The sequence below is a fragment of the Schistosoma haematobium genome, chromosome 5, assembly GCF_000699445.3.
Source record: "Schistosoma haematobium chromosome 5, whole genome shotgun sequence".
Taxonomy (NCBI): Eukaryota; Metazoa; Platyhelminthes; class Trematoda; order Strigeidida; family Schistosomatidae; genus Schistosoma; species Schistosoma haematobium.
Window position 1 is genome coordinate 10,685,072 of NC_067200.1, and position 132,860 is coordinate 10,817,931.

The window sequence follows — 132,860 nt, forward strand, 5'->3', positions numbered from 1 at the left end:
GTATAAACACATAATTTGAATAATACTCATTACAATACAATATTTTTTGGAGTTCTAGTGAGAAGCCGTGACCAACGGAGTTCAACTAGGTCTGTGTGAGATAGTAATTCACTGAAGACAATGGTGGACGGTGGTGGGATTTCTTGAATTAGTTGAAGTTAGACATTAACACCATTGGGTACTGGCTTAGTGGTCTAGTGGTTAAGCGCTCGCGCACAAGACCGATATGTTCTGGGTTTGAATCTCGCAGGGTAAGGGGTCGTGGATGCGCAATGCTGAGCAGTCCTATACAACGACGAAATGACCATCCAGTACTTCCAGGTTTTTCGTGGTGGACTAGCTTTAATTAACCCATGAATGTGATATTTTTTTCCTTAAAAGAAAATTTTAATTGACCTCTCTTTGTTGCTTTCTGTTTATTTGTTTAATCAATCTTTGTTAATTGACATAAATCGTCACATTTATTAATGTCTTACAGTTGAAGTTTTAAGCTTATTTACTAAATGTATGATTTTATTCTACCTGAAGAACTGATTGTTCTCAAATATGTCTACCTTTAGAGCTCATAAACATAGACACAAGTTAAGCCATACATAAGAAATGTTAGAGTGTTATTTAAACTAATACGTAATTACACAAATATTAATGGTAACAATGGTAGTTTATTGCTGAGATAACTGTCTCATTATTACTTAAAGTGCAAATTTATGTCAAGCTTGAAAAGATGCAATCGGTGGAATCTAAGAAGTTTGTTCTATTCGAGACTCTTCAGCTGGATAAACCTAAATCTTAGTGTTTAGACTGAGACTTGATCCAAGTACTTTACACTTTAAACTCTTGAAGCTCATTACGGATATAAACACTGAGATGAAGGTATATTCGGTTAACGACTTCCAAATATAACAAAGTATGCATTGTAAATATCAGTACTAGCAACTATCCAACCTTAACAAAAAGTATTTTATATGCGAAACTTTGGATCAAATAATTTTTCCTCTAGCAAACTATATATGAAGCACATCTGCCAATGGATGCTGATCAAAGTTTAGTTATGACTATCAACCAGGAAATAATCCAAACCCTTGCTATTGTTAGCATAAAATGATTACGTCATTAATCTGTCTACCCAATACTATTTAGGAGAGAATTCATTTCGACTTACGTTAAGGTCTTGATAAGATAGACTGTCTGGTTCAATTTTGAAGCTGGAAATATGTGAATCCAAAATAAGACTAACTGCCTTGATTAGAGAGATGAAAACTATCCTATCACCTGATTGGTTGACAAGTGCACAAGAGAGAAGACGAGTCAACTGGAACACTTGTCAATTTATTCCTGATTTCCACTTCAGATTGGTGTATAGAGATACATGAATAGATAGATGACCAACAAGACCACGGCGCATAGACAATTAGGAAAATACAGATAGAGTACCAATGGTTACATTTAAATTAGAATAGTTTTAGAACAAAAAAGAGTATGGTAGTGAATCATGCATCAAATGAAAGCATATTGTTTACAGTATAACCTAGGCTTAAAACTAAATGTTAGTATTTTACAAACTTTGAATTAAGTAATATAATGCCCCCCAAATAGCTTCCGTTATTCGTCATGACTTATTTATTTCTCTATTCACATCAAAAATCATATGTATTAAACAAGTTAGTGACTCTTTGAATTCATTACTTCAGTTAATTATCAAATGTCGTGTTGAATGTTTGATGTGAATTTTACGAGGCTCGTAGTGAACGAGAACATAAGTGTGAACAATCGAATGCATTATAACGCAAAATTACAGAACCTTTTAATAAAAACTGAGAACTATACAGTAAATACTTCATTTACAAAATATCAGTCAATCATCTCAGACTTCATTGTTCCTTCGTTTCCACACTAATCATTCTCTGTTCTCGTTCTCTTTTCTTCGGTCTTTTTAACCACCTGCCACCAGGTATTTTACTTTCGATTGATGATACATACTACTTATATCTATCGACATCAGTAGCACACACCACAAGTTCAAGTCCCAAGACAAATGTAGGCACATCATCCGTTGACAAGTTCCAAATAGAATGAAATAACTCATGCGATCGATTTATTAATTTCAATTGACCTGATTCGATCACATGTATTAACTGAAATAATTCTTATTCAATATATTTTTACTACCTATTAATTAATTTATATCGCTTAGTGCATTATGTAATCTATGATTATGTAATTCGTTTGGTTAATAATTATGTTTTGTTACTATAATTTCACTTACCCAACTTTCTGTAAATTTATCCTGATTATCATATATAATTGTCTGTTTTTAACCGACGATCTCATTTCAAGTTTTGCATTGTATACTTGTGATTTACTTTAATTACAGTTTGGAATTATTATTCGATATTTTTTCCTTCAACTAGGTCTGTTGTGAGATATTAACTCACTGAAGACAGTAGTGGATGTGTCGCTCAATTTCATGGATTAGTTGAAGTTAAACATTAACACCGTTGGGTGCCGGCTCAAAGGTCTAGTGATTAAGCGCTCGCGCTCGAAACTGATAGGTCCTGGGTTCGAATCTTGCGGGGGCGGGGTCGTGGATGAGCACTGCTGAGGAGTCCCACACTAGGACGAAACGGCCGTCCAGTGCTTTCAGGTTTTCCATAGTGGTCTAGCTTCAACTGACTCATGGTCTCAACCATTGGAATTTTTTTTTGTATTTTAAAATGTATTTAGGTTAATACTTAGTTATACGTTTCGATTTATTTATTTATTTGTTGCCAAGAAATAATTTCTGTATATTTAAGAGTTTAAGTGTTTTTTGTTGTTCATGTTGTTGATGATTGTTTATTATAAGGATGGCATTAAATTAGTCCTTATTGACGTGTGTATAGATTCATTGGACATAGATATTTCGTAAAAAGCGTTTTGGAAGAGAATAATTGTGGTGAACAGTGGAACCTCCCTAACTGGAAGTGTTTCTTACCGATGTTTACATCGCTTAAAATACATATGCGTTTTCAATGAACCACTAAGTTTGAAGTGAAAAGTACTGATTTTGAGCCTCATTCAGGTCTGTTAGCTGGATGGTTCGTTTATGAAAATTTTATTATTGTTCGGGACAATACTATGAACACTTACTGAAAAGGGAAGTTAGATGTGAGAATTTACCCACAATTGATTAATAGCTTTTTCTGTTGACCTGGAATATGAATAATTGTTATCCATAACTGTGTGTTCATTGTAAGTATACTCTAATGGTTGTTATTTTTCCAAACTTCAACTCTGGTAGATTAGTCGATTTCTGTTTATTGATTGTTGCTTGGTCATGGTGCAAGGCTTATAAAAATTCTCCAACATTCTTTGAGCTTCCTAAATTCAACCATATTTCAAGATGTTCGCAGTCAAACTCATATCCACAGTTGTTCACATGCATTCAGATGAGTAAAGCTATGCTGTATAGTTCAACTGCCAACTTTTAACATTACTTTTGATGTATACCATGTTTGTTTTTCTTCTTGGTTATGAATGTGCTGTTAGAATTAGGGGTTTGGAATTAGGGTATGGTTTGAAATTAACACAGTATAGCGTTGAGATTTGTCTATGTGGTCGATTTGAGTGTTATGTACGATTTACTTGGTTAGAACTGAGCATTGACTACGTCTAACATAGTTTTTATTCTGCGAAGGAAAAACGTAATCATGCGCCATTATTTTTAAGCTACTGAGAACTACACTAAAGTTTTTCCACTGGGCATTTTATATAATATGAGATGAGTCCATTCAGTTTTAAATTTAGCCAAGAAACCCACAAGTCATCTTAATTCTAATTGGCTTGTCTCCATATCAAACTTTGGTGTTTTCTTTTTGATTGAGGTCGTGAATCGATTGATGCTAGACCGCAATTAAAAACCTGGAAGCACTGGACGGTCGTTTCGTCATAGTATGGGGCTCCTCAACAGTGCTCATCCACGACTCCGTATGTGTGGCCCGAACCCAGGAACTTCGAACTCGCGAGAATTTTCAATCTCAAGACCACAGAGCCGGCCAACAACCAACAGTTTTAATGTCTAACTTCAACTAATCCACGAAATTGCGCGACCATCTTCCATCATCTGAGGTAGATACCTGTTTCTACCTAACACTGATTAGCTCCACTGGTCATGGTTTCTCTCTCGATCTCCAAAAATTCCCTTACACAGCTAGTCACTAATGAGCACATGGTAATTATCAGTATGAAATTGTATTTTATTTAAACATTTTCAGCTGTGTACATTACAATAAAAAGAACAAATATAACTGCACAATACACTCAATGTAACCAATAATCTAATTAGATTTTGATTGGTTCATTTTGAATAGTTTTAACGCACATCATATCTGTGTTCCTATTGGTCAGTCGACTGTTTATTCGGTTATTTTTACTGGTAGGTGTTTACAATTTTAAAACTACCTCCAGTTTCCTTTTAGTTAAAGTATAAACGATGATAAATTTTCAATGTCACAAATAAATGACCAAAAACAAAAGTTTATTCGTATTTTGTCATTATGATTATTAGTTTTTCTTTTTTGAAAATAAAAGACTCCTTTTTGTCAAGGCCCAAATTGAATTAATTGACTGTGTCTTTCATCTGGTTTGTGAATAAATAACTAAATAATTGTTACAATTTTTCTTATTACATTTTGTAAATATGAAGTGTTACACTGTCCGAACTGGTTTAGTTAAACAATCAATTAGTAAGCTACTGTGTATGTAAGTTTATGTGTCGGTGTGTGTTTGTGTTCGTCTATGTCTCATGTTAAATGGTATTAAACATGTGTAACTTTTAAGATCCACAAGTTTCTAGATATAAAATGGGTTTCGATTTCCTCTTTTTTTTCCCTACAAATTCTTGGTACCTATTGATAACCAAGAGTTTTTTCTTTTTACATAGGAAGATAGAATGAAACATTTTAGATTTAAATTCAACACACCCAGTTCTTTTTATCACAAAAATAAATCATTAAGATTTTGTATTGTTACATGGAGATTGGTGATTTATCAGTTACAAAAGGTTTATTGTTAGAAAATTCACAAGTTATCTAATTCGATTATTATTGTTAATTAATAATAGTTATAACATGTAAAAGAAGTCGATGGTAACTATTATTTAAGTTATATTTCTTCAGAGAATTTCATTATTATCTGATTGATTGTTCTAGGCTATAGATGGCTGTTTCTAATGTGTCTCAAGATTATACATGACACTGTAAAAAAGTTTTTCTATTAAAGTTTTGAATGCATTGAATAGCAAGCTTGTTATCGGGTTCCTGAATTCTGCTTTGTAATAACTTGGGAGATTACTTTTGGACTGTTTTGTATTCATCATCTCCCATTTATAGTTTGCGTAGATCTCGTTACGTATTAAAGAAACCTTCTGATCGTTGGTTATTCAGAAGTACCGTAAATCATCTTATAACAAAGCAATTTATATATATTCAGCTCTGAGTTAAAATATATTTATGTGTGGGGACTGGTGGTACTTTCCAGTTGTCAAAAACGACATAATTGGAACAGTTCTCTAAATCAAAGAATATTTGAGCTACAAAACCATCAGTCTTTTCATACTGCAATGAAATGCTGTGTTCTGTTGTTTCATTCAGTTACTTTCACGTCCCCAATGGTTAATCAAGCAGCTGTTGGGAAAGATGAAGAACAAGTCCATCTAGGGGTTTAGATAGTCAAAAGACCGACAGACTGCAAATATTTAGCGTGTTTCCAGACTGACGGGAAACTTTGACTCCTAACCTTGGCTCAATACATAATTCGAGTTTATTTTTAATTGTATATGTTATATCCTAGCGAAGATTAAATTACGAGTAACTCCTGAGATCTATTGATGGACTAATATTATCTATATATTCTTATGGTATAACTATTCAGTAACTAGACTGCGTATATCCAAATCCCTCTTATTATGAGCTTTATTTTGGTGGATAGATTATTATTGTATGATTTACTGTTATAATGTTATACTCAGTTATTTGATTATCGTCTCCCACGTTCACAGCCACTTTTGGCTTTATTTTGTATAAACGATATTTCCTATTTTATGGTGCGATGAGGTCTGTTTGTCCGGTATATAAACCAAGTATGTGTGAAATAAATTATTCGCATAGTGGAAGCTGTATTGGTGTTCTGGACTCAAATGGACGGCTAGGCGAGGAAGGGACCAATAAGGGGGCTCGGCTGATCAGACCGGTCGAATGTTTTTAGTTTAGTACAGTACAAAAGTGAATAAGCCATATTTTGGTTGGCGAATAAATTACATGATAACTAGCCGGACTTAAAGTCACAACAGTATGGCTCTCAAACAGTACCTACTCTGTCTTGTACAACATGTTAACCCAAACAAAAACATTGGTTAACATCATTGAGTAGGTGAATAACCAGCTTCCTCCAATAATATGTCACATAAATTGTATCCTACCATCTGAACTTGAGATGACACAGGAATTGTCTCTACGCTTGTCATCGGAACCATAACAACTCCATAATATTATCTAATATTCTGATTGTATAGTACCATATTTGTAACAAATAGAACATACTTCTCATCAGTTATTCATTGGGTTGAAATTTCAATAAATGTTGACTTATTGTATTTTGTGAGTGACTTGATGATACAATGAGGAAGGGTTTAATTGATTTCTACTGTCCTTAAATTATCGTTATCCAATTATTTAACTATTGCTTAGTTTTCATTGCACTCATCACCTATCTGTGTTTAGATTATGGTTTTCATTTAAAAAATTGTAATGCTTTGTGACCATTTGATTAATGTATACAATCCTATGAGTTTTTAAGACAATACCAGAAACTAGACCAGCTTTGCTATCCTCGTCAACTGATTGGGTTATTTTTTGGAGACAGGATATTCAGTTATAATTGGAATTCAGTTGTATTATTAAATACAGAGGTTGTTTGATCTGATCAGCGTAAGTAAACTTGTAATTAATGGACACGTAAATTTCATTTTCCAATCAACGTTACATAATAATTACATTTCCAGAAATTCCTCGACATCATCAACCGTCTTTGAATAGATAATATTTTTCAATTAACTGTTGTATATCCTATGAAGTAAGACATTTTTTTGGCTGAATCAATGTTACCAAGACTTCAGGAGATACTCCTGGAGTTCTAGTGAGAAGTCGTTACTAGTGGAGTTCAACCAGGTCTGTTTTGAGATAGGAACTCACTGAAGACAATGGTGTACGCTGGCGCAACTTCGTGGATTGGTTGAAGTTAGACATTAACACCGTTGGATGCAGGCTCAGTGGTCTAGTTGTTCAAGCGCCTGGCCCGAGACTGACAGGTCCTAGGTTCGAATCCCGCGGGGGGCGGGATAGTGGATGCGCACTGTTGAGGAGTCCCACACTAGGACGAAACGGCCTTCCAGTGCTTCCAGGTTTCCCATGGTGATCTAGCTTCAATTGACTCATGGTTTCAACCAGTGAAATTTCTAAAAATCTCCAAAAAACCCATTCTGATAATAATTACCAACCATATGTCCGCCAACTATTTCATTCAGACAGTCTATAAAATTTCAGTGATTGTAAGCACTAATTATTTTTCCTAATATCGAATTGGGTTAGTTGAGATATGTGTAAGTCGGTCAGTCAGTCAATCATAAACAACGTAAAGCCTAGAATAAATTTATATTGACTCAATTTGTTATGGGATATTACCACGATGAGATGAAATTATCAACATGAATGACAAATCATTCGAAATAATAATAATAAAGACTAAAGATTGAGAAAATGTGGAGTGGGAAGGCAAAGACTGTGCATAATAATAATAAAATTAAATTGTAGATCACACGAGACTCGTTCAAAAGAAAACTACAATTGAACTACATATAAAACAATGAATTCATTAACATCAATCTTAACCAAAGGACACAAAACTTCACTAAAAAACTGGTTTATAACCTTTATTTTCATTAAAATCATGAACCGGCCTGGGGTATTCTAACGTTGGAAACTTGAGAGGAATGGACGTTCGTTTCTTTCTAGTATAGGACTCCTCAAAAGTGTGCATTCTCGACATCTCACGAGGGGCTCGAACCTAGGGCCTTTGATCCTGCCCTCAAATGCCGGGATGTAATAGTTTCAACACCTAACTTCAGTCAATCCACAACATTGAGCGACCATTTTCCATTGTCTTCGGTGAATAACTGCCTCACAACCGACACGGTGTAGCTCCATTGGTTACTGTTTCTTACTAGGACTTTGGACACCTCTCGAAACTAGTCACTAGTGAGTGAGAACATAGTAGTTGTCAGTATGAGATTGTGGGAATTGTTGAATGTCGTTAAAGCCGTGAATTGATGTAAGCTAGGTTATGAATGTGCACATAACAGAACAAAAATAGCCATTCAGTGCTTCCAGTTTTTCAACAGTGATCTAACTTAAATCGGATCATGATTTTAATGAAGTCCAACATTCTCCACAAATCCGTACTGACCAATCTTCAATTTGTTTACTGAATCTTAAGAAAAATTGTGATACTTCCGTTTGTCAACAATTTTCCATAATTCATTCCAAGAATATTTTGTTAGTTCTACCCAGTTAATTTTGTATACTGGGGAAAAGTTCGACTCACACCTCCCTGAGGCACTCCAGTGACAATGAAACCTAGTCCCATGAAATAAAATGGATGACTGTGTGCAGATCGCGTTAACAACCACTGTTGAAACTGACGGATATAGGCCTAGTCCCCCACTCTGTTATAATAACGAAAAGATAGAAATCAAGATTTACGAGTAATGCACTGAAGAAATATTCTTTTCGGTGCCTGACTGGATTATCTTCAGGAAGGTCCATTAAGTCTGGTACAAACCAGAGTGTTGTCCATGAATTGTGAGGGTGAAAGAGCTGATCGTAAACATACGACTTTGTCTTCACATTATTAAATTAATCACTTCATTCGTTCCCTTTTGCTACTGGGTTCAAGCCCACATGCTGTATATATTCGTGTATAGTGCACTTACGATCTTGAGTATCTATCCCAATATGTTTATTATGAGGTATATAAGTCCCTGACTTGTATATTCTGTACATGCATAGAACGCACACTTGCGACGTTGCATAACCACATCTTATACTGATGTACACACTATTGCTCCCAACGATTTTGGGTTACAAATTTTCCGGATAGACCAGTCTCTAGCGTATCCGTACAGAAGTAGATTAATAACGTATCTGCTTGCTTCTCCAAGTATGTGTTACCTCAAAGTCCGTAATGAATGCATGAATTGTCCGTAAGTAAATTAGTAACGCGTTCATTTGCTTTCTTGAGTGCAATCGGTTTATTATAAGATTTGACTACAAAATTATTGTGTTCAGTGTAGATTAGACAACTCAAGTGCCGTGATATTTGCTTCTGGAAGTCCAGTAGTCCGGCAGATCATTACTGGGTTTTTTCTTTTTCCTGATAAACCAACCAGCTTTTCACCTAGTTGGCAGGAAATAAATATCACTCAGCTAAATTTTTACAACATAACTGGTACCCTAATAACGCTTCTCTTAGTTTTATCCACAATTTGAATATCATATTAGAAGTTGAATACAAAGACCAGCGCAATCACAGTAATCCATACACAATTTAGGAACGAAATTATTCTAGAAATTTGCACGAAAGATACGGAATTCCTTCATCAATGAGAAGCACTAGATAAATATGGTAATTGTCACTATCCAATGATCAATCAATCGTAAATGTCTCAGTTCTACAGGAGGTCAAATGTAGACATAATAGCTCAATGGTGACGTCTAAGAATTTGGAACTGAGTGGAATGGGTTCGAACCCCTTCAAAATTGTAGATACACATAACTGGCAAATGTCAAATACCACAAAACCTAGGTGTATCATTAATTTCCAACTACATACATAAACTAGTATAAGGGTTGTGGGGATTGTTAAATTTTTGATTGATATAATGAACCGATTGATGTTAGACCATCACAATTGAAAACCTGGAAGCACTGGACGGCCGTTTCGTCCTACTGTGGGACTCCTCAGCAGTGCGCATCCACGACCCCGCTCGCGGGATTCGAACCCAGCCGGCTCAGTGGTCCAGTTGGCTAAGCGTTCGCGCGCGAGACCGAAGGCCCTGGGTTCGAATCCTGCGAGCGGGATCGTGGATGCGCACTGCTGAAGAGTCCCACAGTAGGACGAAACGGCCGTCCAGTGCTTCCAGGTTTTCAATTGTGGTGGTCTAACATCAATCGGTTCATAATCTCAATCAAATACATACATATACCTTACATCAGAGACAGAATACATATTCCACTGAGATGGTGGATAAGATTTGTAGCTCAGGTGGATGATTTTGATGGAGTTTTTCTCTGATCTGGATGGTTTGGTCGTGGAGAACGGTGAAAGAACGATGAAAGCTCCACGACCAAACCATCCAGCTCAGAGAAGAAAACTCCATGAAAAACATATTCCACTAGTTTTGATGATAACAATCTGTGAATAATATAATAAACAGATCGGTTGTTTTTTTTCTCGTAAGAAATTTCCAATTCTTTTAATTACACATTAGAATTGACTGTTTGAGAAGTTGATGTATTCCATTAATTTTCATTTACACACACACAAACGACGAATATATGCTAGAACTAGTAATAACAATAATAACAGTAGTAAAGTTGAAGCGATGATGGATAACTTACAGATTGAATAAACAAACGGACTAACATATGTGTGTACGCATATACCATAATCGTGTACAAAATACACTTAATGCTCATCCATGAGTAATATGTGTACATTTACAGACTCACATACACATACATACATTTACCTATACTGCTTATATGTATTATTAAAGGATAAAGTGTTAATCTTCTCAAACTTTCACTCTTTATCATCATTTATCTTGAAAATTGAAAACTTACCACACATTTAAACAACAACAAAATAGACGTGAAGAAAATCTCTGTATTCATTCATCCATCCATCCATCCATATGTTTATACAAACATTAAATATGTCTCATTCACCAGTTATATATATATATATATATATATATATATATATATATATATATATATATATATAAACAACCTCACCTCATCAAATCTCCCCCGCTATACATACAAAGATAAAGAAAAAAAAGTGAACATTTAATACAATGAAATTGAAACAACCATATCAAACTACTAATAAAATAAATAAATGAATGAATGAGTAGTAATGGAACTAGGAAACAGACTTTTCGAATGAAAAAAAAAGAACCTCCCTCCCCCACAACATAAGATAAATGACTTTGTGATTTGATTCAAATGAGTGCGCGCACGATTGAAAAGAAAAATAACAAATAAATAAACAGACGACGACGACAACAACAGCAACTTGTACATAGACAAACACCTTAATGGAACAAGATAAAAATCACTTTGACTTAATAATATAAGAAACTTTTTTTGGGGATCAAATTAGTGTAATTACAATCGATGAATGTCGAGATTAAATTCTTCATGTAATGAAGAAAATTTATCTATGCGAAGTGTGATCGTCCGCCTCTCACCTTCTATTTTTTTTCTGTTTTAATATAGGTATGTAGGTGTGTGAATAGGTAAACTATAAATTTGATAATTGGTGATTTTGAAAGTAACCAAGAGAATGATGAATGAAGATTATCTAAGTTTACTGATTAAAACCTGATATAAAGAAAAGAAATCAAACTGAATTGAAAATGTATTAAGTAGTGGACGATGGAAAATAAAGGGAATAGTTAGATGATATTGGGAAAGGAAACTAATGAATTTGTGAAAGGATAGACTATTTATATTTACTCTTATTTTGATAATTAATTATTCTTTGTGGGGTTATGGAGAGTGATTAATGTTAAATGCATTTAATTTTCAAATACATTTTTAATAATATGCTACTGAAATAACTATTAGTAATAATGTATGATATTCAACAAGATAAAAGAATCCATATGTTTTTTTCCTGGCATAATTACTACACTATTTCTTGACACCTGAATATTCATGACCGTTATTTGTAGAGGTGAGAACAATACATGTTTTAGAATAGTTAGGTTAGGGCTACTGCCGGTCCGAAGCCCGGATGAAGGGGGGTTGGGCATGGGGTTAGCGACCCCATCCCGTAGAAAACTAACTCCCTAAACAAACGCTAACCAGAAAAAAATTATTCAAAGTACCATTATAAACTGTAATCATAACTTTGTAATGTCTTCTAAAATTTATACACCGTTGAGAGTTATCTAGTAACGATTATTAGAACGAGTGATATACAAAGTATAAGAGTAAAATTGAAAATGTCCCAATACAAAATTAACAGTTTATTTACTATTCCATGTTATAGTGTTGTTAATAAATAAACCGGTTTCCATACTATCCCATCAGTTTTATTTCTACTCTAAAATTATATATTTATACATATATAACTAATGTTTATGATACTGTCATAAAATGAACAACTGAGAAACAAGTATAATCAATGGAGGGGTATATATATGAAAAATAAACTATTCAAAACGACAATAACAGTATTATACACATGCAAATAATAGTAATAATAATAATAATAACAATAACGTAATTCGGGTGGAGTTTTTATGCATATTTATCTGCTAACTTGTTGTATACAACATATTATATTCATAAAAATATACAAAAAAAATATGATGGACACACCATGAATACTTACAAAGCTATTTACAGTTTAAACATTTGTTGGCGCCTAAAATTTTAGGTACTATTATTAGTTATTATAAATTTTAGAGAAAAGTTTGCTTTGTTTTCTTTTAGAAAGAAATATTCTCTCTGGACGAATTGTTCTTTTTTTTTTCTTTCTTGAACACATGTCATTCATTTATTCTATCCAGTATCTTACTAATAATGGAAAAGGAAAAATTTCTAGTGTAGTTTTCAATCAATAAAATTGTAATGTTCTTTTTCCTTTCAAATAATTCGATCAAGATAATTCTTTAGGAAGCTACTCGAATAAACCAATTTGAAATTACTAAATAGTTATGATAAGTGTTAACTCTATCGAAGTGTTTAAATCATATAATTGAGACATACGTAAAATTGAAGTTTATAAAACAACGATTTGTTTGAAAGACGGTTCTTCATTGAGGAATAATATATAAATTACTTACAAAACTCAACTTATGAGGTATCTGTGGCATTTAGCGTGTCTGTAAGTTTGAAAGAAAAAGGGATTTTTACTTTAATAAAATCAAGAATAATTATAACATACGATAACAGTTTATCAATAAGCAAAAACAGAACCCGGAGCAAACAATTATGTGAACCATTGCGTTTAAACAAAAATAAAACAACCATAAAAAACTGTGAATAACTGCTATAGAGATTGAGAGAAAGGAATTATAATGATAAATACAATAAATGTTATAAGTATATGTAATTATTTAAGAATATTACACGACAAACTTGAGTTACAACATAAGCGTAGAAATTGCTAAGAACACAACTGTTTACTGAATATTAATAAGTAGTATAAAACAATACATAAAAAGGGTTGATGAGAAGAGAACAAGGACAGAGAATAAACTTAACACGAAATGTTAACGAATTAACCTAGTAACAGATAGTTGTACATGTCAACTCTACAAATATTTAACCATGTCAATATTACTACCTATATTACCATTAAAGTAGCATGAAATTAAAAAATAAAAAGTCCAGTCATATTCTTTAAATTGTCTGCCGCCACATGTACTTTATCCTATTTAGAACCAGTCTATATCTTTATATCAATGTTCACACTAAAACCTAATGCTTGTTGAATAAATATGGGTGTTAAAAGTAAACTGCTTATAGCTAACAAATTACTGAGATACTGAATAATGCAGAAGTTAAGAAAACGACAATAAAGACGCTGAGGAAAACAACAGAATAGTATCTATTGAAATTCATGCATCTCATATATAATAGATGGAAGGAACAGTTATACGGTGGTGTGATATCTTGCTATTTATTTCACATTATATTAAATTATTTTCTCTATTTTACTTGCATTTATTATTTTAGGTTCGCTTACTGTCTCAGCTGAAGACGTATCTCTATCAGGCCAAACAGCATCGTCACTTTGAATCATTGTAATATTTTGTAGTTATGAAAGTATCAGAGCGATTCTGTATTTATTATATTTATTTAAAATGAAGATATCATCACAACAGCAGTATTATTGGTAAAGGTATTCCCAACAAATATTACGCAATGCATATGGGGAAATGTCCATTAGTAAAGCTGTACAAATAATATATATATATATATATATATATATATATATATATATAATGTAAATAATTCACAAGGAACATTTTTGTCAGAAAATCAACTAAAAAATACAAATGAAGAAGATAAAAATGAATTTACTTGGTGATAAAAGAAAGATTGTGCACATTTTAGATACATAGAATTTTGGAAAAGTCTAACCATCAACTTAATTGTTAACACCAAGCAATCATGGAAAAATACAAGCCATCCATCATAAAAACAAACAAAATGAAGTTAGCATTTCAATAAGAGAAAATATAATTAGTATGGTTTCGATTTGAAACGTTTTCGTTTTCCCGTCTTGTTAGGTTGCTGAAAAAGTAGAAGAAACAATGGGGTGGTTTATTTTCTACAAATATATTACACTACTGACATCTTCATAAGTAGTAAAAAAAAAAGATAAATAATAAGGAAAAGTAGTTTGCATCATGATGAAGAAATGGGGAGAACTGTTCAGATATGTATCGGGATGACAAACTACTAATTTTGTTGTTCTCTGATTGATCTTGTTTGCGAAATGTTTAGCAACAAGAATCCCCAACCACTCCTTTCCTGCAACTCAATTTGCCAGCGGAGAGGCCTAAAAAATAGCTAGCCAATTGGTCAAAGAATTTTTAGTAGAAAGTTGTAAGTGACCGACTTCGAGCAACCTTCTTTTAGGCTCTGAGGTCATGTTCTCAGACCGCAAAAACTAGTAATAATCCAATTTCAAATTTAGATGCCGAAAGAAATATCTTTCCCCAATATTCTCAACTTGAAAGTGAAAATATGAGCACATCTTGGTTAACAAGATCACTATTTGTTGATAGTGATCATGGGCTCATTAGTGATAAGTTTTCATATGAATTGTGAAGAATTCTAATAAAAAACTATGTTGTATAGAGTGGTAGGCGAGGTACTGACTTAATGCATACTGATTGATTGGATTAAGGATCAGAGTTACATTTTAAAATAAATAAAGTTGAACATTCGAACTATAAGATTTGTTCTTAATGACTGAACTAAATGTTCGACGATAGAAATGTATGTAATATTATGATCTATGCGTATACCGATATCACATTAACAACTTTAACAATGTCTGGTAATAAATAAGCTCCATGAAACTGGTAACGTGATTGAATTTTAAGTATACAGAGCAATTATACATGGAATTCTCATTGTAGTTGGAATTCATCAACAATGCGTATCCGTACACTCACACACAAACACATCCATCCATACACATGAGACATATATGCGTAGAATTACAAGGACGTGAATATAAGAGGTATGTGTATTGCAGGTAAGGATTTCCTGAGAAAAGAATAAAGTTAACAGGAAGGTAAAAATGATTGATTAGTTAATAAATTCTATCCAAAAGCGAAAATAAACCACGCCGGAATATAATGACATAGAAGCTACTATAGGGCACATATATTTATATACACACACACTACTACTAATAATAATAATAATAATAACTTACTATTTGAGCATGACGACCTAATATCATTTCCAAATCACGTTGAGCTTTTTCTTCTTGTGCAGCAACAGTTGTTGGATCGACTAGGTCATCATCATCATCGACATCAGGTGAATGTATCGTTGAATCAGCACGACCGCTAGTAACAGCGGAAGGAGTCAGTGAACTGAGTCGGTTGACAGATGATATCAGGATATTTGATGTTGTTAACTCGTGTGGTTTAGAATCAGTACTACTACTAGCAGAAATATTACTATTATTATCATTATTGCTGTTACTGGTACCAGAGATACGTAGAAGTGGTAAACGTCGTCGAGGTGTAAGTTTTTTCTTTATCACCTACATACATAGTTTAAAAAAAACAATGTGATATTATTAAGAGTTAGTAATCCCTCTTTGTTACTTTTATTTAGAACTGCAGTTGAACAGTCTCTTTTGGAGGAATGGACTGAGAAATTGGATCGATTGTGGAGTAGGCGGGATGTTCATCTGCCAACGAATGGATAAGTTCATTGAGCAGTAGTTCTATTTTGGGTCTGAGATGTGGTCATTAAAAATAGAAAATATTTGTAAACGACTAGTGTTTGGTTTTTCAGGGGAAAGACTGAACACTTCACTTCTTACTGGTACCATGGAGTTAGTGAACACTGTTTATGAGCTAATGAGAGCAGATAAGTAGAGACAGGGCTGCTTTGAAGGTATTCATTAAGAATGCCGTAAAGACCAAGTGGAAAGTGTTGGGGTTAAATATAGGGCACTAGATAAAAATGGTTAATAGGTTGGTAAGGTAATAAATCTTCATCGACTGAAATGTCTGGAACCTCGACGTAAGATGTTTAATGATGTAGGCTGCAAGAAAGCTAGAAATGAGTAAACTAAAACTTGATATCAGTCTTAAAAATTAAAACCTTTCGAACTGATTCATATCAATAAGTGTAGACTATCTGCTTGAGGTTCCGGCAATCATCAAAATTAGTGGTTGGGAATGTTGGATGACAAGGCAAAAAATCAACCGCAATAGCGTAGATACAATCATTCTTTGTCCACCCTTAGATACAAAGTTTCGAAACTATCATATATTCTTTTTATTCTACAAAATCACACTTTCTTCTCGCATCATATCGTCAATACCTAACCTTTTCCACTACTAATGATACTATTGTAGTGAACGAGAACTTAGGTGGGAAAAATCTATGTGAAAAATCATACATTAAATACTTTATTAGCAAATCTTCCATCAATCGTCCCAAATTACATCGTTCCTTCATTGCAACTACAATTACATCCTATTTACATTCCATTTCTATTCAATCTGATCTTCTCAACCTTCTGCTGACAGTCATTCCACTTCTGATTGGTGTTATATACTACTTATGTCGACAGACATAAGTAGTGTGGTAACCTAAACAGATGCACAAAAGTTGCAGGTTCTAAGTCATGTATGATTATCTTGATACAGAGTTATATCAAAAGTTTTGATATTTTTGATGACAAAAGATATTATGTTAGAGTTTGTGTGTGAACAACAGCATTATGAGCAAAATACATCGCCAGATGACGTGTTCTAAGTAGGATGAAAGATAAGTCCCGGATTCTATAGCTGGCAACAACGGAAGCGTAATAAAAACATGTGATTAAATGAGAGGATAGAGGTAATCCACTTAGAAGGGATGCATATATGTCCATGGAGATTTAACTATTCAAATAATATTCAAAAATTAAATAAATGATTATGTATAAATGTAACATTACACTTAACCAACATATAGGTTTATAGATACGAATTTAAGCTTCATTACACGTGTATAAGAATGAAGAATGTTATAACTGGTTACTGACAAAAAAAGTAGGTTGAGAATAGAAGTACAATTTATAGCTTTGTGGTTTATCAAAGACAAGGTATTCATCTGTTGATTCACTGGTAAGTACACTTACAAATAGTGGTAATACGTTTTATATAGCTGTTTATATAGGTGAAACATGCTAAGTAAAGGTAGAAGATACGTACATGAATATACATAGGTTACTAGTGTATTATTATTATTGACTTTATTCAATATTATATTTTTGGCACAATAAAGAATTCTCAGCACAAAGTATTTCAACATGTCTTTTTTTCTTATTTCTTGATTGATAAATATTGATTGATCTCCAGTTTAGATGTAAGCAGTTTAGGAATCGACATCTGAATAATGTTTATTCTTTTCAATGAATATTACCAGCCACCACGATGTCGCTGATTGTACTTTTTTGTAACTTGTACAGTGAAAGGTCTTAAGCATATTGTAAACGCGCCTGAATAGGTTATGAAGTCAATATACATAATGTTATGGATGCTGAGGAATAATGTGCCAATCATTATCATGTTAAGTCTAATGATGTCCTTGGACGTTAAATGAACATTTCCTATTGGCCGTTATTTATTTCACTCGTTAAATATTGTACAGATGTTGTTTTCTATTTTTATGGTACGATGTGGTCTGTTTGGTTAGTATATAAATACAGTATGTCTGAAATATAATGATTCATAACTCAGAGGCTGTGTGACTTGCGTTCTGGACTCAACTGGCTGGGCTAGACAGGGAAGCGGGACCAATCGGGACTCTAGGTCGTCCTTACGTGTTTTACGTGTCACTGAGTCGATCGATAAAACGCTGCGCATCTAACCTGCAAGTCACACGTTACAACACATAATGATGTGTTAAAACAAACAAACAAACATATAACTTGTTGAAATATCCAAATGACAGGAACAGGTAGCCCAATATTCAAGCAGGCCTCCAAAAAGGCAATGATAATGCTCAATGTTGAATACAATGGCCTAAATATATGGAGTTCTAGATAGGAAATGAAAACTGGGCCCAAAAGACTATAGAATTTCATCACGTCTTTTGAATATATTGTGTTATATACTTCATTAAACATTGGCTATAAGTTAGTTTTCTAACCGGTAGAAGAGTAAATTCAGGAAAACAACCAGACGAAAAAACCTAGGAATAAGCAGATCGAAACAGTATAAATCTATTGGTTAACGGTTTAAGTTACGTTAAATTGTGTAGACCGTCTTGTAGGAGTTCACTATATAATAGTAATCTATATGATTAACAACAACTGGTCGCAATTATCCAGTAGCATTCACCATTTTAATTTTATTTCATATATTTCTTATTTTTTAGTTCTATTTATTCCTTCAACAATAAACATTCTCTTTTGTCTTAATTATGATGTCAATTCTTCTACCTGAAGTTTGTGCTGGTGATGTCGTTCAGAATAACAATGAAAGCTCCACGACCAAACTATCCAATTCAGAGAATAAAACTCCACCAATATCTCTAATCTTTTTCGGAGTTATTGAATTCTCTAAACTAGAGGATGATTGATTATTGAAGTATTCATTGTTGTTCGAAATAAGATCATTAACATTTACTTCATCTCAACATTATAGCACGCGTACTGATGAAGTTGTCTAGAATGATAATGAGAATTCCGTAATTAAATCAATTTAAACAATGACAGAATTCAACACTTTCATTAAAAGCAATCAATTAAGTTAGAAATCTATATTGGATTATTTCAATATTTAACTGTTTATTTTAAAGGTGATTAACTATTTCAAAAGATACACATTCATACTAAACTATTCACATTGCTTCTAATTGACAACTTTTAAAAGAAGATTTTCTTTGGACAAAAATCCATTATTAAAGTGAAAATGAATTGAGATATAACTTACTTCACGAACAAGTTGTTTACGTATACGCGTTTTTACTTCCATCACAAAATCTAACCACGTCCAAACACAATTATGATATTCCAGTGTTGGAATAAACAATTCAAAACGTGTTACATCAGTGATATTTTTTTGTTTTTCACCCTTAAAGATTTAAAAAAAAAAAATAAAATGGAGATTTTCTAAAAAGAAAAGCTGTAACAAATGGAGTCCGGCTATGTCGGATGCGAGAAAGGTACCCATTATAGAAAATGGAAGATGGTCGGACAAAATTGTACATTGACAGAAATTAGACTTGTACACCACTAGGTCCCGGGCTCAGTGGTCTAGAGATTAAAGATTCAAGTGCGAGATCGAAGGTCTTATGTTAGGTTCCTGGTTTCAGGGTCATGGATGTCTACTACTGAGTTATCCCGTACTAGGACGAAATAGCCGTTCAGTATTTCCAGACTTTCAGTGATTTCCTAATTCATATCAGTTCATGATTTTAAATACAAAAAGTATACTTTGAAAATACTTTTTATCCTATTTTCTAGACAGTCCTAATCAGGAGTAGATTTTACACCACATAGAGGGGAGAGCATCAGTAGTAAAAATCCTTTGATAAAACTAAAATCTTATGAGCAATAATAACATACTACAAGATAGATCCTCAAAAACTTTATTCCACTGATGTGTGGCAGTGAGAGTGAAATGTGACTGGTCACTAAATGTGAACGAACAGCCACGTCACTTACTGACCAACTCTTATTAATTTCTATGTCAAGCTAACTGAAAGTGACTGGTTGTAATTATGTGGAATAAAATATTGTCACAATTGAATTAGGTACAACAATAGAGGGTGGAGATAGGAAAAGGCTTTGAGACAGGCGAACTAACAAGAGTGTAGCTTAAGTCAGCTACAGTTCAACTACGCAAGACAGGATATATAATTGACCAAGTCTGGAATGCTAGGCTATAGACGCAATAGTAGATGAGGGATAGAAAACAAATTAGAATCGGGATTCCGATTGATGAATTCAATGCAGGATATTTTGATTAATGTCACAAGATATAACAATCTGGCTCATTCGGGGACTTATTAAGTCCACCGAGTAAGCAATAGCTATGTTAGGAACAGGGTACTAAATAAAGATGGCAAAATGATTGAAAAGGTAGCAAATCTTCATTAACTGAGGTGGTTGGGCTATGTATTACGAATGTCATACCACGGTCTACCTCAACAAGTGATGTTATCTGGTGTAAAAGTAGACTAGAAGAAATCTAAAGGCGGTCAAACGAAGATGTGGCACCGTCATTGACAAGTAGACTGAGCTATGTAGGTAGATGTAGATTACCTATTTGGAGTTCGCGTGATTATCGTAACTAGGGGTTGGAGACTTTGAACGACATAGCCCCAAATAGCTTGCAATGGCTCAGGTGCATCTATTCTTTGTCTTCCTCCAAATCCTGAGCTTCTGAATTTCTCATTAATTTATTTTTACTTCACTAGGTTATATTTTATTATCGAATCGTATCTTCAATGATTTATCTTTTCAATCATCCCTCATACTGTTACTACCTCCACTAATATGGGATTTTCCCCGATAATTCTCTCTTTGCTAATGGGGCGTGTCAATATGCACGTACCGGGTTTTACTTTGCGGCTGACTGCTCATTAACCAATTACAGTTTTTTCCTAATTCCCTCCTCAGCTGGAAGCTGGTTCATTTTCTGCCAAAGCAGGTTGTTGATGGTTTTCCAAGTATAAGTTCTGTACAATAGGACTGTTTTGATATGAATGTTAAAAATTCTTTGATGTTGGCTGTCAGTTGTTTTTAACGTCCAGATATTCTTCATTCGTAGGAATGCTATCCTTGCTTTGTTAATACGTGTTTTCATATAGGTATCAGATCCTCCTTGTTTATTAATGATGCTGCCCAAATAATGTAAAGGCTTCTATCTTTTCAAACTTTCCTCATCAAACGCAATTTGACTATTTTTAAAGATAATGATTTACATTTAGAACTAATGTTGGTTTAATGAATACACGAGAATGCATTAAAGTGTTTAGTCAATGTCAAACAGTGCAATTTAGTTTTTCTGTTAATGGAAAACAGCTTCTAATCATAGAAAGTCAAATTGTTGACTACACCTCTTTTTTTATATATGTACACATAAATTTAATTGAATAATAACACGAAGGTATAATCGAACAAAACTAACCTTATAACTTAATCGTATTGGAAAACCAGGAATTTTAATGTATAGAAATACTTTGTTTTGACGAGCTCTTTCCTAGTATTAGTGAACACGTACACATACACAAAGAAAGACAACATAGAAAAGAAAGTTATTTTAAAAAAAAAGCAACAAATAAACAGCATTATTTGTGTTTATAACTATTACAAACAATCTTGATTGAATAAATAGGTTATGATTAATTTAGAACTACCAATCAACCAATCAATTTATCACAAATTATTCTGATCGGTGCAGTCAGTCAGTCAGCTACAACGTAGGACCAGGCACATATATGCATCGGTCCAAGTTGTCACACCTCATTAACACAACAAGATGGACACCGGATTCATAAAAGTAGTTAATTCAGAGGTGGTAATATATAAAAGAAAGATTGCAATAAGGATATAGTACAGGAAGAAAGAATTAATTCATAGAAAGATATGAAGCGATTTTAATATCATAGTTTAGAGCGAAGATAAAGAGTGTATACACCTACGCCATTGTGATCGATTCTGAGACATATCACACACAGTCTCCAACCATTGATTACGATAGTCACGCGGACCCCAACCAAGTAGTCTACATGTACCAACATGGCTCAGACTAGAAGTTAGTGACTTCAAACGCTGATGCCACGTTTCTGTTTGGCCGTCCCTAACTTTCTTCCAACCATCCCGAACGCCGGTTAGCATTGCACGACGTGGTAATCGGTGTTCGAGCATACGTAACACGTGGCCCAACCATCTCAGTCGATGAAGATTCACAACCTCATCAACTGATTTACCATCATTCCCTAATACCCTGCGTCTAACCTCACTATTACTTACCCGGTGATCCCAGCAGACGCCAGCAATATTTCTAAGGCATCTGTGGTCAAATACTAATAGCTTACGAGTGTCTTCTACTCTTGATGGCCATGTTTCGCTGCCGTAAAGTAAAACAGAACGGACTGCCGCGCAGTATACCCGTCCTTTTATTGATAGACGGATATCTCGCCTTCGCCACAGGTGACGTAAGTTGGCAAAAGCCAAGCGAGCTTCTCGAATCCGTGCTGAGATTTCGTCAGACACCAACCCATTAGGGCTGATCAGACTTCCAAGATAAGTGAAGTTGTCAACACGCTCGACTACTTCACTCCCTATCCTTAGTTCAGGTGCTGACGCAGACCAGTCCTGAAGCAACAACCTGCATTTAGAGGGAGAGAAGCTCATTCCAAACATTCTGGCATTGTTGCTTAGTGCTACCAAAAGACTCTGCATTTTATCAGCGTCTTCACCAAACAGGACTATATCATCTGCGTATTCTAAGTCGATCGGTGCATTAAGAATTCGATAGATCAAATAATTTCAGAATATTATCCACAGATCATCGTCAAGGTTATATTGTGGTGAGAAATGCAAATACTAGAATAGGATACTATGAGTAATCAATTTATTCACGTAGTCAAGGATACTGTTCATCTATCTTTATTTAAATTATTATATGAAAGGATGGCTATTTAGTCATTTGCGTAAAACCATTAAAAAATGAATATAATCACTAATTAAATTGAGTTCGTAAATAATTGCTATGCTCGAAGGATTAAGATATCACCTAAGACTGGAGAACGAAATAAAAGCCAGTAACACAATAAAAGAACAAGCTAAGCCATTAAAATGAGTCCCAGACCTGCTAACTAGAAGACCAAATTCAGCCGAGGGTAATGTATATTACACAAGTAGTCGGAAGCAATGACAAACAAGCACACAACCCATGAGTATATAAATAATACAAAAATGTCCTTGAAAGAACGTTACAAAATCGCTTACTAAAATAAAAAACGAACCAATGATATTTAAGGTCTTTCCAGGTGGGAAACACAAGATGAAGGTAAAAGTGTAAGCTTTGGCGCCAAAATGAGAAATTCAAATTTCCATAATAAAATAACAAAACTAAAAAAAATTACCAAGTGATATCTGGGGATCTAGCATCTCCAACAATTATAAATACGAATGTAGTGAAATCTCAGTTCATGATGAAAATTGTTTTAAATAGACTGAAGAACACATCAATCTCAATAAACTATTTCAGGCTAAACTTAATAAAATGTATACTTGTTGTTAATAGTTTCTAATGGAGACACTAACAAGCTCCAAGCTAGTACAATGTTTAAATTAAACAAGAGACTGTTGTCAAAATAATTTCCTTGACTCATCACTATGTTTACTGAGATGTCGGGTCATTATTTCTCTTGTTATTTCCTCTTCCGAATTCTTTCATACACTGCTTTTCATACTCCCATCTCACACCATAACACACATTCAGGCTAGACAAAATCTTGCCAAAGTCTGGACATCAAGCCATCGACAAAATAAAAATTAATAGATTTTTCTATTAAACGAAGAAAAAAACTAACCTGCATCACATCGACTGGATTCAATGGTATATTTGTGTTGTTAATATTATGCTTTGAATGATGCATAGCGATTTGATTAACTGATGTTACTTGATCCGTTGGTAGAGATCCATAATTCATTGGATTATACCATGACATATTCAAAGAATGAAGATGATTACTAGAAGTTGAATGAATCGATTTACAATATGTGCATATATTGTTTACAGGTAATAATTGTTGTAAACATATCGATGGTTGTTGCATTAACATGATAAAATTATCAGTAGTAGTATCGTTGTAATTTGAATAATGTGTCAATGGTATTGAAAAACATTCATTAGATTTATGATTATGTGATAATGATGATTTAACGTCAGATTCATTCGTGTGGAAAAGATTGGGAAATTCCGATTCGCTACAATTCGGAAACAAAATATGGGAAAAAAGGAGTAGGAATTATGTGTGATACAATATGTCTATATGTTATGTATGCATGTATGTAGGTAGTATGTAGGTGTGTTGTATGCATGTATTGGTCAAGCCAGTGGGAGCAATGATTTAGTAAGATCACTATTTTTTGAACAAGTAAGTCATTGCTTAAAACTTAGCTAAGTCTACTCAGATTTGAGCATCCAGGTAGCGTATTATTAGTTCTCGTAAAATCAATATAGTTTATAAGACGAGTAAATAGACCTGTGCTTATCAGTATCGGGTTTTGAAGATTATCGAATGATTGCTGTCGAAATATACATCCTGGCTACCCTGATATAATTAACGACTAAATAAGCGTTGGTGAATAACGGAATTAAAATAAGTCGAATACGAAAATGAAGTTTTGACTACGTATATTTGGTAAAATCGACGATCCTAATAGACAATCAGAGAGACGAAGTGAGGAGGATAGAGAGAAACGAAACGGATTGGAGAAGACATGTTAGCCAACACCTTTCAACCAAGCGTGAATCGATGCTTATAGTCAGACAAAAATAAGTTAAAGACATGTGATGAGTAGGATAAGAAATGCACACATATGCACTTACATATGTGAATGAGTGACAGGACAAAAATGTGGCTTGATATAGTACCAGCCCTTACACAGGCTTCTAATGGCGGTCTAAAACACTGATCGACCCATGATTTCAACGAAGTTTCAACAATCGACTAATATCGAGAGATAATTCTCACAGTTAAACCATGTCGAATATCAGTCAGTTACTCATTCGCTAATAACATTGAGAAATGGTTGGGCGATATCACAAATTAAAGTCCAACATGTGAATCAGTGGATGGCAGTCTCATTGGTCTAAAAGATAAATGTTTACTGTAAGATTTGAAAGGCCCAGAGCTCGATTCGTGACGATTTTGTGCACACGTTACGGTGAGAAGTCCCATACCACGGCGGGACAGCTGTCCGACACTTCCTGGTTTTTAATGGTAATCCACTACAATATATATATATATATATATATATATATATATATATATATATATATATATATATATATATATATTCAATAACCCGTTGAACCTACTTTTGGCTCCGTAAATAATCGGTTATGGGTAACTTCGTGCGCATATTCATCATTTGTAATAATTTAGACGTTGTAGCAAAAGAAGACGTAAGCGATAGTGACGATGCTACTGTTGTTTCAGTCCCTGATCCCGTTGCATTATTATTACTCAATGCATTCCAATCATCATTGACACTACAATAATTTCGTCCAGATGTAGCAGCTTCGATTGTTAAATTATTTGATGGAATGTACACTGATGCTGGCGACAACAACGACGAAGTAAGTGTTACTGTTGTAGCCGCAGTTGAAACAACAATCGGCATAGATAAATCTGACGATATGTTTTCTAAAATATCTGATTGATGAGATTTATGGATAACATTTAATGGTTGTGGTAATGATGATGAAACTGATGGTACTGATTCGCTCTCATTCTTTAAACGATGAGGTAAATATCGGGATAGATAACGTCGTAGCCATGATTTACTTGGTAAACCGATATTCTCTGATGAGTAACCTGAAGTTAGTGATAGAAAAATGTACATCAATTATCTAAACAATAGTGCATCATTAGTAATAGTATAAGAAGATCCATAATGATGATAGAATTTCATGATATAAACCAATAAACACCTGGAAGCACTAGACGGTTAGTTCGTCTCAGTATGGGACTTCTCAGCAAACTCCATTACAAGGGATCGAACCTGGTACCCTTCAATATCGCGCACACACACAACCTTTAAATCACTGAGCTGGTATACAGTGATGTATGTGTCTAACTTCAATCAACTCACAATAATGCACAACCACCTTCTATTGTCGTGAATAGGGACCATTAAGGAGTCTGATATTAGGAAAAAAACGGCCATCCAATGCACCCAAGTTCTTAATGAGAGTTTAGCTAAGATCGATTGGTGATTTCAAGCATGAACACGGTGCATGAATTGGTAATGATTGTTTCAGACTTATCTCTGTATTCCACATAGTATATTCGTATAACCCCTCGTAGGCTGTGAAACCCCTGGTAACTATCACTCCATAAGATATACATTTTTGTAAACTAATTTACAGGGCTCCTAGGTTATATCCGTCAACGACTGGTTACACTTGGGACATCGTTGAAAACTAGGAAGCACTGGACAATTATTTGTCCTAGTGTGAGACTCTAAAGTACTATGAACCCACTAGAAATCGAAACATATATATCAGGAATAAAACAATTGTCATTAATAACATTGGATAATTGTCGTGTTATATCGTGAATTTTTTTGTTACTGCTATCATATTCTACACTGTTCAAATATTGAATTAACAGAGGAATTTATTAGAGCCCTAAAATGTCTATGTTAAAATCTGTTTCTTAAAAAGATGTGTTATTGAAAAAAGAATAAAGGAGAATAACAAACTATGTAGCCTACCTTTCACGATATTATTGCTTTTAATTTTCAACGGGCATTTACTAATAGATGGGTCACGTGTTTCTCTTATTTCCCTGATCATAAGCTTTTATTTGATCTACAAACTGTTGTCATATCTTCTCTTATGCTCAACGTATTGTAACTTAAGTAGGGACTATGTATTCCAATTGTTATTCTAAAGGCTTTATTTTGGCGTACACTGTATTTTCTAAGTTACTGTACTGTCTGTCGTCTAGCTGTCTATTCATTTAATCACGTAGACTATTCTTTTTCTTAATGTAATCTTCGGATAGTGAGATTTGTCCTATTATCTTTTTTTCCTACTGGTTCTTGAGAAAAGAAAATATTTGAGACAGCTCATCAGCATCAGTAAAGCTGAACTATTCAGTTCCGTTATTAATATAGTCTATCCAAAAGGTGAAGTGCATTATGGATATGAAAAAGTTATGAATCAAATTCCTTACATATCTAACACCAGAGCTAGCGGACATCTAAAGGTCATCAGAAATTATACCAACGAGACAAAATTTGACTTACGTAGATTATTTGGATTTGTAGAGAGATTCGAATCCAGATAATGAAATGCAACACTACCGATACCACTACTACTCCCAACATTGTCTTGTGGAATAAAAAACGGATGACTAGTAAATGCAGATGAATTAATGCCGTCTAAAAATAACAATGAATTCGGTTAATGAGCTACTGTGATATTGGTCCAATCATTACTGAAAATTATATCTTTGTAAGAAAAAATGAACATGTACAAACGCGTATCAATCAATAGATGATACACAGTCTATCCAATAAATACGTAAACTGAGCTACTAGAGTTGTATGCCTTCAAATGGTAAAGGGTAGGATGAGTCTGCTTTTCCAAAATGTTTTAATATGGCGATATGTTTATAACCTTTGAAAGAGAAGTACTACTTACTGCATTAATGTGACGAGAGCGCTTTTATGGAAGTGTGAAGATGAAAACCGGATGTCTGGTGCTTGAATCGAGTTGATGGATATGAAAGGAACAGAAGCTGCAACACCTCGATTAGAAAACTATGATCTTGAAGCAACGAAAAATATACAGGTCACATATGCGCTACACTTCATCATTCCATTTATGTAAGGGTCGGAATACTACCCGGGTGCCCACACTGAAGCAGGTGGTTTTCTTAGGGGGCCACACCTGGAGTCTTAGACATAGAGGTTAAATCCATAAGGCACTGGAGTAACGCTGAAAGATGTAGTCCACTAGTAGCCGATGAACAAAAATAGGTTCAAACGCCATTTCTTCCCTCAGGATCCTGGAGCCCATGTACACCATTGGTTTGGAATCAGAATTTTCCAACTCCCTTAGGTGGATCCTCCATATCTACCAACCCGATTAAAGCGCCGGATAATCTCTTACCATCCTCTCGTTTTCGTAAACAACACCCCCGCCGAGAGAAGGCAGTAGGTAGGACTTCCTTGACAGTGGCTGAATAAGCGTGGTCATGTGAGAGGACTTCGAGAGGGAGAGAGGAATTTCGTCATCCTCGGCCGCACCAGGGCATTCGGAGGTCAAGTAGATTGAACCACTCCCACATTTAGATATGTGACTTGAAGTCAAGTACTAGAATCTGTACCTGATAAATGAGTTATTAAATAAGCCAAAAGAATATGGTTTACAGCTGAACAATATAAATAAATAGTCATGAACAGATTGAGGATCTGACAATATGTGTACCGGCTCGATTCGCTATACCCCACAATTCATCCGTAGGTAATTAAAAATAAGAAACGAAACACAAAACATTTTGGCGATAATGATGGCAAATATCGTACAACATAAATAAACGATATTAATGTAGTTTTAAAACAATGGATAACACCAGAGAATGTGAAATTTCGAGAACAAGATTGAAACTCGAGATTTAGCGTACGATAAGGAATGAATTCAGTTGCAAAAATGTGAACGACTTCCACATGAATCATTCAATAAACTTAACCATAGGCTGGAAATGTCAAATGGACTCTTCTACCGGGAATTCTACACATATCTACACACAGTTCACACTACTAGTCAGCAGTGACTTCGTGGATTAATGGCGTCTTTTAAATTCTCAGAAGACCATTATCTTCTCTCTCTAACCTACCCATTACCTCAATGAGTTAGAATATCACCTAGTATTACGTGCCTGTTTAATGCTGCATCAAAACAATTCGTTATTCGAGATCGAATCCTGTTTCAACCCAACCCAAAAATTTCCGATGTGAATAAGGTTGTAACTAACCGGTTATATATATATTGCAAAACAGAAACGTTTAAACTAACCTCCTATTGGGTTTGCTACAGTTACAGTATGAACAGGGGTAGCGGTGACAGTATTAGTAGTAGTAGTATCTTCAGTTTTTTCAGGAAAAAAGAAAGGCATCATAATCCTATAGAACTGCTTACTCATCTACAAAACACAAGAAGAGATGTGTACAAATAGGTATAAAAGATAAGGGAAGGATTATAGTCATTGTGAAACTATACGGCAAAACAATGTTTCGATCAATACGAGGTTCATCTGTTGAGAGTATCGTCAATGATTTTATTTTACTGTTATTGTTATTATTGTCATGAATCAGTTCGATGAAACATTTTTTTAAAAATAAACCCTACGGCCTAGAGGTCAATCGTTCGAGCGAGAGATCGAAGGATTTGAGTTAGGTTTTGACTCTTTAGAGAATAAGTGATCTGCAAGCTAATTTCCATCAATCGGCTACCATATTTTATCGTTTATTTTCCGTTCATATCCAGTATATAAGCATGTTATTGTTACATAAAAACATATCTGTGATATAATGAAACGATGAGTAATATGGAAGTATAACTCGTGAAGTTATCATATGAAACATTATTTATATTTTTATTGTATAATTAGTAAACGCTTAAACTGCTCTATCTTTATATTCTCTTTTTTCTAAGCTTTCATTTGACCCACATAAATCGTTGTCACATTGCGTAATGTTATAGACTAATGATTAATTACTTATTTCCCTATTACTACCGTTATGTACATATTGTAATTCCTTAGATGTGTTGTCGGATATTCTAAGTATATTACTGTATGGTGTTTGAGTCATCATTGAATTGAGTACAATAATAGAAGACTGGCTTGCTGACTACTTCTGGGACTGAAGGGAGGGAATAGAGAAACGAGTTTAACAAAGAACCAATCTTCTTCCCAACAGGACATTCTGATTAACTAGTGGGTTAGAAGGAGCTCGAGGACTAATAAGCATTAACGTTTTCGTTGGTGTTCATCGCTTGGATTGTGTCAATTAATAGGTCACCTGCCCTATTGAGAATATAAATGAGGTAGTCTATAACGGCCTAGAACGAGAGAAAAAGAAATAAAGATCACACAATTATTTTCCTGTCATTACAGACAGATCCCACAGGACACAATACAACTCAAGCAAACAATTTCTTCCGACATAACATGTGAGAATCTGTCCAAGTTGGCACATCATATTAAAACAGCGAAATAAAATGACCGAAACAAATACAAAAGTTATAAATAAGATTAAGTATAAACCATATGACTAAGGGAGAAAGAATGAATTCATAGAATTTTAAAACACTCAAGGTCAAGAGGAAATTCATATGGACTATTGTGACTAATTCTGAAGCCATGTATCCTACTCCATGTATAAAACCATTGGTTACAACAATCGCTCAGGACCCAACCGAGTTGTCTGAACCTATCGATTCGATTTATTTTCGGCAGTTCATGAATTTATGAACAAATGTCATGCCTTGTTTTATTATTATTATTTAACAGACAAAAATGAATACCTTGTGTCTAGAGAAAAAAACTACATAAAACATAAAAGTACGCAAAAGTTTTTTCAGCTTACCTGTAATAAAATTGGTGCAACACTGATTTCCATCGCTTCTTTCACAGATATTCCACCAACTGGAGCTAAATCAGAACAAGCAATACGTAGAATTGGACCACCAGCATAACGACCACCAGATACATCAGGAGCTAAAACTTCCTAGCAAAGAAATAAATGATGAAATATCAGTGTACATATACAGTAAAGATAAGGTCACTTTCTCTAAAATAAATAGATCGCAAGAAAAAAAACCCAGATAGATAAAGGCGGTGACCACCACTGGAGTTCGATCATATAGAGTGTAAGGCAACAGCCTACTAGTGTCATCAGAAGACGATCGCACAGTAACGATAATTTAAGTTAAACGAACTAACCATTGGATGCTGAATCAGTGGTCTAAAGGTTAGACGCTTGAAAGTCCTGCAATTCAGCTTACCTTAAGGTAGTGCATGCACATTGCCGAATAGTCACACATACTAGGACGAAACCTCGGATTACTGCTTCTTGGTCCCCGATGATTGTTTAGCTAACGTTGGTACGAGATATAAACTATAAAATTCAACAAACTGCTTACACCAATGATAATCATATAATCACTAGTGACTAACATAGAGAGGCAATCCCCAGTGTTCTAGTGAAATGAACATGAGTAGTGGAGTTCGGTCACCTCGACTGAGACAGTTACCCACCAATTACATTGGATAATAATTGAGTAATAATGAGAATTTATGGAAGTTAGAAATTCAAAAAAAATTGGATGTTTATATGGTGGTCTAAAGGTTATGGAAGACCATGTCTTGATTTCCATTCATAGAGAAGTGATAGTGGAAGTCCACTGCGATCTGGTCAACAATATTTATCAAACTAAGATCGGTTCATGATAAAAACTATAAAAACTAACGGATATGTGGGAAAAATGGGACACAAAAAATAATCAAACACTTGCTTATCGATATTGGGAAGCAATAAACCCTTCACTATGCTAGAATATATGAGAACATCAGTTAATTACTATGGAAAATTGTTGAATCTCAAGTCTCATATCGCGCAGTAACTTTCATTCAACAAACAGTGAGAGCTGTGAAACAGTGTTGCATTCTACTGATCAGTAGATAACATTAATATACAGTGAATGTAATATAGAGTCACAACACCGAGACGTAATTGAGAAAGTATTTAAAGTACTGAAAAAACATGATAGCGATCAGTATAGGGTTTTGTGGAGATTGCAGATCTATCATAGTTTAAATCACGAACTTATGTTAGCTAGACAACTAATCATAACCAGGAGGCACTGGATGTTTGTGACCAATGGAGTTCGACAATGTGGGGAATGATACATTTATCTACCACAGGCAATGGGGTATGATCGAGTAATATCGCAAGTCGATAAAATCAGACATATACACAACTGGATGGCAGTTCAGTAATTTAAAGGTTAATTGTTTGTATATGAGACACAAAGTTTTGAGTACAGTACCTTGTGGTGGAGTTCTGAATGCGCACTGCTAAGAAGCCACATACTGGGAGGAAACATCAGTCCAGTACTTGAGGGTTTTCAACATTGATTTAGCTAAGATTAAATTATGATTAAATCACGGAAACGTGACAGTTACTACTATTCAATAATAAATCAATAGCAGTCCTTATATATCACGTGTAAAACAATCGAAAAATAAATTGACAAAAATGTATAAACACTTACTCGATAAAATGAATTCGGTGCCAAACTACAAACACGTATCCAACCTAATTCTAAACGATGTGAACCAGAATCATCTTGACGATGTGTTTTTGTATAAATAAAACCACGTAGTTCCACATCAGCTAAACCTATTTGTCCATCATTTTCAGTCATACGCCATCTTGCATGCTCAAAACACACCTAATGATTAAAAACAATGTCATTGTATGTTTTTTCTTTAAAAAATAATATTACACTGGAAAAAATAAAAACCTTTATTTTATTGACTAAAATGCTACACTGAAAATAAAACTGATATCGAAATGTTGTATTGGGAATAAAACTAATGTCATAAAATGTTACATTAATTCAGAAAACGCTGGAACTTGCCTTCCTATCTTGAATTATCAGAAAATAACGCCAAGTACTGTAGTACTTTGGCTTCGAGTTTTCCAAAACTTGGTATAGTATATTTGTAGCCAATCGATAGTAGCGTACGAGTACACACAGTTCAAACAAACTTAAACTTGTTTGAGTCTCAGGCTGTTCTTGATGGAAATGAGGCAACTATTAAATGATTCTGAGATTATTCACTTATGCATTCCACTACATAGACCCATATTTCCGACATTACAAATGCGCCCTCGTACGAGAGCATGATCAGAGTCAAGATGCCTGCTCTTGAATGAAAGACAGTTTTCTATCGGACCTCTCTAACATTTATTAATAGCCATATGGTCTATTTGTGCCCATCGTTCAGTCGATAGTACGAGTTGCCATATCAGACGATGATTCTCGTTATGCTTAAATTAGGTGTTCACTAAGAACAACACAGTTGTCTAAACATAATTCTAGTAGCTGATTGTCTTTATCTGTTTGTTGAGCTGGGACACTGTAAGACCTATACAATTGTTTTTCACTTTGGTTTGAGCTACCTATTCAAGTATTTAAATCCTTAAGTATCATTATTAGGTCTGAGCGTTTATACTTTTAGGAGGGCAGAAAGCTTTGTATAAAGCTTCTCCTTAACCGGATCTAAACTGTATTCATTGGGAGTATAGCGTAATTTGTTCTAATGAAAATAATTACGCTTTATCAACAACTTAAAATTGCTCCTCCAACATCTCGTCTTTCCTTTTTTTTCAGCACCACGCTCGTAACACGCAAATATGGAGCTTAAACTTTGACCATATATGAATTCAATGTGATCATGATTTCTACCAAACACTCAGTTTTGGATACTTTATAATAAATGTAAACTTAATGTATAGTTCTACTAAACAAACTCACTAAATACTTAATTGATATATGCATCTGTGCCTATAAATGTTCTGTTGTGAAATGCTACCCAATTAATCTTTTTCCTAATAACGTGTCAACACACGCTTTAAATGACATAAGTGTCAGAAATAAACAAATAAATAATATCAGAAGGAGTTTTGCAGTGAATGTAGTAATTTCAGTAGTTGAGATCATGAGTCAATTGGAGCTAAACCACAATGGAAAACTTGAAAGCACTGGATGTCCGTTTCGTCCTATTGTAGGACGCCTCAGCAGTGAGCATCCACAATTAGTAATTATTAATTGTAATTTTTACAAAGTTGGAAAAAAAGTGGCTCAAAAGTTTCAAAGTGCAAACTTACATTACTTATGAGTAGTAGTAAAACGTAAAACAAAATAAAACGAGGGGACGGATTTACCTCACTTCGTCGAACAATTTCTGCTGGTTTACTATCACCACCATCCATAAATGACGATGATAACAATGACTTATTACCACTTTCTGATATGACAGTTTCAGTATTATTATTATTATTCATAGTGTTCGTAATAGGATGAGTCAAATAGTCTATAGAAGATGCACGATGTAAATTTATTCTATTTTGTATATAAGTTTCCGAATCAATATTGTTGGTTTGAATAATTCGATTAAAATCATCATTCGCTGAAAGAATATATGAACACCAAGTAGAAAAGAGTAAAGTAATAAATTATTTGATGAATAAACATTTACATTACATAGAGAAATTTTAATTTATAAACTACATGGATTGTAACTAAGATCATGAACCGATCAATGACAGACCACCACTGAAACCTGAAAGCATTAGAATGACGTCTTTTCCTAGTACGGAACTCTTCAGCAGTGAGCATCCACGATCCCACCGTCCAGTGCTTCCAGGTTTTTAACGGAGGTCTAACATTGATCGATTTATGATCTCAGTTCAAACTCAACAATCTCCTTAACCCTATACTGATAAATGGATTGTAGTTAGCGATAGAATAAAGAATGTACATTTTTTACTACTTAGGACTTGTCAGATGGGTGTATATGCCTCATAGGTTTTATTTTTCACATTGGAACTCAAACCTAGTGTTTTTCGATTCAAATTACTTACAACCAAGATCAGTGTGTGAAGACCTGATGCAAATATGTATTGGTTTAAGTTATCAAATCATATCATCAAAGTCAGATGAAATTATAAAGACAAATGCCAGAGTACTAGAAGTAATAACAATATTAATGGTAGTAGAAATACATTAGCTCTAGATAAGATGATATGAGGAGTAGTTTTGAGAATCATCATTCAAAAATTTGACGGATCTGAAGGATACAATAAGCCTATCATCCAACATCTCTTCCGTTAACCACAACAATGATTATGGTAAATTGTAAAGAGTATAAGTACTCATTATTTATAACTAAACTATCAGGTATTTTGTATTAGAACTTCTTATTCTCTCGAACAGAGTAGTATCGTATATATTGCGAGAAGTAGTGAACACACTATGAGTATCTAATAATCGTAACCAACTATTGAAGGTATAGGATGAATTGATTAATAAAAAGATTGCAATAATGTAGGTACATTCATGCATTATTCTTCGGAAAACTTGGGGTTTGTAGCATTTAAGACCACTTCATACCTCCTATGACACACATATTCGCTTTTATGAATTACTCACGTGTGATTCACACAGATATGCATGCTAGTATATACGTGTCTGCTTACTTACTTGTATAAAGTATGATGGAGGTTACACGCGATTAATTGTCAAAGGGAAAATGTATATGTGTGATAGAATAGGTAGAAAGATTAGAATAGTCCACGGGAACATGGACTAAATGTTACAAGTTTTAAAAATTAATTTACGACGTTCTATTCTGAAAATTCATTCATATTTATGGTATCATCATACTGCTGCCTATAATCAATGTTTCCTAATAACACTAGTACTGTTAATACGTCTACTACTCTGACATTTATCCTGATAATTTCATTATTTATGACTGACTTATTCTTTTTATGGGCAACATTGTGGAGCGGATTTAATGGTTATGAAGTTCAGTGTTTTGGGTTCGAAACAGTTAGACTACAACATTTTGGAATAAATAAAATCACTTACATGTTTTTTGTACTAAACTAACATTATTACAATTTGTAATTGATGATAAAGTCTCATTATTAAATGATAATAATGATGAACATGCTGATGATTTATTTATTGGATGATAACGTCGAAATGACATTGCTTTACGTATATGTCGACGTTGAATTTGTATTTGTAATTGTTGATAATGTCCTAAACGCTGTGATAGTATACCATTTAAATCAATAATACGAGATTTTAATTGATTAATTTGAGTTTCCAATTGACTGTTTTTAATAATTGATTATTTTTTAAAGCAAAATGAATAGATATTCATTCCATTGACAAAGAAAGAGAGAGAGGAGAAAAGTGGGAATATTAACAAGACGATATATATGTGTATATATAATATTTATGATGAACAAAAACTCTGTAGTGTTAAGCATTAAGCACTCATTGTAAAACTTGACGGGGGGGGCACTCCTCAACAAGGTATATAAGAAATCTTGAATCGTTCATTTGGACCGCGATTGGTTTCTCAGAAGTAATGCTAGTATCCAATATCGTATTTTTCCAGTCCTTAATTCTATTTAAATTCTATCGATCAAAGAGTCGTGAGATTTCCCAGGAACATCCAGTTGACATATGCCGAGTATCATGAAATTCTCCTACTGACATCCCTAATTTATATAACAGTAAAATATAGTGTAGTCGATGTCAGAGTTATGTCGACTAGTAGACTAGATTACAACTTGATTGATAAGATTCGATCACCGTAAGGGATCAGACAAATACTGCACTTTTTCCTAGGTCTATCAAAGTAGAACATGAACAATAGAAACTGGTCATGTCATTAGAAGAAATAAGGGTCATTCGAATAAGAAGCCGTTACCAATGGAACCAAATCGTGTTGGTTGAAAGATAGTTAACCACTTGACAGTTCAATCAGTCCTAATATTATTGGTAAGTGATAAAAATCTAAACTTGAATACAATATGTTCACTCAGTTCTCATTAATTCATATTATCTGCATTTTAGATGAGACACTATTCTGTCTATTAAATTTAGTGCCCACTTTATACTAATTTACTGTATCTTACTTTATAAGTGTTAAACCAAGACGAAAACGAACCTAATTATCAAGCGATCGACTATATTTGTTTACATCTTATAATTTGAGTTTGTCAGAATTATCAAACTGAGTTATGTTGAAATTCGGCGTTCAGTACAAAGTAGGGAAGACAGTTCTATTATACGAAGCTGAAACTTCGAGAATTAATAAAACGATCAAAAAAGCACAGATATTTATGAACAGTTGTCTACACAAGATACCCGATATCCGTTGGCCGAATACGAACAACAACAACCCAATGTGGTAGAGAACAAACCAGCTTCCAAATAAAGAGGGAATTAAGAAAAGACGCTGGAAGTGAATAGGACATGCATCGCAGAAATTATCAAACTGCATCACGAGGCAAACCCTAACTAAGAATCCTGAAGGCTTAAAGAAGGTCCAAGAAGACATTGCGTCAGCAACTGGAGGAACACATCAAAAGAACGAATAGAAACAATTGGAAAGGATATCTGAGGACAGAGTTGGTTGGAGAATCCTGATGGGCAGCCTACGCTCCACTAGGGGTATAACAGGAGTAGGTAATTAAGTAGTTATATATATATATATATCACTTAAGCCTATCAGTGCTTTATGTCTCATTCATAGGAAAGCGAAGAAATTATTTGGTTAGTCACGTATACTTATTATCTAATGATTTCTGATTGACGCACTGCATCAAACTCCCACAATAAAGAAAACGTATTCATATAACATGGATAAAGCTGATAGCGAATAATTGTCGGTTTACAAAATAATTATTTGTGTGGTTTACAACATTACATCAAAATTTATATTATTCACTGTCTCATTCTTCAATGGAAGAAAGTAATACTTATTTACTCACTCACCGAGCACTTTGTATGCAATCGACTAATTTCAGAGTTAAATTTGATGCTCGCGATGTAACATTGTTACTACTGTCAGTAGTAGGAGAGTGATAAAAAGCTGTAGGATATGAATGATCAATTAATGTATTATTGGCATTTAATCCTAGTTCTTGCATAGTTTGTCTAACGTATGACCATAAATAACGTTCCAGCTGACGTTGTTCAGAGATCAAACGACGTAAAGTTTCTTGATCACGTAATATAGCTAAACGAACTTGTGATTCAGACATTAAACCGAATGTCAAACGATTACGTTCCAATTTAGCCTAAAAAACAAGGTAATTGTAATAAAACGATAATTTTAAGTGGATTTATGCTTAAAAAACAACTTTCACAAGTATATTGGATTGTTACACTAGGATGAAACGGCAGTCCAGTAATTCCATGTTTCCGGTGATGATCTAAGATCAGCTCGTCAAACATCAAAATCATTGGATGTCGGCTTAATGGTGTGAACGTTACAGATTCATGAGTGAGACTGGAAGCCGTGGGTTTGATCTTCAGATGCACTCTGCTAGGGAGTCATATACTAAGAAGAAACGGGAGCTCAGTGCTTCCAGGTTTAAAATTACGTTTTAGCTAAGATCAGTCGACGATTTAAAAATTATGAAAACTCCATAATCTTCACAAATACCCACACACTAATAATAAATTATTTAATCGGATTAATCAGACTAAGTAAATAAATGAATTGAGAAATCTGAAAGTGGCGTAATCTGCAATTCACCGATTTACAAAGATTAATATATTGTTATATCAAGTGAATTTGAAAGATTAATTAAGATGTAGTGAAAAATAGAATGATTTATGGCAATCTCGTTCATTTTAGCTCCATCGTGGCGTTAATCTGACTGTGAAAGGTCTGATCTAGAACGCGTTAGTGAGGTGTTCCATTTTAGACTTATGAACTCTGAAGTTTATGACATAGTGCCATTATCTCATAGAAGATAACTGGTATCTATCAGTCTATCAAGACAGAACAGTTACAATTTACATTATGGACTTATTTTAGTTAGACAACATATTTTGAAAAGCATGTGGTAGTCAACTCAGTGATTTGAAAACGTAAGCGCTTATTATTAACCCTGAAGACCGCAGGCTTTTTCTTTGAAGGGGATTAGTGAATGTGAGCTGTGTTGAGAAGTTTCATATTGAGATGCGAAAGTAATGAAATACATGCTGGTTCTCAAGTGTTGTCTAGTTAAAGTCAGTTCACGATGTGAATAATGTACTAAACAATTTCAATCATCACATATTTTTTTGAATAATTAAACTACCTTTCTTTGTGGTTCAACATACAACAGAAGATCGTTCACAATTTCTACAATCATATGATATTGGAGCTAAAAATATATATAAAAAAGAAAAGAAAGCATAAATGAATAAAACATTGGTTTGCACGAAATATACATTCTATGATCAACATTTGGAAAGACAAATGTTCCTGTATGGCCGTAAAATAGAAGCATTCAATAGTAATCTTGAGACACTCTTGTGGGTTTGTGCGTTCATGGTCTCTGTTAAGGAACCCCTAACTACCTGCTCACTGTCTTCATGTAATGATTGTGTTTATACAAAAGTGAAAGGAAAAAACGAATCAATCGGATAAGTGGATACGAAGAACGCAAACAGTTACCCACCTATGGAATTAGACGACTGGCCGATATCGAGAATGAATTGAAATTAGATGTGTAAACCATTCAATGCTAGCCCAGTAATGATCTAAAGGTTACACTCTTGAAGTAATAGATCCGGAAGTCCTGGAGCTCAATCCCCCGGTGAGGTATTCGATGAGCACTATTGTGCGATCCTTTACTAAGACAAAAAAACTGTCCAATATCTTCTGGTTTTCAACGATTGTCTAAATAACACCACTACGTCATGTAAAATATGAAACTCAAAAATTTCCACAAACTTGTTGTACTAAACATATTTAATCATATTTCGAAAAATGACATCAACTAGTATGCATATCAACACAAAACTCACAGAATTTGTGGAAACATTTAGCGTATGATGCAATAAAGTGACTGTGTCAGCTCCTTCTGGATTACGAACAACTTCTGTTTCATCTAGTGACTGTAAAGAAAAAAAAGTCAAAACAAAAAGAAACAGACAAATTTAATGCAGCACCAACAAAAAATATCAGGTCATTGAATTAGTCTTTACAGATCACAGGATAAGGAATAACACTTGCAAGTTGTATAAATTTATTATTTTTGGAATAAATTATAATTTGAAAGTATTTCATAGATAAATACTTTACAGGAAGGATTTTAAAGAGGGCGTTGTATTTTATGAAATAAGAATCAAGACGAACATGGAGAAATGATAAAATTAAGATCATTGAATTTGAAATCAAGTAGTGGACTGGAAACCTGTCCAGCGACATATCTGAACTTTATTTATTTATTTTAACACATAGATATTGGTACAAGGAGGCACCAAATACATATGCGCCATACAAATCTCGTTTGATATGTATGAGGGCGGTGATACTGACCGGGTGCCCAAACCGAAGCAGGTGGTTTTCTTAGGAGGCCACACCCGGAGCCTTCGACCTGAAGGTCTGATCCATAAGGCAGTGGAGCAACGTAAGGAGATGCAGTCCCATGGTAGTGGTGACCAACGATTGGTCCATACACCATTTGTTCCCTCAGGATAGTGGAGCCCATGACCAGCATTGGTTTGAAATCAGGGTTTTCCAACTCCTTTAAGTGGACTCTCCATGTCCACCAACCCGGTTAAGTCGCCGGATATTCGCTTACCGTCCTCTCAATTCCGTCAACAACACCGGTGCCACGAGAAGGCAATGAGTAGGACTTTCCTGGCAGAAACTATATACGCGTGGCCATGTGAGAGCATTTTGAGAGGGGGAGCGAACTCTCCCCAATCTCGACCGTACCATGGCATTTGGGGGTACATATCTAAACACTTTAATGTTACCATGATATGCCTGTTTCAAGAAGGTGTGTGTCAAATAAGATACGATACAAATGTGAACATCAGTAACATTATGGTAAAGGGTAAATATAAGAGGACGAAAATAGAGGAAATTTAAAAAGAAATCAATCAAGGTTATTTGATAAATACCTAGTCATCATGGCCGAAATAGGCTAATTACACATTCCTCTTGCATACATGGGTCAGCTCACAAAGATTCGATAGCGAATATATCTCTTACAAAAAGTTTAGCTTTAAGATCTAATCCCTGGAGTTCTAGTGAGAAACCTTGATTACTGGAGATCAACTATGTTGGGTGTAAAAACAGTTGTCTGCCGTAAGCAATGAGAGATGGTTCCACACTATCTTAGACTGATTGAATTTATACAGATACATCATTAGGTGGCGACTCAGTGGTCATCAGGTTTAGAGACCAAAGGGTTCACGATTCGATCTCTAATGTAAAGGTTACGGGTGCGCACTTCTGAAGAGTCCCACATCAGGACGAAACAGCTGTCTATTGCCTCCTCGTCTTTAATAGTGATATAGCTAAGAGTATTTTGACATGTAAACAAAAAAAAAAACCCGTCCCACGATTTGAAAAAAAATCATTGAAATTATAACTTACCAATGGTGGGATAAGATGTGGAAGTGGTAAATTCGCTGGATCAGCAGGTTCATAATGTATATAAAATACTTCACATGAACAACGAGATATCATACGTTGTAGTTGAATAGGACGAATATTATCCGTATGGAGTTTAGAAGTAGAACTAGTGATTGTAGTAGTAGTTGGTGTGGTTGTAGTCATTATAGAAGTTAAAGTAACATTATTTTTGAGTGTCGCATCATTACTCATTAGTTTTGTACCAAAGGTCAATGTACTTGTTCGAGTTAATGAATTCTTATTGTTACTAATATTATTATTGTTGTTTGAAGGTGTTTTTGGAAAACCAACACATGCTGTAACTACACCACCGACGGATCTACCACAACCTACTACTTCAGGTCGTCCACTTAATGCATCTTCATCAGCATTCAAATTATGATGAGTCCAATCACTAACATCAGTTGTAGATAACCATTGATCAGGTGTTTCTGGAAGAACCTAGGACAAGAAAAAAAGGACACCAACAATTAAATTATTACTTGAAAAAAATATATTTTCATAGTTTATAACACGAACCGACCTTAACTAAATCACCAGTGAAAACTTGGAAGCAATGGACGGCCACTTTGTCCTAGTACAAAAATCCTCAGAAGTGTGCATCCACGAGCTCTTATCCGAGAATCGAAATTATACTAGAACGAAGCGGCTATACGGTGCTTCCAGCTTTCTAACGAAGACCTAGATAAGATCAATTCGTGATTTAACCTGTGAAAATTCGACGATTTCCACAAATCCTCCTATACTAGTCATAAACATCTTTCTTTATATAAAGATTGAGATAAGTAACACCTGTTAGCAGTATAAAGCCTTGACTACTGTGTACTCTGACCAGGTTCATATAAGGATCCACTGCCTGTTCTATTTTTAACCGATCGGCGCTAGTGAATGAATTGAGATGTATTGTTGATGGATTCCACATTAGGACAAAGCAGCAATCCAGCGCTTTTCAGTTGTCAATCGTTGTCTAAGATCAGTGTCTGAGATATACCCTACTACTAGTAGTAATAGTAGTAGTAGTCAGGGTTTGGAAAGAATTTATTTATTCTTACTAAGAAATAATAAATTAATGCACTGTTTACATCTCTGAATAGTAAATTAAACAGTCCACTTCGTTAATTTGATTCCTCGATCTCAATCAGTTAGTTGACCAATCCACCTCTGACTAAAAATTATGGGGTTTTGATTACTCACTCTAATTTTTCAACAACTCTTACAAACTATAAATCAAAGATTACGATGATAAAACGTTGATTACCTAGGAAAAACTCAATATTCAACTTAAAACGGAATGGATTATCCTGATGTTGATATTTTGACTGAAATTTGATCAGTTTTGATCGGCATGGGTACATCCTATCCAAATCACCTTGATATAGCTCATTACGACACAAGTTACTACAGAGTAGATGGAATGTGGATAACAGGAGAATCTAGAATGCACGTTTCAAACAATTCGGGTATCGTCACTAAAATCTACCTGCATCCAAGAGTTGATTTCCATTCTGAGATTCAAACTTAGTATCCTTCGCTTTGAACGCCAACAAAATACCCATTTTGCTACTGAGTTTAGGTAGCCAACCACTTGTAAAACGAGTATGACTTTCAATTCGATTTTAACTGAATTGAATTATCCCGTCGTCAATATTTTGACTGTATTTTGATTGGTCATGTTATTGCGTTCGAGTTCAGGAGTGAACATCAACTCTGGGTTGCAGGTACATTCACTTGAACATTCTCAACTTGGATGAAACGTTCATCCTACAACCCGTTACCAGTAATATTTCATTTATTCTATATAAAAATGCAATATATTACTTTAAAAAAAATACACTTCTTTCACTACCACAACCAAGATTACTCACTTGTCCAACAGTAGCATAATATTGCATACATTCCAAATGTCCAACTAAACTAGATTTATTCAACAATTGTGAATCTTTCCATATCGGTGGATGAGTTAACGCATCCAACTTGGCTCTGGCTGCGGACACTAAGACATAACCGGCTAAATGATTTGTTTTCAACATTAACTATAAATATAAAGAAAAATAATGATATATATATATATATATATATATATATATATATATATATATATATATATATATATATATACTGGTCTAATTGTTCACAGTAGATCCAGTAAATCAAAAATTACAAGAAAACCTATCAAAGTATTTAATAATCTTGTTATCATGATATTAATTCAATATTAAAAAGACACCAATATCAAAATAAACTAGTTATTCAGTTTAATGCGCATTCAAGAGCCCCTCCTCCCCAAAAACAAAACATTACAAAACTTACTTGAGGATTGATTAATTCCAAATGCCAATTACGTTCAGCAACTAAACTAGACGCACAGATATGTAAACCTTGTAGTTGTGATACTACATCAGTTTGTTTGGGTTCCTGTTGGGAAAAAAACAGCAACAACGTTCATATAGACGACTTCATTAGTTAAATAATAACAAAACATGGAAATAATATGATAATACTGAAAAAAGAATTAGAGATTTTTAATTATGATGTCAGCAGATAGAGATGTGAGCAATTGGTAAGCAACCCTGGACCTGCATTTCATGTTGTTGAATACTCTGCAGTCATGAAAAAAATCATACTTCTTTCAGAGGGATTTCAATTCAGATTGTCTATAGTACGTTACAGTTTGATGAGTTACACCGTCATGTGTGATACAAATAGACATGTGACCCTTTTAAGTGTAGGACCGAAGACTATACACCAAAACAAAATGTTACATAGTACCCTAATTTTAAATCAATACAGCTAACCCAACTAGGCGGAGGTTCATGTATTTAACAGTTGGAAAATAAAGAAAACCTTCAAAATCACAAGCGATAAAGTTTTCGTATTCAAGCTAATTAGTTCAAGCAATTACTCTTCATTTGTAGAAGAGTTGGTATTTCCTCTTTATTGATAATCATGACTATGATTGACGAATTTCTCTCAATATATGTGGATCCTGAGCGGATAACCTCGATATATTCATTTAGTAACACGTTTTCCTGACAGTTGTAATTCTTAGCATAGACAGTGAAAAAAAAAACACAAAATGATAGATTTGGATAACCAGAAATTGGTAAATGATTCAAGCACAACACTGGCCAATAAGTGGCCTTAATTTGTAAAGGATGAAGAGTCACATATAGGACGAAAGGCAAGTAAGTAATACATAGATTAACTTACTTCTTCACAATAAGCATAAAAACGTGCTGTATCCACTTCCTCTAATAACTGCGCCAACATTGGTATCTGTTTAAAAAACGTTAACTTCGTTTTATTCGACTCAGACGATGGTGATGAGTTTGCTGACAAATATACATGATCATAATTATTTTCCTCCATTTCTGAGTTATTATTATTATTATTATTTGTTGTTGTTGTCGCCGTCACCATAGTCACAGAATTTGATGACATGTCGATATTATCTGGTAACACTTCATCATTTGTAGGCATTTTCGTCAGAAGATAATTATCATTATAATTTGATTTAGTCGATTTAGATAAATGACATAACTCAGTTTGTTGAATAACAGTAGATAATGGACGTTTATCCGTAGAGTTTAATAATTTACAACCATTATTATTAACACTGTTTGTTAATTGAATTGCACTACGAGCACTATTCATTAAAGCAGAAAAAGTAGATGTAAGTGAATAAGGAATGTGAGGGGGGGGGGAAAGTACTCATAAACGTAACCTAAATAAGTGACAACTGTGATAATAAGAAAAAAATTATCAGTATGGAAACTTGTAGAGATTTTAATATTTCCACAGTTGATCAAAGCTAAACCACCATTAGAAGATGGAAGCACTGGACGACCGTTTCGTTCTAGTATGAAACTGTGCAAATATTACAATCTCCACAAATCCCCATAATGATAATCATGTGCTTACTAGTGACTAGCTTCAGGATATAGCTCCTGAAGTTCCAGCAAGAAGCCGTGACCAGTGAGGTCTAATTGGTGTCCGGTGCGAGATAGTAACCCACCTCAAGCAATAAGTGAAGGGTTGCACAAGATCATAGATCGATTAGAATTGAACATTAACACCGTTTGATATCGCCTCAGTGATCAGGAGATTACGAGTTCGCGCGTGAGAATCGTATATGCGCGCCTCTAAGAAGTCTCATGATAGGACGAAACGGCCTTTCAGTGCTTCCAGGTTTCAATGGTGGTCTAGCTTACATAAACTTGTGATTTAAAATGTGAAAATATTAAATTAATCCTTTTAGGGAGAGTTCAAAGTATCTGAGGATTTTTCTTATTTTGAAAATTAATACATGGTAAATCGTGAAGTGCAAGACAGACCATGGTAACATTTTTATCAACTTATGTATCTGTAATGCTCTTTGTTGTTATGGTATCGTGTTATAATGTTTATTATTAGTAATGACCATGAACTGCTTTCGAACCAAGGAAACGGTGTCTTAGCGATGGTGACATTCATTTCACGGGCGGCCTGCCTGAGCATCTGGGCTACCTGTTCCTGCCATCTAGATATTTCAACAAGTTATCTATGTTTGTTTGTTTTAATATATCATTATGTTTATTAATTGCATAATCTATTCTGCTGCGTTTCTGAAAAATGTACAACCTTTCGTTGTTAAAGTTACAAAAAACTCAATAAGAGACAATGTGGTTGCTGGCAATATACAACGAAAAGAATGTACGTTATTCAGATGTTCATTTAGTGAACTGTTAACATCTAACTGGCGATCACTCAATATCTATCGCTAGGACCGACCAAGAAGAAAGAAACGAAAACTTGTTGAAACACTTTACGCTGAGAATTCTATATTGTACCAAAAATATAATATTGAATAATAATAATAATAATAATAATAATAATAATAATAATAATAATAATAATAATCTTTTAACCATTAAGTCCTGTATTTGAATCCTCACTCCACCTATAACAGTTGAGGTAGTGGTGTGGTATTATTACCCTGCAAATTTTGAGTGCTAACTAGTAATTCGCAACGTAGAACGTGGTACGCACATACATCTCAATTTCAAGTATGGCGCATAGTGAATGTATTATGTACTTTCGTTAAAAAATCTTTAAACAGTACAAACTCATTGATCAAACAAATTTTCTTAAGCTTGAATCTCTGAGTAATAAAGTAAATTTACTTGAAAGCAAATAGATTAACCTGAGCTGAAACATTAAAACATGCTGACTGAAATCGAAAAATGCTTCTATCACTAAACCAAATTGATAACCCGTGAAACTAATTTCTAACTATAACGTTACTTCTTATCAAATGTATTTTTCAGCATTTCATGACCACAATAGTGATGTTTCATGTTTCTAAATTGTTTAAAATAACAATTGATACACAAAAACCAATTGAAAAAACTCTCAAGAGTCAAGATATTGTTTTAATGGAATGATGAAATGGAGTAAGTGATTTTAATAATTTCGAGTAGGACGTTACTACTACTAATACTGCTTACTTTCGACTAAGAGCTGTGCCACCGCCACCACTTGTCATTGTTGTTGTATGACCATTACTACTACCGCCAGGATGTAATCTGAATCCATGTAGTGCACGAGCTGATAAATTCTTTTTCAACGATTGAGCATGTCGATAACTATCCATTAGAATGTAAACAAGATTCCTATGTTGTTCTGTCCATCGCATTTTAAATTCATGTATTTCAAGATGATGAACAGGAGTGAGCTAAGACAGAAATAGAGGAAGAGCAGGCGAAAAAATGGAGTAACTCGATTTGTGAGTCAAGGAAATTTAAGTGTATTTTTGTGATGTTCACTAAATCTAGGTAGACAGGCAGATAGGAATTAATTCTATAGCAATACATGTATCTCATCCGCTTGGTACCAATAAAACCAATCACATGAACGGTTTGTACACTTCGACCGAACACAGAGTAGGTCTGAGTAAAATATAAATTACGACAAAAAAGAGGATAGGAAAAATACAGGTTACAAGCCACATATCTCTGAATCACTATTCATTTGTATGAAAAATCAACTAAACAACGTTGAGTTCTACAATTATACAACAAGTAAACGTAGCTGAAGGTAGACTGTAGAATACCCTGTAACAACAGAAAAGACTAGACTTACATGACGTTGAGAAGTTACAGTATGCATAGATTGATGATATCGTCTCAAATTGAGAGAATCGAATTACACAGGAGACATTAGTTTCCTGAACGTTGCAGATACAACTTGCTGGTGAATGTCAACTACCTGTAACCAACTAACATTAGCAACAAGGTGGGTTTGATGTTGAGCCACTAAGACAAGAGATCAGATTGAAACTTGGTCGACAGAATTCGGTATGCATTATAAATTAAACAAACAGCATTGGTCACGACTCAGAGATGAGCCAATAGTAAATGACATGATAAATTGCAATCCTGAACGTTAATGAGAAAACCCAAACAACCAATTAAAATGAACGAAAATTCACCACAATGCACAAGCCAGTGGCTATCTAGACCCAATAGTTAAGTGGATAACTCGATAGCATTTGAAGTAAAAGGTATTGGGTCCAAGTTGCAGTGTGAATATCAATTGAGGGATGAAGATACATACAGCTGACCAGCTCTAAATGGTCAGAAACGCGTGTCCTGGATTTCACTGCTAGCCTATATATCTCTATTTATAATTGTAGAGATAATTCAGTATTATGATTTATACCAAAGATTGGTCTTAATTAAACAACTACCTTGAATGTGTAGCGTTGAGGAGATTCATAATGTTTATTAATTTCTACTTTTTCAATGGTTGTCTATATAATGTATACAGTTAATGATGTAAGGTAAAGTTTTTTATCAATATAGCTTAAATAATAGTTATAATGGAAGGAATAATATAGAAGTTGTAACTGATTTTTCGAACTATTATTCATCATAATTTTGTTATATAATTACTGTAAACCTAGATTGTTATGCATATAGATTCCACTTGATATCATTCAGCCAGCTACAACGTAGGACCAGGCACATATATGCATCGGTCCAAGTTGTCACACCTCATTAACACAACAAGATGGACACCGGATTCATAAAAGTAGTTAATTCAGAGGTGGTAATATATGAAAGAAAGATTGCAATAAGGATATAGTACAGGAAGAAAGAATTAGTTCGTAGGAAGAAAGATATGAAGCGATTTTAATCTCTTAGTTTAAGGGAAGACAGAGAGTGTATACACCGACGCCATTGTGATCTATTCTGAGCCATGTCACCAAGAGTCTCCAACCATTGGTTACGATAGTCACGCGGACCCCAACCAAGTAGTCTGCATCTATCAACATGGCTCAGACTAGAAGTTAGTGACTTCAAGCACTGATGCCACGTTTTGGTTTGGCCGCCCCTAACCTTCTTCCAACTATCTCCAACACCGGTTAGCATTGCACGACGTGGTAATCGGTGTTCGGGCATACGTAACACGTGACCCAACCCTTTTAGTTGATGAAGATTAACAAACTCATCAACTGATTTACCATCATTCCCTAATACCCTGCGTTTAACCTCACTAATACTTACCCGGTGATCCCAGCAGATGCGAGCAATATTTCTAAGGCATTTGTGGTTAAATTCCAGTAGCTTACGAGTATCCTCTACTCTTAACGGCCACGTTTCGCAGATGGACAGTAGAAAAGAACGAACTGCCTCGCAGTATACTCCCTCCCTGGCCCTACGTTGTAACTAACTAACCATAGGTGACATAAGTTGGCAAAAGCCAAACGAGCTTTTCGAATCCATGCTGAGATTTCGTCAGACACTTGAGATAAGCTTTCATTTAACTCGTGAACTACTGTTCTAGAACTTACTATTCTTAATTTGGTGCCAGTCTCTTACTCACGGTCTCCCCTATTTACAGACATACTTGCCTTGTTTGTAATCGTAATCTTTCATTTTATAGTATGATGCAGTCCAGTATGTCTATAGGTAGACCAAGTCCATTTGAAATATAGACATTGTAGACGTTGATTGCTACTTTTGAATTAAAGAGCTGAGAGTAGAAAGGAGCTAGCGAATACTGGACCGATCAACAGTGGTAGTCGGGCATGCAACTGATCATGTCACAGATGCTGAGCTATAGAGTGAATAATAGATGTGAACCCATGAAAATCAAAATTAGGATTCCAACTAGTGACTTCTTGGGAAATGAAATTAGCTAGCTGTTTCAAGAACTAACAATGATATTTTGTACAACAAATACAACTAGATGACAACAACTTACATCTTCATGTGTCAACTGATTGTTACTACTGCAGGGTGTAGCAGTAGAGTTATACCTAGGGGTTGGTATATGATTAGTATTATTATGAGTAGTACGGTTGTTATTATTATGACTGAATGGCAATTTTTTCTCATCATCAACATGTGATGTCGATGTAACATCCGCACTTATATTCTCAGTAATTGTAGACGTAGAATTGATAGATGTATTGTTCTTTATGGATTCAATTAGATGACATTCAATGCTAGAAGGACTGAGATTAGTATTTCCAGAACTATTGTTATAAATATTACTATTTTCTTTGATAGTAGTATTAGTTGTAGATTCGGTAACAGATGTCATTGTAGTAGATCGTGGTCCAGGTATATGCACACGTACAGTTATATTTGACGGGAGAACAGTTGGACAAAGTTGTTGATAACGTAATAATGGGACTAGAATAAATGCTTCCGTATCATTATTCATTTCTTTAGTATCCAGTTGTTCAATGTCATGAATGCTGAAATTATGATGGTTTAACTGATGATTGCTACTAATATCATTAGTCTGTTTAAATAAAGATTGAAAAAAAAACATATAAAAACATCAAAATACGATCTGGGAGATTAGAGCTAGATAGAATTATTAGTAACATGTAAAAATAATTAATAAGGTAGTGGTTGGATAGATGTTTTGTGCTAATATTTAACTGTCGTATACTCTGGTATGAGTCAATAGTCAATAAACTCGATGGATTAATATCATGATAGTTTGATTATTGTTTACACCTTACAAAATTTATTTCTGATGAGAATGGCGAGTTTTCATGAGGCCAAAACAGTGGTGCATCCCACTACTGGTCAAGATTTGGCAATATTTTGTAAGGAGAAAAGTGCTATTTCTAAGGCAAGAAAGATCAAGATATTTCTGAATACCTGTACATGTATTCTTAATTCTGTTTTGGGCGATAAAGTTCCCTACTGATTCTCGGTCTTCTCACTCCAGTAGTTGGTATGAACTAGTATGTAAGAAGCTTGAACGTCGAAATGAAAATCGGAAACTGCACAACATAACAACTTCAACCAACCTCGTCGGTACAAGCGAGCGTCGGCTGGACGTTAGGGGCGTAGGTCAGAGGAGTATTTGGTCAAGTCTAGAACACTGGGCTATAGCAGAAATAGTGAATCTAGAATAGAAACATTGGTGAGGCTATAATTTATGCACGAACTAATAAGATTTAGAATAGCATTTATTGGATTTTGGCGCGAAATACATTCATACATATCGTTCACTAGCAATTTCGTCATTATGTCTGATGTAAGTTCTTGATGAAAACCTTAAACCTAATACCTGACACTTACTACTAACTACATTTCATCCTAATTCTTCACAATAATCCGTAGCCCTCTTTTGACCCCAGTAGGTGAATTTTCCCAAGGTCACTTAAGCATTGACCAAAAGGTTGTCCATAGATGTAAATCCTCCGAAAAATTTATAATTAGAATTTTGATTGGTGACTTTAACGCGTGATATCGACCAACGATCTAAAGCGTTAAAAATTACTTTAGGCTTTCTTTCAGATTACTTCTACGCCAACATACGTAATATATATTACTTACAAACCTAGTCAAAGAAGATTTACTATCTCCCATTTTAACCGATCTACCATTTTATTTTTTACCATGTCTAACATCAAACCTATTGAAACTTAAAAAATGCTTTAAATATTTACGATATAACTAAACATATTACATATATACACCAATAAAAGTGGACTTACACAATTCTGATGTGTATTCATACACTGTAATAACATTTGAATTAAAGGACCAGGAAGATTATCTCTATGTCTTAAATGTATTGCAATATCATGTACACTAGCGAATAAATTTAAAACACTCCAATTAACAATAGGACGTCTTGATAAACCATTACGTTTGATTGATAATTTTGGTGGAATCATTACGTATGGACGTAGAATAGTTGTTTGTTCATTGAGATTAGATGTAGTGGTAGTATCTAATGGGATTGATTCACCACCTGATACGATTATAGACGTAGACGATGAGGCTAATGAAGTGTTCAATTTTCCAATTAATCGATTAAATTTAACCTCATTTTCTATTTTACATTTTAATTTGCCAATAATTTGTATTGGTCCAGTAGTAACATGAACACCAGTACGTTTAGCATAGGAGACCCAAAAGATGATTTCTAATTGGGGCATGTTAATACTAAATTCTAATGATCTAAAGTAGCAAAAGTGAAGTAGGAAAATGCAATGATTATATATATATATATATATATATATATATATATATATATATATATATATATATATATATATATATATATATATATATATATATATAGTTGGACATATAACACGGAGGGTCCACCTAGGGGAGTTGGGAAACCCTCATTCCAAACCAATGATGTACATGGGCTCCAGGATCCTGAGGGAACAAATGGCGTATGAACCTATTGTTGGTCACCAGCTACCACGGGACTGCATCTCCTAACGTTACTCAAGTGCCTTGTGGGTCAAACCTCTATGACAAAGGCTCAAGGAGTGGACCCCTAGGAAAATCACCTGCTTCAGTTCGGGGACCCGGGCAGTATTCCAACCCTCACACAAATCAATGATCATTAATACTGGACCCGATGTTAGTGTGTGTAGCATAAGTGTTTGGTGCTACCTTGTACCAATGTTTATGTGTTCAAATAAATAAAATATAACACAAACGTAAATTCACCCACACAGTATTAAGTAGGACTTACTGAAGTAGACGTCCAAAATGTGGCTTTCTTGGTGGCTTATATTGATATAAAGAACCACGACGAATAGGACGAGGAATTTGTGACAGACAATTCTAAAATCAATCAATCAATCGATGAATAGATTAGGCAAAAAGCACAAAGTACAAAGAAACAGTGGAATAAAGTGTTGAAAGGCCGCCAGAGAACTCTATGGAATATATTTTTAATAGGCAGCAAAACATATGAAAACTATTTCTTCAATCAAGAATGAAATAGGTGTAGACTAGCTGGTCCCAGTTCGCTTGACTAATCAACGGTTAGAGATTTTGAAAGATCAATTGCAATAACGCAGGTGTATTCACTTTTTATCTCCGATTGGATCCCAAGTTTTTAAATTCGTCATAAATTGACTTTAATGAGGTGGAGTCAAGTGACTAGCACACATTACAATCTTCAAGAAATGTGAATATCCACATACCGCTGAACGTCACAAACAGTTACTAAATAGTATCGAAACCTGATGAAGCTTGAATATGACAACACAGCAGTACCATGCCAACAAGAAAGATCCAGTTAAGTACACATGGATGCAACTGAATAATTATCAGTATAGGGTTTTGTGGAACTCATAGAATTTTCATAGATTCTAAATCACCGACTGATCACACCGTAAACGTTGAACCTCTAGACTACTGAGCCAGTATACAATGGTGTCAATTTCTAAATTCAACCAACTTACAACCATCCTCCATTGCCTAGGGTGGATAACTGAACCGTCCCTGTGATACCGTAATTCCTGAATTAGATTCTCTGTGTCAGGGTCGTAGTTGAACACTGCTGGCTAAGATTGATACTAGGATGAAACGGTAGTCCAGTGCTTGTAGATTTTCAATGGTAGTCTAAGATTTGTTTTTGATTTAAAAACTATGAAAATACGATAATCTCCACAAATTTCTATATTGATCATGATCATTTCTCATTGTTAATTGGTTGGTTTAGCAATTTTCATGAACTGATAACATATTCAGATTAGGCCGCTCTTAGCTTTTTCCAACTTACTCTTCACTAACTAGTAAACATCGTATATGGAGGTAGAGAATGATTAGGCATACGTAATTCATTAACTTTTAAATAGATAGTCAATAAGGCTGTAAATACACAAAAAAGTTATATTAAGTATACTTGAAATTTCATTTGAGAACAATAACAAATGTACTAAAAAAGAAAGCTAATAGTACAAATTGTTACTATATATGCACGTTTGCGTTTACATTGTTTAATGTTAAATGTTTATTGTCAAATAAATATGAGGAAAATAGTTTTGTGTTTATTAAGCCATACAATAAATAGGTTTATGTAAAGCATAGGTTAATTCACTTCCGCTTTTGTTTTAATTACATAACAACAGTAAAACATTAATTTTTGAAAATAATTTATATTTTACCGAGCGTATAGTGTTGTATGTATTCAGTAGTATACTTAGTTAACTATACACTAATCTTAGGTTCTAAAATATATTATTTAAAAAGAAATAAGTAAACAAGAATATAGAAATGATAAAAATACGAAGAACGAAAAATTACCCGTAGTTTATCAGCAAATTTCAATACACTTGTATAGAATGAACACCAAGGTCTTTGATCCATAGTAGATGATCCAGTTGGAGGCGGTTTTACGGTGAAGTTAATATCCATAGCTAAACGATTCGCCCGAAAGTATTTGAAGGAATCGTGCTACAAAATATAATCATAATGGGTAGACTTAAGAAAATGTTATTCATTCTTTTCACAAAATTAGTATATGGAACAGTGTGGAGTGTTGAATTATGTGGTCGATATCATGGATTGATCGTAGTTAGGCAACTAATGAACACAAGAACGCACTAAATAGCTATTTCGTCCTAGCATAGGAATATTCAGCGTTGAGCACTCACAATTCAACTGGGTATTTAATCTAAGACCTTCAGGTCACGTAGATCAATTAGTTGTTACCCGATGGTTTGCATATGTAACTCCAATCAACCGATGATGTAATAGTTTCTTCGCATTATAAACAGTAACGCCAACTAACCGAAAATTTATTCATCTTTTAGTTAGTTAAAACGAATAGAAACAAAGTGAAATCATGTTAAAACTGAAGAGGGAAACTCGGAATGAGCAGGTCAGGATTACCGCGACAGATTTTCAGCCATATCGTATAAAATCCTCAGCCACAAATTTACTGTTATATAAAGTAGTTCGTACATCCTGAAATGATTCAATCCAACAGTAAATTATTTCAAGGATTGTTTCAATAATATCAATTTTCATAGTAACCTATATCTGTTATCATTTGTAACTGGAAGCAATGACTAGACCGATACGTGATACATGCTCCAAAGAGATTAGGGTTAGAAACGTTTTATAACTACAAAGATGAGTACTTATGCACTTATTCCTTTGATTTTAAGTTGGAGTCCGAGAGTAAAAATCAACTCTGGGATGCAATTACATCCAGCTGACAAGTACCGAATAGGATGAAACATGCATCTTAGATTCCACTGCTAGCCACTACTCATCTATGTTTAAAATGCTTGTGGCTTAATGGTGATATCGAGGCAATCCGCACAGCATGCACATATGCCAATAACAGACTGATCACTTGTAGTCTTGAACATTAATGGGAAGATCTGAAGAACAAAAGCATGTGAATTTTTTATTAGCTTTGCAGCTTTACTAATTTGTGGTCTTGAATTTCTCGTCTTCGTTTGTTGATCAGTTTAGAGTCTTAAGTGAATATCAGTAGGTTATATTTGGTTCTTAATAATGTACAAGGTATTTTTTTACCGTTTTTTTCATTGGGGTTTCGTTTTCTGAACCGAATGGTTTAAACGTGGAGCTTTTACTGTTCTTCGGAACAACATCATTAAAACAAGCTTCAGGCAGAAGTGAGATATTCGGATTTCTTCACATATGACTCACAGCTTGTCCTGTCGACCTCGATCTTGATTGGTTAGTGTTGACCTCTAATCTGTCATTATCTGCATCTTTATCATGATTGCAAATCCCTTTGATTTGATTCGTAGTCCTATATTCGTACATGATTTTTCTGCTTGGTTGACATATTGGATCGATTCCTCTGTTTTTGTTGATTGCTGATTTATCTGAGTGCCAAGCTTCTAAAAATCATCTAATGTTCCCATCATTCCATTTATTCAAAATCTTTCTAATTGTACGCGTGTTCGTAATATTCCACGTGGACTGATATAAGCAAAGACAAATAATGAAGTTTGGTACCTAGATGATGTTCATGAAAAGGTGAATAGAGCACCCACGTTGTTCGATTTAGTGCTTCTCTCAGTTGGAACAATGAAAGCTCTACGATTAAACTGTCCAACTCAGGGAACAAAATTTCACATGTGCTACAAATCCTTTCCACTTTTTCTGTTCGTCACTATGTTTTGAAATTCGCGCAGTTATACAGCAAGCGCTATTTTAAATCTAATTGGTCTATTATCGAGTGACTGACATGCCTGATACACTACGTATAAGTAAATACTCATCCTATAATAGATATTTCTTTCTTTTGTATCTCGATATTGATAATTTTCGTTCTGAACAATACAGTACACATCTCTACTACTCTATTGAATGGTTGAATTAATAAGTATGAGTGTAATCACGTGATTAAGCTAACGGCAACAAAATAGCAAATGTCTCCAAAGATTTATATCGACTTTATATCGCCAATTATTGTTATCTGGATTTTAGAAACAAAAAAAGTTAATAAACAAACCTGAGTTTGTTCCCTTGTTGTTAGACAGTCCGTACAACAATATTTCACTGAGTGGTGATCATTTGGATCACGTAATGATAGCCAGTCTAATTTCACTCTGTATAAAGGTAGTATAAATGATAAATCTAAGTTAAGAAATAACTGCAAACAATTAATTTACATACCAATTAAAAAATTAAGTTTCAATTTTTATTCACTAAAAGGATCAAGAAACTACGAAATCTAAGTGAAGTAGGATTTCCTATCAGTAAGGCAGTCAATCGAGAACCTGTCACATAAAGTGCATTAGATCAAGTTATCACAACAAATTGGCACATTGTGACGAAAATATGACGGAGGCCTATGGTTTGGATGCGATTGAGAGTAGATTCATCCTGCGATATTTGTTACAAAAACGACGTGAATCCCTTTTAAGGATAGAGACAATCATCGACTCATTCCACGAATTCGGAACACTCTCTAATTGCCAGACCTTTGTAAACAACTCAATCAGTTCCGTAACCAGAAAGTCGCCACTATCTTTAAGAAAAGCCGGATGTAAGTCATATGGGACTGGTGATTTGTGGAGCTTCAGGAGTTGGAGTTCCTTGAGGACTTCTGCTTCGTAAGGTGGATCAGTCGTCAAGGGTCATGGAGGGTGAGACAATCTGATCGATTTCGCCGGGGTAGCAGACAAGTTGAACTAGTAAGGTACATTAATACCATAAAAATGTACATTTTTCCATACTTAGTATCCTAGATTAATGATTTACATTATTTACAATATGTTAGCGAATCGGTTGATGAAATAGTGGATGTTTCGTGTATATACACATTTATTTAGAATGAATTTAATTTTTGTAATATCTATAATTCATTCATATGTGCGTATATATTATTGATACGTTGGAATAAGAAGGAGTTTAAGCGTTTTCTGAATTGATGTAACATTTTATGACATAAGTTCTATTCGTAATACAACATTTTGATAACCGCTTTATTCTCAATGTTACATTTTGATCAGGACAACAATGGTTATATGTTCTTCTGTGTAATACTACTTCAGATCAATATATTTTGTATTAGCTAAGTGTAAATTTCATTGAGTATGAAAGATGTGATCCTCTCGTTAAATGTGACAATTGTACTCTATGCACAATTTCTGTATGAACTTGCAAATGTGTATATTTTCATTGATGTGATGTTTATTGAAATGATCATCATCATCATCATCATGTGTGTGTGTGTATGTGTAAAATCAGTATATAAATGAATGTATTTAATTCAACAGCGATGTGGGTTTGTACGACTTGTTTTGAAAGAATCAATAAAACTTCCATTTATACCAGTCCTTTACTTTTACTATTCATTGCAAGAATTACATTGATTCCAGTTTTCAAGTATAAGCAATGGGATTGCAAATATAACAGAACCATCAAACATACATAACAGAGGTGACATCAGACTATAATGAGATAAGTATATTGAACAAAATACCAGATTAGAACAAATAAACACAGACTTACGTCATTTCTAAATGTGGTATATGAAATAATCGACATATTCCATCATATTTTGATGCAGTTTGATAGACCAAATCTAAATCACCATCAATTCTTATAACTCCTATGAAATACCATTGGATGTATAAACAAATTTGTAAAAATCAAAGGAAAAACATTATCTAATGTATAACTTTATAGTTGTAAAGAACCAACGATTTTAGATAAAAAAAAAGATAACGGTCGCGTTTTGAACACGTTATTGAATAATACAAAAGTATGGTTTAAAAAAGGTGATCAAATATTTTGTGCTGATTAGTTCAATAACAGAACAAGTTGTTTTTCCGACAATTTCGGCATAACTAATCTATACCATCGATATTGAGCTATCTTAAGAGCCCTTGAGATCAGCCAATCAGAATGTAGCTTTTGTAAGGGAATGATGCATTACGAAAAGATGGTGACATTGCAAAGAATATAACTTTGACATAATATTTTAACTTTATTGTCCTAAGCCTAACACTCATACCTATAATAATTCTGTCCTTGATACTCTTAAAATACTTATTTTTGGACTGTCTGGTTTTCTGAACATCACACACCATGACTATATATATATATATATATATATATATATATATATATATATATATATATATATATATATATATATATATATATATATATAGATGCTTTAGTTGACAGCATTCTGCAATTGATCTACGATCGTTATCACCAAACAAATTAGCAAAAATATGAAATCCCATAAAGAGATGGTATTTGGTAGCAGGTTATCTGTTATTGTGTTTTAAAAAGTGTACATAAATTCAACTATTGTTATCTCCATTCCGATTAGTCGACTCCAAGGGCATTTTAAGACCATCATGATCGTCTAGTTAGTTCTATCGAAATTTTTTAAGTTATCGACCACTGAAGTAAAATACTGATTACTACTTCAGTCACTATTCGGTTCTCAATCATTTATGATGAATAAAAAACATAAATAATTTTAAAATAGAATACATATTTAAATAATACACAATTAAACATTATACCATTTTCCCAATGCACAACAGTACGATTCCATTGCCATGTGAAAAATTCCGTTGTATTATATGGACTTAAACTTGTTGAATATGACCAATGCATTGTATCAACAGCAAATAACAAATGACCATGAAATAGTAAACGTATTTTATCCCACCAACCTAATGGTGGATAAGATTTGTCTTTTGTTAATGGTTTAATATCATCTAAACGTTGATTAAACCATGATACAGTTGGTTCCCAATTAGCACCATAACATATATGAAAAGATTTTACATCTGTTAGGAAAGATAGGAAAATGTTAAAGCATATATATATATATATATATATATATATATATATATATATATATATATATTTCACAATAAATCACGAGCTAATCTGAGATAGACAACCAATGAAAACCCAGAAGTACAGAACAGCTATTTTGGCCTTAGTATGGGACCACTCAGCAGTTCACACTCATGACCTTCATCCGGAAATCGAACCCGAGACCTTCAGTCTTACTCGCAAACGCTTAACCTCTAGGTTATGAAACTGGAGCGCAACCGTGTTAATGTTCAACTTTAATGGATTCAGGATACTGCTCAACCATTTTCGATTGTCATGGATGTGCACTATGACCAGTCGCATATCAGGAAGAAATGGCTGTCCAATGCTTCTTTCTAAGTTTCCAACGGTAGTTTAGATAAGATTAATTCATAATTTAAATACTGTGAAAATTATATGATCTCTACAAAACCCTATACTAATATAAATGTACATATTGAAGCATTGCAGCTCAGGTGTTATTAAGTTATCCCAAGTAAATACAATTTATTTTTCAGTTACTCACTGCCATTCTAAGTATATCAAAAACTATACATTCGATGAAGAACGAGCGTTGGGAAATAAAGTTTTTACTGTGGAAGATTGATATATATAACCCATAAAATATCAATCTATTTCTTAGCCGATGAAATGCACTTGTCCTTCATGTCACTTCAGATTGCTATAAACTGACCTTTTGACTTGGCTACTTCTGATCGGCTTACCGTGTCAGTTTCACATAAGGTCAAATTCAAAACTTTCGAGAATCATGAAAATCACATGACTTATTAAATAATGGAGTTGTGGACTTATAACTGATAATTCAGCTTTAACAAATACAACCATTATGAACTACGATACGCAGGTATCACAATCATTATGAGATATGAAGTAGTTGTATTGCATACCATAGTAATTATACAAAGATCGAATAATTCTGAACAAAAAACAAAAAAGGATAAAACTTTTTAATGGTCCGTTCTGGTTTTTACTGATTCAATACTCTTCAGATAATCTAACCATTTGTAACTAACTTCCAAACATTATTTTTAATTAAAAAGAAAACAACCAATTTAATCCTTGACAAACGGTTATTTACCTGCATTTAAATCATAATAGAATTTAGTTGGTGAACTGGATCGAATTAGTGTATAATTTGGCCACGGATAACCAGGTTCAATAGGAACTTTACGCTGACCTGTAAAACAATGAAAACCAATCAAAAGAGGAAATAATTGACAAGATTTCGTTCTAGTTGACACATGATATCAGTAAGGTGTAAAACTGTAATTTTCAGGAAACTGATCCTGCCTGTACCAGCATCTCAGAATATGGAACTAAATGACGCGAGATTGATTCCTACAGGATTGTACATAAGAAAGTTATTAGTTGAGATAGGTGGGGCATAGTCTATCCAACAAATACATGAAATAGGTCCATCACCTTAAACCAGTTTGACTTTGGTAGATTTTCTTGATTCAGAAGGTCACACATGAAAGTTTTAGTTCTTCTATGAGTAAATTTTACTGATTAGGAAGTAGGCAACAACATGTTAACATATTCAGCAGTAACTTTATGCCGGTCATTGAGTCGTGATTCAGTCATCAAGCTAGATTATCCTTGGCAGGATACTTTGATATTTGAAATCCATTGTGGTCATCATGAGGGTAGCACTTGGATAATACAAGCACGAAAAATATGACAAGACGAAACAAGTGTAGAAACTAGTTTTTAACAAACTCCAAGGATGTTATTTGGACAAAAGAAGCATAATCAAAAATGAGTATTACGACGATGATAATGATAATTTTGATTTACTGTGAATTTCGTAAAACAGTTTTCGATGACCGTAAGTTCATCTCACTTCATTGAACAGACAATGTAAAATAATATATCTAGACATTTACTGTCCTGACGCTAAATGTTAGCCAAAATAGCTGTTTGCTGAAAGTAAAGAACCTGAACTATCATGACATTCGTAAGACATGTCCAAGCCACAAAAGTCGATGTTTCAAGATAGTGATACCAACTGAATCATTACTGCTGTGTCCGAACACACAGTACCAAACCTCTGCATTTCTAACATAGTATCCCCACTGAACATCAGTAACACCTCGAGACGACGATGATCTAACACAAAAGGCCATCTAACATCCTCAACCCGGAGAGCCCAGGTCCGGAAAGTATACAGCAAAACCGCTCTCACCTACGCGTTGTATTTCCGACATTTTACAAACACACTAACATCATAAAGGCGCCAAAGATGACGAAGATCGAAATAAGCCACTTTGACTTTTATTATATGTAAATTGGCCTTATCAATCAGAGTAATTTTCAATGGCGTCTATGACTAACCGACTGAATTGATTAAATTTATTTACACAAACACAAATAAAATAACGAAAGCACCACTCACCTTTACTATCAGCCAACTGTTCAGCTACAACTAATTTACCCCATAGAAAAAGATCGGTTATATTCAAACATGGTTTAGGATAATCACGTAGATGAAAGCGCCATCGTTCAACATTCATTGTAATAATACGACACCATAAAGTAGAAAAATCTTGTTCAGTAAGATTTGGCCATGGACTTACAAACGAAGACAGAAGAGGGTCAGGGCAAGGAGAAAAATAAATTGTTTAAGTCAGAAAACGAATAGATAATTTGAATTTAAAAGAACCTAGGTATACATATCTTGCGTTCGCACACATACTACACTTCAAAGTTGGTCTAGAGAATATGAAAGAACTGAAAACGCGTACTGGTTATTAGAGAATCCCAACTATTCATCTTATCATGTTGTTGTATTGAGCCAAGACTAATGTGTTAAAGAAATAGTAAGTTTTTATGTATCATTTTAATGTATATATATATATATATATATATATATATATATATATATATATATCACTCAAACTAATGATTAACCTGAAAATATCTTTTCCTCCCTTCTACTCATTATTTCCATATTCTGAAAGTTTTTTTCAGAATTTTAGGAACAAAATTAGTAGCTTAACTTTCCAACTATTCAATATGCCGCGTGATAATTTTACGACCTAGCATTACCATTTATATTTTATTTCCACTCTTTATGCACAAACCTATACTACCCAATGATATCCATTAACTTGTATAACTATGACTTATCGAAACGACTTTTATATATATATATATATATATATATATATATATTAACCTACCTGTCACTATCCATAATTTTCATTTGTGCTATGACTTGTTCATCATGTGTAATACTTTCATCAGCTAATGCTTTGATTTTTAGATTATCCATAGTAAATGTGAATAATTCATCGGAAAAAGCATAATCACGATAGAAACGATGTAAACGATTACGATAATCTTGAGCACGCTGTATTTCTATACGAGTGAAACATGCTTGACGTTCTTCATCTGTTTTGTTTTATTGAATGGAAAACATAACAATGACATCAAAATGGTTTATGAAGGTATATGAGTTTTATAGTTCATTATACGGACTGATCTTATAACTTATTTATACAGCCATTGAAAATTAGTAAGTACTTGATAGCCATTTCGTCTTATTATAGAGTTTGCCAGAAGTGTACATCCGAGAACGTATCAGTGATTGAACATAGGAAAATCAAGGTTGCGCAAATTTTTCCACAGATCTTAACGCAGCTCTCGAACAATATCATTACACACTGCCAGTCCCTGTGGATTTGTTCACAATGCTAAATGGAGGGAAGTTCTTTGCAAAGCTGGATCTAGCTGATGCCTATCTACAAGTGGAAGTGGATGAAGATTCAAGAGAGTTACTTACCATAAATACTCATCGTGGCCTGTTTCAGTACAATCGCCTACCATTTGGTGTTAAGACAGCTCCATCTATTTTTCAGCAACTAATGGATACCACTCTATCGAGTATCCCAGGGGTCGCGACTCATCTCGACGACATCTTAATTGTTGCTACATCGTTAAACAGCTTGAAGAACGCACGATAGCTGTACTACGACGCGTCAGCGATAACGGATTCCGATTACATCCAGAAGAATGCCAGCTATTAAACTGATGCCGATTCCTAATCATATTTTTGAGCTATGATCATTCTTGGGATTAATTAGCTACTACTCAGCTTTTGTTTCGTCCATGCGTGATATACGCGCCCTACTAAATCATCTTCTGAATAAGAGTACTATTTGGAACTGGACAAAAGTGTGAAGCTGCATTTTGCAAGCTGAAAACCATAATTAGCTCTGAACTATTATTGACGCACTACGACCCATCCATGCCAATTAATGTGGCTGCAGATGCTTCAGCTTTCGGACTCGGTGTTGTCATCTCACATCAGTTCCCGGACGCAACAGAGAAAGCTATTATGCACGCATCTCGCACATTAACTCCAGAGGAAAGGAAGTACAGTCAAATAGAGAAAGAGGCTCTCGCCCTTGTGTTTGCAGTACGCCGTTTTCACAAATTCTTGTACGGTAGAAGATTTACTTTTCTCACTGATCACAAGCCTTTTCTCACAATTTTCGGATCGAAATCTGGTGTTCCAGTCCACTATGAAAACAGTTTCCAGCGATGGGCTTTGATACTTTTGGGTTATGATTTTGACATTCAGTACCGGCGCACCCAACAGTTTGGTCAGGCAGACACCCTGTCACGACTCGTCAGCGAACACCATACAGCCGACAAAGATGCAGTTATTGCCTCCCTAATGACAGAGGACCACGCACAATATTACCTAACATCTGCTGTTCGTGCTTTGCCAGTTCCAGCAGCTGAAATACAATCTACATCCAGGAACGACTCCATCATTAAGAGGGCGATGAAATACGTCACCAACGCCTGGCCGTCAACTGGACTCGATAGTGACTTGAATCAGCTTTACCACCGTCGAGACTCATTATGCGTCGTGAATGAGTGCTTGATGTTTGGAGATAGAGTAGTGGTGCCAAAGACCCTAAGATCAAGAGTGCTAAAGCTGTTCCACACTGGTCATCCTGGTATAAAACTAATGAAACCCATCGCCAAAAGCTATGCTTATTGGCCCCTCATTGACCAACACATCATGGATTTAGTAGGCAAATGCTCGCAATGTCAGCAGGCAGCGAAATGTAATGCGAAAGTGACGCCGGTCCCGCGGCCACGGCCTGGGTATCCCTAGTTCAGAATACATGTCGATTTCGCCGGTCCAATCAATGGGACTACCTATCAAGTCATGGTTAACCCCTTTTCAAAATGGCCAGAAATTGTCCCCATTATGCCACGGAGGACTGCCAAAACGATACAACTCTTGTCGGAGATGTTCTCTCGCAACGGGCTACCGGATGTAATTGTATCAGATAACGGTTTTCAGTTCACCTCAACGCAGTTCCAAGATTTCTGCCAACGGTTATCCACCAAGCATTTCCGCTTCCCACCCTACCACTCCCAATCAAACGGCCAAGCAGAGAGATTTGTGGGTACATTTAAGAGAGCTCCAATCAAGTTGAAAGGGGAGGGGACGCCAGTGGAAACACTATAAAATTTCTTATTCGTTTACAGAAAGATACCTAGTGATGTATTACCCGAGCGGAAGTCCCTAGCAGAAATCCTCACGGGAAGAAAATTGAGGACGGTTCACAATATGATGCTTCCGAAAACCACACCATCGCCATCACCAACCAAGTCCCAGAAGCTGCCAACATACGAGTTTAAATTTCCGGTTTTCGCTCGGGACCACAGACCAAATCATGGTACCTGGACTGAAGCACATGTGGTCGGAAAATTAGGTCATGTCGTGTACGAGGTAGAGGTAGGAAGAGACAGGTGGACTCGACATCAGAACCAGCTACGCAAGCGGTTATCCCCAGTTTGTCCATCGACAGAAGGGAATCTCCCTCTTGACATCCAATTAGATACCTTTAGTCTACCCGCAGTCCTGACACAGGAAGAAGCAGATCGACAGGTCGATCTACGACCCAGAAGGTGGTCAATCCGAAAACAGCGACAAGCAGTTGAAATGCAAGTGGACCCCAGAAACGTACGTTATTAAAAGGGGGAGATGTTGGAGATGTTAGATCCCCAGAACTCACTTGGTAAATGCCTTAATTTTATAATTTTATTTTGGAAATTTAAATTTCCTTGTTTTCGCTCCAAAAGAGAACTTTTCACCTTCATGTCGTATTTTCCACTTGAGAGAATCTTCAACGCTATTCGTCTGTTGTGTATTTTTAGTATGCTATTTTTGCTACGCTTCCTAAGGACAGTTTTATGCTGTATATATACGTTTGATTTGTGTCTGTTATTATTCACTCATGCTTCTGGCTTATGGAATATACTTTCCCGTTCCATGCTTGGACTTCTTCCTCTAGTTAGCGGGGCTGGGACGCATCAGAATATCTAGCTTACTGGTCTTCGGTCACAAGTCTTTGTTCCGTTCGCATACTAAGTGGACTCGTAATAGCTTCAAACGTAGCAAAGGTGCTGTGGAGAGAAACGATAATTTGATGTGTTCAACTTAGAGTCAAATAATTCTTGAGGAACTGATGTTCCCCACAGAATTCAAACCTATTTCACTGTCAGAAACGTTATTGATAAGCTATTTAAGCTTAAACGGACACAGTTTTTAGTGCTGATCGACTCCTATGTGTTAGGTTTCAGTATTATCAATAAACTGAGTGGTTTATCATCGCGATGAACACGATGTGATATTAAATGAACGAAGGTGAACTTTTGAAAACATAAGTGTCGAGTAATTTGGGACTTACGTATTTTTCTGTACATTTTTGACAAAAACTTTAGTAAACAATTTTCCTGCCTTCTTCGGTCTTTTCAATTCGCGACTGTGTATTCAACGTGTTCGAGTGTCGAAGTTGAATCCCCTAACAACCGTAATCAATTAGCGAACTTAACATTCAACTCATCTTAAATGTTCATTACAGTTGTGTATCTTTTGTGTTATTTCGTGAACTCAAGCCATACATATTGAAATACAGCACAACAAGTAAATCCAAGACCTAATACAATATTTATACACTACGTGAAATTTGTAAGACATTTTCAATAACTCCTGAAACAACCTAACCCGAACCTTCGTGAAGATAAAACGTAATGAGAAGTAATTCCCACCCCAAAAGATGAAAAGAAAAAGTCATTGATACTTTTCTGATGTCTTTTAGGGGTGGGAGTGAAGGTAACTAACCAAGAAGCGGGTGCGTTAGTGACTAAACGGTAAACGGGTAGTCAGAAAAATCAGAAATGTCGGACATGAAAAATGATTATTTTTGGGTTGATACTTGCAGTGTTGATTATAAGTAACTGATTTTTGTCGGAGATAGTAGTATTCTTATCACACATAGATCGATAGACGGACATAAAAATGAGAAAAAAAGGGGAAAAAATAACATATTCTTTTAAAAAAACCACCACTAACCGGTAATACGTATGCCTGAATGAATCGCTCTGTTAAACTGTTCACGTAGTGTATTTACACGTTTCTCGTGAATAGCGAATTCATCCAACAAAATCTACAGTAAGGGGAAAAAAATACAAGAGAAAGTAAAAAAAACAAAGGACATGCATCAAACTTCTGGCACCGAAACAGTATGCCGACAACATCCCACAATTCTATAAGTTAATCAAATAGACTTATGCTGAAAGAAAGGCTTAGATCAATAATTGTACTCAGTGGTTAATTGTCGTTGAAAATTCAGAGTGTATAATTCAATGAAAAAGAAACGGCATGTAAGAGATTGTATCACGTCTCGTTGTGTTTATGAGTTTACATATGTGTGTGACCATGCATAAAAAATAGAAGTAGTTGTAATAAATATGTCAGGGTCTCTGAACATGTACCAAAACAGCTATAGAAATAAATCAAATGACTCAATCAAAGCAAACGACAAACATCTATCGTTAAACACATAGTTGAAACAATTCATAAGATTGATCTTAAATCGACCTTCGTGTATTTGTACAAGTATTCGGATACATAAACAATAGTTCAACTGGTTTCACAAACTTGAAAGAACTACCTAGAGATAGAGCAACATCGTGGCTTGAGGCATTATCAGACGTATCTTAGAAAGAATTTACTGGCGGTCCTGTTGTAATTTCCTTCTACTTTCTTCATAAAGTGAGAGAAACATCTTTCACTGAAATTGATAAGTCTTGTTGATCGAATGCTATAGTCGTTTTCCTAAGCTATTCCGGTAACCCGCAGACTAGAACTGCACAGCGACTTGAACACCAGAGAGAAGACGCAAGTATGAGAGAAAATACTTTATCCCAAGGTTCATTTTTGTACAGAAAACCATGGGTATTTATAGATGTTGGCGTCTGTTAAATCAACATCATATTTCAGCCAATCCGTTAACGACATATTATGCTACCGACCAATAGTAGCACGCCAAGTTGGAATTCTAGAATGTTCCATCATACTCTGACTCGCTAGGACTCTTCGGCTCCTTTTGGGCCTCTGGAGGCTCCGTTGAAGTTCTCTGGAAACCGACTCAACAGAAATAATCCTTCTTCGTTGTACTTTTCTTAATTGAACTGCTTCTCTTGCTATTATATTTATTACTTTCACTTCCATACAGTAATTTCTATTCAGTTATGTTCTGTTTTTCATGGAAGTTATCTTCTTTTCTTGAATCTTTTCACAATCTCATTTTATTATTGTGTGTTGCAAAGATATTTTGGTGTCCATTTTATTAATATTTATGTATTTGAATAAATAAAATGAATATGGATTATATACCTAAAATTATTTGTTAAAACTTACAGTATGAATATCGTTTAATTTACATTCGAATGGATCATCTTTAATTTCAATAATGAATTTCTATTTAGAAATAGAAAACAAATGAAATGAAACAAAACAAAACTGTAAGTATTATTGGGCTAAGCGGTTTAAAGTTGATAGTTTTTAAAATAAATTAATAGTAAATAAATAAGTAAACATTGAACAGAATGTTAGTATTTAAGCGTAATAAGACATTAGTGATAGGCCACAATAAGTATAGAATCCGAATTTCTGACGTTTTGTAACTCAATGTAAATGGCTTCATCAAAGTCACTAAGTTAATCAAATAAACACAAGTCTAAACAGTATTGTAGTACTTAATACTTCACAACTACGTGGAGTATTCTAACTTTTGGACAGACCCTATCAGTTATTCGCTTTTGTTTTTCTATGAACGTAAATATATATGTGTGTTCATCATATAATCTCGTCGACAAATATCTTGTTTTCCTGTTTGATTATAAATATGGAAGCGTTTTATAGAATCTATTTGACACATCTGCTTTCTCTACTTTTCATCTTATAGTGTGTCTGAGTAAATAATTGTCCGAAATAAACCCATCCAACTTAATTTGAACCTGGCTTTTATTACCGCCGTTACCCAAATGGGGTTGGTCTAAGTAAAATTCCAGCGAAAGTCAATACACTGTCACAGTATACAAGAACAAGGGAGAAGTTTTACTTCAGTACAAAAGTCAATGCCATGTCGTTTTAAGCCAAAGTGAGTGACTGCGAAATATTACTCTGTGTGTTTGTGTGTATGTTACTTGATGTGTGAAGTGTAAAATTTGTAGAGTCGACGTTTCTATGTGTATGTCGATGGTGTGATAGATACATCGAGTAAAATGTAGTTGTTTGGATAAACAGTCCGAATCCGAACTGGACTTTGACTCAATAGTCCAAAAGAACTCTTCTTCAGACCCGAAGATTACAGGTTCAACCCTCGGTGCATAGTATTGAGGAACAACTCTGATGATTCTCATAATTCGCGGTTGTCTAACTAACATCAAACCATACTGTAAACTATGAACTTCTTCAATCACCTTTCAAATACAGTATATCACACACCTTAATATAAATAATCAAAATTCTCCCTAAAAATGGTGTATATTAAGCATTTTCTGGAGGATAACATCTTTATTCACAATCTTAAGACATTTACCTGATTCTATATATATGGTTAGATTTATTGAAATATTTTGAATAACTTGGTTTACAGACATTAAAATAGAAAAGGTTCTTTATCAAAGAATGCAAAAATACCCATGAAAAAAAACTTCAGTTGAAAACGACATTCGCATATCTATTGACATACTTTGATATGAATAATCCTATCCTGTTTAATATATGATGTTGACGGTTGTATAAAATCTTTTCGAGCAGTTGACGATGAAGATATTTCAAACTTCGATGGTGATGATTGTATAAATGTTGGCGAAGATTGATCAAAAATGTAATCGTTTACATGAAAATATGTAATATTACCAGAGTGTAGTTTAAGTAAGAATTTTCTGACACATGACGCCTAAGATATAAATTAGAGGAAATAATCCTAATAAAAGTTAATTACAATTAATAACTAACAACCATATTAGTAAGGAAACATAAATTAATCTAGGTGTTTATTACTTAACAGTAGTTTTGATGTGTTAAGAAGTCTTTTTGAGAAAAATTTCCCTAATAAATTTTGGCTGTTTATATGATTGACTACTTTCGCTTTTAACTCGAAAGTTTCTCAATGTTGTTTAAGGTGTGTAATAAATTAACAGTAACTTAGGAAAGATACAAGATATAATAAAAGTTTATGCAACACGAAGTGTGAGAATACAAAAATACAATCATTCAAGTGTTTAATGATTAAAAAACAAAGATATCAATTATGACTTCAAGTAGGAGACAATTCTGTAATTCCAACTTTACTAATACTATCTGTAAGCGTTAAACAAGTTTACAATATATTTCGTCTCTAAAATAACATACTGAAGAATGTGAACACGTTGATAGTAGAACATGTTCAGAAGGAACCAGGCATAAATGTAAAATTATCATATGAGTGTTTTGATAAGCAGGGATAATAATAACAATAATAATATTAATGGTGATAACTACAGATAGCAACTAAAGTTGATTAATGCTTCTGACTATTCATTGCGTTTATATCATTTTAACGCATCAAATGGGTACAAAGTAAAGATAACTATGAAATAAACCAACTTCTGAATAACGATGAAACCGAGAAATACTTGATGAAATAATTAATACTGCGTAATCAATGTATCCATTCACAACGATAATAATAATGTTGCAGTTGGGTATTAGCTAGCAATGAAATGAAGGATGTGCATTCTATCGTATTTGAGACTCGTCGGTTGGATGCATCTGCATCCTGATGTGAGATATTCACACAGAGATTCGAATCCAGTACCTTTCGCTTCAAATATCAATAGGTTATCCATTAAGATATAGAGTACCGTTAGCCAGTAGCCTAGTGGGTAATTTGTTGGCATGCGAAACAAACAGTACTTAGGTTTCACGATCTGTCTAAACATTAACACTGCCGTATGAAAGCACATCTACCTAAGGAGACACAAATAGGAGTCCACTTCTAACCATGATCTAATTTTAATAAAAATGATTGTGACTACTTAGGTCTGTTATGGCTAATAGGGTTTCGAACCAAAGTTCTTCGATTAAGCCTGTTCAACTTACAAGTGTTACTCCTTTTTTGGTGTCTCCCTCTAATTTTCGATGCAATGTATTCTTTGGATTGCCTCTTTTTACCTCGTAGACCTCGTGGTTTTGAGGGAGTTTGGTGATTTTCTCAATGTATGTCCGATCCATTTTCAGTGTTCTATTCCTAATTTCCACTTCATCTAGAAGCTGGTTTGTTCTGACACAACAGGTTGTTGCTAATTGTATACAGACAACAGATCTGAAGTTTCTTGCATAGATAACCATTTATAGATTTCTATACCTTTTCGATGATGGTTGTAGTAGTTCTCAAATTTTCAACTACGTACAATAAAACTACTTTGACGTTGGAGTTGAAAACTAACTTTGACTTTGTGTGATAGTGTCAGTTATTCTTCAATTGTGGGAATGTTAACTTTACTTTGCACAGATTCCCTTGGGAGGTACATATATTAACGGAAAATGACCGATCATAGTAGTTTCTAATCAACAATAGTGAAATATAAAACTTTACAAATAGTAATTATTATTATAAACGTATCCAAATAAACTTCGCAATCCAAGCAAATCAATAAGCCAACCAACCTCTTGATAAATATCACGAAATATATATCGATATGGAAATGTAACGTAAAATAGATCCATATAAAATTCCCTGTGCAAAAAAAGGAAATGAAAGAAAATAATGAGGAAGTTTTTTTCGAAAAAGTGCTTTGTTTCCAAAAGTTAATTAAAATAATCGCAAGTAATATAATTTGAAAATGAAAAAAAAAAAGACTAAGAGAAGTTAAAATTTGTAGGAAATTAAGATTAACCAGGGAATATTCGAGGAGAACCGAACAGATTTTTTTTATCCCAGCACAAGACTCCTCAGAATCGAGAACACAAACATAAAATAGCTGTCAGGAGTTTAATGTAGAAGCGTTAAACTAGGTAGTGATTGAGTTTGTGTTTGATGAAACCGTGGCACGAATTCGGAAAATGTCATTTGTAGATTAGGATAGACACCCGTCTACCAACCAAATGATGAGTATATTGAGCAGCGATTTGCTTCATGGATGTAAATCTAACGTCTAAGAATGAAGTGTATTTATAGGTTACTAGAATTTGACCATTAATGATTTCGAAGCATTCTTCTTGTATAACGGGGTCACCGAGTGAGTGTATGTGTGTGTGTGATACAGCCAACATGGATCAATCATTGACAACAATATATTGTGTTAATAGCAACCTGTCTAGATCCATCAGACTGAGTATCCGTCAAACGGCTAAAGCAATAGCTCTTCGGATCGATAATTCAGAGATATGCATCCCGAAGAAATATACCCAACCGTTGCTTTTACCTTGTCCAACTTCTGACCTAAACGGTCAACAATCACTTTGATGATATGAGAATGACACTCACCCCTATTTACTAATTTTTTTACCTGATTCACATTTTTCTAAATATTACGTGACTATTCACCAAATATCGATTTCATTTGAAACTATAATATTATTATCTCTTTCATCTCATGTTATCCACATTTATTCTGATCATTATATCTACAATTTCGTCCTCTTTTTATGAAAATCGTGTCTAAATAAGATAAGCATAAGCTTCCGCTTTAGACTACATCAATTTCCAGCTATAAATGTACATGCTCTTGTGAGCCAGGTTACATTGACCACACAAAGTGTACACATTTTCCAAACGCGTCTCAGAATATTACTCGATGTGGCTTTTATAATTAGGAAATCCAAAGCTGTTACTAGCTCAATACAGGAACGTCTGATCAACTCTGGGCATGTTTCTCCAAAGAAAGTGTCCATTCAGTCGAAAGAATTGAACCAAAGAGAGGTCGAATCCAAAATTTATACACTGCTGAGATGTTGATGATCCACCAATCCAAGCACGAAAATTTCATGCAAAAGAGATACATTCAACCGCTCATCGTTTCTTGACCCTAGTTCTCTTCTCAAGTACGTTTTGGTTTTATTTTTGTTTCTTTCAATTATTACTTTTTAAGCCGTAATCATTTATTATTAGTCTCTGTCAATTTTTCATACTGATAATTCAGTTGCTGTTACTACATTTATTTTTTCTTCATTTTTTGTTAGGTATACAATTGTCCGTCTTATACTTTTGACCCGTAAATTATTTTCATTCTCCTAATCTACTCTAAACACTTGATCATTACACAATCTTTTTTCGATATTTGAAATTTCGGATCACTTTAAGGAGTGATCTGTTCTATCGTCCTATAAACCTTAATATTTACCAAACAACTATAAATACGAATGTGACAGCTTAACAATCTCTTATTTTGATTATCTTACAATGTTATTTAAACTTCCAATATGGGGTTATAAAGATTATTGAACTGAGATCAGTTAGTGTATTCAATGCAATTGTATTCAACCTATGAACTTATTCAAAGTCGTTCAAAATTATTAACAGATAAACATTGACGAAGTTATTATGTTTAAACAAGGTAATCGCTATCATAGAACAGACACCAGATTAATGAATTCTAAAAGACAATATTGTCACTTTTGCTTTACGACGGTGACATGTTACCGAATTTTAAAAGGAGTTATTTTTTTTTTTAATTTAAGAAACGTCTTGAGATTTATATGAGTTTTACTCATTTTTTAAATTTGGGATTAATTCTTTTATTTCCAGTATGGGGTAGTGGAAATTGTTGGGTTTCACTAAAATCATGAGCCGATCAAAGTTAGGCCACCATTGAAAATCTAAAAGCACTGGACGCTCGTTTTGTCTTAGTATGAGCAAACACTTAAGCTCCAGAGGCGAGAACGAAGATTTTGGGTTCCATTCCCGCGTGCAAGATCGTCCATGAGTACTGCTGAGAAGTTTCATAATAGAACAAAACCTCTATCCAGTCCTTCCATTATTCCTTTTTGTCATTATTGTTATGACGCGAATTTGAATATCAATCTTTTCTATTAGGATTTTCATATTATTTATCACATAAGTATCCCACCATTTAAACAGTTTTTATGATGATTATTTCATATTTATTACCATTTTATCAATCCTTAACGAAGAGAACATTTCTGATTTAATCGTTATAGAGTGTGTATACTGATTTTTAATGATTATTGTAACGTTGTATGCAGTTGGTGAGAAACCATTGAAATAAAAGGAATTCAAGTTATTCTGCTACGTTTGTTGCTTTGTTGCTAGATTTAAACTTATTTAACTTACTAACGATGAACACTTAGTCATTTTAAATTACTAACAATTTTGCCATTTACAAACAAATCTAAATGCACATAGGCCATAACTTTAAACGATGTATTTTGCTTTTGTATATATATGAGAGAAAGAGGGGAACTTACCAAGAAGGATTGGCTCGAGTAAGGAAACCCATTTTTAAATGTTCTGTACGATGTTGAATATTTTCTGGTCTTTGACGTATCTTTAAATTCTAAACAGAAGAGTATCAAATGAAGTTGATAAGTATTGAATGATAAAAATTTACTTAAATGTTTTTTGTTTGTAACCTTCCAATTAAATTAATCGCGATTGAATAATTAGGTTTCATGAAAAGGTTTCGACACAGTAAATACAATTGAATAGTAAGTAGATACATCGGTTATCACAGAAACAGTGTATTTCAATATAGAGTTTATATAAATCTATACTGGGTGAAATAAGTTACATTATTATTCAAGTTTTAAAAGAAAAATTTTCAAATCCTGTCTAAGATTTAGGCACAATGAATTGAATAGCAGAAAAACTTTCCAGTTGAAATTTGACTTAGCCAGTATTCATTAGTAAGATGTATCTATCATCTTGAGGAAACTGATACAGTTTGTAAGGTTTGAACCCGGGTGAATTAACTTTACAACAGTTTGAAAAGTTATCGATGACCAGCATCAACTATTATAATTTACTATTAGATGGTAATAGCTTTTATTTAAGTGATAATTATATTGTATTGTAAAGGTTGTAAAAGTTGGAATTAATTTTCGAATTATTGTTAACCATATTATAGTTATGTAATTACTAAATAACTGGATTATTATCTCTATGTATTCTCTTTATTATAAGCTTCTAGTTAACACACTAAGCCTTGGTAGATGACTTGCCAGCTAATAATTGACAGTCTCCCCGAAGCCTAGAAACCATTTCTTTTGTTAATATGTCATCGTGATTTTTTATTTTATGATATGATGAGGTCCATTATGTGTTGCATATAAACCGACGTATGTTTGGAACATAATAATAATATGTAGAGAAAGTTTGTGCAGTCAAACATTTTAGTGAAAATTATTTACCTGAAATACAGCGATTGTTTGATCTTCACACATAATCACTGCATGCTCACAATTCACTTTCAATCGACTAGAAACAATACAACCGATATCATTTTTATTGTTATCATCATCCATATTAGTATTATTCGTTAACAAAACTTCTCTGTTTTTACTGCCATTACTACTGCTAATGTTACTGTCAGTAGTAGTTATTGTCTTTGAATTATATTGAAATGAGGTATTTTTTACACGTACTATGATAAAATGTTTACTTGTTAATAGTTTAAAATGGAATTGAAAGTATGACTGAATTGGTTTTATGCTGAAATGCCAACCATTACTACTATTTAGTTCAATAGTATTAGCAGCAGTAGTATTGTTGATTGTAGGGACTAACAATTGGCCACTTGTATTTGATGAATTATTGAATGACTAGAATATAATAAAGAAAACAAGAAATAAACAGTTAAGGATATATATATAAGGGCCGTTTAGAGAAATCGTCAGAGGATGATTATCACCGATAGAGGTGGGTGAGTAGTTCGATGAAAAGGCCATTATTACAAAGAAAAAAGCAAAAGATTTTCAACTTAAATATCGGCATAGGCCACTGAATAATAGGATTAAACTTCACCCATATTGTTACCAGTATTAACAATTGTAAGTGGCAATGTCCACAACATTCATATTAGTGTATTATAACCGGAAATCAATTGGGTTGCGGTATAACAAATAGTAGTACTGATTTTAAATTTACCACTGCTGGATGAGATTCGAATTTCGAAATACTGCAGTAAAGAGATATAAAGAACAAAATGTGTTTAACTAAAGATTCGATCACAATTAGTCAATGCCGGTCATACAGTCGGTATAAACAAATTGATTGTAGTAATTTACAATATGCCTACTACTTTTACTTAAGGGGATCGATCTTATCTCCCAAATATTGTAAAAGCTATAAGGATTAGAGCTAACAAACCAAGTCTTTGAACTTGTAAGAAATTCGCAACACCAATCTCGCTTCCTTGATCGGACTAAGCTTTGCAAACAAATTTAATGATTATTTTTACTCTCTTTTTCGTTTATTTTTCTTTATCTCTTTATCAAATATATTTTTCACTGTGTACTAATTTGAAGTATCTTCCTATTATGCAATTTTTATGATTTTTGATGAATGTTATATCAATGTGTACTTTTCCACGTTTTTGGTCGACTTCATGTTATGAAACATTGACTGAAGTTTTTATTATTTTTGCTACAACCAGTAAACCTGTCAGTAAATTATCAATTTTTACTGTTTACTATGTTCTGTTATGTAATCTATTCCACTGTTGTTAATGACTCAAAAATTACTTTGATGGGTTTAATATTTTCATATATGCATATAAACACATCACTGTATATAATTGCTAAGTTTGAAGCGGTTACGAGTTCACATAGTATGCGAACGGAAACAAATACTCGGTGACCAAAAACCAATAAGCAAACTATTTGATGCGTCCCAACCCCGCTAACTAAAGGAAGAAGTCCAAACTTGGAATGGGGAAGTATATTCCGCAAACATACAGAAACGAGCAATAAAAACAAGCACAAATCAAAAGGAAATTACAGAGCACAAAACCGTCCTTGAGGAGAGTTGAAAAATAGCATACTAAAAGACACAACGAACCAATCGCACTTAAGATTCTCTCAAGTGGGAAATACGACATGAAGGTGAAAAGAGCGCCTTTGGCGCGAAAACAAAGAAATTCAAGTTTTCTAAATAAAATTACAAAATTAGGTCCTTTCCCAAGTGAGTTCTGGGAATCTAACGACCCCAACAATAATACAGTGAAGCACGGTGAGGATGTAATTGTAAACAACATTATTGATTTAAATGTATTGTTGACGTTTAACAAAACTGACTACAATGCAATCAACAAGACTTAATTGAAACACATTTAGAAACATATCTGAAGATATGAAGATAGATTGTCGTTTTTTTTATAAATTATTTTAAATTAACTTAAGGCGGCATCATCTATACATCACATTACTTAGTTTAAAATGAAGAGCAATAGTTCAGCCTACAAGATGGTAGATATTAACTGACGGAAAAGTCCTGAAATGAGAGCTCAACGCATACTGCGAAATCCAGATTTCTTTCAGCCACTTTAACACAAAAAATTTTCCATCTTATAAATACATCGTTAAATAAACTCTCGAAGATTATTTAATTAACAAACATACACTACATGTTAAATTTCTTCATAATTGTTGTTAAGTTCGTTTACATTCTCTCTATCTTATCAAGTCCTTTGCTGTGCATTGTTTTATGCTACTTATTAATATTCAGTAAACAGTGATATTGCTAAAAATTACAACGCATATGTTATCGTGCAATATGCCAAGAAATTTACATATACCTGCTGTATTTATTATTATGATAACTTTCTCTCAACCAGTGTAACAGTTATTTTCAACTTTGTTCAATGGTTGAATCTTTATCTAAATGCAACGGTATCCATATTTGTATACTCTTGGTTCATTTTCTGCTTGTTTATACTGTTATCAATATTAGACAGTTATCAGCTGTCCTTGACAATATCGTATGTTATGTTGTTACTATTGCAGAAAGCCTTTTTCTTTTTAGACCTACATATGCGCTAATCACCTAACGAGTTGAGATTGTAACTAATTTACACTTAATTCCCTAATAAAGAACCGCGTTTTAGACAAATTATTGTTTTATGAACTTAATCCATATCTCAATTGCGTGATTAGACGCTTCGATAGAATTGACACATACATAAACACTGAAAACCTGGAAGTACTGGACAATCGCTTCGTCCTAATATAGGACTCCCCAGAAGTGTGCATACACGACCATTCAGTCTTCGTCCTCAGAAAATTAGTAAAAAAGATTATCATCAATATATTAATCAATTAAAAACTTACTACAGTATTGAACTGTTTGAACAACTTCCTATGGAATTGTTTCCAAGAATGTAATAAATTGTAATAGCACAAATGAAATCCTAGTGACCAGATGAATTCACACGATTGATTATTTGGTGAAATTTCAATAGACTGATTAAGATGTTTTATTACAGGCACATTAATACAACAATACAGGAAAAAAATTACAATATTTGTAATTCAATCTAAGAAATAGGTTTAATAATAACGAAAGAAACTTGAATGTTCTTCACAAGAACACTGAACAAACTATGATAGAATATTGATAAGATTTGACCTATGGATAATTAACTCATAACTAGATCATATGTTACACATGGGTTATGAAATAACCGACCTTAAATTGACAACTATATTAAGTGACAAACAATAGTTGATTGACGAAAATCGTAAACAGTTCGAAACAGAGTGAACCAGAGTAGACAAAAAAGTAGTCCTGTATTGGTACTATAAATAAATACGTCTATTTTCTCACACTGGCCATAATTCACATCTTATATTTATCAAGGTTGAACGCAGATAAAAGCATCAAAATTATACTATAGAAGATAACCAAGTTTAAGATAAGCAGTTATTCTACTGATAATCACTTTGCGTCACTGTATCAATATGAAGTTCGATAGCTAACCCTGCTACCTAAATTCGTTTAGTATAGCTATTTTACTTATGAGTAACTAGGATATCATCGGGTAATTTTCTGCCTTGTATTTCGTTGGTTAATCGTAAACTAACTCATCACTTATATGCATAGGAGATCGTAGAATTTTCATTGCTTACATGACGAACTGATCTTAGCTAAACAATCAATGAAAACTAAGAAGGACTGGATGGCTTTTTCTTCCTAGTATGGAGTTAATCAGCAGTACCCACTCACGAACCCACCGGGGATCGAACATAAAACATTCGGATCTGGAAAGCAGTGTGAAAAGGTCAAGCACATGATGTAGTGCTCGCGTTCGATCAGCGGTGAGATCGTAATACCGTACTATCAATAAATCTAATACTAAGAGGGAAAAGCCCGCTTAGGTTTTCAATGGTGGTCTAGCTAGACAGGGTCTGTCATATTCAACAAAAATGTTCTTTAATTTGTTGATACAGCTGTTTCTATCTACTCGACTACAAATTGAAATGGTCGTCTGTGTACTTGTCTGCATTGAACCAACTTGTTACACTTCACATATCAGTAACGAGACAGCAGATTTACGAAATAAAACAAGAAGAATACCAGTGTGGATATTCACACTGAGAAACGACATCAGTGCCCGTCGCAACCAAATATATGCCGAAAACTTATAACATCAACGTTATATCGAGGCAATGTATTCGAGGATGAACATCTTCAAAACTAAAAATGATCAAGAGACAATGCAAACCCTTTCTAATGATAATTTCAACAATTAACACTGAAGAATTAAACACATGAAAAACAAACGTACTCGTTCGGGCAATTTAACATCAACATGAATTTCAGGTAATGACAAAACCAGATCATTTTTTATATGGCAACTAGATAGTATTGCATAACGACATGGTGATGAATTTGAGGATAATGATGCTGATGTTGACGAACAGCAAGATACAGTGTCCATACCATTGTCCAGTGTCTTATTACAACTGTAAACTAATTTAGTTCCAGTTATAGTGACCTGTGATAGACTGTCTAATTTCAATGGTTGATATATAGGATTAATTGAACGAAATTGTGCAATAAAACGTTGACTATCTACACGTAGCATAAGAAATGCTATATTTGAAAACAAAAACAAAAAATCAATGACATATATAAGTATTAAAGGTTGATGGATGGCAATAACTAGTTTTTATGTACGTACACAACAGAAATAAAGAAAATACCAATCTTCGAAGACCGAAGTAACTGGAAGAGGAGTAAGGGCTGGGAATGTAAAATCAGCTATTTGGAAGGTAAGTACTTTTACAGTAAAAAAAAATCTGCATATATAAATATATATACGGCTCTATAGAGATTACATTTTCAGTTTTTAAATCCCGAACTGATCTGAGTTAGACTATCGTGAGAAACCTGATAGCACTGAATGACCGTTTCATTATAATATGGGACTTCTCAGCAGTCCACATCCGCGAACCTAACATAGCGGATCCAAACAAAAACATTCGGTCTCCCACGTGGAACCTTAACCTCTAAACTAATGAGTCGGAATCCAACGGTGTTAGTGCCTCATTTCAACCAATTCATGATGTTGCGCAACTCCTCATCCATTACCTGAGGTGGATAAATGAATCACACCCAACACGATTGACCTTCATTGTTTATGGCTTTTCACCAGAACTCCAAGAATTTGAAACTAGAAGCTAGTAGCTAATGAGCACATGATTGTCATCAGTATAGGGATTTGTGGATTGATGTACTTTCATAGTTGGAATTACGAGTCGATGTAAGCTAGACCACCATTGGAAACTTGAAAGCAATGGGCGGCCGTCTCATCCTAGTGTCAGACTATTCAGCACTGAGCATTCACGAACCCACATGCAGGACTCGAACCCTAGACCCTTGGTCTCGAGCACGAACGCTCAATGTTTAGACCACTGAGACGGCATCTAACAATGCTCATGTCTAATTTCGAGCAATTCACGATATTACGCCTCCCATACAAAAACGAAACAGCCATCCAATGCTCCCAGGTTTTCAATCATAGTTCCAAAAATTCTCTCCTTTTTTCATTAACAGATCAAAATTGAACGTTTTTGTGTGTATACCACACATTTTATTGCCCCCAAATGCCCTGGTACGGCCAAGGTATAAAAGAGTTAGCTCTCCCTAACGAAATGCTCTCACACGACCACGTCCATACAACCACTTACAAGGAAGTCCTACTCACCGCCTCCTCATATAACGGGTGTTATTTACGCAATCGAGAGAATGGAAAACGAATGACGAGCGCTTTAACCGGGTTGGTAGATACGGACGTTACACCTAAGGGAGTTGGAAAACCCCGACTCCAAACCAATGGTGTACATTGGTTTCGGGATCCTGAGGGAACAAATAGCGTATGAACCAATTGTTGGTCACCGGTTACCATGGGACTGCATCTCCTGACGTTGCTCCACTGGCTTGTGGATCAGACCTTTAGGTCGAATGCTCCGAACGTGGCCCCCTATGAAAATCACCTGCTTCGGTCTGGACACCCGGGCAGTAACACATCCCACACACATATCAAGTGAGATTTGTGTGGAGCATATGTATTCGATGCCCCTTTGTACCAGTATTTATGTGTTCGAATAAATAAAATATAACACAAACGTACCCTTAACTTGGGTCACAAAAAGACGGAGAAATGAAAAATTCACAGATGTGATAGATATTATCTTGATGGTTTAATACTCGTATACTGAAAAAAGACAAGGCGTTTTAAACGTTTTTGCATCTTATTCCTTCAAACTAATCTGCATCGCTTATTACTCTATCCAATATGTTAGATATAGTATATGCTATATTGTTTTGTAGAACTGAAGGTTTCCTATGGGACTGAAAGTTCACTATGAATATTGTAAATAATTTGGCATTACAATCGCAAGTGTTTGCTGACTATTTGATATGCAAAATGATTTTGCTGAATAATCGATCTCACTGGCATTAGTAGTTGCTTTCCAAACTTCTCAAAGGCCATTGTCACTGGGGCAGTGTAATGCATATCTCTACTGTTAATAATAATGAATTTAACAGCCATGCCAGAGAAACAGGTTAAAATTGACATTTTCACACTGCACATAATTGACTGACGTGGTTTTTGATCGCGAATAATATATTTAATGACAATATATACGTATGATGCAAATGGTTCACTATGGTTTTAGGTACCTGTATGGTTTCACCAAAGGATTGAGCCTTGCTGTTCAAGTTGTAGTGTCAAAGCATGGATAGTGTCTAGTCCTCCTGAAAAACCCACATAAATCTTACACTAACTTGTTAAACTTCGGCGTCACTAATAAAATAACATAAATGAATCACCCTCTCCGAAAGGTTTCTGAAATGAAGAAATGTATGGTATTTGTAAACCACGAACAAGATAATAAGACACTAAATTTAAGGACTAGTTTTAAGCTAGACAAGCATAGAAAACTAAGAAGCATTTTTTAATTATTTCATCCTAGTACGTAATTCCACAACCGTGACCATCATCAACCTCAACCAGAGATCGGAACTCTTATAAATAATGCTGATAATAGTAAACTAAGCAACAACAACAAAAAAACTTACAATTATTACTGTTTATTAAAAAAATGTTGATATTCTCTAAAAATCCATCAAAATGAATTGGATTATTCAGGTAATTTTCTGTAAAATAAGACTGAATTGAAGAGGATCGATTTGTTGACAATTTCTTGACATGATTATTATAACATTGATAAACATTCTCATTTGAATAATCCCAATGTATATAATTAATTAATTCATTCATTTTAAATGATGGCCATTCTATTTGCAATATGGTGGATTTTAAACTAATTTGATATTTGTGATTCTATAGTAGAGAATAAAAAGTAGACAATCAGTTAAATTGAATTATGTTGATCAATGAAGAATATCTGGTTATATCCCTCTAGATATAAACACGATCTATAACTGAAGAGATTGGGTGATGTAGCAAAGAATGCTTTGTAATGGTGTATATGCATTCATTCTTTGGTCTCTTCTAGATTCTTCATATACATTTTCTTCTTACTCATCCTATTCGATCAATATTCGAATATTCAGTCTTTCTTACAGCCAATGATAACCTTAGTATTTCGACTAGTTCACCGATCATCATCATCATCATCATGTTAATTTTATCTCGCTACATTGATATAATATTAGTTAATGCACTATCCGTACTAAGCTCTACATTATGGCTAATTGACGCGTATATTCATCGACATACAATCCAATCTCGTTTTAAGCCCTACTTAGTGAAAGGGCTAATGATACTGCAGTGAACGAGAACACAAGTGAGGACAACCAAATGTATTTCAACACAATATTACAGAATGTTTTGGTAAGATCGGAGATCCATACAGTAAATACCTCATTTGCAAAATATTTATCGATTGTCTCAGACTTTGTTGTTCCTTCGTTTCCATACGAACCACTCTGTTCTCGTCATCTTCTCTTCGATCTGCTCAAACTTCTGCCGCTAGAAATTCCACTTTAGATTGGTGATACATGCTACTTATGTCTGTTGAAATCAGTAGCACACGTCACAATACTACCACACGACTAGTAAAAGCAAAGCACATTTAGAGATAAGTTTACACATCCAATTAACAGCTTATATTTAACCACTAAGGTTTATTACATTTGCATGAACAAGACCTGATATTTGTTTATTTTACTTATTCAGTCAATCATTAACAGCACTACGAATAAAATAAAACTTACCCAAATATCGATTCCATGTACATAGAACAGGTCATCCCAATGATGATTATTTAAAGTAGGCAATTCATGTATTAATGAGTAAATAACAGTGGACTGATTACAACGAACAGAATAAAGACTATGTAAACAGGATAATGATGATGACGGTGCCTGTGAAGTATCTGTCCCACTAACAATAGATTCATGAATTTTATCCAATAAACAAACATGAAAATTCGATAGCGTTAAATTTAAATCGGTTAGATTCAACAAATCAAATGGTTCTGTATAAAAAAGAATGATAGAGAAAAGGGTTAGAAGCGCTGCATATCTAAAGAAAAAATTACAACAGAAATAATGTTTAAGGCAAAAGATACTTTGGTTGGAGTCTCAATGTAGATATCAATATCGGGATTTGTCAGTGCTATGTTTGAAGAGATTACGAGGTCATCTAAATCAGAGAACGGAAAGAAAAATCAGAGACATAACGACAAGACAAGCTAAACTATTCCGATGCGTCCCAACCCTGCTAACTAGAGGGAGAAGACCTGGTTCAGATGAGGGAAAAGTATATTTCACAAGTAACCAGAAGCACAAAATAGCAACCCATCAATGACGTTTAAAGTCCTTTCAAGTAGGAAATACAATCTGGAGGTAAAAATGGACAATTTCAGCGCGGAAACGAGAAATTCAATTTTCAAAAGTAAAATTACAAAAATAAGACGTTTACCAAGTGATTTCTGAGGATCAAGCATCCCCAACAGTCAAGTGCATCCAGTTAACGAATCGTAAATAGGAAAAAACTTGTGAATAGTGAATTTCACTGTTAGCCACTATCCATTTATTCCATAAAACATGTAATATAAAGTGGTTATATCGAGGCAATCAAAATAGAATGTAATTATGCCACCAAAGATTGGTCGAAATTTCGGTTTTCCTTATCAACAACGTGATAATTTAAACATTTACTAACAAAAATGTCAAGTATTTGTCGCTAATAACCATGGAGCAATTGAGTGAAGTTGAATTAGTTCATGAGTAGTTGAAATACGTGTTACCGTTGTTGATATCGAATTATGGATCAGTGGAGCCTGAAGATCCTGATTTATATCCTAGAGTTGGGAGGGGTTACGGATCTACACCATCATTGAGGAGTTCAATGCTATGAGTGAAATAGCCATTCAGTGTTTACTAGTTTTTAGTAGACGCGTTTTTCGCTGATATAACTACACCTTATAAACTAGTAGTTTGTTTAACTTTACAAGTTTTCTATACTAATAATGTAAAATATGAATTTTAAGAGATGATAATGCTGATGTTATCCATAAAGACAGTAGAAACTTCGTAATCAAACCATCTGCCTCATAGAACACAATACAATTTGATAATAATTGAAGCAGAAACCAACATTTTAAGTAATCGTTAGGTGGTTGGAATAACCTTATTCTTCAACCAATCAGAATGAGGTATTTAATCACTTATTCAATGTGGAAAAAATATATATTTCATAAAAATGTACATAAACAGTGGTATTTCTTCCAGTCAACTAATTCTTCGCAGTTGTAGGTAAGGTTTGGTCTTTCTTTTATCTTCTTAGTAGTTACGGAACTGGATCAAAAGCAGAAAGGAAATAGTTTTGAAAAGTGATTTCGTATAGTTCACTAATTGCGTCAAGTCTTACAATAGTACTCTGCAATCACCCAGATAAGAGCAGTTTACGACAGTGAGAAAGGTTATGTAAGAAACAATGCTAATTAAAATAGATTAGCGATTATTGTTGCAACAACAGATGGAAGACTGTGACAGAGTGTCTCCATGTGTTACAACACTGAATCAGCCCGCTGCATCCAGCACCATACATCATTGCAGAATAACCTGTCAATAATAGATTGTAATTTTTCTCTGACCCTTTAACCAACATTGCTTTAGATTCTTGGTTTAAACATTTCAAAGATTTATATTATTTTGGATTTGTTAATCAAGATGATGCATTAAAGGTGAAACCATTGTTATACAAACTTGATACCGTAAAACACGAAAATCACCGAAACTCTATAATGGAATATCAGCAATATGATCGTAAATTTAAGGACACAGTGAAGGAGTTGTCCCAGATGTTTGCAGACCAATCATTACTTTTTATTACCCGATATTAAAGCACAAACTTAGCAAAACAAGAAACTAATGGCTTTGTCACTTATATCCAGGCTTCGTTTTAAGAGAGCACGTGAACGCATTAAGTTACGATCGCTTACAGACGACCAGTTAAATTACCTTATTATTGTCTTTGAACTTGTAGCAGTACCTATCGCACCCCATAATCCGATCCACTCCTGTCTGAACAAGCTCGAGCAGTGCAGGTATCATTTCTAAACCTATTCTGTATTTTAAAATATTTTCACATGATTAACTATTAATCTTTCTATACATCCTTTAAATTTTACTGACTTTATTGTACCTACTGTATTTCACCTTCGCTATAATATCTGCATTCATATCCATGTCTACTTATAGTATTAAAACTATATAAACTGGGTCATATTTAGCCTAGATCATTTACATCTATTCAAATGCATAGTTGTCTACGTGTGACGGTTTTTGAAGAGTTTTGGCGCGAAGGCGGCAACTGCGGCGTGGAGTGATTGAGCGTCTGGCTGGGTAGTATCTGATCACAATTCAGAACTCACAATGGACTGATTGTATTTCTAGACGTAATTGTAACTCTTAATCCTTGTGCGTATAAAAGATTCTCAAGCTGTCTTCCTCTTCTTACTTACCTGAATGCCTTGTAGAATAATTGTTACACTGCTTTCATGCGGATCCATTATACACATATATATGTATATACATCCTACCAAACTAGGATTTCAAAGTCTTCATGTGAATGTGTCAAGTCAAGACTAACATATGAAGTGATCAAAGATACAAATTTCATCATTATACTCAACTGGAGTCAAATGGCTATCACACATTACAATCTTCAAGAAATGGGGATATCCACATACCGCTGAGTGTCACAAACAGTTACTAAAGGGTATCGAAACTTGATGAAGCTTGAATATGACAACACAGCAGTACCATGCCAGTAAGAAAGATCCAGTAAAGTCCACACGGATGCAACTAAATAAATATCAGTATAGAGTTTTGTGGAACCCATAGAATTTTCATAGATTTTAAATCACAAACTCATCTCACCGTGAACGTTGAACCTCTAGACCACTGAGCCAGCATTCAACGGTGTTAATTTGTCACTCCAGCCACGTTACAACCATCGTCCATTGCCTGAGGTGGAAAACTGTCATTCAAAATGACGGCTCATTGGTCTAGAGCTTAAACGTTCGCGTGATACCGTAATTCCTGAATTCGATTCTGTGTCAGAGTCGTGGTTGCGCGCTGCTGACTGCGTTTGACAGTACGACAGAATAGCCTCTAGGTTTTCAATAGTGGTCTAAGATTAGTTCGTCAATTAAAATCTATTTTAAAAATAACTAAATAATTATACATTTGCACAGAAAACTAAAATTAACTAACTTTTCAGATTTAATTCATGAAAATCAAATTGAAGATTTACAAGAGAATTTGTAAAACCGAACTGTAATCCAGGTGACTTTAAATGAGGAATGAGTACAAGTAAAATCTGGAAAATGAAGATAAGGGGAAAGGTAATATTATAACTGATTATAACCACTATATAAATTACTTTTCAAATAAAAACAGAGAAAATAGAATGAGCCAACACTTGGTCTTCTGTCTAAAGCTGGAATAATCAAGTCATTTATAAAAGAATATATACAGTAGTAGGAATAAATAGTACATTATTAAATAGTAATAATAAGTATTTCATGAAAAATTGGCAATGTTAAGTAATAACCTCAATTAAATTTACAATACAATATATTGGTGGCTTGCTTGAATATTTCGGCTACCTGTTCTTGACATCTAAATATCTCAACAAGTTACCTGATTTTTGTTTTAACACATCATGATGTCTGTTAATCGCATAACCTATTCAGGAGTGTTTATGAAGTGTTTACGACCTTTCGCTGTACAAATTACAAAAATGTACAATCAGAGACATCGTGGTGGCTGGCAATATGCATTGAAAAGAAGGAACATTATTCAGATATGGATTCCTGAACTGATAACATCTAAATGGAGATCACTCAATATTTATCGCAAGGGTCGATTAAGAAATAAGAAACGGAAATACTTTGTGCTGAGAATTCTATATTCTACCAAAAATATAATATTGAATAAAGCCATTAATGATAATACTGCTGGATCATTATTGTTTTTAATAACATTTGAATTTGGCATATTGTGATCAGTTAACTTCTCATTAGTTCTATAATTAAAACCTAATCAAATCTGCCAGGAAGTAAATAACACTTTAATCAGGCTATTATTGATAGACGACTACCAATAAACAGTTGTTCGATGTCAACTATACAATTTTCTTCAAAATCACAAAAATTAATACTATCGTTCGATTTACATTTACAGATTACGAGAGCATAGCTTTAAGAAATGATCAGAAACTAAACACCAACTTCTTGAAACTTCTGTCTTTTTTAATATTGGCTCCATAGACATATGTATATATTTGAACAAAAACTAGTTGGATAGAAGGTTATAGTAAAATAAACTCACTTTTGGGATTTTTCTACTTTTCAATCTTCCCATCATTCCAATCTGATTATGATCAGGATAGCGTTGTTCTGTATTAAAATCATCAGTACAATTCAATGATTTACAATCTGCAGTAATAACACCACCGCCAGAATTATCATCACTGATAGTACTGTCAGTTGCTCCAGATCCTTCTGCATTATGATGAATAATACTAGTACTACCGGTATTGATGTTATTGTTACGTACTGCAATACGAGAACCACCACCATCACCAAAGTAAATACGTACATTTAACTGACGTGTATTCAAACCAAGATACTCAATTAATCGAAAGAACTTTCTTCTAGACAAGCTTTCTTGTGCCTAAAAACAATTTACAGTATTAAAACAAAAAATACTATTATGAAAAATAAAACAACGAGAAAGACAATATTGTATAAATCATTTGAATATATATATATATATATATATATATATATATATATATATATATATAGCTGGATAGCTCCCTGGCTATTTTATATACTATCCATGATTAATCTTAAATCGGATTACGTTAACTAATCCTATTTTTAACCATCCAGTGATAAGCATATCTTTAACGATTTGTTAACAGTTACATTAATTAGCCCTACATCAAGGTTATAAAAAACAGAAATACAACAATAATGAAACTTTTCATAATCACTGTAACTAACAATTTAGCATAAAACTGTTTCAGTTGTTCAGCCTTTTAATATCTATTGTTTTTATGAGATTGACAGTCCAGATAATAATAATAATAATAATAATAATAATAATAATAATAATAATAATAATAATTTGGCCTTTTGTAGACAATTACAACCAGTCCACTATTTCAGCTTGAGAAATTGTGTTGAACAGTTCTTAACTCAAAGTCACCGAATGGATGAATGTATACTCTGACTTGTAACAAAAATTAATCTTACGGTTAACATTCCATTTACCGTTTTAACAATCGAAACATATTCATCATCATACATATATACTTACCATAAAATTAAACTGTTTTGAATCTGTATTGTTCTTTGGATAATTATGTGACTCAATATTGGTTATAGGTATAATTGAATGATTATTAATAGAATTATAATTTTCATATAATGTTTTACACCATATTCCAAACAAATAACAGATAGATGATAATTTTCTATAAAAATTCATTTCCATTATATTATCATGTATATAAAATATTGATGAGTGTAAAATATTCAAATAAAGATTACAAATAGTTGATTCGAGCTATTAAACAAAAGAAACAGATCAAATAACAAAAGATTAGGAAGAAACAATATATAAATGAGATTTCAAAAAAAAGGATTTGTTTTATAACTGCGTGGGGATCAGCCTCCTAATGCCCTGGTACGGCCAAGGGTGAAGAGAGTTTGCTCTCCCCTTCTTCCAACCTACTCCTACATCATAAAACATCACACGTTGGGGTAGTCAGTGGTTGGGCATACGTAACACGTGTCCCAGATATCTCAAATGATCAAGTTTCACTAATTCATCAATCGATTTACCATCCTTACCTAGTACCCGTTTCCTAACAACTACATTACTTACTCGGTGGTCCCAGGATATACGAGCAACGTTTCCAAGATACCTATGATCGAATACTAGTATCCTGCGAATATCCTCTTCTCTTACCAGCCAAGTTTCACTGCCATGAAGTACGACAGAAAGAACGGCTGCGCAGTAAACTCGTCCCATGCTTGGTAGTCGGATATCTCGCCTACGCCATAAATGACACAAGTCGCGGATCAGACCTTTAGGTCGAATGTTTCGAACGTGGCCTTTTATGAAAATCACCTGCTTCGGTCTGGGCACCCGGACAGTAACACATCCCACAGACAAATCAAGTGGATTATGTGGCGCATATGTATTTGGTGCCCTTTTGTACCAATATTTATGTGTTCAAATAAAATAAATAAATGAAATAGTGAGAATCATATATGTTTATTAATTTGATTCCATCCAGCTACTGTCTAAAACACATAGCTTCCAATTAGTGGATCGTAAGTTCTTCCGCGTGGGTAGCCTATGAGGTTAGAGTATCACTCCTCCCTCTCAAATGCACACCAACACATACATTTACAAACAGTATAGTTCAAAACCAACCCTTGTTAGATATGAGCGCATAAGTGGTTTTATGTCCCGGAGACGTTTATTCATAACACATGGCCGATTCTCCAGTCAGAAATATCTATCTTCAAGCTAGCTATTCTGTCATTAGATTAGTATTCATAAACTTCAGTAATGATGTTCTGACTGGTACAATTAACTTTGAGTTGACGTAAGCTACACACCTATTGATCCACCTATCCGAAGACCTATCTGTGTCTTCAGCCTCAAATCCGATGAGACGACTGGAGCCCAGCTTCTACTATCATTATATTTAAAGCAAACATTAGTTTAAAATACAGTCATACTGAACCATATCGTACGATCATAATAGAAAATAATAATTATACACATAGGAGTCAGAAATGATTGTGAACCGGATAAGTTGTACATAATTGGTTAATAATAAACTAAGAATAATAGTACATACATTCATAGTTAGTAAATCAAATGAAATACAGAAACGTAAACATCCAAGTATTTAGCAATTATACAATTCCAAGAGTTCTAACTTCTGCAATACTTGTTCCATTATAACCAATATAAAAGTTTAAAACTTTGCAGACTATTCAACGATGAATTATTATTACATATTTTTATTACGTATTAATGAAATATTTGTCTTGAGATAATTTTTCTAATACTGCCTTGATTGTAAGGTTTCATTTAACTCATTAACTCTTGATATATGTTTTGCCGTTCACAAATTATTATTAATGAATTACCTATCTGTTATCCAGATATGTAACAAAAATTATGTACACGCTACGATTTCCTATTTATAGTAGCGTTTCGCAGTCTTCAAATTGATCGATACTACGATAATTTCCGAAAAGGATTTATTACTAAACAGCACCAGTTTTAGTATTGGAAGTTAATGGGGATTATTAAATTACCTTTTACATCACTGAGTCTAATTAGACAAGCACCAAAAATTTGAAACCTCTCTAGAGTTCTTTAGCCTTATTACAGGATTTGTACCCAGTGCATAACCATGACCTCACCACAAACCCAGAACCTTCACATATCTCCTTAAGCGCATTGAATCGGTATCCAATGTTTAATATTTCTAACTTCAGCTAGAAAGCGACATCGTGAAAACATATGTTTTCTCGTCCGTTCGACACTTCCTTACATCCGACAAGGAAAAACACAAAGAATTACAGCATCTCATTACAACTCCAACTATTAGCCAATGGTGATGACATAGCGACTCACGAACAATTGAGTTTATTTTTATTTACCGCAGTTAAGCCCTTTTGTTAACTTATTTAACGGACAAAGTCATCCATGCTATAACAATTCATTGTACCTTTATTGTTATTGTACTTGTATGAAATATGTATGCTTGAACATTGTTTACCGCCTACGCATATATTCATTCCGCTAGCTTCATTATTGGCTGCTTAGTCGATTCGATGATTCGTTCATTTCCCAGTCTCTCTGTATATATATATATATATATATATATATATATATTTGCACTATATACACTACTACTGCTACTACTACACTCGCATTTCGCTGGCTCATTCGTTTGGCCTCTCTGCTTTGTGGTCTGAATTATCTGCTAATAAAACTGTAGTAGCTGCTTCTTTTTACCTTCTGATTTAAAACACCATGGAAGATTATATGACAACAGTACGAGGGTGATTGGTTATCGAAGCACAGCCGCTACAGATTTGGCGATCCCGAATCGCGAGCACGAAACAATCTCCGACGACATAATCCAATTCCGAAAACCCAACGCACTCTACTTCAATTCGAGCTTTTATTTGGATTATAATCATAACTGTGGATTTATTATCTCACTATTTTAATTATACGTACATTATCTCACAAACATTATTGAATATGACGATAATATTCATACCAAACAACGATATTTTACAAACAATTGATATTTTGGTGCAATTTAGTAAGTCCGTTCTTTGTTATAAATTGTACCATTTGTTATTATCATTGTTTTTATCGATTCACTTCTCTCTGTGACATTCACATTATATTTGTATACTTTTTGATTTTTATAAAAATGTCTTTAAGTAACGACACAATAAACATTTCACAAACGCCGTCCGTGAGGTCCATTAATGTAACTATTCCCCTTTTAAGGTCACAGACCCTGAACTTTGGTTTATCAGGCTTGAACGTTACTTTGTAGCTAATTGTGTGCATACACAGCGGGATAAATTTGGCCACGCGAGCTCACTACTCCCAGATGAAGTAGCAGGCAACGTACGAGAGGTCCTAACTAAGCCAGACATAGAAAAACCATACGACGCACTAAAGCAGGCAGTGATTAAAGCCGTCTCATTAAGCGACCGGCAAGCCGTCAAACAGCTTCTCAGTCAAGTGCAGATAGGAGATAGGACTCCACCGCAGCCAAAAACTATATGAGAAGCATAATCGGAGACAGAAAAGTAGATAAAATCATATTTTATCAGTTGTGGTTACGACGACTTCCAGCGGACGTGCAGCAGATCCTTGCAGTTGAGGACAGCGATGTCGACATAGACAACATTGCTAGGATAGCCGATAGGATTTATGAGAGAATGAAACAAACGAGTCGCAAAGACATAGTACCACAGTAGATGAACGAATCGAGGCATTACAAAAGGATATTAACGTTTTATGCCACAAGCTGACGAAACTAAATCAGAGCGATATGCAAAGAAGATGGTCACGAAACAGATCAAGAGAGAGAAGCCGATCATGTTCTAGGAGACGCTCAGCCCCTACAGTATGTTGGTACCATCAAACTTTCGGCGACAAAGCTCGAAACTGTAGACCGCCATGTAAATTTAAACGACCACACCGATTGTCGATAACCGCCGCGACAACTACAACAGCTCCTAGAAGTAGTCGTTTATTTTACGTTCAAGACAGAGTAACAGGCGCTCAGTTCTTAGTGGACACGGAAGCGGAAGTAAGCGTCGTGCCTCCAGTGAGTAACGAAACACGAAATATTGATACAACGCTAACGCTTAAGGCAGCAAATAAATCCGATATAAAAACATATGGCAAGCGAAAAGTAACCTTGAATTTTGGTCGTAGTACTACATTCCGTTGGGAATTTATTATCACAGATGTATCCGTACCTATGATTGGTATCGATTTCTTAAAGAATTTCGACTTACTGGTGGATACTCGACGAAACCCGCTCGTGAACGACGACCGTTCAGTAGTGATAAGAGGAGTGACAACTGATCACGTATCCATGAATTTAGTAGTGTCAAAAGACAAGAGCGAGCCATATAGATCGCTTCTCAACGAGTACGCTGATTTGATGAGGGCATCATACGATAACAGAGATCTTAAACATACTGTGCAGCACCATATTATAACGGAGGCTAGACCCAAAAAGGTTGAATATTGCGAGAGTTCGAAAAATTGATGAAGCTCGGTATCATAAGACCATCTAATAGTCCCTGGGCATCCTCGTTGCATATGGTTTCGAAGAAGAATGGGGAAATCAGGCCATGCGGAGACTATAGAGCTCTTAACAAGCAAACTATAGCAGACAGATATCCGGTACCACATATCCACGGCATTACTACCAATATGGAAAGTGCCACGATATTTTCAAGAATTGATCTCGTTCGGGCCTATTACCATATCCCCGTAGCGGCAGAAGATATACCTAAAACGGCTGTAACCACTCCATTTGGGCTATTTGAGTTTTTGCGAATGCCCTTCGGATTAACTAATGCAGCCCAAACCTTCCAAAGATTCATCGATCAGGTTGTCAGGGGTTTGACAGGAGTACACGCATATATCGATGACATACTAGTAGCTAGCGCTACCGTGGAGGAACACCTACAACATCTACGACAATTGTTTACGAAACTTCAAGAACATGGCGTCACTATTAACGTGGAGAAGTGTGAATTTGGAAAGGAATCATTGCAATTCCTAGGTCATATTGTGAATTCACATGGTATCATGCCAGTTCCGACAGAAGTTGCTGCTATTCGTAATTATCCGTTGCCCGATTCACAAAAAGAATTACGACGATTCTTGGGACTAATAAACTATTATAGACGATTTATTCCAAACTACGCAACAATATTACAACCATTGACGGACGCTTTGCGAAGACATACCCGAACATTCCGTCTTTCAGCAGATGCTATACAGGCTTTTGAGAACGCTAAGCGGGCGCTAGACGAAAAGACGATGTTAGTACGACGAAAGAACGAAGCACCACTAGCCGTCATGACAGACGCATCGAACATAGCAGTAGGAGCCGTATTGCAGCAGTTAGTAAACGGTTTGTGGGAACCACTTTCATTTTTCTGTAGGAGATTAAATTCTACTCAAACGAGATATAGTACGTTTGGAAGAGGACTATTATCAATTTACTTAGCAATAAAACACTTCTGTCATATGGTTGAAGGCGTAAATTTTACCGTCTATACAGACCACAAACCACTAACGAAAGCATTAAGCGCAAAGCAAGACAATTATTCCCCGAGAGAGATCCGACAGTTGGAGTTCATTTCACAGTTCACGTCCGATATACAATACATTAAAGGACAAGAAAACGACGTGGCTGACGCACTGTCAAGAGCAACAACAAACACGCTTATTGCAAGTGGAATTGATTATAACGGTCTGGCAAAGTTGCAAGAGGGAGACATCGAGTTAATTAAGCTCAGATCCGAGGGTACGACATCATTAGTGGTCGAAGAGATGCGGTTCGGTAACACGAAAGTAATATGTGATACATAAATAGGCCGACCGCGACCATTTATCCCGAAAGCATTGCGACAGAAAATATTCGAAAGCATACACATGTCGCATCCAGGAATAAAAGCCAAAATAAAGCTGATCAGTGAACGATTCGTATGTAAAAACATGAATCACGATGTGCGTAATTGGACACAAGCATGCATGAAGTGCCAAAAAGTCAAAGTACATCGTCATACTAGCTCTGCAGCAGGTCCATTTTCACACCCAGACACTAGATTCGAGCATATACACATCGATATTGTAGGACCACTACCTATTTCGAAAGGATACAATTATATCTTTACATGCATTGACAGGTCTACACGATGACCGGTAGCAATACCGATTGAAGACACCTCAGCTGAATCGGTAGCCAAAACCCTAGTTGAAAATTGGATTTGTTACTACGGCGTACCAACGATTATCACAACTGATAGAGGAGCACAATTTGAAAGTCGACTCTTTCAACAGCTTACAGAACTCCTCGGTATTAAACGAATTCGAACAACATCTTACCATCCAATGGCTAACGGAATGGTCGAACACCTACATAGGCAATTAAAAGCGTCCCTTACATCCTTCATTGTTAACAGCGATTGGGTCAATGAACTCCCTCTAGTAATATTAGCTCTATGAGCAACAATTAAACAGGACATTGGATGTTGCCCAGCCGAATTGGTATACGGAACTACTCTACGGTTACCCGGAGACTGATGTAACCGCAGAGTAAGATGGCCTCAACGTTATGTCGCTATAATTTTCTATTGATAATTTTCTACTATTTTAAATATTAATTATAACTTCCACTCCACTGTAGACATACGCATTATTAAGCAATTAACAACAGCCGAACACGAGCAGAGAAAGTCCAAGCACAAGCTGAATACATAGAAGCAAACAAGCAAGTGAAGAGGAGCATTAGAGCCGACAGGAAGAAATACGTGGAAGAATTAGCAACGACGGCAGAAAAAGCTGCTAGAGAAGGAAATATGAAACAGCTCTACGATACAACGAAGAAACTATCAGGGAAATACAGTAAACCAGAGAGGCCGGTCAAAGACAAAGAAGGCAAGCCAATCACTGAAATTCAACAACAGAGAAACAGATGGGTAGAATACTTCGAGGAACTCCTGAATAGGCCGGCTCCAATGAATCCACCGAACATCGAAGCAGCACACATAGATCTTCCTATAGATGTCAACCCACCAACGACGGAAGAAATTAGAATGGCCGTCAGACAAATCAAGAACGGGAAAGCAGCAGGACCCGACAACATACCAGCTGAAGCACTGAAATCAGACGTCGAAGTAACCACAAGCATGCTTTACCCTCTATTCAAAAAGATTTGGGAGGAGGAACAAGTGCCAATGGACTGGAAAGAAGGACACCTCATCAAGATTCCAAAGAAAGGAGATCTGAGCAAATGTGAAAACTACAGAGGCATTACACTACTGTCAATACCAGGGAAAGTCTTCAACAGGATGTTGCTGAACCGGATGAAGGATGCAGTAGATGCCCAACTTCGAGATCAACAAGCTGGATTCCGAAAGGATCGGTCGTGCACAGACCAAATTGCAACACTACGGATCATCGTCGAACAATCAGTTGAGTGGAACTCGTCACTATACATCAACTTCATTGATTATGAAAAGGCATTCGACAGTGTAGATAGGAGGACATTATGGAAACTTCTTCGACACTACGGAGTTCCTGAGAAGATTGTCAATATTATCCGGAACTCATACGACGGACTACAGTGCAAAGTAGTGCATGGAGGACAGCTGACAGATGCATTCCAAGTAAGGACCGGAGTCAGACAAGGCTGTTTACTCTCTCCCTTCATCTTTCTTCTGGTGGTCGACTGGATTATGAAGACCTCGACATCTGAAGGAAAACACGGAATACAATGGACAGCTCAGAACCAATTAGACGATCTGGACTTCGCAGATGACCTAGCCCTCCTATCACGTACACGTGAACAGATTCAGATAAAGACAGCCAATGTAGCAGCAGTCTCTGCATCAGTAGGCCTCAGCATACACAAAGGGAAAACCAAGGTCCTCAAATTCAAAGCGGAGAACAGCAATCCAATCACCCTTGATGGCGAAACTCTGGAAGATGCAGAATCCTTCACATATCTGGGAAGCATCGTCGATAGACATGGAGGTTCAGATGCAGACGTAAAGGCGAGGATTGGCAAAGCAAGGGCCGCATTCCTACAATTGAAGAACATATGGAACTCAAAACAACTTTCAACCAATATCAAAGTGAGAATCTTCAATACGAACGTCAAGGCAATTCTACTGTATGGAGCTGAAACTTGGAGAACTACAACAACCACAATCAAGAAAGTACAAGTATTTATAAATAGCTGTCTACGCAAGATACTCAACATCCATTGGCCGGATACCATCAGCAATAGCCTTCTGTGGGAGAGAACGAACAAACTTCCAGCTGAAGAGGAAATTAGGAAAAGACGATGGAAATGGATAGGACATACATTACGCAAATCGTCAAACTGCATCACGAGGCAAGCTCTAACTTGGAATCCTGAAGGGAAGCGGAAAAGAGGAAGGCCAAAGAACACATTACGTCGGATAATAGAAGCAGATATGAAAAGGATGAATTACAACTGGAAGGAGCTGGAAAGGATTGCCCAGGACAGGGTTGGATGGAGAATGCTGGTGAGCGACCTATGCTCCTTCACGAGGAGTAACAGGTGTAAGTAAGTAAATAAATTGATAATAGTCCTCTTCCAAACGTACTATATCTCGTTTGAGTAGAATTTAATCTCCTACAGAAAAATGAAAGTGGTTCCCACAAACCGTTTACTAACTGCTGCAATACGGCTCCTACTGCTATGTTCGATGCGTCTGTCATGACGGCTAGTGGTGCTTCGTTCTTTCGTCGTACTAACATCGTCTTTTCGTCTAGCGCTCGCTTAGCGTTCTCAAAAGCCTGTATAGCATCTGCTGAAAGACGGAATGTTCGGGTATGTCTTCGCAAAGCGTCCGTCAATGGTTGTAATATTGTTGCGTAGTTTGGAATAAATCGTCTATAATAGTTTATTAGTCCCAAGAATCGTCGTAATTCTTTTTGTGAATCGGGCAACGGATAATTACGAATAGCAGCAACTTCTGTCGGAACTGGCATGATACCATGTGAATTCACAATATGACCTAGGAATTGCAATGATTCCTTTCCAAATTCACACTTCTCCACGTTAATAGTGACGCCATGTTCTTGAAGTTTCGTAAACAATTGTCGTAGATGTTGTAGGTGTTCCTCCACGGTAGCGCTAGCTACTAGTATGTCATCGATATATGCGTGTACTCCTGTCAAACCCCTGACAACCTGATCGATGAATCTTTGGAAGGTTTGGGCTGCATTAGTTAATCCGAAGGGCATTCGCAAAAACTCAAATAGCCCAAATGGAGTGGTTACAGCCGTTTTAGGTATATCTTCTGCCGCTACGGGGATATGGTAATAGGCCCGAACGAGATCAATTCTTGAAAATATCGTGGCACTTTCCATATTGGTAGTAATGCCGTGGATATGTGGTACCGGATATCTGTCTGCTATAGTTTGCTTGTTAAGAGCTCTATAGTCTCCGCATGGCCTGATTTCCCCATTCTTCTTCGAAACCATATGCAACGAGGATGCCCAGGGACTATTAGATGGTCTTATGATACCGAGCTTCATCAATTTTTCGAACTCTCGCAATATTCAACCTTTTGGGTCTAGCCTCCGTTATAATATGGTGCTGCACAGTATGTTTAAGATCTCTGTTATCGTATGATGCCCTCATCAAATCAGCGTACTCGTTGAGAAGCGATCTATATGGCTCGCTCTTGTCTTTTGACACTACTAAATTCATGGATACGTGATCAGTTGTCACTCCTCTTATCACTACTGAACGGTCGTCGTTCACGAGCGGGTTTCGTCGAGTATCCACCAGTAAGTCGAAATTCTTTAAGAAATCGATACCAATCATAGGTACGGATACATCTGTGATAATAAATTCCCAACGGAATGTAGTACTACGACCAAAATTCAAGGTTACTTTTCGCTTGCCGTATGTTTTTATATCGGATTTATTTGCTGCCTTAAGCGTTAGCGTTGTATCAATATTTCGTGTTTCGTTACTCACTGGAGGCACGACGCTTACTTCCGCTTCCGTGTCCACTAAGAACTGAGCGCCTGTTACTCTGTCTTGAACGTAAAATAAACGACTACTTCTAGGAGCTGTTGTAGTTGTCGCGGCGGTTATCGACAATCGGTGTGGTCGTTTAAATTTACATGGCGGTCTACAGTTTCGAGCTTTGTCGCCGAAAGTTTGATGGTACCAACATACTGTAGGGGCTGAGCGTCTCCTAGAACATGATCGGCTTCTCTCTCTTGATCTGTTTCGTGACCATCTTCTTTGCATATCGCTCTGATTTAGTTTCGTCAGCTTGTGGCATAAAACGTTAATATCCTTTTGTAATGCCTCGATTCGTTCATCTACTGTGGTACTATGTCTTTGCGACTCGTTTGTTTCATTCTCTCATAAATCCTATCGGCTATCCTAGCAATGTTGTCTATGTCGACATCGCTGTCCTCAACTGCAAGGATCTGCTGCACGTCCGCTGGAAGTCGTCGTAACCACAACTGATAAAATATGATTTTATCTACTTTTCTGTCTCCGATTATGCTTCTCATATAGTTTTTTGGCTGCGGTGGAGTCCTATCTCCTATCTGCACTTGACTGAGAAGCTGTTTGACGGCTTGCCGGTCGCTTAATGAGACGGCTTTAATCACTGCCTGCTTTAGTGCGTCGTATGGTTTTTCTATGTCTGGCTTAGTTAGGACCTCTCGTACGTTGCCTGCTACTTCATCTGGGAGTAGTGAGCTCGCGTGGCCAAATTTATCCCGCTGTGTATGCACACAATTAGCTACAAAGTAACGTTCAAGCCTGATAAACCAAAGTTCAGGGTCTGTGACCTTAAAAGGGGGAATAGTTACATTAATGGACCTCACGGACGGCGTTTGTGAAATGTTTATTGTGTCGTTACTTAAAGACATTTTTATAAAAATCAAAAAGTATACAAATATAATGTGAATGTCACAGAGAGAAGTGAATCGATAAAAACAATGATAATAACAAATGGTACAATTTATAACAAAGAACGGACTTACTAAATTGCACCAAAATATCAATTGTTTGTAAAATATCGTTGTTTGGTATGAATATTATCGTCATATTCAATAATGTTTGTGAGATAATGTACGTATAATTAAAATAGTGAGATAATAAATCCACAGTTATGATTATAATCCAAATAAAAGCTCGAATTGAAGTAGAGTGCGTTGGGTTTTCGGAATTGGATTATGTCGTCGGAGATTGTTTCGTGCTCGCGATTCGGGATCGCCAAATCTGTAGCGGCTGTGCTTCGATAACCAATCACCCTCGTACTGTTGTCATATAATCTTCCATGGTGTTTTAAATCAGAAGGTAAAAGAAGCAGCTACTACAGTTTTATTAGCAGATAATTCAGACCACAAAGCAGAGAGGCCAAACGAATGAGCCAGCGAAATGCGAGTGTAGTAGTAGCAGTAGTAGTGTATATAGTGCAAATATATATATATATATATATATATATATATATATATATATATATATATACAGAGAGACTGGGAAATGAACGAATCATCGAATCGACTAAGCAGCCAATAATGAAGCTAGCGGAATGAATATATGCGTAGGCGGTAAACAATGTTCAAGCATACATATTTCATACAAGTACAATAACAATAAAGGTACAATGAATTGTTATAGCATGGATGACTTTGTCCGTTAAGTTAACAAAAGGGCTTAACTGCGGTAAATAAAAATAAACTCAGTTGTACGTGAGTCGCTGTAGGCTTGAAGGTTCTGGTTTCAATATTTAGTGGGGCCATAGATTCTCACTCATGAAGAATCCGATGTTAGGGTACAGCTATTCGGTGTTTTCTGATTTTGATCGCTGAAAAACTTTCGTTATATGAAAACACAATTATATGAATGAAGAATATTCTTTTCAATAATTTCTCACCAAATTCTACAACTATAAATCCAAATTAAGAATCCATAAAATTGACCAGATTTGAGGCTAGGTACATCATTAAAAATTGTAACATGTGAATTAAGGATTGTTTGTGACATAAACGTTGTTTGCGATATATTAACGATGTTATTTTATTTCATATCACAAATAATCCTTAATTCATATGTTACAATTTTAAATGATGTACTCAGCCTCAAATCTGGCCAATTTTATGGATTATTAATTTGGATTTATAAGTGTAGAACTTGATGAGAAATTATGGAAAATAATATTCTTCATTCATATAATTGTGTTTTCTGATTTTAATGGTAATCTAAGAACGATCCATGATGTAGAATAATAATGATAATAATAATAATAATAGGACTTACTTGCTCGGTTGCTTCTATTAAATATATCCTAGCATCTAATAAACAATGCTTAGCCTGTGAATTCCAACCATTTAATAAGCGTAAATCATTCAAACAAAATCGAAAATTTAATAAAATGAAATGATTAAATAGAATTTTACTGTCAATATTATCATCATTCAACAGATTTGATGGGATTATTCGTGATATTGGTAAAGATAATGAATGTAATGATGTGTAAAAACCAGATGTCGTCTGAAGTGTTTCAACATTTTGATTACATTTTATAGAATTAGGCACATTGAATTCCATAGATAAATGAGACGAAGTGAAATAGAATTGGAGACTTCTGTTCCAAGGGAAAAGAGAGGAAAGGGAGGTACAATTAAAAAGATGTGAATGAGGTCGAGATTGTTCTACTAAAAGATAGTTTGACATTACAAACTGACTTCAGCTAAACGACCACTGAATAGCTGTTTCAACATCGCATCCTCTTGGGACTGTTTAGTAGCGTGCATCTATGACAGAAACATCAGAACTAACTCAGGAACTTTGGACCAGATGGCCATGAGCTATGTTTAGACCAGTAAGTTTAAAGCCAGAGGTTCCCACATTTCTAACTTGAATTGAACTGCAACATTGTGCAAATAGCATTCAGCGATTACTGACTGGAACTCGATACGATTCGACCCCATTGGTTTCGGCTTTCTCCTACAATTTCGGAAGTTCTTTTTACAGCTAGTCAAAATCAAGCCTCAAGGTCTTGGGTCATTTCTGTGTACCACTAAAGAGTCCCAAGAGACTAAGATAAGATTACTGTTTGGTGCTCCCTGGTTTCAAAAGATTGTTAAGGTGGTGCAAACTAACTTTCAAGATATTTGGGTGTATACTTAAGAAACCAAATCAATATTATCGACACAGATCAATAAGATAACTCGTAAAGTCTCAGATGCTTATTGTATCAAATAATTACAACAACCAATCACTGAGTAGAAACCAGTCATATTTACCTAGCTCTCAGTGCCAATCGAGTTCTGCTGAGGAAGTTGCAATATGATCAATCATTAGTCAGACTGCTCGATACCATGTGCACTCTTCCAACGTCCGATGAAGGCAATTAATAGGAATCCCTAAAGTGTTATTATTTTCGATATAGAAATAAATTGACGTTCCTCTAGTGACTGATAGAAATGTTTTAAGGGTAAATTAAAGAGGGTATTGACTAGGGTAAAACTAATTGATTGATTTGATTTAAAAAGAAGATTCTCAGAATGAAATAATTCTATGATAATCAAAAATCATGTAAGATTCGGCTACCACCTACTAAACAGCTAAATTAGAATGTTGCTACTAAATATAACCAACTCATATATATGATCACGCACTTATATTACTCATAAATTAAATACGAAAGCCGAAATCACTGTATCTGAGCAGCAGGAAAAGAATGATGTTGGTTCACAGCCTGATATAACATGTATCTTTCACTGACTCTACCTGTTACTATTTATATTAGTAAACAATGAATGAAAAATCGATGGAACACCGAATCAGTAGTCATTGCACAGTGTAAATGACTTTCATAACAAATTACGTCATGGGTTCGAAGCACACACAATTTGCTTTGTTAATATATTATTGATTAATTAACTCGTGCAAATTTTTGTACTTGGGTATGAGGCACACATAAAATGTGATAGTTAATAATATTACCCGAGTGTCCAAACCAAAGTAGGTGGGACGGAGTTTGAACCTGGGACTCGGTGGCCGAAAGTCGGACAGCATAACTGCTGAACAACATTATTATCTCACTAAATCACGCATTATTATTATTATTATTATTATTATTATTATTATTTATTATTATTATTATTATTATTATTATTATTATTATTATTATTATTATTATATCATCATCATCATCATCATTATTATTATTATTATTATTATTATCATTATTATTATTATTATTATTATTATTATTATTATTATTATTATTATTATTATTATTATTATTATTATTATTAGCTTTTACCTAACACATTTCACGTGCGTGAATGCGCAATTAAGTAAACTGGATGAAAGTAATGGTGAAAAAACGGAAAACCAATGAAATATTAACACACACAATTCACCTTTTAAATGAATATCTAATTATTTCAAAATAGAATCCCATCTCAGGTACAACTGAACTTGTTACTGATGATGATGGGGAGGAGAATTGTGGTTGTATCTGTTCAAAATGATGATTATGATTGAAGCTGAGCAATTGTAACGGTAAGAACGAAATGCACAATTTTACGGAATTCAAATATTGTTGAACACATTGAAAATTTGATTTTAATGAATTATCAGATATAATATTCTCTGATGTTTGTTTTAAATAACAAGATTTATTATTTTTAAAAGGAAATGATGAATGCTCCAGCATTTGTAGAGTATCCTCTTGATGCTTAATGGTAAACTGATGACAATGAGGACACGTTGATGCGAGCGATGACGTTTGTGTGGTTAAGATAGATGTTTGATTTGTATAAAGTTTCCAACTCAACAAATCTATAAGCTCTATAGAATGTAATAATAGAAAATAAGTTGAAATATAAACATGTAATATTCTAATAAAAAAATTTCCATCTTATTCGTTAACAAAAGCAGTACATATAGGCGAACAACATTGTCTTCAATGATTATCTTAATCAGGGGTTTTTTACTCGAATATACTTCAATAATAAGTATATGTAGGTTGTATTTGTAACCGGTTAATATCAATTTGGGGTACTATTAAGAACTATAAAACATTGAATAGTTTCTTCTTTCTAGCATAATGATAAGTCATTTACATAGACATTTAGTACTGATCATCTCCCAGCTCGTTCCTACTATTCCCAGACTACTTCCGCACTTGAATTAAAAAACAATAGAAAAAAGGCATCAAATATGAGCGAAAGCTTTGATTCAAAATTAATCTGTGTACAGGAAATCGAGTTTATTTATATATTTTCAGGTGGCCTTCATCTCTTGGAAATATACTGAACGTAATAACGAAATAAGTTGTTCGATCAAAACGTGACACATAATCCTTCATTGTTTTCAGACGTTTCTGAGAAACTTTTATCCAACGCTGATTGGACAAAACACTTTCAACCTTTTCTGGATGTTTATGATGTTTTGAACCACTAACATATAGTGCTTATCGGAAGTGTGCACACACCACCCCAACAGGGGTTGAACCCAGCCCCAGGGTCTAATGGTATATTTTACCATACATATGTGTTAGAACTAAGATATAGGTAGTAGGATTAAGATTTATAGGTTAGGGTTTAGGATTCAAGATTAGATTTTACGGTTAATCTGTATGTACACTAAATCCAAAACTCTACATCTTAATTGCAACCCTACAAAAAATTACTTTAGTCCTAGTAGTATATCATCATTTATACATATTTGCTGGTTACTGATTGCCTGGATTGAATAAAGCATTTGTCACGAACATTTAGAGAATACCTCAAATTTAACCTCATCGTCTAGCTTTAGTAAAAAGGATTTTTATTAACTTACCTTCTAAAATTACAGTACGTAGTCCATACAATTTTAAATCGACCGATTTTACGAACCAACCATTTAATGATGACAGTGTTGCATTATTGAAATTTCGGCATTCCAATGAAATATTAGTGGACAATTGTAAACGAAGATGACCCAATATGTGAGCGTTTCCAAAGATAACATTCCAATTTTTATTGAATAAATCATCACTTAACCAAGTTTCCATGAACACAGGTATACATAGTAACTTTCCACAAATATGGGATACATGTAGATTTACATGAGCCCTTATACATCCGAATAAAAAAGATGGATGTTTAATTAAACAAAAGAATAATTAGAAATGGTGTGATATGAAAAATGTCTATCCAATATTCAACATTCTAAATAAACTTTGTTAAGTTTTCATGGTGTACATCACAGACCGATTTAGTTAGACAACTAGTTGAAAGTAGAAAGCATTGGACAACTGTTGGGACTCTACAGTAGCGGACATCTGAGACCCCACCCAGGGACCGAACTCAAGATCACTGGATATAAGCACTTTCTGAGAGACCCGAAATCCGTGTGTACGATGCAGTGACGGATGGGTATTGCTAAGAGAGTCCCATACAAGAACGAAATACCTCCTTAATGCTTCCTATACTTCAATTGTATTCTGAATAAGCTCAGTCTATGATAAAGACAAAATTTAACAATCTTCATAATGATGTACAGTAAGCCTTAAGATTTACATAAAATGAAAAAATAAATATAACGAATAAGGAAGACATCAAAATGGTGTTAGATTGTTTGGTATTGAATTTTATTTAAATCCTATCCCTCAGGTTTATCATCCAATCATAATGCTAGACACTTTAACAGTCATAGCATTCACTCGAGATGTACAGCCAGTCAGTCAGTAACAAAGTAGAACTTCGTACGTACGTACATCAGTTCAAGTTGCCACAACACATTAGCACAGAGATGCAGTTGTCGATCCACATCCTGTAGTGGTAGAGGCAGTAAGAGTATAAACAGTAATCGGAAACATTACGGTTTCAAGATGTTAATTCAAGGAGTATAATCCAGTGAAATTAATTTGGAAAGAAAAAAAGGATATGGAGAATTCAGAAGATTGGAATTTGGGAGAACACAAAGAGTGGATGCACCTGCGCACACCACTGCAAACGATTTTGAGCCATATCATTCAAGGTCTCTAACCATCGGTTGCTATCACCTCGCGGATCCCAACCAGGTAGTCTACACCTACCAACATGACTCAGTCTACTTGTCAATGACTTCATGGATTTGTGCCATGTTTTGGTCTGACCGCCCCTACCCTTCTTCCAACCTACTCCTACATCATAAAACATCACACGTTGGGGTAGTCAGTGGTTGGGCATACGTAACACGTGTCCCAGATATCTCAAATGATCAAGTTTCACTAATTCATCAATCGATTTACCATCCTTACCTAGTACCCGTTTCCTAACAACTACATTACTTACTCGGTGGTCCCAGGATATACGAGCAACGTTTCCAAGATACCTATGATCGAATACTAGTATCCTGCGAATATCCTCTTCTCTTACCAGCCAAGTTTCACTGCCATGAAGTACGACAGAAAGAACGGCTGCGCAGTAAACTCGTCCCATGCTTGGTAGTCGGATATCTCGCCTACGCCATAAATGACGCAAGTTGGCATAAGCTAGTCGAGCCTTCTGTGTCCGTGCTGAGATTTTGTCACACACCAGACCACAAGGGCTGATGAGACTCCCAAAATAAGTGAAGTGGCCAACACGCTCAACTACTTCACTCCTTATCATTAGTTCGGGTGTCGAAGCCACCCAATCCTGAAGTAACATCTTGCATTTCGAGGGGGCAAATCGCATCCCGAACATGCTTGCATTGTTGTTGTTACGTAATCGGCCGTAAGAAACGTAAGGTCTGACAATTAAAAAACGATCATGTTTAAGTAATATTTCAAGAATAGGCTAGGAGTAGCATGGAGTAGCCTGAGATTTGAGAAAATTGATAATCTATAATACGATAGAATTCATATAAATCTCCCGAATAACTCAGAGGTGACATCCAATGAAATTAGTTCGAGTTTTATTATTTATTATTAATTGCATTCACAATTTCAGATCCCAGCACGTGCGCAATCTAGATAAAGCAAGAGTTTTATCTAGCTGACTATAGTTGGAAATTACAAAGCAGAGAAATGACTTAATTCGATCTTATCAGACAAAATTATAGTTGATAGGGAGAACTTCGATCAAGCATCAACGTTTTAAACTATTATCGGATAAGGTTGAAGTTTGAAGTAAGATAGAACATCCAAATCGGGAGCGAGAACCAAAGATGGAGTGATCAATCCGTTGAGTAAAATAACTAAGACGGGTAAAGTTATAAACACTACCTCCCCACCTCCCAAGTGAACTAGACCACTTAATGAATTAAAATTACTTTTATGCCGGATGCTTCAGCTTTAAGATCCAATAATTTCTCACTTAAAATCACAGAACGATAGATTCTCTTTGTGGTTGTCGATAATTCACCGATGTATCCTAAGGTTAGGTGTAAGGTACAAATTGGATACATCAAGCCTTTATTGGAGTAGCTAAAGCAAACAGTTATGAAAGCCCAGTTCAGCATTTAATGTTAGCTGACACAGACGTATATCTGAAAAAGACCAAGGAGCATTGAAACAAACATACAGCATCCCCAGCAATACTGCCTTTCCCCAAAAGGAGTGGGTCAGAAGCAGTTGACCTGAAAATGGCACACATCACCTTTCATCACTGTTTTACGTGGGTAACGGTAAAGCCTTAAAAGTGCGACGCTAACATATCTAACACTACTCACATAAAGACTATGTGCGACCAGTATTAATCACTGTGTTCACACTCTCAAGTCATCCGGACCACTCATAACCCATGTTCTTGCTTAGATACCTCAGGAAAAAGTATCTTTACACGGTGTAGGCAACCAGAGTAACAACCGACCTGACACCTCTAACAACACTACAGATCAACTTGTACACAGTTAAGCCCAATCTCTATCGCCCAATGTTACTTTTATTTCCACTAGCGACCCTCGTCTTCTGTCTTTAACTTCTTTTACATGCCAACAGTCCTGAGTATGGTATGACGAATTGGGCCAATGCATACTTTTACCAGGCTTTACGACGATGAGAAGTGATCGACTATGAAATTAATTAACTAGTTGTGTAGTAATAATAACAATAATGATAAGATCGTTAATACACAAATAAAACATACTGTCTCATACTGATATGAAATAACATTCTTAACTTTGTCATTCGTAGAGTTAAAGCCAATTTACTAGTTTTATTCAAACGGAAGCTTGTTCGACGATTAAATTGAATAGGTTGGTAAACATCACTTAAATCATTGATATGAATTAAGCAATGATGACAGGCAGATCTATTACTGTTATTATTGAGTGCACCATCCTCAGTCTTTTTATAATTCAAATATAAAGCATCATCCAGAAATGTGGTCGATAATACTACTATTTGTATGGATGATATATCAATTGAAATGAACTGCAGGAGAGAAAAAATATTTTTAAAAAGTATCAGAACCCAAAAGCTTAACCACTTTTCTTTTAAAATTGATCATTCCTGTTTATAACACATTTAGTAACATTTTAGATAGGAATCACGCACATGCAATTATAAACTACTGATTCATCATCATAGAAACTAGAATATACACGACTTTGCGCATGTTGAAGTACCTAGCACGTTAATAACGCGACGTACACCAGATACTGATGGAAATTACTTTGTACAAACAAAACAAATTTTGTCTAAAACTTCTCCCACGCTAGCAGTTACAAAATGCCATTATTTTATGGTCGTCATCAGTTATGAAGTTTGGGCACCCAGGCAGTATCATAGCCGACACACAAATCAAATGAATTGTGTGACGCATATGTATTCTGTGCCCCATTGTACCAATATTTATGTTCAAGTAAATAACAAATAAATGAGGTTAAAAAAAGGAACCAATAACCGTTGAAGGAAAACTGGGTAAAATTGTTATTAGTGACGATTTCCCCGCGACTAATCAGAATTACAATGGCGGCTATAAAAACTTCTGTGCAAAAACTAAAAAACAGTGGGCAATAGTATGTATCTTATCTTTTAAAAAATAAGTAAATCTTGTCTAACTTTTATGCAACCACACAAGGCAGGTTAGTTTAAAAGATATACGCGCTCCATATGCATATTGTATCTGACAGTGTATGATGTGATTCAGGTCATAATCAAGGGTGTTTTGTGATTAAAATGTTTTTTCAAGCGCTACCCACATGTTCGTGTTATGGCGGCATGAGCATTGGAAAATTTGAACCTTCAGAACTGTCCTACCTGGAGTCAATATTTATATTTTAATTCTTTAATTACTAAATACTTAAATTATTGTATTCTCCTGCTTGTGAGTGCTTCCGTAATGCATAAACTATGATTGTGTTGTACCTTTCTCAAGTTACTATTAGTTTATAACAAACCTAGTACTTAATTGTCGAACACTTTGGTGTAGTTATGCCGTTATCACTTAGATTACACGGTCATTAATGATAGATAACGTACTACAAGGAATTTACCAGTCTGTATCTTTATTAAACAAAGTTCTAACCAAGAAATTCTAGCTTCATGAACTGATATTATATCTTGACACGATTTCTGTGATCTTTTTCAGCATATCCTACAGTTAGTAGTAAAGTGTACAATGGTAGTTAATGGTCGAACAAAAGTAACACTTGCTCCAATCGTCTTAATCGAATACTCGTAACCAATGTTTATCTTTTACCCTCATAGAACGTATGCAGTTGGAGCAATCATCGATGAGATGGTATGAACGAAGTTAATACTCGCCACTACATCTAAATCAAGTGAGTTAGTAACACGGTACATGAATTCCATTTCAATCGGTAAAATTAAAAAGGCAATCACAACCTAATGCGGATTTATTGTTTCACAGATTGTTATGACTCATCTGTATTTCCCAAACAGATAATTAAAACATGAACTTATGTGTTACACATTTAAGACCCATATAATTAACGCCAAAGTTAAAATAATATAATCCAAATGATGAATAGCTCTTTTTTTCATCCAAACAGTCTTCTTTCACTTACTTATGTATTTCTCGTGTTGGATTAGCCACTAAACTGACGTGATTGACAAGATCCGATTAAACAACTAAATAAATCTATATTGATCGTAGTACTTGCTTACGATATTTTAACACAAATTGTTAGGTTCCATGGAGAAAAAAACGAGACATGCTATCATGTTATACTGAGGCTGATTCACTAACTACATACAAACAAGCTCAGAACGTCAATACAATGTTCCCGGCATTACTTGATGGATATCTCAAGCAAGTAACTTTAAAAGATATAAAAACACTGGAGAAATGAAGATTTATGAAACACCTCCCAACTTAACTCTCTAAAAATTATGTAGATGGAAACAATTTAATCTCCTGATTGTTTTACGGTGACAAAAATAAATGTTTAGACATCTATTTCGCTAGTGTCAAATTAACTCAAGAATATCTTTTTCAAAATATTTGGAAAAATGCAATATTACCCACAGACTCAAAAACCTTTGCTTACAACAAATCAAAACATGACCTACCGAAACCAGTCTTATTTTCCATGACATAAAGCCTTTATTCAGACGGGTTCTGATGCCGTCACCTTTGCGCTGCATTAATTTGATAATACCATAAAGACCGGTGTCAGTCACACAAAACTTAGCACCAGTTATCCAAGCAGACAACAAAGTCCTTTTTAAATTAAGGTATTTTAGTATGAAACTTACTTAGCTTTAGGATTCCATAAGCTACTGCTAAAATATATAGAATCCACATACTAAATCATTACTATTTCAGTGAGGGATATTTACCATGCACTCTCCGTTTATGAAAGTGAGAGTAACCCCACGTGCCCAAATAAATCCAAACCTTTGAACGGTGAGGATACATGGAATAAATTTACTAAGAAATGTCGTTAGAACAATAACCAGAACTCTGAAACAAATATGGGAGTTGATTAGAATTACTTTGGGGTTATGTAGACTGCGAACAACAAAAGCACTAAAGTAACTAACGCCCATTGAGTACAGATTATATCCTTCAAACAATCGAAACAATCCCATGACATAATCAACACTAAAATCAAAGACAACCAAACTCCCCGCCCTTCCCCTCTTCCTATTTTGATTGGCTGAAATGAGTAAGGCAGTCCTGTGATTCGTCCTTGTAATTTCGAAAGCACAATTTCAAACACCAAGTTATTATTTTCACACCTTCCACTAGGATGAGTCAATTGACGGTCCCCAGTATTTCTGCTTCACAAAACTCCTTTCAATGAGACAATTAAAATCACAGCAAGGTCATAGTCTGATCTCAGTTAGGTAAGCTCGTGCAACGATGACGAACGTCTAAATTACAATAGTAAGGTGAGGTGTTCTAGTCACTGACTACTCGATAGAAAAAACGGGACCTCACTCTGAGCTAATGAGGTCGTGGTTTTGAACCATATTGCCATGTCCCCGATATTAAAGATAGGAAATGTTTAGTCACCTCGCGTTCTACGATACAAAAAAGGGAAAGGGTTCAATTGTTTTAATCGTTCTTTGTAAAGGAGTTTGGTAAGACCCTCCACAAACTTTGCTCCCACATGGTGAACACGCTGAAGATTATTAGTATCTTTAGTAAGATATGGACTGGCTACTTGAAAACATTACTTTAGGCGTGATCATACAGAGGCGGGATATAAGTCCGAAACAACTCGTCAGAACATCTAAATGCTTGGTGAAGTGACCATAACGCTCGAAAACCTTTGGCGGCCGCTGCATTTCAATGCGTATTTTTTTAATAGTCACGAATTATCTGTTACCCCTAAGTTTCTGTGTTCTTGCACGTACTGAAGTGATGTATCGTTGACTGCATGGTGGTAAAAATGGTCGTGTCCGATGTGCATTAGTACACTCTGTCTAGAACCGGTTTGTAAGCCCCACCTTTAAATGACATCTGAATGATCCGTCTTGGTCAGCTTAAAAATCAAGACCATCAGCTTCCTACTTATTACTCTGTAGATTTTCATATCATCTGCAAGCAATAATGTCGATAACTCATGCGGTCGTGGTAATTCACTTTTGACTGGCTCTCATCCAGATAGCGTCCAATCTCCATTCATTCTCCGTTTTCAGCCACAGAGCATTACTGCATAGCAATTTTTACTCCAAAGATCGTGGGCTCCTGCAAATGACCTGGTTGTGAAACCTTATCAATCGCTTTGCTAAAACCTATGATTATTACATCAAGAAATAAACCATTATCTTGAAGAGTCATCCAATCCTACCTTTCAATTAGTAAGTTGGTTTAACATAAAGGCTTATTCCGTGTTGCTCGGGAGTTAACAGATTGTATGATTCTATATGAATTGGTAACATAGCCGGAATTAATTTTTCATGTGACTTAACTACTATTCTGGTTGGGGTGACAGGTCGATGGTTAGATACGACCTGTTACTTTTTATATTTAAATATAGGACAAACTAGAGCACCTTTCGAATCCTCGAGCACTTGAGTTGAGTAAAGTGTGATGATTCGAAGTATTTGAATTATGGTACAAACTAGGAATCCCTGAAATAACTCGATGAAACCTAGAGGTGCTGGATGACCACGAACGAATGTATTGTATTTCGAATTCGAAATCCGGTAGTCATCAAGTACAACGGCATCTTTAGTTCACAACGCCACAGAAAGTGTTGTGTTGGACAGTATCATGAGTGGTCCTGAGAGACGACAACAATCGTGGATACAACCCATCAGGACTCACTGTCTTGCTAGATCTGAGGACAATGATCAGTTGAATGACAGATTCCTCGATCAACTGTACAGATCTCATAGTTGGTATGTTAGTGGTGTGATGATGACGAGTCTCGTTAATGATAACCATAGAGCAGACTTTTCTGGAAGAATTTATCAAAGTCTCGGCTTTGGTCAGACCTGATTCAGCTAGTATATCTGAAATTTCGTGGGACAAAGATGATTATTGCTCAACAACACATGATTTACAAGCTTTGAGTGGAGGGGGTGATAAAACATCTAGATGATGATGTGACAGAAGGGTCCGACAGTAGGAAATTTGTTCTTCAATCACAGAGACAGGTAACGAAGTACAAGCCCGGAGATCGATTGGAAATCCGACCGGTTGTCTATTGGAACAAATATTCAAAGATTGAAAGAGAATTATTTCGGATCCTAAAATTTCATTTTAACAAATTAAAAAAAACACATACTGACCATGAGGCAGTTAATAAGCTTGCTTTCCAGTTAGTGGAAGTTTCTATTACTTTGTCCAGTAGTCATGATGACCTTGCATTCATAAATAACTCACCAGAGTAGTTAGTTTATAAATCGTCAACAATAATATTGATCTCATTAGTTTAACTGGACACACACAAGCCTAAGACGTATGGTATTGCATATGCATTAAATCAACATTGAGAATGCTACGCTATACATCCTCCACAACAGAAGGTCGATTTCGGTCACATACCTCTCGAACTATCGAACATGAATAACTTACATGCTGTAGATCCCTCCTTCCCTTATTTGGTTACTAAACACTCCCATTCTCGTGGAAACATAAGGAATCATTACCCAAAGAATGAGAAGGAAGTTAACAAATGTGGACACACGTTAGTATGATTTTTAACGTGTGGAGAACTTCACTCACGTAATTTACGTGCTTTTCGTCATGCTAAACGCTTCCAGTAGGACAAAACAAAACAAATTAAGTCGGTTTGTAGGAAAATAATCGCTTTCACAACCATCAGTGATAAACTCTCCGATTCTGATTCCATTATTTTAGATGTTTTTCTGTTCAAATATAATCATTGTTCATGACCTTTAGAGGCACTTTACACATTCAGAAGTGATTGTCCGATTCGTCCCATAATTTTATTGTTGATACAAGCCGTTTAGATTCCATTACCTCAAAAGGTTTAGTTTCTAAGATCGCTGTAAGAGCTACTAAATTTTCAGTGGTGAAGAATACAAGAAACAAACTGCCATTACTAGAGTGCTGGGATGGTGATCCTATACACATGCCTTGTGAAGTTTCGTTAAGTGAAAAGGGCTGTAAATATTAGGTTTGAAACATTTAAAAAGTCTTAGATTGGGAATGCCTTGTGACGAAGCTTCTGAACTTAAAGATTTGATAGCTGCTTGTTCTAAGTGTGGTGAGGGTGTGAGAATTCAGTTCATAGTACTTCAAGCACAGGGTGATCCAGTCTTTCTTAGAAGTTGAACGATTCTATAATGTTTCGAATTATTTGAATTATACTATGAACTAAGAGTCCCAGAAATAACGCAATTGTATCAAGAAGTACTAGACAAGCACGAACGAATGTATTGCGTTTAGAATTTGAAATCAAGCATTCAACAAGTACGAAGAAATCATCAGTTCATTCAAACACCTCAGTTACCCTATGGTCTTTCAGAAGTAGTGCATATGACACTAAATGATTTGTATGAAAAATAATGATTTAGCCGTTTGCAGCGTGAGGTACTTCCGTTGTTCTCTCTTTGAAAGTTCATGATTAAACCCCTAGAATATGTAATGATTACGGATTAACAATAAACACTCATCCGTAACAACAATTAAGCACCATGGTTGAAACCGAATATATTCATAATTGACTTCATAGATCTGAAGTATTCTCAAAAGTTGGTTTAGAATATACTCGTTTTCAGGTTCTACTATATTGTTCTTCATCTCATTTGATAACGGTCAACAGTCCATCGTGTTTACTCAAATACGATTACCTTCCATTTCGTTTAGGTTGTTTTCCAGCCATATCTCAACAGGCGATGAACAATGTTTTCAGTGTTTTCAAAGGTGTAGAAGCTTGTGAAGATGATCTTAGTATTTATGGTCTTAATGATGACGCTCATGATCAAAGACTCCATGGTTTTTGCATCGTCTAGTCGCGAAGATTGTCACCGTAAGTTCAAAAAAGTGTTCAGTTTGTCTGTATAGTTTTAAATGTCCGACCAATGCCCAATCTTCAGAAAGTCTTACAAAACTAAGTTAACTCGAGAAAGCCCCTAATTGTTCCCATTTTATTCCTGACTTTCCTTGTCGCTTATATATTTAGGATCTTCATTAAAGAAACTCATCAATACTTGAGACGTGTGCACAAAGCTAGACAAAAATGTCGAAATAATCTTAAATGTAGATTTCCCACATGTTTAGCTAGGCGAGATGAATTATTCACTGCTTCTGATAATGCTGTGTTTGGATGGTCTTACTGTTATTCCTATACCATTAATTAAATCTATTCTTGAAGACCTTAGTGGTGCACATTTCGGTCATGAAAAGATGAAAACTTTGGTAAGGCTCCAATATCGGTGACCAGAGATCAATACTGATGTGTGTAGTACAGCAAGCAACTTGAAAGTGTCATGAGTCAAAAAATCATTCTTCGAAGTGAAATTCACGGCCAATATCGTCTGAGGCCTAATAAAAAAATTCAGGAAGATTTTTGTGATACACTTCTCAGATTGAATAGTATAGCCTATGAACACATGTTAAATGCTTCCAGACACACTTGTTCTAATGAGCAGTCAAAATATTCCGTGGGAAGTTAAAAATTGCTATTAATTCCTTCGCAATTACAATATTTGATAGACAGTAGAGAGACGTAGAAATTCGTGCTTCAGTATTAAAGTGCTAAACATTTTGTGACTAAAGAGACTCCATAAAGACTAGCGAAAACGAGGATTTTACTTTCGGAGTTTTTGGAATTGGTTGAAGTTACATATAATCGTGAGAATAATTTCTAACCATCCACGGGGATTGTTGTGATTCGAGTCGTAAATAAAAGTGACTTAAGTACATACGGTCAAAGCAATGATCAAATACAACGAGAGGAACCATATGAGTCAATTCCAGTTTCATCTGTTAATTCAAATACTAACGAGTACGTTGTAGATGTAACAAGTTCTATTCCTGATATAGAACCAGACAGACACGTAAATTATTTACAAAGCTCCAAGAAGATCACCAGAACCCTTACTCTCACATGAAAATCCCTTTTTCAATCTGAACCAAGGTACGTTCTTGGCAAAGTTGGTTTTGTCAGAAGCCTATTTACAAACTTTGATGACTGATGAGCGCGACATACACACGGGTTTGGCCAACCACAACTGTTCGTCTTTCCTGCAAGCCATTTAAACCTTTCAAAATGTGAACAACGCAGTGACCTTTGCCTGCGAGACCCTGGAAGGGCTTCATGAATACGTTCCCGATCGAGTCTAAAAGAAAATGTTTCAAGGTTTTCGGGTTTATTTTCAAAATGGCAGAGTTCTGCGCAACATACAAGGGGACTTCAGAGCAGATATTGGACATACGAACCAAATCCATAAAGGCAAAAGAACGATGGTTGATAGAGATAGACAAGTGCAACCACCAATGGAGATAATTATAAACACTTCGGTGATGGAAACTTCCCAGGACACCATAAAGAACAAAGGAAGAGAACAAAAAAGATGAAGGCCAGTGATCAAGTCACAGGTATATCCCAACAGGAAATCTTATTGCGCAGAAGTGTAGTGATAGCTCCGAAAATGCGCGACGAACCCTCCCGAGGCCGTATACCGTATGTAAAATCCAAACTAAGGTTTGGACTGCTGAATAGCCGTCCAGGTACGTTAGACACGCGCCCTATCCCGTCGAAATCAAAACAAGTAATCGGGTAATTAGCGGTTCTATAATTCATCATAAATTTAAATGTAAATCGTTACCTAAACAAATATTACCACCCGGCTATTCAACCAATAATTGTTTAATCAATAAAATCTAAATTACAATAAATAAAGTAGTTGAAGAAAGATGAGGGAAAATTACCAGTCACAACAAATGAACGTTATCCTATCCTGACTGGACAGAACACACAAAAGGAGCAAATCAACATGGCTACCGCCAAGAACAAGTGTCCAGTGAAACAACACAGATGCAGTTCAGTAAGAAACACAAACTTAGTGAATGCGTAAGAAAAACAAAAACTATAATAAAAATACAAGTATTAACAATTCAAATGTAATCAAAAGACAACAATGTACAACTAAGGGGATCAATAGGAACAAAGTACAAGTTTATACATGGAGGGACTTTCACCAACACACAAAACATTCAAAATGGATCTTACACCGTAATAGGTGTAATCAAGTAGAGAACGTAACAAACCTAAATATTGCCTGAATTTTATTACCGGTTTAGTTAAACATAGAAAATCGAACAAAGAATTCGTGTTCATCGTTCATTCTTCGTTTGTTCGTCCGTCATCTATGGTGAAGTCAGATTTCTGACGCACAAGTGGTGGGTCTGGCTCATAGGGTACTAAATTTGTCTGCTTGACATCAAACAAGACTCATCCTTCCAAGACATTATACTGTCAAAATATTATTCTCAACCTCCAGTAGCCGCAACGTTAATCAATGTAGTATTCCGAAGCAGACACAAACTGTATATTCACCACACTCTACAAAGACAGCGAATTCAGTGCAGCGTAGCAAAAACGCATCTATGAATCATATTATTTCAAGTATATTTACTATGTACTAATTTTTCTTATTCATGTATTTCGTGGACTAGCCCATTGAGATTACTACCATGTTCAAATTATTATCATCATTATCATCATTATTCATATCGATATCCACGCAATCATATAATATACCCATCACATCACGATATAGTGAAGAATAAGGACACGTTATGACATTAGCATCACACTGAACTATATTTTGCTATTAACAAACCACTTAAATGGCATGTGCTCCATTTTTCCTCATTATTTCGCCTCATATGGTTATATTTTTGTCCATGTAACTAAGGTTATTTCTGTGTTGCCACAACATACGCTCATTTTTCTGTTCCACATAATTCCTTAAATGTTTGTGGAAGCCACTAATTTCAATAAGCTTGATATCAAGACTGGTAGTCGTTATTTTTCCCCCAAACTGGCAAAATAATGACTTATAATATTCATCTGAGGTGCGAATATAATTATGTACTTACTAAGAATTCCCGAAATAGTAAAATTTGAAGCAGGTAGAACTATGTGAGCTCAAATGAACGTATTATATTCGTAATTCGTAACCAGCTGGTAATCAAGTACAAAGGAATCATTAGTTCATACGAATACCACAAAGATAACCCCTTTTAGCTACCTGATCGTCAGCTGATGGTATATCTATCATAAGAATAAGCATTTATATTCCTATACAAATATGAATATACATGCTCATTTTTTGATGGATAAGCCACCTGTCACCATCACATATATAGTTAGATTCTCAAAGTAATTGAAGACAGTTATGTCGAACTCAGAAAACAGGGATTATCTTTTAGGATGGAACTCATAGTAAACAACGTCTTGAATATTACGTTGTTGTTATATAGACCATGTATAAATATTTGATACATCTGGTACTTGGACGGTTGACTTTAGTTTCCTAACTCTTTCCTTATTCATCAGAAACTGTTCAGTTTAAGCCTCAACAGTTAGATGGAATTAGGGGAGTGTGAGCATGAAATTCACTCTCAAGTTTGGTTAATATTCAGGAAACAAGGTTATTTTAAATAACTAGATAATATATTTATAACAATCTACTCAATTTATTCGAAGTTATCAAATCAAACCTTGGTAATGATACCAACACGGATATTTGTTTGTTGATAGACTGCCTATACACTGTGAAAGCTTCTAGAAAGAGTGAATCTAACAACAAAATAGGTGATTAGCCAGTAAAATTACGATGAATGATCCATCGATTTTCTAGAGAGTTTTTACTGATCATTGACTCGACGAAATGTTTTCGGTATTATATAAGCTTGATAAGGTTTGTTTGAGAAGTTTACGAGAGTTGTCAACAATACGAATGGCATGAATTCCCGATCTAAATAAGTTTGGATTATGAATACACCACACCAAGGTTATCGGTTCATCTTATCAATTTGAATATATGAACAATGAAGTCATAATTGGACTTGAATAATCTACTCCTGACTAAATATTGAGTAATAACAATTTTCCCAACAAGTCAACTAATCCTGCTCTTTCGTTCAATCAACATATATGAGTATATAAGTAAGATAATAGAAATGTTCCATCAATTATATTTGCACATATAACACTGTATAATTCTTGTGTAAATGCTTACATTTTCATTCTTGTCAATATCCGCAATACTAACGAATTTACTAGAAATGCATGTATACAGAAGAAGACTGTGCATCAATTATCTTTGAAATCCCATTAAAACGTTCATACATTTCTTCTGGACCTTCAATAACCTGTTGATTAAATCCAAGAAACAATGAATGCATAGTATTTATGCATAGTTAATCAAAGTGAACGACACTAAAATGTGAATTCTCAATATGATTTATAATTCAATTATATATATAAGATGATTTCAATCATAGAGGTCATTTGAGGATAACATAAATATGTACTTATACAGCAACTAATAACGATGATAATATTTGCAATGAACGCTAATGGTAAAAAAATAAGAGTCAAATTAAAATTAGCATTAACGATAATAAAATTTTATTTACTGATTACATTAAACTGAGAAGTAAAACAGAAATGTATTTAAAGTCTGTGTCATTATTCTCAATAGGCGCTTATTTCTTATAATTTGTACGTTATGAAGTTATTCACATTTGGTTGTTGGAGGTAATGATTAAGAAAACTTGGATCTAGATATTGTGCTAGCTATATGTACTTGGTGTTTTGAGTGAGTTGTTTTTTCCAATGGGATGCATACTCGCTTTGCTAACTAACAAAGATGTTAGAAATGAACGATTAGGGTAACGATTAGTTCCTGGTAAGACTGAGATGCTTACACTTTGTATCACTGAGCTGTAAGCAAAGCCACTTTGTCTAATGTTTATTACTAATTGAATTTTGTTGATCTAGTTGTTTCCAACAGCTCAACGCATGATGTCACGGTAATTAAATGAGAAGCTATACACCAGGTCTAATTAAATAATCACAACCTTAGTTATCGATCAAACTGAATATTTCAGTCTTACAGAATATCAATTAATGTCAGAATGGTTCATTTGTAGCATCTTTGGCTTAGTTAGAATCTACAAGAAAGACTACTGGTACACTTTGCTGATAAGTACCAACTAACACAATATCTAGGTCTGCAGTTTTCTTCCGACATAATTCAATCATCTAATGACCCCCCCAAAAAAAACTATTGACCGAAATCTATTAGTGCTAAGTGATAAATGAGAGTGATCAGTCGGTATGTATTGACATTTGTCAATTTTATTTTATTTATTTATTTATTTAATGGCTTTATTCAAGATTATATTTTGGTACAATATAGAATTCTCAGCACAGGGTATTTCAACAAGTTACACGAAAAAACACAGTACCAAATACAAAAAGAAAGGTTTAAAAAAAACGAAAAACTGTACAACTTTTAAAATTAAAGACATGTTAATAATGCAGGTTAACCCTAACAACCTGTTCGTCACAGAGTATATTTGCTAGGTAAGGTATTATAGCATTTTTATACTTTTACTTGCGTGCATGGATTTTAATGTAATTTCGTCTCGTTCTACCAGAAGATATACAAGGAGAAAGATAAGAGTGAAGAGGATGGTTAATATCTGATAAAATAACACTTGCCAGGAGTATGCATGACTTTAGATGTCTGTCCACGACCTCGAAAGATTCACCACACATCTTGCTAACTGCCTTCAACACTCTCCGCAATACAACAAAGTCTTTTCTCAAAAACCCGGGAAAGAATAATGGAGAACAGTAGAGAATAATAGGTAATATGCAAGAATTGACAAATTGTAAGAGTAAATGACCATTTGTTATGGTAATTCATTCCTATTTATTTGCAATTGTTTCATACATTCAGTCTATTCAATATTGAAGTTAAACTTTACTACAGTGATTGTATAAAAAAGAAATTAAATAGGTGAATAATTAAATTCCGGATGCAGCCAAATTTGATTAATTCCTTATCAACAACAACAACAACAACAACAACAACAACGACAACAACAAAAACTATAAAGCAAACTAGAACAATGAAACAAAGTGAAGTTTTCAGAAATGAAAGATCATTGAAATGAATACATTTTGCTAAGCTTATTGTTGTTTGTTTTACAAATATAATTCACCATACGACAAAAGTTCTTCGTTTCACAAGGGATTCAATCGATTAAAAGAGAGAAAATATATAGATATATTTGTTCAATGATGATTCAACTGATACTGTATCAAAATGAATTATGAACAATCTTTAATGATTCAAACAATAGAATAGAGACTTTTTTATAAACTTGAATTATTTCAATGAATTTATCATAGATTGCGTGTAAAATTATAAGGAGATTTCAATAGATTGATGAAGAATTGAAACAATGGGATATTCATTCATTGTAAACAGGTTTACTATCATGAATGAATAACAGTACAAGTAATAACTTATCATTGTGTCTAATATTTAGGAGTCATCATAAACTATTGGAATTCATATATATATTTAATTTAGTGTTAGTTTTTTTGACAAAAAATATGGAGATGGATTTTGTGGAGATTTTGGTAATTTCAATAGTTGAAATCATGAGTCAATTGAAGCTAGACCACCATGAAAAACCTGGAAACACTGGACGACCGTTTCGTCCTAGTATGGGACTCCTCAGCACCCGTGACCAGTGGAGTTCAACTAGGTCTGTTGTGAAATATCAGCTCATTGAAGACAATGATGTACGGTGGCACTGATAGGTCCTGGGTTCGAATTTCACAGGGGGCGGTATCGTGGTTGCGCACTGCTGAGGAGTCCCATACTAGGTCGAACGGACGTCCAGTGCTCCCAGGTTTTTTGTGTTGGTCTAGTTTCAATTGAGTCATGATTTCAACTATTGAAAAAATAAGAAGTCTAATTCTTTTCGCTTATTCAATTCAATACTTTGCTTTTAACTATTAATTAGATATTGTACATATTACATATGTTTGGATAAGCAGTAGGTAAACATGATATTATGGCTTCAGCTTCATAATTCATTGAATGAACTATAAAATTAAGATCTTACAGTAATTAACATTTTAAATGACTTTATAATTGATACGCCAAGTCAATAAGACACAAGTCAAGTGAGAATTGAGAAATGTTGATGAAAGCATGCTATTAGTTGAAATTTGACTCCTTTTCCTGTTGGGAACAGAGATAAGCTATTGGTTGAAAACCTGCTTTCTTATATATATATATATATATATATATATATATATATATATATATATATATATATATATATCAATGAGTTATACATTACTTTTTTGATTTGGGTTAGTCCACAAGATCCACTTACATACTTAGGTAGATGGTTGGATTTGAGTATAAGAAATCGAAATATCTGTAACAGACTTGTATGGCAGCAGAATGTAACAGTAATTATAATTATCTTGAGTAAAATATTTTGTATGTAAATATATATGTCTGTTATGCGTAAAACGACTGATATTTTACCAAACTATAATTTTGTCTTTTGATATCCATTCACTTGAACCTATATACTCTATCGTTTAACTATATTAATCATAACAATTTGAGAGATTTAGAGATGGTAGAGAAGATTTTTAGCTTTGGTGGTGAAGGTTTGTTCTCTGAATTGGATGGTTTGGTTATGAAGCTATTGTTGTTCCTCTGAACAACATTATCAGCACAAACGTAAGGTGTTCAGAGAACAAAACGTTCCCGCAAAATCATAATATCTTTTTTCTTTTGATAGAAGAACATAGATTAGAACGGAGTAACACATGAAAATGGAATTATAACATGGTTTAAAATTACTAATATAAATATATTTGGTTGACAGTTATTGTGATAAAAAATCAGACATAGAAATCAAGAGTTTTATGAATAAGATTAAGAAATCCAAGATAAACCAATTCAGTTCCATCGGTAAGTAAAAATACTTTTATCAACAATATTCTGATCTCATAACTTATCATTACCCGCCTGTATTTTCAATCTACCTTATCATATTTTAATTGTTAAATATTACAGGATATAAGCACTTGATGAGAATTACAACGTAATAAAAATAAATTCATATTATTCTGCTCATATTTGCCATCGTGATCTTTTCAACATAACAAAGTAAGTTATATACGTATTTTCACAGTTAAATTCACAAATCAAACTTAGCTAGACCACCATTGAAAACCTGGAAGCACTGAACGGCTGTCTCATCCTTGAGTAATGCTCCCTAACAATTACTATTCCAGGAACCTGCACCCCGGACTCAAACCCAAGACCTTCGGTCTTGTAAGCTGACACTTGTCCTCTAGACCACCAAGTCGACATCCAACTATGTCACTGTCTAACTTCAATCAATCCATGATCTTGTACAGCCCTCCATCCATTTCATGAGCTGCTCTCAATGCCAACACAGACTGGACTCCATTGGTCATGGCTTCTTACCAGAACCCCAGAAGCTCCATCTTGAAACTAGCCACTAGTGAGCACATCATTGTTATCAGTATCAAGATTTGTTGAGATTTTAGTATTTTCATAGCTTTACGTATGTTATAACACTGTTATAACGATTCCATAGTATATTTTTCATAGTTTTACAATCTATTCTTTTTCGTGGTTTATTAATCATCCACTTTGAAGGCGTATTTTACACTTTTACCAAATCGCTGGAACACGAACACCATATACAACAAAATACAAACACATATGACACTATCAACGAATTCAAAATATCAGCTCAAAGATTATCAACTTAGTTCAGTTCTGTCAGAAATAAAATTGAAATTATTGAGTGAAATCATCATTATTATCTTCATAGATTCAAACTGTTATCAAAATTAGAGGAAATTTCATTGTTTACGTTAATCCGTAAGTACCACTTTCTTTTTGTTTAAACTGAATGAAAACATTTATAGGTACAATAAATTGTTTGTAAATCAAATTAATATTCTTTAATTTTCAGACAAAAAAACTAAATAATTGTATGGATATTTAGTCAGAATAGAAGGATTCTGACAAGCAGTCAAATCCCGGACATCCGTTTCGTCTTAGTTGGTTCTCGTCAGCTGATTGTTGTAGCTGTTATATCTCAGTGTTATTATTCAGTCTACCACTTGATCAGTTTCTGTTAACATATGTGTATTCTGTATAGATTGTTTTGATATAACTATTTTACCGACGACATTGATTCTTTTATCCTATGCAAATTGTATTTTAATGGCTAAAATGAAGAAATTCATATAGGATATATATACGTTGACAATGACTGATTAAATTTTGGACATATATATCAACTGCGGGCTGGTTCGAACGCTTTCTGATTATATGAATATATTAGTTTTTATTACTTGGTTGTTGTAACTTCTATGAAAATAGTTTAGACCGCAGTGAAAATTAGCTTTATTCTAGGAGAGTTCTTGTTATCAATTGAATTCAGCTACAGAACCGCTAGGACTCTTGAAGCATCGGACGACTGTTTTTTCCTACATTTGAACTCCTCAATAGTAAGGAACTACAAGCTTACTATGCATCATACTGTGATCTTATACAGTATAATCACTACTCAACAGTGCATAATTTTGAAGTTCAGTCGGTTCATGATATAGCAGGATGATCATTCAGCTACTTCACTCTTGACATGCTTGGATGCCAACGATTATTCCTTCTCAATAGAGCTTTGGAAATGTACGCAAACGTCAGTCACTACTGACCAAACATTTGTAGTTATTATTTGATGATATTAGAGATTAGTTTAGTTCTTACTCCTCAGCACTCATTACATACTTTAATGACCTGTTTTAACAGAATATTGATTACCGATTTTCAGTAATACTTTCAAATTCAATAGTTCATCCATTTAATCTGTTTCAGCTTTTTGATGTAAAACAAAATATTACATTTTCATACCGTTTAATCTCTGGATAGTGGTCAAAGTCATGATCACTCAAAGCCTAAATAGCTTTATGGTAACGTGTTAGAGTGTAAATCGTGCTACTCTCAGTTCTAATCTCATGAAGTGCATAAATCCTCTCAAGAAATAAGATATCATATATTGAAAAGAGTTAACTAGTCTTAAACTTGAATCCAGCGTTTGCTTTCGGCTACATTAGACCCCTTGACAGATTTTATGTTTATCAGATTTATACAAAGAACGATTAAGCAAATAATGTACCAAAATTCAGACTCTAACAACAATCCAGGTATAAGATATTCCTGGTTTATATTAACACAGTATGCATTGAATAACTACAATCGTTATCATTTTCAAAGCATTACTGGTTCAAATCCTCACTTAATTTTATTAGATTCTCTTAGTATACATTGGATTGTTGAGAACAACTGATACACCCTTTCATTATTATCCATATTCTTATACAAAGTACAAAACAACCAAATAATAATAATTTATATTCTGAATATAATAATTACAGAATTCACACCAGTTTACAGGCATGATCAATTTGATATAAAGTAACATTAGATGTACAAAACAAACATGTGATAGAAGAAAGTTTTAAGTATACTAGTTCAGTAGTTGTTTAGGTAGTACATGTATTACAGAGATCCAATGCATCATCCGGGAATTTTTAATATTTCTTAAATGAACAGCTCGTTGATTCATGAACAGAGTAATTATGGTCATTTCGTGTGCCAGATCGAATTAATGATATTTATCTACAACTAGAGAAATTAAAACGAAAACAGAGAGCATGGAACAACAAAGCAGTAATTACCAAAATATATCAGTCAGGTCTACCTAAATGCGTGTGTCATGTGACAAAATGATATACTGTTGATGTTATTCAAATTAGTTAAACTTGCTAGGGACGGGGTTAACATAAAGTGACAGCAAGTAGGTGGTTTTACTTAGGGAATGCACTAATAAAAATGGCTACACATTTAAAGTTCCTATAATATCACTTGTGGAATGAGATACACTTACAGGTGCTAGAACATTCAATGCATTTTCAGAGGAGCAGTATGCATCGATGCAGCGAACAAATAATCGGAGTGATTTTATCGTACGGATAGATTGTGGTAGGTTATTCCAGAGTCTAGAAAATTCATAGGTGAACAAATTTAGATCAGAAAGGTTTTTATGGATATTATAGTAATTTCAATGTTTGAGATCATAAGTCAGTTGAAGCTAGAACACCACAGAAAACCTGGAATCAGTGAACGGCCGTTTCGTCCTATTACGGGACTTCTCAACAGTGCACATCCACGATCCTGCCATGCGAGTTTCGAACCCAGGACTTATCAGTTACACGAGCGAGCGCTTAACCTCTAGGCCACTGAGATGACCAGCATCCAACGGCATTAATGTCTAACTTCAACTAATCCAGTACTTCCAGGTTTTCCATGGTAGTCTAACTTCAACTGACTCATGATCTCAACCACTGAAATATATTTCGATTTTAATCAATTAATTTACTAAAGAAAATTATTTATACCAAAGTTGGTTAATGAATTGATTGATTTAAACTTATTCTAATGTACCCCGACAATTTAATTCATATTTATGATTCACTATTTAATGTAAATTTATTGTTTTTCATTACTTAATGTAACAAACTTTTTTTGTGTGTGTTTTTTCAGAATCATTTTCTCTTTGTCACCAACTATTAAGCCTATTTGCTTATTAAATAACTTTTCTAATTAATCAACTGTAGGGAAAAAATATTCTTTATGGTACGTTTTCTTTTAGAGAGAGATCTAGTTGAAAACTTTACACTTCAATGAATAACATTTTATATTATTGAATAAAATATCAAAGACAGAATCAAGTCTTTGATTTTCACTTTATACTTGAAATTTTATTTGTGCATACTAAAAAACTAATTAAAAGTAGTATAGTATGAAATGAAATGAAATGAAATTATACTATTCTAATTGATCTACTGATTTAATAGATGTAATATATGAATTACATTCGTAAAATTATAGGTTATATAAATGGTTACTAAGAGTATATTGTTTTCCTTGAGGGAATATATAGTTATTTTAGTCAGTTTAGGATCAGACAGCATTCCAGCAGAGGCACTGAAAGCAGACGTAGCAGTAACTGCAAAGATACTCCATATTCTCTTCAGCAAGATTTGGGATGAGGAACAAGTACCAACAGATTGGAAATTAGGACTTCTGGTCAAAATACCAAAGAAAGGTGGTCTCAGCAACTGTGATAGCTACAGATGCATCACTTTTCTCTCAATGCCAGGAAAAGTCTTCAACAGAGTATTGTTAAACAGAATGAAGGACTCCGTAGACGTCCATCGTCGAGACCAACAGGCAGGATTCCGTAAATATAGATCGTGTACAAACCAAATCACAACTCTACGGATCATTGTGGAGCAATCAATTGAATGGAATTCGTCGCTCTACATCAACTTCATTGACTGCGAAAAAGCATTTGATAGCGTGGACAGAACAACACTAAGGAAACTTCTTCGACACTACGGCGTGCCTCAGAAGATAGCCAATAGCATACAGAATTCCTATGATGGATCATATTGCAGAATTGTGTATGGAGGACAAGTCACAGACTCGTTCGAAGTAAAGACCGGTGTCAGGCAAGGTTGCTTACTCTCACCCTTTCTCTTTCTCCTAGTGATCGACTGGATCATGAAGACGTCAACATCTGAAGGGAAGCACGGGATACAATGGACAGCTAGGATGCAGTTGGACGATCTGGACTTCGAAGATGATCTGGCCCTTCTATCCCAAACGCAACAACAAATCCAGGAGAAGACAACCAGTGTAGCAGCAGCCTCAGCAGCAGTAGGTCTTAGCATACAAAAAGGGAAAATCAGGATTCTCCGATACAACACAGCATGCACCAATCCGATCACAATTGACGGAGAACATTTGGAAGATGTAAAATCCTTTACATATTTGGGCAGCATCATTGATGAACACGGTGGATCTGATGCAGATGTGAAGGCGCGGATCGGAAAAGCAAGAGAAGCATATTCCCAACTGGAGAACATCTGGAACTCAAAACAACTGTCTGTCACCCAACATCAAGGTCAGGATTTTCAATACAAATGTCAAAACAGTTCTACTGTATGGGGCGGAAACTTGGAGAACTACTAAAGCCATCATTCACAAGATACAGGTGTTTAGTAACAGTTGTCTACGCAAAATACTTCAGATCCGTTGGCCGGACACTATTAGCAACAACCTACTGTGAGAGATAACAAACCAGATCCCAGGGAAAGGAGAAATCAGGAAGAAGTGCTGGAAGTGGATAGGCCGAACTGTGTCATAAGACAGGCCCTCACTTGGAATCCTCAAGGCCAAAGGAAAAGAGGAAGACCAAAGAACACATTACGTCGGGAAATGGAGATGGACATGAGAAAAATGAACAAGAATTGGATGGAACTAGAAAAGAAGGCCCAAGACAGAGTGGGTTGGAGAATGCTGATCGGCAGCCTATGCTTCATTAGGAGTAACAGGAGTAAGTAAGTAAGTACGTTGAGTCAGTTACTGTTATTTCCCGATGAGTATAATGAATCGTGACTTGGATTATCTTTCTGGAATAATACTATACGTATATTTTTATCGTATAATTGTTAAGTAACTAAATTATTCATTGTTGTGTTCCTCTTATTATAAGCTCTGTTTTGACCTATGAACTTCTGTTATACGATTTACCACTCTTGAATTATGAGCTGTCTATTAATTACTACATCCCACATTAGCAGCCAGTTTTGGCGAAATCATGTACAAATGCTGTTTCCTGTTTCATGGTACGATGTGATTTGTCTGGTTGGTACATAAGCCCAGTATGTTTGGAATGAATGATTCATATCGCAAAGGCTAAGATTGATGTTCTGGGCCTAACAGACAGGTCTAGGTGGGAAGCAGGATCGCGAAGGACTCTAGACTGCTCGTACAGGTTTTATGCGTCATTGGTCCGGTTGATAATTCACTGTTCTCTAATTGGTGGTATCATTACGTCATACATTGATAGGGGCACAAACCCACAAGTTATAACAGTTACGATCAGAGATTAAATTAAGCTAGAAAGTACTTTCTTAATAGTTGATAGTTATATATATGGAGATTGTTTAGTGAAGCGTTGGTTTCTCTTAGTTGGATGCCTTAATCTTGAAGTATTCAATATGTTTTTGGATAACAGCATCGAAATATGCCTTAAAAAAGAAAGAAGGCGATGACCGGGCACAAATGAGAATTTTTAAAACGTATAAGTAACAAAAGCTTACAATCTTCGTGTGCCTGTAGGTGACCTTGTTGATCTAGATGGAATTGTGTAGTTTATAATCATTTTAAGATGAATAATCCATTGCATTACAAAAGTATGTAATGAGCTGCATCTGAGTTACTACAGTACTTTGAAATATCACGTGATCCCTCTAGTTACACTTGACATATCGACAGTTTTCATCAAGAATCACTGAATTATTGAAGTTAGTCAGTAAATAAAAATCTATTTTTGATGTCATATAATCGTTGTAAACCATCTAGATAAATGATATAGTTATTTGTTGAATGAAAACCATCTTTGAGATAGATCGACTTATGTTTCAGAAAGAGACTGTAGCCTAAGACGTTAACATTGCGAGGAGTAAAATTATTTCCCATTAATAACATTAGGTAGTAGTCTCATTGTATCACAAATTGACTGAAGGTGGAGCAATAGAGTTTAGTTCAGTAGCCATCTGCTTTTATGGATGTTTTTAAATCTGAAGGTTATATATTTGATTTCATGCGTGGGTTATCGAAGCATACTGTTGAAGAATCCCGTATTCTTCTATCTATATGACAACTATGTACATATCAAAAAGTCACCATAAGATCCCTCCTAAATTTGATATTTCACACTTTCATCAAGTTTTTAGATTTCATCAATACTTTACATTTTTACGCAGTAGTTCGATATACTGCTTATGTGTGTTATTTGTTTTTCCTAACTTTATAGTCAGTTATTCATAGGACATGTATGGGTGATGGAGATAGGAATGTTAAGAAGTGTATAAGAAATTCCATTGTGAGCACGAGGATCCCTAGTGCGGTTAAAAGTATGATGACGGTTGACACATTACAGTTCCCTACACTGCGTAACGACGGTTCTTCATCTCATAATGTACTTAATTAAAATGAAACTGCTTAGTTGACATCAAAAATTCACTGTAGTTGTAGAAAATGTTCTCATACAATTTCATTTCAATCAGAGATTTCAAAAAACTTTATCCATTAAAAACTAGAAATTTATTTGGAAGCCAACTATTAAACGTTTATGATGAAAATATGTAGGCGGGAAATTTAACCAGCGATTTGACAAGTGATTTAATACAGAAAAAATACATCAGAATAAAATAATCACTAATCAATCAAAAGATCCACGAATACAAGCTTGATTTCAGCAGAGACAAACTAAAATTCTACTTGGTAATCTCATCCACTCAGTCAGTAAGTAGCATTGAACCTGGACTAGACTTATATTGGCTTTGGTTGATATATCATAAAGTACACCGTGATGAACTTATCAAGACATTTAAGACAGTAGATAAAACTAGTAACAATTTCACTTGTAGAATAAAACATTGGACATAAACAAAATGATCTGAGAAGAAAAGATTATTGGTAAACTAAATAAAAGTCTAAAACTCATTATCTAAGGAAAGACAAAAAAGATTACAGGATAGACAGACATCATCCTCCATTGCGAAACATTTGATTGAGACTATTCCTAAGGTTGACAGCAAGTCAGCATTTGTAGTGTTATACAAAAGCCTTCAAGGACGTATACTAAGGTTTATTGAAGCCTTGGCTATACGGAAACTGGAACCTCCTTTATGCATTCAAAAACAGTTCGTCCTTACACTCAACCTACTATGGTAATACTGATTTATTATGCAGAGTGGTAATCACACTTTTTTGTGTACTTTGACATTTTTTATCTTTATTAAGGCTTACATTTAACCTATCTAGTTGACCTTTTAATTTTCATGTAAAAATGTCTTGATAAGTGTATGATCAACTCCGCCTGTAGCTCTTCTAGAGTTACTGCCGGTCCCAAGCCCGGGTAAAGGAGGAGGGTTGGGCATGGGGTTAGCGTCCCCATCCCGTAGAAAACTAACTCGCTAAAAAAACGCTTACCAGAAAAAATAATTCAAACCATTTTAACTCTGCCCTGAGAGTTAGAAGGCCTTCATTTAGAAGAATTATGACGCTTCATGGTGAAAGCCGAATTCCTTCGGAAGCCACGAGGCCGATGCCCCTTCTAACAACCAGAGCAAAAATTTTTATAGGTACATGGAACGTTAGAACAATGTGGGAAACCGGGAAGACCAGCCAAATAGCAACGGAAATGAGGAGATACAACTTAGCAGTACTGGGAATCAGCGAAACCCACTGGACTCAAGCTGGACAGAAAAGGCTAGCTACGGGAGAGATGCTGCTATACTCCGGTCACGAAGAGGAAAATGCTCCACACACACAGGGAGTTGCTCTAATGCTGTCCAAAGTAGCACGAAATGCACTTGTAGGATGGGAATCCCACGGATCCAGAATCATCAAAGCATCATTCAAAACAAAGAAGGAGGGGATCTTAATGAATATTATCCAATGTTATGCACCCACCAATGATAACAACGACGACATTAAAGATCAGTTCTACGAGCGGCTGCAGTCAATCATAGAGAAATGCTCAAGAAAGGACCTAACTATTCTGATGGGAGATCTAAATGCCAAGGTCGGAATAGACAACACTGGATATGAAGATATTATGGGACGACATGGACTGGGAGAGAGGAACGAAAATGGAGAAAGATTTGCAAATTTGTGTGCATTCAACAAATTAGTCATAGGAGGCACAATATTTCCACACAAACGTATACACAAGGCTACATGGATCTCACCGGACCACACTACAGAGAACCAAATAGACCATATTTGCATCAAAAAAATTCCGAAGGACAATGGAAGATGTGAGAACCAGGAGAGGTGCTGACGTAGCTTCAGATCACCACCTAGTTGTAGCCAATTTAAAACTGAAGCTAAAAAGAACTGGACAAGTGGACAAACAGCAATACAAAGGTTCAATACAGCCTTCCTTCGAGATACTGACAAACTCAATGAATTCAAGATAGCTCTCAACAACAGATTCCAAGCCTTACAGGATCTACTGAAGGAAGAAGAAACCACCATGGAGGACAACTGGAAAGGCATCAAAGAAACATTGACTTCAACGTGTCAAGAGGTTCTGGGCCTAAAGAAACACCATCATAAGGAATGGATCTCTATAGAAACACTGGACAAGATCAAAGAAAGGAAGAACAAGAAGACAGCAATTAACAACAGCCGAACACGAGCAGAGAAAGTCCAAGCACAAGCTGAATACATAGAAGCGAACAAACAAGTGAAGAGGAGCATTAGAGCCGACAAGAAGAAATACGTTGAAGAACTAGCAACGACGGCAGAAAAAGCTGCTAGAGAAGGAAATATGAAACAGCTCTACGATACAACGAAGAAACTATCAGGGAAATACAGTAAACCAGAGAGGCCGGTCAAAGACAAAGAAGGCAAGCCAATCACTGAAATTCAACAACAGCGAAACAGATGGGTAGAATACTTCGAGGAACTCCTGAATAGGCCGGCTCCAATGAATCCACCGGACATCGAAGCAGCACACATAGATCTTCCTATAGATGTCAACCCACCAACGACGGAAGAAATTAGAATGGCCGTCAGACAAATCAAGAACGGGAAAGCAGCAGGACCCGACAACATACCAGCTGAAGCACTGAAATCAGACGTCGAAGTAACCACAAGCATGCTTTACCCTCTATTCAAAAAGATTTGGGAGGAGGAACAAGTGCCAATGGACTGGAAAGAAGGACACCTCATCAAGATTCCAAAGAAAGGAGATCTGAGCAAATGTGAAAACTACAGAGGCATTACACTACTGTCAATACCAGGGAAAGTCTTCAACAGGGTGTTGCTGAACCGGATGAAGGATGCAGTAGATGCCCAACTTCGAGATCAACAAGC

General features: G+C 34.9%; 1 protein-coding gene across 1 annotated transcript; it reads right to left on the reverse strand.

Moving 5' to 3' along the window:
• Window positions 1-11,111: 11,111 nt before the first annotated feature.
• MS3_00009123 (uncharacterized protein) lies at window positions 11,112-110,955 on the reverse strand. Its single transcript, XM_051217457.1, has 51 exons — window positions 110,811-110,955; window positions 110,655-110,778; window positions 110,571-110,620; window positions 110,385-110,535; window positions 107,995-108,281; window positions 104,741-105,015; window positions 103,318-103,747; window positions 101,204-101,531; window positions 88,888-89,136; window positions 87,892-88,236; window positions 86,773-86,878; window positions 83,263-83,525; window positions 82,102-82,366; window positions 79,301-79,608; window positions 77,844-77,975; window positions 74,928-75,338; window positions 73,986-74,074; window positions 71,226-71,295; window positions 69,265-69,474; window positions 67,929-67,988; window positions 66,579-66,672; window positions 62,380-62,590; window positions 61,593-61,768; window positions 60,276-60,374; window positions 58,876-59,145; window positions 57,845-57,944; window positions 56,340-56,436; window positions 54,149-54,298; window positions 52,587-52,678; window positions 51,586-52,054; window positions 49,827-50,372; window positions 47,066-47,292; window positions 44,790-45,225; window positions 43,890-43,994; window positions 43,445-43,612; window positions 41,541-42,020; window positions 39,959-40,048; window positions 39,247-39,312; window positions 37,931-38,235; window positions 36,005-36,255; window positions 34,297-34,541; window positions 32,618-32,797; window positions 30,931-31,071; window positions 29,357-29,483; window positions 27,583-27,717; window positions 25,646-26,144; window positions 24,132-24,528; window positions 21,719-21,790; window positions 19,517-19,657; window positions 15,787-16,122; window positions 11,112-14,630 (listed from the first exon to the last, which is right to left on the reverse strand). Exons 7-51 carry the CDS (start codon window positions 103,356-103,358, stop codon window positions 14,580-14,582), a joined length of 9,633 nt encoding a protein of 3,210 aa, XP_051064865.1. The 5' UTR covers window positions 103,359-103,747; window positions 104,741-105,015; window positions 107,995-108,281; window positions 110,385-110,535; window positions 110,571-110,620; window positions 110,655-110,778; window positions 110,811-110,955; the 3' UTR covers window positions 11,112-14,579.
• Window positions 110,956-132,860: the final 21,905 nt, after the last annotated feature.

Excerpts from the sequence above, each read along its gene's own strand:
- MS3_00009123 (XM_051217457.1), bottom strand. The coding sequence starts at position 103,358 with ATGGGATTCTATTTTGAAATAATTAGATATTCATTTAAAAG. Across the intron at positions 82,367-83,262 it reads TACATGGAATCGATATTTGG|AATCACAAATATCAAATTAG; the intron begins GTAAGTTTTATT and ends TCTCTACTATAG. Across the intron at positions 59,146-60,275 it reads CTATTATGATTTAAATGCAG|ATGTAAAATCTTTTCATATA; the intron begins GTAAATAACCGT and ends CTTTCCTAACAG.